Source organism: Thermobia domestica, chromosome 17, assembly GCF_964235325.1.
Source record: "Thermobia domestica chromosome 17, izTheDome1.hap1.1, whole genome shotgun sequence".
Lineage (NCBI taxonomy): Eukaryota > Metazoa > Arthropoda > Insecta > Zygentoma > Lepismatidae > Thermobia > Thermobia domestica.
The window spans coordinates 16,207,654-16,339,578 of NC_137470.1; the positions used below are offsets into that span (position 1 = coordinate 16,207,654).

Here is a 131,925-nt window from a genome sequence, read left to right on the forward strand (position 1 = left end):
ATCTTCTGATCCGGGGCTACTCTGTATCGTGGTGAAGACAGTGGGAGGCCTGTTGAAACAATAGGATTACTGTGCAATACATGGGAAAATGTAAGGTGAATCGAGATGAGTGAGGAAATCGGCAACGACAGGAAAATCAATGCTGTCAGGTTGCAGTGAGTAATGATACAGTGAGAAAAGCAGAAGCAACGGTGTATGGCGAAGGAGTTCTGGTTTCGGGAAGGTGGCGTCGGTATGCATGGTGTCAAAAAGTAAGGGGTGATGGTTCTGGAAGCGTTGAGAAATAGTGTACGCGGAGTGTTTCAAGGTGGTATAGAATATGTGGAAACGAAGTACGGTCATACAGATCCCGGGTAGGGCTGGGAAGACGGATACGAAAAGCAAGTCGGAGTGCGTGGTGTTCTAGAATTTGGAGGCGTTTATAGAAAGAAGAGGCAGCATGGATCCAAGCTGTAAAGTCGAACGTAGGGACTGGTCGAAGGATAGATTTGTACGTATTAAGAAGAGTGACAGCAGAAAGACCCCAGGTAGTGCCTGTAAGGCGGCAAAGAAGGTTAACGCGTGAGTAAGCCTTGGCACAGATGTACTTGAGGTATGGAGTCCATTTAAGATGTTGGTCGAAAGTAATACCGAAATAAGTGATTGTTTTGCTGATGGTAACAGGAGCATGGGATATACGGAGATGGAGATGGGTAGGATTAAGATGAACACGGGAGCGCTTTCCAGACGGTAAGAAGATAATCGCTTGCGTTTTAGCGGCATTGATGGTAAAACACCACTTCTGACACCAATAAAGAAAGGAATCTATGGCAGGTTGGAGATAATGATTAATACGTTGAATCGTATTTCCTGTGTCTAAATGGCAGTGCCGTCGGCATATTGAAAGAGGGTAACGTTCGGGGGAAGTGTGTGAAAGTCTGCGACATATAGAAGATAGAGCAGAGGGGATAGGGCTGATCCTTGGGGGACTCCAGAATGAAGGAAGATAGGGTGGGAAAGGTGATTATTGATTGATATATAGCTAATTGTGCAGGAGAGAAATTGATAGTGAGTAAAATATAACAGTGGGGCAGGTGAAAGGAGAAAAGTTTATAAAGGAGGCCAAGATGCCAGACTTTGTCAAAAGCTTTCTCGAGGTCAAATAAGATGAGGCAGGAAGGTTTGGATGTGTTAAACTGATTAGTGATGAAAGTAGTAAGGCGGAGGAGTTGATCGGAGATGCTAAAGAAAGGACGAAAACCTGCTTGATGGAGAGGTAGTAAATTATATGCTGAAATATGTGTGTGAAGGCGAGTGACGAGGATACGTTCGAAAATGTTGCTAAACAGAAGAGTGGGTTGGATAGAGTGGTGTGAAGGGACAGGTTCTGCGGGTTTGCCAGGTTTGAGAAACATTAAGGTAGTAGAAGTTTTCCAAGGTAGAGGATAGAAGCCAGTGAGAAGAATGAAAGTAAAAATAGTGGAGAGAAGGTAAAGCAATACATGGGGACCTTCCTTGATGTGGCGGTAGATAATTTTGTCTATGCCAGGGGTAGTGTTCTTCTTTTGGGAGATGGTATGCTGGATATCAGGAACAGTTTAAGGAGTTGTAAGTGGATTGTGGAGAGGTAATGGATGATTGGGGTGAGGTTGAACGTCGGGTGACAAAAGATTCAAAGTGTCAGTGGGATGTCGGCGAAATACTGGATCTGGTTCAGAAGGAGTGAATATATCCTGGATGTATGTGGCAAAAGCGTTGGCTTCAGCAGTATTGTTGGGAAGAGGAAGTGCATCATCTAGAAGTGGATAGGTAGTACGTGTGGTTTCGCCGGTAAGTTGATGGAAACGCTTCTAGAAATTGGTAATGTGGGAGTAGTCAGGGAGAGAATTGCAAGTTTTGATCCAATTTCGGAGTTTGTAAGCTACTAGATAATTATGGACAGTACGTTGGTATTGACGATGGAGCCTAAAGGATTCAGGGTTGCCAGTACGGGTGAAATCACGATAAAGTTGTCTAGAGCGCCTGATTAAAGGAAGGTATTGAGGCGGAAGGGGCGGTTTGTGTGGATGAAAGGTAGACTAAAGTGTGTATTTCGTAGATGTAAGATGAATCTGTCGGTGATAGTGTCAAGAGTAGAATAAATTTCAGTTTCGCTAGTTGGAGGCGGAACAGTTTCAAGAGCTGTATCGATGTGGGAGCGGTAACTAACCCAATCGGCCTTGTTGAAAAGAGAGGTGGTGTGAGCAGGAAAAGATTGATAATTGACATGAGAGCGTTGCAGGATCAGCGACAGTTTAACGGGAAGATGATCTAAGACCGAGATCGTGCAACGGTGAGAGAGATTGGATGATGTTATCACCACAATGAACAAACTCCATGGCTCTGGATAAGTAGAGTAACAAATAAAACACAGTTCTGACCAGAGCAGAATGAAATATATTAAAAACTGTAACACATTGTAAGTACAGTTTTTAATATATTTCATTCTGCTCTGGTCAGAACTGTGTTTTATTTGTTATCACCACGTCAGGTGTGGTATTACTGACAGGGCGAGTTGGTTCTGGAAGAGTATGAATAAAGTCAGTAGTATGAGTGGTTAATATAGGTTCGAAAATCCTGTTGTTGTTCTGAGCGGCTATGAAATCTGATATCGGCCATAACAATGAAAGAGCGGAAATTTACAGAGATAAAATGAAAAAAGTCGTGCGGAATGGGATGGCCAGGGCAAACATAGAGAGTAGCGACAGTGACAGCCATATCTCTAAAATAGAGAGTGAAAATGAGATATTCATGGAGATTGGGAACAGCAGAAATATGTTGTCGAAAGGAATGCTGGAAGGAAAACCAATGACAACCCCACCATTTGCACGGCATACTGGGAGTGCATTATCATGGCGAACTATCTGATGGCCAGGGATGCTGGGATGGAGACGTGGAGTCAGATAAGTTTAGTTGAGGAGAAACGTACTAACATGTTCTTCTCTGAGCAGTTGCTCAAAGAGAGGTTGGAGTTGGCACAAGGAATGAATATTCAAAAATAGAAAGTTCAATTCCATGATGAAGGCAATGAAAAATTGAGTTTCTGGTGGGGATACGTAAAATGGTTACACTACTGTCTGCAGCACATCAGAATTAAAATGTACAGTTGGTATCAGAATAGGTTGCTTGAAAGTCAACATTAAGATGTTTAAGCTTCTCAATACAAATGTTAGGTAACTTTTTCGTACCGTTCCTTTTTTATTTTATTTAAAGTGCATTAATATTGAGTTATTAGGTTTTAAGTATTTTGACCTTTGACCTCGATGGTCAACACTTTTGGGACATGTGGTCTTTGATGACCTATTACTAAATGTGACTCCGTTTTTGAGTTTGACCTCTGTTCTCGATGGTCAGTAGTTTGGGGACATGCTTGTGTCATTTCCGCTATGTTAAATTAGGGGTTGGGAACGAATGTTTCTATGTAATCATTGCTTTGTTAAATAGTTGTGTGTTCACACCCCCTTTGCTATGTTACATAGGTATTCGTTGTCTGCTATGTTTATAGTTAAAAATAGGGGTTGAAAAAGTGATCATAAAATGGAATGAATACACCCCTGCTATGTTTCGTAGTCTTATGTATTCTCTGCTCTTCTATGTTTAAATAGGGATTGGAAAATAAGCCGTACTCTTTTACTAGTTCTGTTATGTTAAAATAAGGGTTGGAAACGAATACATCCCTGCTATATGTTCGTATTCTCTGCTATAGTAAAATAAGGGTGGAAAAAGTGATCATAAAAAAGAACGAATACACCCCTAAAAAGTGCTCATAAAAGGAAATGAATACATCCCTGCTATGTTACGTAGTCTTATGTGTTCGTAGTCTCTGCTATGGTAAAATGTTCAAATAGGGGTTGAAAAAGTGATCATAAAAGGGAACGAGTCCACATCCTTATTATCTGCTCTGCTATGTGTTAAATAGTGGTTATTAGCTCTGCTATGTTCATAGGGGTTGAACGAGTACAGCCCTGCTATGTTAAATAGTTGTGTGTTCCTATGTGTTCGTATTCTCTGCTATGTTAAAATAGGGGTTGAAAAAAGTGATCATAAAAGGGAACGAGTCTACCCCTAAAAATGCTCATGAAAGGGAATGAGTCTTATGTTTTCTCTGCTCTTCTATGTGTTCGTAGTCTTATGTAATTTCTGCTATGTTAAAATAGGGGTTGGAAAATAAGTCATACTCTTGTATTAGCTCTGCTATGTTACATAGTCTAATGCTAAGGGGTTGAAAAAGTGATCATAAAACGGAACGAGTAAACTCCTGCTACCGTTTGTCAGGTGCCGCCCATCTACTTCCGTGTGAGAGAAGATTGCCAACAGTTGTTGAGGAGTTTGTAAGCACACGGACCATGTAGGTGTTTCCAGAAGCGTTTTTGATGCGGATGCACTTAAGAATAGAGCGCTTGTCGAGTTTGAGTTCCTTTGCAATCTCCTCATCTGTGTAGTCAGATGGAGCTCTTCTGATGACAAAGAGGTGGTGGTGGTGGTTTTTGTTTGGTGCGAGTTTAAGCCAGCTTAGAAAGATTTGCGTTTCTGCCAAAGACCTCATATGAATGGGTTAAGAAGTGAAGAAGCCAGATTGGGAATAGGAGACTTAATGATGATACCCAAACGGGTCGAGACGAAGGTAAAGCTGCTTGAGATCTTGATATTTTGGATCGTAATTGGTAAGTAAGAATGAAGTAGTTACTGGAGCCTGTAGATTACTGATTGAAGGTCGATTTTGCGAACTAGGTAGTGATGGAAAGTCTTTATCCATATTGAAATGACCAGAAGTAATTGCTGAAGACGATTCATTGAGTGTGTGATGACGTCTAGCTCGTGGTGAATGTGACTGGGGGTCCTCTTTAAAATGAGGCGATCGTGAACATTCAGGAATTGTTTTAGCACAACGTTCCTTTCTTTTATACACCTTAGTTAATACAACAGAAGTGCCGGGATCAACAGAGGTTCGTCCTGTAGAAGACATAGAGAGTGATAGAGCAAACAGAAAGATGATACAACGAATATAGGTATCAGGTAGTAGGTTGACGATCACCCATTCGGGTAGTGGTCTAAGTGAGGAAATGCCCCAGTCTAAACGCGACACCACGGTAATTTTGTGGTTATGGATAGAGTATCGGGCCAAAGCCCCTGACTCCATGAGTAATGTGGTATTAAGAATATATCAAGATATGCTGGTGGTTAGTTGGATGTTACTTTTGTTTTGTTATGTATTAGAGTCTATATCTGCAACTGTCGCAGAGTAGCTGATTATGACCTCATTACCAGTTCTGGAAAGATGTTGAATGCGTGGTGTTCGATGGACGTTCCGCAGAGCGCATTCGGTGCCGATGTTAGCTATAGCTGGATTTATATGTCTGGGTAAAGTGCGCCAGAACTTATTGTGGACATGCCGTAGAACGGCTCTGACAGTGGGTAGCTCTAAATCTTCCAGGATCTGGCTGTTTCTTGTATATCTGTCGTGACCAGTGATTATACGACCAGCTCGAGCTTGTACACTTTCGAGGGTTTGTACGTGACTGCGTGATGCATGTTATCAGGCAGGGCATGCATAAGAGATTGTAGACAGGGCAATTATCTGGAAGATGTTAACTCGGACCTCGTGAGAAAGGGAGCTACAGCGCAAGATGGGGTACAACGCTGAGATTTTTCGTGATGCTTTCTGTTTTATGTATCTGATGAGTGCAGCAAACGTTAGACAACGATCTAAAGTCACACCAAAGTATTTGGCGTGCGTAGCGTGAGGAATGCGTGCGTTCTCATAGGTTAAATTTCGAGGGGCGTGGATGCGTCTCCTACTATGGATAACAGCACAGCTTTTGTCTGCATTTACTTTAATCCTCCAACGTCTTGCCCATTCCTGAAAACCTAGGAGTTGATGTTGCATATAGATGTAACACTGTGCAAGAGAGCTACTGGTTGTTAAAAAGGCAATATCGTCGGCGTATGTGGCGAAAAAGCAATGTGGTAGGTTCGGGAGATCTGCTGTGTACAAATTAGGTAAAAGCGGTGAAAGTACAGCGCACTGTGGAACACCTGCTTTGATAGGTCTAGACGTGGATTTGACACCGTTAACAGACACACGAAATTTTCTGCCAATAAGGTAGGACCGAAGTAAATGCAGAAGACGATCTGGAAAACCTTGAGTGTATAGTTTATATAATAGTCCTGCTAACCAGACTTTATCAAACGCTTTGGAAACATCCACGTAGACTCCAAGGGTGTGTTGTTTTCTATTGAAAGGCACTGTTAAGTGATCCACTACTCGTATGAGTTGTGTAGTAGTGCTATGTTGAGCACGAAATCCAAACTGATGAAATGATACAAGCTCTCTCGTATCTACATGCTGTTTCAGCCTCCAGAGAAATACACGTTCAAAGAGTTTACTCAAGTATGACAGAAGACTTATTGGTCTATAGTTTTCCGGGAGTAGTGGATTCTTTCCAGGTTTGGGGGTGGTGATGATACGAGCTTCTTTTCAGGTCTTCGGGAAATAGTATAATTGAAATATGGCATTAAATAGACAGGTTAAAAAGACCAGTAGATTCTTGTTGTGTGTTTCAGGATCTCAGATCAAATCCCATGGGGCCCAGATGCTGTCTTGGCCAGCAGATATTTTATTTCCCGAGGATTAAGTAAAGTGATATCATATGTAGGATTTGTGTTTGAAATTGGGATCATAACGTGCTCTATTTTGCGGGAACTGTTCTCCCAGAGAGTCAGCGAAAATATTCGCTTCCGACTTAGGGTCTTGAGTCAGTCCTTGTGGTCCTTAAAGGATTCTAGCTCGTAGCACATTGTAAGCATCTGGAGTATGTTCCAATTTTGCGATCGTTTAGTGTGACATTTCGAAAAGTGTCTTCCCAGTACTGTTGGTTTTGACGTTGAGTGAGCATCTTGATTTTCGCGCGCAGTTTATTCCACAAAGTCTTGAATGCTGGTGTAGTGCCTGCAATCGGCGTCTAGCCCAACGTTTTAAAAGAAGATAGATTTGCAAATGGAGACTGTCGCATTGACCTGTATGCGTTATGGAGATTATGGTAGTGGAGCTCGCTGCCTCTAGTGTTCGAAGTGCTAATGTTATGTGAGAAACCGCTTGATCGATGTCTTCAATGGTGGCTTGTCGATCTCGTAGATCAATCATAGTGTTCAGTTCTTGTTTGAATACATCCCAGTCAGTATCCATTTGCTAAAAGATAGGGGCAGAATGGGAGGCTGCGGCGTGAGACGTGAAAAATGACTGGATCGTGATCAGAGTCTAAATCTGAAATGACATAAGAATGGACAGTAAAAGACACATCTTTCCAAAGAGCGACATCAAGCACATCGGGCTGTCTGCCGAACTTCGGATGATGAGTTGGGTCTGGTGGAGCACTGATGACGAAGTTGGACGTGAGTAGATATTGGTGTGAAGCATCTCCAGCAGTGTTTGGAGTAAGGGAGTTCCATTCTCCATGCTTAGCATTAAGATCTCCAGCTAAGATGACTTTTGGCCCTAAGTTAGCTATAATATCGAAGTCTGTGGGTTCTAGTTGTGTGGCCGGGTACCTGTACCCGGTAACCAATATTAATGGAACTCCTGGAGTTATTAACTCAACAGCAAGTGCCTCCAAAGTAAGTAAGGGTGGTATTGTAATTAACCTGACTGAGAATGCCTTTTTAATTATAAGTAGCAATCCTCCTTTCTGTCTGCCCACTCTATCCTGTCTGTACACAATGTAATTTGGTAGACGTCAAGTAGTGATTCGAGCAGTAAAGTGTGTTTCCTGTATAAACATGCCATCGACTCTATGTTGGATTAGAAATCTGATAAGCGTATGCTTTTGTCCCTCGAGGCCATCTGCATTAAAAGTAGCAAGGATAAATGTGTGATGCAATACATTGGATTTAGAAAGAGCCATCGTCATCCATTTCCCCTATTGTTTCTATTACTACTGCAGCCAAGTTGAGTCTGCAGCTTGCCGGAAACAAGAGATACCACGTTTAATATGGGTTAATATTTTGCGAAAAGGCAAGCCCTTGAGTAAGGAAAGAACGGCCTTTAAGTCCAGGTCTTCTTTAGGACTATCTTGGTGAAGGGCAGTAATTTGCAGGGTGTGGAAAGAAGTGGAAGCTTCAGCGTCTTCGGTATTCGTAATCACGGGTTGGATAGTGGCAGCAGCGGGAATCGAAGTTTTCTTTGCTGATGATGTATGGAAACTTTGTTTGGTTATATCCGGCTGTTTCTTTGACTGCTGTGCCGGCAATTTGAGAGCTTTAGAGTAAGGTGACACCAAGATTTTCTAACGTTTACCCGTTCAAAGGGTTGCGCCCTTTCTTCGGTAAGAGTTACAGAGAATAGCATAAGAGGTCCAAGTTATCATTAGAGGGTCTAGGTGTTATTTAATTATCAATTTATTTTAAACTTTTTTCATTTTCATGGGGAGGGTCATCAATTGAGTGAGGACAAGCCTCAGTTGCAGTGGATGCTGGTCCAGACTGAATGGCTGGCAAACAAGTTATGGTCTTGCTGGAATTACGGTGCCTGAAATAAATAGATACATCAAATATATGGTGGTTAGGTGACTACATGGAGATCTATGAAAGCTAAGCATTATTTTTATCAGCTAAGTATACGACAGTCATTAGATCTGTAATGATGGATGGTATGAGGGTGAAGTGATACGACGCTACAACACATGGGTGAGGTTAGTAAGACAAATGCTGTTATCTTCTGTTCCTAATGGAGACAAAGACAGCCCTGTTAGTGGGTGGTTTACTGTGCATGAGATGGATAGATGAGTGGTGAAACTGTGCCAGGATGATAAATGTCAAAAACTTCTGGATCAATGTTGTCTTGGCCGATCTTGAGATGGTAAATGGTCATCAGATGCTGAAGAGGTGTTTGATAATGTACAGCGGGAGTGTCATAGTCTCGGTCATTGCGGAGAATGCTCAGTAATATGGGATGAGCAGCTTCAATGCGTTTCTGAATGTACTTTGTACGGAGGCCTCAAGATGTGATAATAGTGGAGGAAAATTGATGCACACACAAAGAAGGCGTGTCGGATGTTGGAGACGGATGCGAAAGGTTAAACGAAACGAATGGCGTTCCAAAATGGCTAACTTAAGATGATATAAGCAGGAGCTCATATCCAGGCTGTGTGGCCATAAGTTAGAATTGGGCGCATGCAAACCTTGTATGTATTGAGAAGAAGAGAAGAATTTAGATACCACGTGGTACCTGTTAGGCGTTTTAGTAAATTGAGTCGGTTTTTAGCTTTCTCGATGACAGTAAGAAGATGAGGCATCCAAGTGAGTTTGGAGTCAAATACAGCGAAAAGATATTTAAGAGTACTATGGATTGTAACCGGACTGTTGTCAACATGGAGACGTAGCAAGTGGGGATTTCGAGGGACCTGGGATCGTCGTCCAGATGGCAAGAAAATGAACGCTTTCGTTTTCGTAGCATTGATATCCAATTGCCAGATGTCGCACCAGTCGACAAAAGCATCAATGGCCAGTTGGAGGCAATATTAAATAGTAGTAATTGTCCGATCGACAACCAGAAATGTTGTATCGTCAGCAAACTGGAAAAGTTGTACGTTAGGAGTAGTGAGTAAATCTGATACGTACAGCAAATATAATAGGGGTGAAAGACAAGATCCCTGTGGAACGCCAGAATTCAAAAAACTGGAAAGGACAGAGCATCATTGATGGAGATGTAGGCAAGTCGGGCTGTAAGAAAGGAATGTATAACTCTGATGTAAGAGCGGGGAAATTGAAAAGAGTATAACTTGTATATAAGACCCTGGTGCCAAACTTTATCGAACGCCTTTTCTAGATCGAATGTGACCAGACTAGATGGATTGCCTCGATTGAATTTGTTATATATAGAAGTACTGAGACGTAACAGGGATCTAGAATGCTATAGTTAGGTGGAAACCCAGCTTGGTGCAAGAGAATTAACTCGTGATTCTGAACCAAGATATCGCCTTCAGAGAATATCAAAAATACCTTGTTATTGGCTGTGAGTATTTGCATAGTTTTTTTTTTAGTGTTTTATCTGAGTAAAGCTTTGCGAAATACATTTCGCATTTATGGCAAGTAACTAATAACATTCTATGTTTTCTGTAATCGGTCACAATAATATTGTTGTAAACCTGTGAATAATCTGACAACAGTTACACAGATAGCAGTGTTTTCAACTATTTTCTTTATTTGTTATGATTGTGTCTTAGCACGTATGAACAGAAGATGGCAGAACTGTTGTCACACGATTCACAGGTTTACAACAACATTATTGTGATCGATAACAGGAAACATGGAACATTATTTGTTACTTGGCACAAGTGCTAAATATATTTCGCAAAGCTTTGCTCATATTAAACGATAAATACTAATGCAAATTCTCTCAGGTAGTAACGAGTTATTTCTAATATGCTCAGAAGGCGATGTGCTTGGTGCTGAATTAACACACAAGTAACACGCTAAAGTGGTAGTCATTTTGTGTTGTTTCAACACCTCATCTTTTACAGTGTAGTATTCGAATACACGACTACCGTGAAGCCGAATTCAACAGTAGCCACAGTTTTATCGAAGCGCCTACATACAGAGAATTTACTAATTTTTCACTTTTCAACGCTGCAGATTCAAGAAGTCCGAATTTATCATCCACTCGTCTCAATAGCACTAACCTCCGTCTCCAGAGTAATTTTCGAAACGACACGATAAGGTCATACCCTACCCAGGCCCGTATTTATATATTGTGCGCCCCGTGCTCTAAATAATTTGCGTTCCCCCGAAAACGACCAACATTAGAGTTGAATTCATAGTTTTTGGGGTCGCTGGGATGAATAGTGACAGTTTTAATTCAATTCGTTTTCAAGGTTATACTCCTCTCTCCAGGGAGTTAGCGAGATTTTAAAGGAAATCAAAAACTACAGTTATTAGTGTTGAATTCAGTTTTCGAGGTCGCTGAGTTTAACAGTATCAGTTTTCACGATGTTCAAGTTCATCCTCACCTCTGAGTTGAGTTGAGTTGATTTTGAGTTTAGCGTCCCGTTCAGCAGCGAGGCTATATGAGACGTGGACCTACTGATTAACGTGAAATCCGAACCACATGAGCTCCCGCCGGGAATTGAACCCGGGCTTCCCACGCCAAAGGCGCGTACGCTAACCGCTTAGCCACGGAGGTGCTCTCATCCTCACCTCTTTGAGTGGAGAGGATATTTTTTTAATAATAATAAGATAAGCTAGCTAAATAGTAACTACTTTAATTAGAGCAAATTAAACACGTGAACATATTATCTCACACTTGCGCGGGACTCTTCCGCTTGCTAGTTTTAAATTTTACTTTATTGTGAATCTTTAAAAAAAATCCAAAATTTTGCCGCTCCACAAATTCTGCCGTCCTGTTCTCGAGCACATAATAGGACTTACCTAAATACGGGCCTGCCGCTACCACACAGTGTGACATTGAATAACTTAACCGCGGCTTGACTTCTGGGCTGCTAAAATTGGTAACTACTGGAAGATAAAACCAAACACTCATGAGTGCCTCAACAATGACAAAACCACGGGATCTTGTTAGAGGCGGTGGCGCAACGCCATGATATAAATCACGAAAATGATCTCAGATTTCTTTCTATTATGTTTCGAATAGTCACTTTTCCTAGGGCAAGAAAGTAACTTTCAATAATTGTATTGCCAAGCCATTATACTTTCGGCTCTCTTCTATATTCCGCAACAGGAAGCATGTTGGATTTCACTATTACTTTTGCTTTCACCGACATAACTCTGAAGCTGGCATCTTCCATTCTTGCTTTAAGAAGACGTGAGTCGCAACGAATTGTGAGTGAAACGTTCAAAGAATTTGATGTATGCAGATTGCCACCGTGATTGTTCACAAGAATATTGGTTGTCGCACACTTTTTCCACATTTTTCCTGTTTCCTCTGACCTTCTCTCTTTATTAAAATTTTCATTTAGCCCCCTTTTGATTCGGCCCCTGTCTGGGCGGCGATCGCCCCCTAGCCACCTGGGCTAGTCCGGGCCTGTACTGGACGTTTTATCTGATACAGGCACAATGTCTTGGCGGCCATTTTGAATACGATGACCGATATGAAAAATCTTTTGCCACAACACCTTTTAGTTTTTGAAGATCTATCGAAGTAGATGTCGCTCGCCCCATGCTTTCTTTTAAAATTTTAAAGTTGGGCCTCGGGCCCCCTTGAAGAGCGGCCCCGGGGGGCACCGCGACATAACCATTCGATTTGCCCCATGGTATTTTCTATTTGAGATTTGTTCAGTTCATTTATATTCAACCGTTTTCGAGATATTTCCGTGGAAGGATTCAAATGGGCCACCCTGTATATTCAGAATGTAAACATTTTATAATAGAAAGTACTGACATTAAACATAATCATGGAGATAATAGAAAAAAGAAAGAAGAGCATGGTTGGCCATCTTATTCGGCACTCAGATTGATAACCGTGTTGATAGAGGGAAAAGGACCGAAGGAAAACCAGGAAGAGGAAGACCAAGAATAAAATATCTAGATGCAGTTACAAAGAAGAGATTTTATCAAAGTATAAAACAGTACCTCTATTCCCAAGCGAGAGAAAAGTTTTAAAATTTCCATGTTGCCCACCAACCTATGATTGAGGTGAACAAGAAGACCATTAACCATAGTTTTTTTTTATTATTATTATTATTTAATAACCCCAAAAATAAGCAAAATTGGTGAAAAAACAAAAATCAAAAAGTGTTACGTAATAACGAGGGGAAGGGTTCGGCCTAACGTTACAAAGTGTAACAAGGGGAAGGGATGGGGTAAAAATTGATCAAAACTAGCGTTACGTAATATGTGAACTTGGATAGTTTGATATCATATTGAGTAGAAATGTAAGTTCATAAGGCAATAAACCAATGTAAGATTTTTTAAAAAATGTAATTATTTTGGTTCGTAGCTCACAGTAGGATTTTAAAACGGTACTTGTAGCTCAGAAGCTTCAGAAGTTCGACGACCACTGGCTGGTCTAATAGATTCTCTTCTTTCTGTAATACCGGTGCTCGTAGAAAGAATATGCATTAGCAGTCACGTATACCATTATGTAGAAGAAAATTTTATGTTTGCGAGTAGGTGAATACGTGCTTAGAAGGAAGGAAATCAATGTTGCAGGATCTGACTATTTTCATAACGTAATAAGATAAAACTCAATTTTTTTAAGATATGTGACCCTGATATGATCGACAATGGATTTTAACTTTAAAAAGAAAATGCATATATTATTTTCTTTAATTCAACGAAACAAACTTATCATGAACATGAAATAACAACTGTTCCGTCGTAATTTTATTCAGAATATATATCTATGTCTATATCTATCTATCTATCTATCTATATCTATATATATATATATATATATATATATATATATATATATATATATATATATACAGGGTGAGTCAAAATAAGTGTTACAAGCCAATATCTCGCGAACTATACATCATATAAGAAAAATATTAAGAGACAATGTACAATACAAAGGGGCCTAAGAAATGAGTCAAACACTAGGTTTCCCCCGCCCCCCATTTTGGGAGGAGGGGGTAAACGTGAAATTTTCAAATGGGAACATAGGTCGAGTGATACCTCGTTCGAAAGAGCTTGAAAAATTGAACAATTTTTGTAGGAAACAATTTTTGATATGGGGCACCGTTTTCAAGATGGGCCCCAAAAATGGTCCTGTATCCGATAAAATTTCCAGTACTTATAAATAAGTGTTACAATTCAATATCTTGCGAACTATACATCATATAAGAAAAATACTAAGAGACAATGTACAATACAGAGGGGCCTAAGAAATGAGTCAAACATTAGGTTTCTCCCGCCCCCCATTTTGGGGGGAGGGAGGTAAACGTGAAATTTTCAAATGAGAACATAGGTCGAGTGATACCTCGTTCGAAAGAGCTTGAAAAATTGAACAATTTTTGTAGGAAACAATTTTTGATATGGGGCACCGTTTTCAAGATGGGCCCCAAAAATGGTCCTGTATCCGATAAAATTTCCAGTACTTATAAATAAGAGTTACAAGCCAATATCTCGCGAACTATACATCATATAAGAAAAATATTAAGAGACAATGTACAATACAGAGGGGCCTAAGAAATGAGTCAAACATTAGGTTTCCCCCGCTTCCCATTTTGGGGGGAGGGAGGTAAACGTGAAATTTTTAAATGAGAACATAGGTCGAGTGATACCTCGTTCGAAAGAGCTTGAAAAATTGAACATTTTTTGTAGGAAACAATTTTTGATATGGGGCACCGTTTTCAAGATGGGCCCCAAAAATGGTCCGGTATCCGATAAAATTTCCAGTACTTATAAATCGGAAACGTATGAGTAGGAAACGATTAAACAAAAAATAAAAAACGGAAACATCATAGGCAATGTGGAATGATGTTGTCGTGGTGTCCGCAGGGCCCTAATAATGGGGCTCCGGGACCAATTTCAAAATTATTAATGGGAATATACCTGTAGGTTGAGTGATACCTTGTTTGATAGATCGTGGAAAGCCAAACAGCTTCGTACGAAATTTGTTTTCATTTTGGGCAAGCCTGTTTCAAAATGGCCGCCAAAAATGGTTTCACATTCAGATAGAAAGTGCAGTGTTCAATTTGAGTATTACACGCCAATATCAACGCAACGAACTACGCATCAAATAAGAAAAGTGTTAAGAGTCAATGTACAATACAGGAAGCCTGAAATTTGTGTTAAAGAAGTTCCCTCGTCCCGCTTTTGTATGGAGGGGTGTACATGGAATTTTCAAATCGCAACATAGGGCGAGTGATACCTCTTTGATAAATCGTGAAATACCAAACAGCTTACTACAAAAGTTGTTTTGATTTCAGACAAGCCTGTCACAACAGCATTACCACAACCTAATATCCTGTAAAGTAGTAGGATAACGTTTAGTAATTCTACGGGTATGTGCGATGTTAAAAATTGTAATTTCAATCACTGTAAAGCAAATAATTTCAACACTTACCATGTTACAAATGATGCTCGATATGTCCTCCATCCTGCTCCACACACCTCCGTAAGCGGCGGCATAGGGATGTTCGTACATCATGTAGCATCTCTGGAGTGATAGATGCACACACACCTTGGATACGCGCCTTCATATCATCAGTAGTTGTTGGTACGTTGGACATTACCCGATCCTTAACATAACCCCAGAGGAAAAAATCAAGTGGGGTTAGGTCAGGAGATCGTGGAGGCCAGTGAATAGGACCTCGACGCCCAATCCATTTATTCGCCATACGGTGGTCCAATAAGGCTCTGACCTGACGTGCGTTGTGTGCTGGAGCACCATCATGTTGATACCACATTCTTATACGTTCAGCGAAAGGAATATTCTCTAACAACTCCGGGTATAGTAAATCACTGATAAATGCGGCATAGGTATCACCAGTAAGACGTCCATCAAAAAAATATGGCCCAATGATATGGTTACCAAGGATGCCACACCATACATTAAGAGACCACCGATGCTGATGAGCAACTTCTCTCTGCCATAGTGGATTTTCCCTAGCCCAATAATGCATATTATGTCGATTTACGTGTCCTGTGTTTGTAAATGTAGCTTCATCGCTAAACAAGATGGTGGATATGAAGTTGCGCTGTCTGTTTTCCATACCTTCCAACCATAGACAAAATTGCAATCTGGCATGAAAATCATTGCCAGATAGTTCCTGATGTAAGATGATATGATACGGATGAAACATGTACTCGTGCAAAATACGCACTACAGATCTTTGGCTAACTCCACTGGCCTGAGCGAGATATCTCGTGGTAACATGTGGGTCTACGTGCACTGCTGCCAATATTCCTGTTGCACGTTCTTCATTGGTTGCAGAGCGGTAACGACCCCTACCTCGTCCCCGGACAAGACTACCATGTTGCCGCAAACGTCTCTCCAATCGCAGAAATGCCATGTGAGATGTTTGTTGGCGTTGGGGATAGCGCATTGCATACATTCGTGCCGCGCTACGATAGTTTCTTCTACATTCCCCCAACACCAGCAACATATCTACACAATGATCAAACACCGCCATTGCTCTATTCAAACGCTACCCAAACTAATAATATCAATACGATAGTGTTCGTTTACTTATACGGAAAACTTATCACCAAAGTTTATATCCCGTTCTTTCTACGTCTGCACACTTACACTTACATTTATTACGTTTCCATAGCGATTACATTAATAGTTGACGATCAAAAATAATCTAAAGATATTTCTTTGCAACTTTCTTTTCTTTGTATAAAACGGCTCAAATAATTCGCCTCTGATCCTTTTTTTATTATAAGATGGTACAGATTGTTAATGCAATATACAACGTTATCGTTGTACTATGTTCCGAAGGCCATCGGTTCCATTCCCCAGGCAATGACATTGACGGGCTTTCCTTACTCTAACTGGGCACATGCTGAGATGTTGCCTACAAGTAGGGCCTAATAGGTACCTTCCTATCCCTTTCTCATAGGATTGTAGTGATTGAGGAACGACGTCTTTTTGCGCATACGTATTAGTATTATTCATTGTCTTATTATTTTCATTCATATTATTATTATTACTACTAGTTTTATTATTATTTTGCGTATTCTTCTTCTTCTTATTATTATTATTACTATTATTATTATTATTATTATTATTATTATTATTATTATTATTATTATTATTATTATTATTATTATTATTATTATTATTATTACGTTATAGGTCGATTTTGCCTCCGAAAATTTTACTTGTTATTCACTTACAGTATGATGATGGAACCTCGTGTTCGACATATTTTTAGGCCTGTTTGTATTGTACATGGACTCTTAACACTTTTTATTTGATGCAATAATTCGCGTGATATTGGCTTGTAACACTCAGTTTGAACACTGCACTTTCTATCTGAATGTGGAACCATTTCCGGCGGCCATTTTGTAACAGGCTTGCCCGAAATCAAAACATTTTTTTTTCTAAGCTGTTTGGTTTTCCATAATCTATCAAACAAGGTATCACTCGACCTATATTCAGATTTGAAATTTTAAAATTGTTCCCGGGGCCCCATGATGGGGTCCTGGGGCACCACGACAACACCATTCCACGTTGCCTATGGCGTTTACCTTTTTCATTTTTTGTTTCATGTTTTTCTACTTAGCCGTTTCCGATTTATAAGTACTGGAAATTTTATCTCTTACAGGACCAATTTTGGGGTCTATCTTGAAAACGGTGCCCATTTTTAAAAATTGTTTCCTACAAAAATTGTTCAATTTTTCAAGCTCTTTCGAACGAGGTATCACTCGACCTACAATATGTTCCCATTTGAAAATTTCACGTTCACTCCCCTCCCCCCCCAAAATGGGGGGAGGGGGAAACCTAATGTTTGACTCATTTCTTAGGCACCTCTGTATTGTACATTGTCTCTTAATATTTTTCGTACATGATGTATAGTTCGCGAAATATTGGCTTGTAACACTTATTTATAAGTACTGGAAATTTTATCGGATACAAGACCATTTTTGGGGCCCATCTTGAAAACGGTGCCCCATATCAAAAATTGTTTCCTACAAGAATTGTTCAATTTTTCAAGCTCTTTCGAACGAGGTATCACTCGACCTATGTTCCCATTTGAAAATTTCACGTTCACCCCCCTCCTCCCAAATTGGGGGGCGGGGGAAGCCCAGTGTTTGACTCATTTCTTAGACCCCTCTGTATTGTACATTGTCTCTTAATATTTTTCGTATATGATGTATAGTTCGCGAGATATTGGCTTGTAACACTTATTTATAAGTACTGGAAATTTTATCGGATACAGGACCATTTTTGGGGCCCATCTTGAAAACGGTGCCCCATATCAAAAATTGTTCCCTACAAAAATTGTTCAATTTTTCAAGCTCTTTCGAACGAGGTATCACTCGACCTATGTTCCCATTTGAAAATTTCACGTTCACCCCCTCCTCTCAAAATGGGGGGCGGGGGAAACCTAGTGTTTGACTCATTTCTTAGGCCCCTCTATATTGTACATTGTCTCTTAATATTTTTCGTATATGATGTATAGTTCGCGAGATATTGGATTGTAACACTTATTTATAAGTACTGGAAATTTTATCGGATACAGGACCATTTTTGGGGCCCATCTTGAAAACGGTGCCCCATATCAAAAATTGTTTCCTACAAAAATTGTTCAATTTTTCAAGCTCTTTCGAACGAGGTATCACTCGACCTATGTTCCCATTTGAAAATTTCACGTTCACCCCCTCCTCCCAAAATGGGGGGCGGGGGAAACCTAGTGTTTGACTCATTTCTTAGGCCCCTCTATATTGTACATTTCTCTTAATATTTTTCGTATATGATGTATAGTTCGCGAGATATTGGCTTGTAACACTTATTTATAAGTACTAGAAATTTTATCGGATACAGGACCATTTTTGGGGCCCATCTTGAAAACGGTGCCCCATATCAAAAATTGTTTCCGACAAAAATTGTTCAATTTTTCAAGCTCTTTCGAACGAGGTATCACTCGACCTATGTTCCCATTTGAAAATTTCACGTTCACCCCCCTCCCCCCAAAATGGGGGGCGGGGGAAATCTAATGTTTGACTCATTTCTTAGGGCCCTCTGTATTGTACATTGTCTCTTAATATTTTTCTTATATGATGTATAGTTCGCGAGATATTGGCTTGTAACACTTATTTTGACTCACCCTGTATATAGATAGATAGATAGATAGATAGATAGATAGATAGATAGATAGATAGATAGATAGATAGATAGATATAGATATAGTATCTACATACAGAGTATGTCGGAAAAATAACGGATTTTTTAACCTTTTCGCGGATATGGCATCAAATGATGCCACATATTTATCGGGAAAATAATTTGAAATTTTTTTACGAAGAAGAGTGTGAACTGAAGGTAAGTAAAAACAAGTGCTTCAGAATATTATTTTTACTTACCTTCAGTTCCCATTCTTCTTTGTGAAAAAAATTCGGTTTATTTTCCCGATAAATATGTGGCATCATTTGATGGAATATCCGTGAAGATATTAAATTTAAAAAAGAATTACGTATTTTACCAAGTGTAGTTCTTTCTATTCAAAATACATCCCATCCGCATCAATACACCTCTGGGCCCGTTTAATCAATGCTAGCATAGAGATTTTAATGTTCTTTTTTTGGAATCGCCTCAATGACCCTTGTCACGGCAGACTGGACGTGTGTAAAATTGTCATAAAATATCCCTTTTATGTGGCCAATTTTAAATTTGGGAATAGAAAGTAGTTACTAGTGATGGGCAGTGGGAATATTCCCGGTGGGAAGGAATTTAAAATATGGGAATATTCCCAGGTTTTTTCCCTAGCCTATAAATTCCTGGGAAAGAATTTGTTTCCATTTCTTTACTTTATCTTCCAAATTATAACAACTATATGACTAATTACTTTATTTTAATATATTATGATTTACTTCTGGGTTTTAAAGAATTTGGAGGTTAAAAAATTTTAAATTATTTGACGGTACTTTATATAACTAATAATATGATTTTTAAAGTTCCATTTCCATTTGCAAGAAAAAGTAAGGTAATTGTTTAATATTGGAGGGCCAAAACTAGCAAAAAGTAGGACGATTTACGGAAGAAATGAGTTGATTGTGATGTTCAAGTAGTCAAGAAAGTATCGAACACATTTTTTTAGAGCAGTAGGGGATTTATACAAAACGGAAAGGTAAGTGGAAGTGATTTATGTGAGAGAAGAAAGTGAATTGTTGGTAACGAATATAGAAAATAACGTGCCATGCGGGCCTCTTACCTGCCTTCATTCACTAACGCTCGCTCTGCAATGCTGTCTGAATTTAATGTTGGTAACGTAATTTAACGTATGAAACCATAAAACAACCGCATTGGAATAGAATATCGCAAAAAAGTAGGTGCAAAAGCTAGCCCCCAATGCTAAAGAACAGCCAAAATTAGCAAAGTAATAATTTACAAATGATGAAAAGGAACCATTTTGTAAAATAATTGAGAATTATGTAGAAATAGGGATGAAGGACTATTAATAAACCTGAACCACCATTAGCAATACACGTCGGTCTGTCTCGGACTTCTTTTACATGTGAATTAACGTATGGAATTTCGAGAAAGAGGTAGAATGAAAGGTCGTGTATGGCAATGTTACGTGCTAAAATATAAAGATAAGTAAGTATCTTGAAAATTTTGTGAACATAAATATGTATGCGCAAATGTTCATAAATTGGTGAGACATGTATCTTCTAGCATTTACCCAATGTAATTGGTTTATAACATTTATAAATTTAAACTAACTAACTAACTCTATGGCCTATGGAACCCAGAGGTTCAGTGCCGCGTTCACAAAAGCTCTCCACTGACTTCTATCCTTAGCTAATTGCATCCAGTTTCTACTTTGTATTCCTATCTCTGCGAGATCCATCTTAATATTATCCTCCCATCTGCGCCTAGGTCTTCCTAATGGTCGTTTTCCTATGGGTCTACCAGTCAAGACTTTGAAAGCGTTTCTACTTTCTTCCATTCTAGCTACATGACCTGCCCACCTAAGCCTCCTAGACTTGACGACCCTAACAATGTTGGGTAAACCGTATAAACTATGTAGTTCCTCGTTATGAAGCTTCCGCCATTCCCCATTCTCGTTCCTCTTGGGTCCGAATATTCTTCTCAGGATCCTGTTCTCAAATACTTTCAGTCTATGTTCTTCCCTCAGAGTAAGCGACCATGTTTCACAACCATACAGAACAACAGGCATGATTATCGTTTTATATATTTTAAGCTTCAAATACCTCGACAGAATTTGCGACGACAAGAGATTTTGAACCGAGTAGTAACATGAATTCCCTGCTTTTAGTCGACATTTAATTTCTTCGTGAATATGATTTTCGTCTGTTAATATTGATCCTAAATATTTGAAAGTATCCACTTTATCAAAAGCATTATTTAATATTTTAACGCCTCCACAATTTGCCGTATTACGGTCCCGACGCACTTCCATGTATTTAGTTTTCTCTGCATTTACTTCTAAACCCATGTCCCTGCAAGCGTTTAATAAGATCTCTGGATTTCTTTCTATTGTTCTCCTATCATCACCTATTAAATTTACATCATCAGCATATGCCATAACCTGGTGAATGCCGTTCAACTCTAGGCCCTGGTTGCTATCTTTGATTTTCCTTATGGCGTATTCCAGCACAAAGTTAAATAATAATGGCGACAACGCATCTCCTTGTTTCAGGCCATTTTCGACGTGGAAGCTCGTGGACAAAAATTTTCCTACCCGGACTTTACTTTGGGATTCACTTAAACATATCTTAATTAATTTATAAATTTAATGTTTTCATAATATCAGTAATAGAGTCAAGTTGAGCAAATCCACTTACATATAAATTTAAACTGTTACTATATAATTTTTTCACACATTTAATTGATAGAACATATTGTAAATAAATATAAATTTATGCGTACTCTCTAAATATAATAAAGTGTTAATAAAGGAACATAGTACCGTTCAGAATATACATTTTAAAGAATCCTCTGTGGACAACAGTAATAATATGCTGTGATATAAAAATTAATTCAACTTTGAAATCATAATATAGTAATAGAATGCAATTTTCTTTTTGATTGAACATAAATTCCCGGATAAATTCCCATTTTGGGAATCTTCCCAGGGAATATTCCCGAAAAATATCTTCCCGGGAATTTACCCATCACTAGTAGTTACACGGAGACAAATTATGCGAATACGTAGGATGTGAAAGCACACAGATTTGTTTTTTAGCCAAAAAAAAAAAGTCACGAACTCCGACGGGTCTGTGGCATGGTGCATTGTCATGCAATAAAGACCAATTGCCTGGCTCTCGATACTCGGGCCTTACGCGACCGATTCGCTTCCACAAACGCTCCATAACATCCAAATAATATTCTCCATGAACAGTTTGCCCCTGTGGAATGAATTTCCGAAGTATAATAGCTTTGGATTCGTAAAAACAAATTAACACTGTTCTGTCATGTGACTTTCAAAAACGCAATTCTTTCGCTTTCGGAGAATCTGGTGACTTCCACGTAGCATTTTGGCGTTTTGTTTGCTGGTGGTACTTGAAGCACCAAGTCTCATAACCAGTTACAAGTTCTGTTCCGTCTGGCTGTTTTAATCAGGTCCTTACAATGTTCAACGCGAGCATGTTTTTTGGTCGTCAATTAAGGTGTGCGGAACAAATCGAGCACAGACTTTCCATTTCTTTAAATCCTTTGTCAAAATTTCGTGAATCATGTCTTTGGTTGTATTTAATTCCTCCGCCATCCATCTCCTAGTCGAATACGCATCGTGGGCGATCATTTCACGCACTTGTTCAACCAACTCATTATGATTTTTATTTTTCGGTCTGCCGTCATCCTGGAATCGCGTATACCACTCGAAAACACGTGTACGAGATAAGCACTCATCACCATACAATTGTTTCATCATTTTTAATGTTTGTGTAAATGTTTTACCTGTCTCGAAACAAAATTCAATATTAGCTCTTTGCTCCATCGTGTTTTTGTGACGAGGTGACATCGGATACACTCACATTTCTTGCTATAACTTGACACTCCTTTAATCGGTTCTCATGATTGTGGTCTCGTTTTGTTGAGTAGATGCCAACCTTTCCGATGATATGTTGCTTCAATAGATGGCGATAAAGGTTATCTGTAAAGAAAAAAGTTCCGTTACTTTTACGACGTACTGTGTATGGAACACAAATATTTCTATTAAACAGAATCTTAAATAGTACAAGAGTCATTCGAAAGAGATTGTTTGATGTATTAAAAATTCCGTTTCCCTGGTTTGGAAGCGGGGATGCAGTATATAACTGTTAGATTTGAAAGTAAAGTTTGTAATAATGATTTATTCATTGCATTTTTATATCTGGAAAAATATTAACTTATTTTACCATAACTAACATGCATACTTTCGAAGCACGTAGTTCCCAGTTTGAGTGTCAAAGGGGGTTTCTATTCAGCATTCTGAGACCGTTGGAAAGCTATTTCAATTAAAAGACTTTTAATTTGAGTATTAAAAGCAAATGTATAGAAGTATACTATTGATTAGAAGTGTATATACAGTATACCTCAACCTCCAGAGGGTGTCAATTGCTGCCTAAAATGGCACCGCTGCCAAAATACTATTTAAGGGCAAGTAACAAATTACCTATCTACGTAATAGGTGAAAACATCACACATGCCAAGAGTGTGGAAAGGGATTTAGTCGAAATTCATATTTGGCAGCACTATATTAATATATACGGGCAAAAAAACTCGCACCTGCCATGACTGTGTAAAGGAGTTTAATGTAAAATCACCTTTAGAAACACACAAAAATTGTAAAATATGTTGAATATTAAACATTTGATTTTTGCAATACTTTTGTCCTGCTTGATAGAAACCATGTGTGGTATGGAACAAAAAAGGAAACGAAAAAATGAAATGAAATCTTTAAGTTTTACGTCCCACGGTTATGCCGGTTAGGCTAAAGGAGACAGTGATGATGAGAAATGAATGAGATGGTGGAATCAACAAAGTGGGAGGAAACGGGAAAACCCCGAGAAAACCCACGAGCACGGTGTTTGTCCACCACAAAGTTCACACGGCGCGAGCGGGGATCGAACCACGGACCCCAAGCACCGGAGGTGAACGCTCTACCACTGAGCCACCACGCCCCCCTAAAAAAAGGAAACGATCTTCTGTGTTTTGGCACTGCACGTAATCACGTGGGGGCACCAGAAACAGTGCCACTGTGTCTGTACTGACGAAGATCGTTCGGACTTTGGTGCTTGATTTCCTGCATAGGCAGTGTTCAAAGTGGAAAAAAGGCAGAGGCGGTATGTTTTATTACAATTTTGACTCGACATACCGGCTACCTCAATGTTGAAATGCAGTGAGGGTATGTTGCCTAAAAGATTGCATTTCTATTTGGATAATGACTGAAAACCATTGGAGAGCTTTTTTGTAGTAACGGAGCGGGATATATGGAGAGACTTCGATCCCCTGTCTAGAACTTTCTGAAAAGGAAATAAGAAATATCCCCTTATGTTGTATTATAGATAATTATACACGCAAATACTCAAAAACCGAATGAAGATATTAACAATTGCCTGCGGGAAAACTCCAGGTTCTTCCACTTGACTGTGGGGCATTCCAAACCCCCGGAAGTTTCGCCCCCAGAGCCCCTAAATCTGCCCATAACATGGTATTTATATGCATTAAGGCAAGAAGACACACACATATACATAACAAAGAAACAATTCAGTACGGCGCATCAAAATATAAACTAGACGGACTTCTTTGAAGACACCTCATTTCGAAAACAAAAGATAGGAAAAAGATAACAAAAATTTCGGTGTTGTCAACTTAGAAATTATTTCTGCATATGAAATAAAATTTTTTTACGTGCACAGTTATTTATCAATTACTGTGTATAAAAATAGATTTATTAAAGGTATAGATTTATTAAATATTTACTTTCTAGTGACGGTATATTTTAATCATTGATAAACCAGAGACGGTATGACTTCATCACTGAAAAAACAAAGGCGGTATGGCATACCACCGCATACCGTCTCGCTTCGACCATTGTGCATAGGTTTAACTAATGTGAATAAGACACGCCAATAGTCACTTTCAGTTCGTAACATTTTATTAAGTGACCACAACGGATAAACAAAGTTGATAAACTTAGTACACGCCAAAGAGAATCTGTATAATATGTTGCACAGATATTACTGTAACAAGCCACTAAGAGGTAAAACTTGGCAACAGATAGGTCAAGAATGAGGACTGCCATGTAGCACTATTATTGTAAATAAATTTAAAAAAAAACATTTGTATATCAAAGCACAATATACATATATGTATGTAATTCATACAACAGACTTTTAGTATAAGGAAAAAAAAAACTTTCAGGTTCGGGGATATGGTGACTCAGTCACGGGCGTCGTTAGGGAGGGATCGGACGGGACACGCCCCCCAGATTTTAGTCAAATATATTTAAAGAAACTATACTACTTTGTATATAACTTTTGTCGGAAAGAGGGTTTTGATTTTGATTCATCCGACAACCCAGATTTAAAAAGCTAACGACACCAGTGACTCAGCGGTAAAGTCCTCATCTCTGGTGCGTGGGAAAAAAAATGAAATGAAATCTTTGAGTTTTACGTCCCACCGTTATGCCGGTTAGGCTAAAGGAGACGGTGATGATGAGTAATGAATGAAATGGTGGAATGAAGAAAGTGGGAGGAAACGGGAGAACCCCGAGGAAACGCACGCACACGGTGTTTGGCCACCACAAAGTTCACTTGGCGAGGGCTGGGATCGAACCCGGGACCCCAAGCACCAGAGGTGAACGCTCTACCACTGAGCCACCGCGGCCCCTCTGGTGCGTAGAGTCTTTGGTTCAATCTCAAATCGCGCTAAGTGAGCTTTGTGGTGGACAAACAACATGTGTGTGTGTTTTCTCAAAGTTTCCCGTTTCCTCCCACTTTCTTTACTCCAACATTTTGTTCATTAGACATTGGCGTCTCCCTTAGCCTTGGAACATAATTGTGGTACTTTAAACTAAAAAAAAAAAAGAGGCTTTCAGATTCACGAAATACGTCTTCAAATAGTGATAGTTTAGAATTTAAACTCATACACTATATTACAGTATAGAAGTCAATTTTACACAGTGTCGCCTAAATTAGGCTATCTTCCAGAATATTTTTCAGCAGCGGTATGCGGGGACTGCACTGGGACACTTCTGGTTATTTTCATGTTACGCAATATAATTTATTTAAGATCCGGGAAGGGAAGCCATTCTGAGCGTATACCTGAAAAGGACACTCCTCATATTTTTTAAAAAAATAAGAAAATAAAAAAACTTCTTTCTTCTAATGTATATCGCTTGAAATGCATTTGAAAGATCACAAAAACAGCCTAATCATAATTTCTGAGGATTTTTTATTTTTATTTATTTATTTATTTTATTTTATTATATTTTATTTATTTATTTATTTTGTTCTTCAATTTGCGTACGTTTGAAAAGAGTCACTAAAGGAAGCAAAGGGGAAGATTCATTAATCTTTTAAGTTGACAGTTGTTGGTTGTTTTACATGTTTTTCACTAAAAATTAGCAATTGTATGATTTTCGTACTTCCATCTTAGACCTACGCAATATTTTGTTGAGGAAATGAAATTGACCGATCCTGATCTATATGGAAGAAGTACAGAGAAGCATAATAAATTAATTTATATGTATTGTTAAATATTAGGTTGGTGTGATTAAAATGTTCATTTGGCGTGTGCCACTTTCAAGGATATAAATATATAGCTACATTTCTTGGTTAGTCAAAGAAGTCGAGGCTTCAGTCACACACTATTGTTATTGCTTAAGCAGCAACGATTGGATTTCATGACCAATTAAGACCAGAGAAAGGGAAAAATGTATAGGAAGTTGATCTGCGTATTAAAAAAGGAAATCTACAAAGACAGAGGAATGTACAATAGAAATAAAGGTGACAAAAGGAATTCAAAAGATGGAAAAAATTTAATAATTTATACGAAGGTAAATTTCATGGAAATAGAAGGCAGCAAGGAAAGCTACTATGACAATATAGAAACTAAAGATATAAATGAACTTTTAATGAAAGAATTGCAGCTTGAGAAAGATGGAAAGAATTCATTCAGGAACCGGATGGTAGCCACAATAAATTTTATATCTTAGGTATTAAAACGGAAAATGAAGTAAATGAGGATAGCAAAAGAATTGGTATGCTAAGGGACACGTTCAAAAACACATAGCGAAATCAAAGACGAAAACGGTTGACAACATACACCACTCCATTAAGAATACAGAAGAAGGAAAAAGAAATATTCGAATTGTGTAGTCAAATCAAGAGTGTCATCATAGGATTTCTTCTTGAATCAAGATTTTTATGAGGTCTATAGAATTACGTTGGTGAAAATGAGCTTAAGAACACTGGTTCAAAGTCGTACAAGAAGAAAGTGATAGTAGATGATACTGTTCTCAACATGGCACCAATGAAACATCCTGAATATGTTATACAGACGTTCAAAAACGTAGAACACTCGCCTTAACACCACATCTAACTACTCTGAGCAGCCACTCACGGAATAGTTCAGATGCGTAGCTGGTCATACAGATGCTATATATCTGTTTAGAAAATGATCATTGTGAGTTCGATTGGCGATTAAGTGTCATTCCATAATGTTTCACAGTGCCTGATAACGCTTAGGTCCGGAGATATTGCAGGATAGGAAAGGTGTGTTCTGGATAGAGAGTGAAGGGTTTATATGTCAGTATGGAAACGTGCGTTGTGCTAGTTAAGACAAGTATCCAGATAAGCTTTGAGGATAGCATTGGCAATACTACGAAGGTACAACACACTAGTGATATTTCCTTTAAGAAAAGTGGATGTGTAGCTTATTTATCGCTCCCTATCTTACTAACTACCAGAGAGCCTAGTGTGGGTCGTAAATGACAAATGGATACACCCTAAATTTTTCCCTTCACCTGCAAGTTTGCATACAAGCACAGATCCATCAGTGTGTAAAAACAAAAACTACTATCAAAATTTTATTTACCTTATGTAGCGTTCTTTCCGCTATCGAAAGGAGAGCAAAATTTAAGAAGCCAGCATATCAAGGATACTAAACCTCAAGTTAACTTTGACCCGTGAACTCCACCCTGATCCGACCGCAGAAGGATCTACAGGAGCAGCCACAGTCCTATTCTTGCTCTCTAGACTGTTCAATTGATATTTCAGGATATAACCAAATATATATTATAGACCAACAATGAAGACATGTATAATAAATTAATAAATAACACAACAATTTCAAATGAAGTTTTATTACAATAAAATACAACAATATATAGAAAACAAAAATCTCGACGATAATGATATATTTTCCTGTAAAAAAAATAGCATCCAAGAGCCGAAGTGACTATGATCATCAAACATCTTAGTTTAGCAAATTAACCTTTAACTTAATTTCTCATATTCACTAACGGTAATTGTTTCAATTCAAGAACTAACAACTCTTACTCGAATTTTAACAAATTAGTAATTTTCACAGCTTAAAACAGAACCAGAGCTAGAGAGAATTAATTAAATTCATTTGGTAAATTGCAAGAATTGTTTAATCATGGTAATTGAAGATCTGTCACAATCTGAATGCAGACTACTTTTTATTTGGGGGGATCTCGAATTTCAAAAATTCCAAATAATAATAACAACCAAGAACAGAAATGAGTAACGGTCAATGCTGACCCAATTATCAATTAGAATTTGGTGCCGTGCCCCATCTACAATGCTCGCCTACGACCACTAATCAATGAAAGCAATTAAATGCAACCTCTAAAATAATAATAATATCAGATAATGTCTTTCTATAGGATAAACTAATCAATTGCTGAAAGAAAAACGCTTTACATATACTCAATACATACTTCGAATTTTGACCCATTTACCAAAAATAATGCTGAATTATCGATCATTCATTAATAATAAACTAGTCGCGGATAAACAGCATAGCCTAATCACGAACCAGTTGAATGCAAATGCACAACCAACAAACACATAAATACAGATAAAGGACAACCGAACGAAGTATATTTAAATTACAACTCACCTTACTCTTTAATCTTACTCTGAGTTTACCATCAGCTCTCTTCTACATTGGTCAGTATGTCGACTCCGTACCACAAAACAAGAATAAATCGCTCTGTGCGCAATTTTTAAATTATTAGAAAAGATCAAGACTTAGGTCGAATTGACATTAATGGGATGCTATTTTTCGAACAACCAACCACAGCAATACAATTGTGGTTCGGAAATAATGAGCATCTCACACCTTGCTCTGCGAACATACAAACTCACGGTTATAAACCAAAACTTATGTCTAACGTGCCTGGTGGGACGCTAACTTCAACCAACAAACAACCCTTTTAAAAGTCACCAATACTAATAGCAACTCTGGAAAGGGTACTTTCATCTTTTCCTTTCTAAAAGGCAAACGCATGGAACAGACCAAAGCTTAGGTCAAACAAATCTTTGGGGTCGTTAAACGTCTACCAAAAAACTACTTCCACGTTTTGGGACGTTAAACATTAACCAACAAACTACATCCACAAATGCTGAGAAATTAAACGGCATTTTAACAATTCACCATGAATATTTCATATAAATCGCTTGAGACATACTCGATTCGCCACTAATCTAACTATTTTTAAACTCATTATAGCCCATTCGCACCTTTAACATGCTGTCAAACTGCAACTTCCAGTAACTTCTCGCACACAAACTCTTTCATTTTTCTTCCTTTTTAATTCACTATGAAACATTGCAACAACTTGCACTTTTATTCTTGTTTCGTGTCACACTCTCTCATAATTCTAGAACCCAAAAATTGTCGAAGGACCAAATGAAATAACCCAAACAGGCGCAGGAACTAGGATCCATTATCCGGAATACGAAGACAGAACGGAACACATCTACACCAAGAGAAATTAAAGGCACAATTCGCGTTCCAGAAGGATGTGATTTGTCTAGATTGAAACCGGCGCTGCTATCGCCAAAAACAAAAACCTCAAGCAGCGCAAGTGACCTTGAACTGCCAATCGAAGCAAAGGAATTTGTTTCTCTCTCTCTTTACAAAACATAGTACAAGTTTCTTTCTCTACTTTTTTTTAAATAACAGAAAAGCCACGATCAATGGAAGTTAATTACAAATATTTTTTTTTTACCAATTATTACTATTTTTTTCTATTCTCACTTCTATTGTTAAGAATGCAAGGAATAAAAATACTTTATTTCCTCTTCTGTCCCAAATTTTATTAGCGGGATTGTTACACTTACCACTGCAGTCTTTCTCGATATAAATCACAGAACGTAGAATTCCAGGAAATGATTCGAATACAGGTACTAAAGAACCTTGGGATAAAGTATGAAAGATTCGAAGAAAACTTACATATTAACCATGTGTTTAAAATGTTAATGCTGCAAAATGATATAGGATAACAAAATAGGAAGAGGTATTGGTAAAATATTTAATCTCCCAATAACATTTTTACGTGTACTATCTAGAAGAGTATGGAATAAGAGTTTGATTGGGAAATATATTGATTACAGGAGGTAGAAGGACTAACGATGAAATGGTCGTTACTGCAGAATTTGAATCGAAAATTAACATGATGCCAGAAGGCATAAGGAAAAACTGAAAATAGTATGAGATTAAAGTAAATATGAAAAATATGACAGCAATAAGGGTAGATAATTAAGTGTGTAATAGACGTCTGCGCAAGAAAGTAAATTAGGTGCCTATTACAATACCTACTTGTATTATTAACGTAGTTATAAAATGAGTCAAACCATTCTAAGTGATCAAGCATGTGCCGCTCGAACATCTCCAAAAAATCTAATTTTTTCATGAATGTTTATCCTAGGTCATGATACTTCAAAACCACAATTAATTATTTTTACAACATCCCATGGTGACACAACGGCTGCCGCCATTTTGAGATTTTTTGATTTTTGGCATTTACGTTGTTTTGAATATCTCAGCATGTATTCGTCCTAACAAATTGAAAATTGCTGGATGTCTCCAACTCGTGCTGAGCTAAAACTTAGATCTCTTAATACTTTTGCCTGAAACTACTGGAGGGTGTGAAATCAGGCCTACATCAGCAACATTTCTGGACATTGAAGACATGTTTGGGAAGAGGATACAACTGATGTAGAGGTCTGAAATTGGGTGTACATGTAGTCCGGGGACATAAGTTAATACACAAAAACTTACAGACCTGTAGCTGCTCCCAAAGGCCTGAAAAAAATCGTAATGTTGGGGAATTATGTCAATTTTGCATGTTTCACTGTCCAATATCTCCAACGCCATTACTTAATACTTTGGCCTTATTCTGCTTAAAAACACTAAACGCGATTTGTTGTCTGTTGTGGCATACTAAAGAACTAACTATTCCCCAAATTTCAGATTTTTTCATCCAGGCCCGTTGGAGATGTTGGACAGTGATGCATGCCAAATTGCCATAATCCTCCAACTGACCTAATTAATTAATCTTCTTAGAATGAGACCTAACTACAACATATAATTATATGATTTAGTACATGGTTAATTATAAGACAGGTATATTGATGCATTTTTCTTTAAATGTTTTGAAGAGGTACCTGTTTTAAATTTGGGAACTGTGATAAACAAAATTTTAGTATGAGTCGCGAAGTTTAAATATTGTGTTTAACGTTCAATAAGATGAATTGTAACATAATCCAAATTTGTGTATAATGACATAAAATATTAACATGTTCAAACTTAGTACAAATCATAGACTAAGAACTTGAATTCTGGTAGGCAACGATAGATACGAAATAATACTTTGAACTTTAGTCACAACTCGTAGTCTAAGATTATTGGAGGAAGTTATGTTTACTGAAATCTGATTGGTTGATTTCTACCTCGAGCTTTAATTTTGGACTTGAAATCTGATAGATAACCATACAAATTTCAAACTTTGAGTCTTAGAATTCTAGATATGACTCATAGTCTAAGATCAAAATTTTAACATGTGATACCCAATAAACCGATTGATATGCAACAATACTTTGAACTTTAGTCACAACTCACTGCCCACGGTGATGCAATTTGATTGGTTAGTTACTGACAAAGTTGTTGTTCATGCAATCTGATTGGTTGATCACTACTTTTGCTGGAATCCGATTCATAATTACTGACAAAATTATCGTTCAAGAAATATGATTGGTTGTCCACTATTTTGGGGTGCAATCTATTGGTTGATCACTTTCAAATATTTGCTGCATGCAGTTTTGAGGTTTGCTTAACATTTTATCGGTTACTTTTTAAATATTTATTTGAAATGTGTAACTAAAAATTTTTGGTTTGAAAACTTTGTTTGAAAGTTGTGCTAAAATTTATTTTGGAAAATCTTACTTTGAAATGACTGTATGAAAAATTATGTTTTGGAAACTTTCAGTTCAAAAATTTTCTTTAATTCTTTTGGGTTCAATTTTTTTGAGAATTTCATTTTAAAAGTTTAACTTTAAACTTTTTGTTTGAATTTTTAGTTTACAATTTTTGTTTGAAAACTTTTAGTCTCAAATTTTTCGTGTCAATTTTTTTTAAATTTTTTGTCTGAAAATTTTTGTTTGAAACTTTTACTTTTAAAATTTTCGTTTTAATTTGAAACTTTTTGTTTGAAAAGCTTTGGTTTCAAACTTTGATTCAAAATTTTAGCTGACTCTTTAGTTTTCAAAATTTTGTTTTGAATTTTTTAAAATTATAGTTTGGAAGATTTTTTTTTCAAAATTTTGTTTGAAGAATCTTTAGTTTCAAAATTTTTGTTTGAAATGTTTTGGTTTAAAGATTTTGTTTGAATGTTTTGTCTGAATTTTTTAGTTTCATAATACTGTTTTGAATTTCTGTTTTAAAATTTCTGATTTGGAAAGTGTTTCAAAAATTTGTTTAAAAGATTTTAGTTTCAAATTCTTGTTTCGAAATTTTTAAGTTTGAAAACTTGGTTGAAAATTTTCTGTTTAATTGGTTTTGTTTCAAATTTTTGCTTGAAAATTTTGTTTAAAAGTTTAGTTGAAAATTCTGGTTTTAAGATTGTAAGCTTCATAAAAATGTCTTGGAAATTTTTAATTTAAAAAATTTGTTTCAAAATTTTATTTTAAAAAATTTGGTTTCAAAATTTTTGTTTGAAGTTTGAAGTTTAAAATTTTTGTTTGCAAATTCAAAAGGATCCTTTCTAGTAAGATAGCGAAATCGGCCCTTAATCAAAATTGGGTCGTTATTGATCCAAAAGGTCACCCTTGACCTAAAACAATCTCCCAAAAGTTTTGACACCCTACCCTTACCGAATTATCGTATCATACGTGCTCAAGGTTGAATATTTTTAATTTTAGTAGGGGTGATCGAAAAATTTTGAAAGTTTCTCAGATTGTAGATACTATCTACCTAGGTAGATGTAAATATGCATTTTTTTCAAAACCATCTATGCGTATATTCTTTATTTTTTGCGTCTTAAAAATTTTCACTAAATTGTAGATTTTTTTTTTTGAGGGGGCACGTACCTAATTTTTTGGTTATAAAGTTTGCTATACCCTTAGGTACAACATATATCTTTTTACGGGGCCTGAAAGTGATGGCAACATTGACAAAAAGAAATAAAACTGAAAACAAACGTGTGTTTCGCACAGTTTTCCCACTATTTTAGGGCCCTCAATGTGAGGGCCTCTTCAAACAATCCTTTACCGAAGTTTCCAATTTTCATTTCTCTTGCGTCCCTTCCACTTCTTTTGTTCTTCGACTGCTTCGATTGTGTCCATTTCGGAACATAAACACCATATATATATACGTAACAGTGCTTCCACTTAGGGATGGTACCGAGACCGAGACGGACTTTTATGTACCGAGACGAGACCGAGACCGAGACAGACCTCTATAAATCGAGACGCGACCGAGACGAGACTTAGGTCAGTCTCGAAAGTCTCGGTCTCGTCTCGAATATTGATATTGATAGATGCTAAAATTGCCTTCACTCAAAATTTGTTTCGTTGCTGTGTTAGATAATATGAGAACGGTTGACTGATGTACAGTGGCGTATTTAGGGGTGGTTATCAGGCTCAAACCCCTCCCGAAATAAATTTGCGATAATTTTTTGCATTGCACGTACAACGCATATGTTTCTTACTCGTTCCTCAAGCCTCTCCTGAAACAAAATCCACTGCTGATGCAAATAGAATTCTCTCTTTCTTTATATATATATATATATATATATATATATATATATATATATATATATATATATATATATATATATATATATGGTCGCGGTGCCACCCAGGTCCGCCCTGCATGGGTTCCCGGGGCCCAACTTTAATTTTAAATAGAAGCAAGGGGTGAGTGGTACCTCGTTCGATAGATCTTGAAAAACTAAAAAGCGTTGTAGCAAAAGATCTTTCATATCGGGCACTGTATTCAAAATGGCCGCCAAGACATGTTGCCTCTATCAGATACAGTAAAACGTGCAGTACCACTAATATGAAAACGGTTGAACATAAATGAACCGAACGAAAACTCAAATAGAAAATGTCATGTGGCACATCGATTGATATTATCACGGAGACTCCCAGGACCACCCTTCATGGGTGCCCAGGGCGCAACTTCAAAATTGTAAATGGAAACATGGGGTGAGTGATATCTCGTTCGACATATCTTTAAAAATTAAAGAGTGCTGTTGCAAAAGATTGTTCATATGGGTCACCGTTTTCAAAATGACCACCAAGACATGGTAGGCCTACCTGCATCAGGTAAAACGTCCAGTATCACTAATATGAAAACACCAGAACAAATATTCGAATAGGAAATCACAGAGGGTATTTATCATTCTATAGCTCGGGAATGTTGCAACAGTCGAAAAGATGATTAGAGTGAAAGGGCCATAATGGAAAGGAAAAACTCTAACTCCTAGAAAATTATTGCTCCAACCTCACTCTGTAAGTGAGTGAAGCGGGAAGGATCGGTGAAATTGCAAATGAGAGCCTTAGTTTTTGGAAATTGTATCTACGAAACAAAGTTATTTGAAATGTGTTTTTATAAGAGATAACTGTCTCTGTAATGGGATAAAGTACGTAAAATTCTTGTTAAATGGTACCTTCCATTTTGATTGCAGGCAATGCTTTGATGCAAAAATGAATCAACTGAAATGCGAAACCAATTTGTCGAACAATGCAATTTTAGAACAATGTTTACAAGCGTTGGGTTTGTCCAACAGTCGTCTGCATGATATTGGTTCGCTTCTTTTCCTTCTATGTCTTCTTGCATGTGATAGAATATGAGTTTCACTGAGATGTCCACAGTTACATTCTTTATAACTTTCAACGGTAATTTCAGTTGTGATCCTTAGTAACGAAACGGTACAAACTGATGCAGATATGTTCCAAAAATCTTGCACGCAATGCGTTAAATTATCAGGGGCGAAGGGGCGGGTAAAATGTTGTTAAACTTGAATTTCACCTTATTTTTATTCGCCTTATTTCACTTTATTTTTATTCATTATAGTACCAGTCATGTATACACACATGTTTCAGACAAACCATATCTATTGCAAATAAAAGTGAGGTTCTCATTTGAGATTTTACCATTCATTCCCGCTTCATCTACTAACGGACAGAGATCGAAAAGATAATTTTCTATAATTTCCTCTTTTGCATCATGTCAATTATACTTTAATAATCTTTTTCTCCACTGCATTATACTCGAGCCGTGGAATGATGAATACCCTCTGTGCTTTCCTATACGAGTTTTATTCTGTTCATTTATCTCCAACTGTTTTCATATTAGTTGTACTGGACGTTTTATCAGATACAGGCACCATGTCTTGGCGGCCATCTTGAATAAGGTGACCGATATGAAAAATCTTTTCCCACAACGCTTTTTACTTTTTAAAGATCTATGGAACGAGGTATTACCCGCCCCATGTTTACATTTATTTACATTTAAAATTTTAAAGTTTGGCCCTGGTATCCCATGAAAGGCGGTCCCGGGAGGCGCCGAGACAACGCCATTCGGTGTGCTCCATGGCATTTCCTATTTGAGTTTTTGTTCGGTTCATTTATGTTCAACCGTTTTCGAGATATCTCCGTGGAAAGATTAAAATGGGCCATCCTGGATATATATATATATCCAGTTGGGAAATTCTTTTTGATACTCTGCAATATCACTAGATAAACAAGCAATGTTGCTAAAGCAAAATAAAGTTGTATTTTCTCAAATTGCTCTACGTAAAGTATTACATATTTCTAATTTAGTTATTTAACAAAACCAGAATAGCCCGGACGGTGCAAGCGCATCAACTGTACCTTAGCGTCAAATACTGTGATCATGGTATAATATATTTCAAATGAATAAAGGAACAAAGTTACAAGAAACGGAAAATTTAAATGTTTCTAAAGACTTTACTTCGAAAACGCGCTGATATATCACGTCTCATCATGCAGATGCTTCCAAAAGACTTAAATGCTTATAAAGCCATTTACAACAACTGTTATTTCAAATCGTTTCAGAGATACCAAACACATTGGTAGTGATTGTTATACTGCTTAAAATACGTATTTGTTTTAAATTTTTATAATGACTATTGCTTTCCTTTGCTTCTATAACATTACAACAATAGTTTTTGGTGGTTTTAATTACAACAAGTTGCAGTTACATTATTTAAAGCAGTGTTGCCCACTTAAATAAATTGCTAAGCATTATTCTAAATATGTGCAAATAACGGAGATAAACTGCAAAATATTTTAAAATTACTAGTAATTTGTTTCATGGTGCAAGAATGCTTTCAAGAGACGACGCTTTTCATAGTCATTGGACTACTTATAATGTTAATGTTTAAGTCTTCGTTCCAGCAATACATATAAATGCAAATTGTAACTGAAATTAAATGTAACTAATACATCTTCAGTAACACTAATTGTTCCCCCTAAGCCTTAGGCCTGGTGTACACTTTAGATTAAGACCGTGCTTAATTAAAAGTTATAATTACACCCTAATTACATTTCACTTGCTTTAGTTTGACCACTGACTACCTCAAACTCGATCCATACCATATAGCTATATGCAATTATTCAAGGACTTACAGTTAGTAATACACAGTGTTCACTTTTGTTTTGTTTTTAGTTCAACGTCCCACAGTTATGCTAGGGCGGCTAAAGGAGGCGTGGAGCTAATGATTATAGTGGAATCCGAACCATTTCGGTCGTTCAACCTTACCCCTACTGGAAATCGAACTCGGGACCACGCGAACCGAAATCAAGAGCGCTAGCCGCTAGATCAAATGGGGGTTCACATTGTGTTGATTTAAATCATTCAGTTAGTGTTGCCAGATCTGAAGATTAAAAAGTAGCGTGTCTGTACTCCGAAAGTAGCAAATTCAAACTATTTGTAGCCCAAATATATAGAAATGAATACTGATGGTGCTAATGAAATAATTTAATATGAGCTGGAAAGTGTACTGGATGTATTGCAAGAAGAAATTATGATCGATGGACGAAAACAATTCTCGACTGGATACCACGAGACAAAAACAGCCTGGGAAACCTCCGCATTCAAGAAGGTGTGACGAAATCAAGAGCCACTGAGGAGTAACCTGGAAAAAAATTGCCCAAGTTAGATAGTTGTGGAGAAGACTTGGAAAGACCTTCATCCAGCAATGGATTGATAATGGTTGATTATGATGATGGTGATGATTTTATTATATCTGGACCTCGGAGGTAAACTAAACGAAGTCATAATTTCGTAATTTTACAGAAGCGAAAAACCTCGACTAAGACTAAATATATAACTTTTACTAGGTAAGGTAGGGTAGAAATGGATCCAAAATTTAATGAAAATCATAGAGCGAAAAAATATTTTTGACTATTCAATCCATCATGTTGCAGCAAAACTACGAAAATTAATAAAAAAAGAAAACTAGAAAGCTAAGAATCACTTGTTTTTGCGAGTAAGAAAAAATAGATACAGATAACTCGAATTACCTATATACTTATATAATATGTATGTCCATGTTTCGCAAGTAATTTTTAAATCAATATAAAATTTCAACGTAATGAACGCAAGATTAGTTTTCTCGAATAAAGATTGCATGCACCGTTGAGAGCTCAGGAATAAGATTAACCTATGTTACGGCACTGGATATGTGCTTACGTAATGCATTACGACCTTATGAACTTGTATAATAAACAGAATGCACTTAAAATGAGAAGCAAACTATGCGAAACATCGGACTTTGAATCTAACTTGTTTTGTGATCCAACTAGAGACCTCACATAGCAAAGATGAGTGTAGTAGCTCCCACCACAAGGTTCAGGACGTACGTGTTATAAAGTGTCAATTAAACACGGAGATGTGAAATGGTAATAAAGCATTTCATCAATTTCAAACAAAATACTATATTGTAGTAATAATTTACCCTATTTGTTAAGATAGTGAACGTTATATTCTGTTTTTAAAATGACAGTCAAAGCAGAATGTATTGAATAATAAATGAGAAATTGTAAAGTTTCAATTTCGGTACGATTAGATACATTAGCGCTGCTATGTGTTGTGTTATCTGTTAAAAGGTATTGAACAATTCTGATTCAAAGGAAGGAAATTAACTACTGTATAGTACTGGAGTTAATTTAATAGTGTTAAATTGTATAGGCAGTTCTGAGGCTATCTGAGACAAAGTCTAATGCTGAAAGTGAAATATGGATTCTATTAGGGTTTAGGGTGATATACCCACTAATCATTGAACCTGGAATACGCGCATGGAAAGCATTAGCACTAATAAATTAGCTATGAAGAGGTACACCATACCATAATTCTAAGTCAAAATGAAAGGAAAAAATAAGCGGAAACAACAGACTGTACGAGAATAATACTTTCACTATTTTAGTTTCACACTATTTATTTCGAGACTTTCGAGACTTTCGAGACGAGACCGAGATTTGGTACTCGAGACCGAGACCGAGATCGAGACAAGCATCAGTTGACCGACACGAGACCGAGACGGTGATTTTTTACCCGAGACGAGACCAAGACCGAGACCGAGACTGTACAAAGTCTCATCTCGTCTCGTCTCGATACCATCCCTACTTCCACTTCAACCGACTCTTGCACAATTAAGTTACACATAGCTTGCGGTAGAGAGCGCTACCGGTGGAGAGCGCCGTTGCGTGCGGCCAGTGAAGCAAGCACTGATAGATACGAGGAGCCAACTCGAGGTGTGTATAACTTAGTTATTTTTAGATTTGGCAATTTCCAAAATTTAAGGAGGTAATCCTATGCATCCCTGCAAAATTTAGGGGGTGAGCCAAGGTACCCCTGCCAAAATATAGAGTGGGTGGTCCTAAGTACCCCTAGGTCATTGACCTCGTACCAAGAACCATGGATCCTGGAGCAGGGATTCATAGACACAGGGGTCAATGTCCAAACTTCGACCAGGTCTCCTCGACACTACTAACACCCTACCCCCCACAGAATATACCTTAATCAAATTGATATGCTCGAAAACCCAGTTTGAAGTGGGCAGTACTTTCCAAAAGTAATTTCTAACCAAGGATGTTTTAAAGTAGAGGATCTGCCTATATAACAAGATCTTGAAGCCATACATCACAGTTTATCCATCCCCACTCTGCCCACTCCACCCAATAAAATGGCAACGTTTTGAACCAACATTCATTGCGGAAACGAAAATAGCTACTCAGGATTTCGGAAACGAGAATAGCCAGTCAGACATGCCGATGCTCGATTGTTTTTGGCTTCATTGAGTTAATAGGATTAAGATACATATGCGCGGATCATATATTTTGTAACATCCTTATTTCAAACAGGTCAGACGTTTTCCCGATTAAAAAAATACGATTTCGACGCAAATCTCAGTCATTTTTGACAGTTTATTTTTCACATCATCCCATCATCTACCGATTGGGATGGACTTGGGCTTAAACAGTATTGATAACGTCACTATTCATTTCAACGGACCCTCAAACTTTGGATTCAGCACTGATATCAGAGTTGTTTTGCATTATTTTCGCATGTCACTCCCATGAACTCCCACCATTTGGGTTTATTCCCACAGTACTTTTTCCAGATTGAAAGTCATATATTTGGTCTAGGAATTAATTCGTGCGGTTGGTACGCACACATTGAAGCTGTAGTACAAACACAAAATACATAAATACCTTAAGAAAAATATTGTCCATCGCTAGCCACCACATTCGCCCATCTGTCAGGCAATGTACGGATTCCGTGGCGAAAGAAGTCCTCATCCAGGGAAGCGATCCAGTCAGAGACCCATGTTTCGATATCTTCTGAAGAAGTAAACCGCTGTCCAATCAAATCGTTGTTCATGCAATCGAACAAGTAGTAGTCCGAAGGAGCAACGTCTGGTGAATACGGCGGGTGGGGTAAAACTTCCCATCCGACATTTTCTAAATAGGTTTTGACCGGTTTTGCGACATGTGGGCGAGCGTTATCATGTTGAACAATAAGTTTATCATGTCTGTTCTCCCATTCTGGTCGTGTTCTGGCCAGAGCTTGCTTCAAACGCATTAATTGTCGTCGATAACGTTCTCCATTCATAGTTTCACCCGGTTGCAGCAGCTCATAGTACACCACACCTTTCATATCCCACCATATGCACAGCATAACCTTTGCACAGTGAATATGTCGTTTTGGTTGTGATGGACCTGGTTCACCTGGTTTCACCCAGGCCTTTTTTCGTTTTGGGTTCTCGTAATGGATCCACTTCTCATCACCCGTAATAATTCGATGCAGAAACCCCTTTCTGCTCTGTCGTTGAAGCAGCAATTCGCAAATGGTTTTTCGTCTTTCAACGTCTCTGTCTTTCAATTCATGTGGAACCCAATGTGACATCTTTTGAATCATTCCCATGGCTTTCAAGCGTTTGGAGACTGTTGTTTGATCAACGCCTAATGCTGCTGCAAGTTGTTCTTGCGTTTGACACGAATCCTGCTCGAGCAATGCTGTCAATACTTCGTCTTGAAATTTTTTTGGCTGTCCAGTCGCTCTTGGTCTGCCAAGCCGAAATCACCACTTCTAAACCGTGCAAACCACTTCTGACACGTTCGCTCAGCTAGAGCATGGTCACCATACACTTCCACCAAAATACGATGACTTTCAGTCGCACTTTTCTGAATGTTAAAGTAATGCAGCAGGACATCCCGCAAAAACACTTTATCAGGCACAAATTGCGCCATGTTCACTTAACTACAAACTGGTGTTGTTGACGCTTTAATCCACTGCCCTATACTACGAACGATACGCGATGACACGGGTTTGCAACACATGTGTGGATACACGGAACTGTGGGACGCTCCGTTCGTTGCGCCATCTCGTGTCCACCCGCACGAATTAATTCCTAGACCAAATATCTACCAAGTTTGGTTAAAATTGCTTCAGATGTTCCGGAGCTACACTGGAATATACATTCATGCTCATATATTTATTTATATATATGCGAACAACGTGCCCCTGTATATTCCCAACACAACTGACTTCCAGTTCATGACTTGGGATTAAATGTTATCAAGAGTATAACTTAATAGATTGACGAACCCAAACTTTGAATTCGATACTTATCTCAGTCATTTGGGAGATTTTATTTTTCAGTTTTTCTTACCCTCCATGCTAATGAAGCTGAACTTCAACTTTAACGCTGTTTGGCGTGTAATTATTAATCTCAGCAACATCGAGAACTATGGATTCAATACTAATATCTGTCGTTTTCGATTTTTTGCATGTCAATCTCTTCCCACAACCCGCGGTTGCTAATGGGATTAAACGTAGACTTAACTGGTGTAGGGAATATTGCCAATCCAACCGGAGACCCCGAGAGCTATACATTCGATATTAATATCGGTCGTTTTTGATTATTTTCTTTCATGTCAACATTCTCTTTCTCATGTGTACTAATAGCATTCAACTTGGATTTAAATGGCATCGGGAGTGTGGCCATTCATTTTAGCGACCCCGAAAACTATGGACTCTGCACTAACATCAGTCGTTTTCGATCGTTTTATATGTTTCGCCCGTCCACTCTCCCTTGATGTGCTAGGGGGTCTTATCCCTACTACATGTTGAACTAGAAGTTAAAGGTAATTGGAACTGCCACTAATCAACATAGGAGTCCCAAAACTATGGATTTGACACTAATATCGGCCATTTTCATTTTTTTAAAATGTCACAATTTCACCTAGTCCTACTTCCTGATGATAATGGAGGCTGAACTTGAACTTAGGTGGCATCTAGAATGTCACTATTTACCTAAACAGCCCAGAAAACTTTTGAATCCGTCAATAAAATCGGCCATTTTCGACAATTTTTATATCTCCCTCTCCCCTTTCCTTAGGAGTGCTAGGGGTGTCAGTAGTACTCCCCCCGTTATGGCCAGCCGAGTCAGCAAAAATTTTTGTGACGTCATAGGTGAAAGGTCAATGACCTTGGCCCGGGGTCAATGACCTAGGGGTACCTAGGACCACCCCCTCTAAATTTTGACAGGGGTACCATGACCCACCCCCTAAATTTTGGCAGGGGTACATAGGACCACCCCCTTAAATTTTGGAAATTGCCAAATCTAAAAATTGGGTATGGTAGCCTAGGACCATAGTATGTACCTCTATCAGTATTGGGTGTCTATGTCGTTCCCTTTCATGGGTAAAAAATTGCCAAAAATTCAAATTTCGGGGTTTTTTGACCTAATTTATCCCCTTGGATGAGGTGTTATTACCCTATATAGTTATATGGGCGTATACAGGGGTTCATTACCTTTCATAAGACATGGGTATATTAATGCACCCCTTGAAAAATTTGGGAGGGGTACCTTGGCCCACCCCTTAAATTTTGGAAATTGCCCAATTTCAACATTGGGTATTATAGTACCGGACCCTAATATGTATCATGATAAATTTGGGTGGTCCACCTCGTTCCCTTCTAGGGGTACAAAATTGCCAAAATATAAACGTAAGCAATACGTAGTACCACGTGTTTGGTTTTTGGTCGATTTTATCCCCTTTGATGACGTGTTATTATCCTATATAGTTATATGGTCATGTATAGGGGTCCATTACCTTTCATAAGATATGGGTATATTTGTGCACTCCTTTAAAAATTTGGGAGGGGTACCTTGGCCCACCCCTTAAATTTTGGAAATTGCTCATTTTATATATTTGGTATTATAGTACTGGACCCTAACATGTATTATAATAAATTTGGGTGGTCTACTTCGTTCCCTTTTAGGGGTACAAAATTGCCAAAATATAAACGTAAGCAATACGTTGTACCACGTGTTTGGTTTCGACCCAAGTTATCCCCTTGGATGAGGTCCTATTACCTTATATGGTTATATGGTCATGTATAGGGGTCCATTCCCTTTCATAACATATGGGTATATTGGTGCACCCCTTTAAAAATTTGGGAGGGGTACATTGGCCCACCCCTTAAATTTTAGAAATTGACCATTTTACATATTTGGTATAATAGTATAGGACCCTAATATATATATATTACTATAAATTTGGGTGGTCCACCTTGTTCCCTTTCATGGGTACGAAATTGCCAAATTGTTAGTACAACCACGTGTTTCGTTTTTGACCTAATTTATTCCCTTGGATGAGGTCCTATTACCTTATATGGTTATATGGTCATGTATAGGGGTCTATTACCTATCATAAGACATAGGTACATTTGTGCACCCCTTTAAATTTTTTGGGGGGGGTACCTTGGCCCACCCTTTAATTTTGGAAATTACCCATTTAATATATTTGGTATTATAGTATAGGACCCTAATAGATATTACTATAAATTTGGTTGGTCCACCTCGTTCCCTTCTAGGGGTACAAAATTGCCAAAATATAAACGTAAGCAATACGTTATACCACGTGTTTGGTTTTTGGTTGATTTTATTCTCTTTGATGAGGTGTTATTACCTTATATGTTCACATGAGCGTATACAGGAGTCTATTACCTTTCATAAGACATGGGTATATTGATGCACCCCTTTAAATTTTTGGGAGGGGTACCTTGGCCCACCCCTTTAATTTTGGAAATTACCCATTTAATATATTTGGTATTATAGTATAGGACCCTAATAGAGATTACTATAAATTTGGTTGGTCCACCTCGTTCCCTTCTAGGGGTACAAAATTGCCAAAATATAAACGTAAGCAATACGTTATACCACGTGTTTGGTTTTTGGTTGATTTTATTCTCTTTGATGAGGTGTTATTACCTTATATGTTCACATGAGCGTATACAGGAGTCTATTACCTTTCATAAGACATGGGTATATTGATGCACCCCGGGAGGGGTACCTTGGCCCAACCCTTTAATTTTGGAAATTGCTTAATTTCATCATGTGGTGTCATAGTACTGGATCCTAATATCTATCATGATAAATTTGGATGGTCCACCTCGTTCCCTTTTAGGGGTACAAAATTGTCAAAATATAAACGTAAGCAATACGTTATACCACGTGTTTGATTTTTGACCTAATTTATCTCCTTGATGAGGTCCTATTACATCATATAGTTATATGGTCATGTATAGGGGTCCATTCCCTATCATAAGACATAGGTACATTTGTGCACCCCCGGGAGGGGTACAATGGCCCACCTCTTTAATTTGGAAATTGCTCAATTAAACATTTGGTATTACAGTATAGGACCCTAATATGGATCACTATAAATTTGGGTGGTCCACCTCGTTCCCTTTTAGGTGTACAAAATTGACAAAATATAAACGTAAGCATTACGTTGTACCACGTGTTTATTTTTGACCTAATTTATTTCTTTGGATGAGGTCCTATTACCTTATATGGTTATATGGTAATGTATAGGTGTTCATTCCCTATCATAAGACATAGGTACATTGATGCACCCCGGGAGGGGATTCGGTATCATAGTACAGGCCTCAACATGTATCATGATAAATTTGGGTGGTCCATCTTGTTCCCTTTCATGGGTAAAAATTGCTAAAATATAAACATAAGCAATATGTTGTACCATGTGTTTGGTTTTTGGCCCAATTTCTTCCCTTTGATGAGGTTCTATTACCTTATATGGTTATATGGTCATGTATATAGGTTCATTTCCTATCATAAGATATGGGTACGTTGATGCATCCTTTAAAATTTGGGAGGGGTATCTTGGCACATCCACTCGGTTTTAGAAATTGTTTAATATAAGCATTTGGTATCATAGTACAGGTCTTCAATATGTACCACTATAAATTTGGATGGTCCACATCGTTCCCTTTTCATAGGTAAAGAACTACCAAAAATCAAATTTCGGAGGTTATTGACCCCTATTTAGCACGTTATATGGTTTATTACCTTTATATGTTTATGTTCCCTTTTAAATTTGGGAATTATCGAATAACAAAATTCGGTAAACGTTTTCTAGGACCCGTTGGTATTCCTCTTATGGCCAAATATTCAAAATTTAAAGGTTATTGACCGGCTTTATTATTGAATAAGTACAGGATTTATTACTTTTTTCATAAGACACAGGTGTATTTGTGTACCAATCTTAAATTTTGGGAGGGGGTACATTTCTTATTGTCATATCAATAATTGGTAAATGTTCTTTGGGTAAATCATTGTGATCACGTGATCAGTTATTGACCTATGATGGGATTAGGAGTCCAGGACATTGGTACATTGAAACTTTGTAGGATAATTTGAGAATGCGTCATTGGTATTGATTATTACAGCCAAATATAAACGTAAGCAAGACGTTGTACCACGTGATTGACCTTGATGAGGTAGTGTACAGGGATACATAGCTAACCTTATTGAAACTTATGACTCATAGTCTTAAGGGAATACATGCTACAACACTGGCAAAGTTATTGTTGATGCAATTTGATTGGCTGATCACTATCTTTCGTGCAATCTGATTGGTTGATCACTATCTTTCGTGCAATCTGATTGGTTGATGAGTTTTAAATCTTTGCTGTATTCAGTTTTTAAGTTTTGTTTTACATTTAAAAATCTTGTTTTTGTTCAACATTTTGCACTCAATGATAAATATGATCAAAACCGTTTATTTGTTAATCGAATAGTTAAAAACCGGATAAAGTTTGACGGTTAACCGTGAAACGTAAAAATTTTTTAGTTTGAAATTTTTTTTTGCTTGAAACATTTTGTTTGAAAATTCTTGCTTTCAAATTTTTTGTTTGAATTTTTTGTTTGAGAATTTTGTTTGAATTTTTTTTGACAACTTTTGTTTCAAAATTTTTTGTTTAAAATTTTTTTGTTTGAAATTTTTTTTCGTTTCAAAATTTTGTTTAAAATTTTTGTTTGAAATTTTTTCGTTTCCAAATTTTTTGTTTGAAAAAATTTTTGTTTGAAATTTTTTTGTTTCAAAATTTTGTTTCAAAATTTTGTTTGAATTTTTTCGTTTGAAATTTTTTGTTTAAAAATTTTTCGTTTGAAATTTTTTCGTTTCAAAATTTTGTTTAAAATTTTTTTCGTTTCAAAGTTTTGTTTGGAAAATTTTGTTTGAATTTTTTTCGTTTGAATTTTTTTTTTTCGTTTCAAAATTTTGTTTCAAAGATTTTTGTTTGAAATTTTTGTTTCAAAGTTTGAGTTGACATTTTTAAAAGTTTGTGCACCTATTAGTAAAGAACCGGAACTGTTTAGAACAAAAACCTTTGACAACATTGTGGTGCAATAGTACACGTCAGAACCTGGGGTTGTACTTGAAATGAAAAAACACAATTCATTGAAATGGATCATTTTATTACACTCCACATACATCCATACCAGATAGTGGTTCTGGATATTGTCGATACAATGTATTTTGAACTTCTTGCACTAGTTTGTCTTTAGCATATAATTTTAATTCCAGTTGAAGTCTTTTAAGGTCTAATGCAATATCAATTGGTGGAAACTCAATGTCCATTTGATCACAAATAAACTGTTTATCAATACAGGTATGCACTAGTCGGAACTGTTTAGAACAAAAACATCTGGCAACATTGTGGTGCACGTCAGAACATGATAATGCAACGTCATCAGTTTTGCATCATATATAAGTATCGTTCGAGTTAGTATTCATGATAACGTCATCATGGCTACTTGTCTGCAGTTTCTAAACACACGTGATGTGATGAAATCATTTACCAAGATTACTGATTTACAACAGAATGTACCTTATAGAATCTTAGCTAGCCAAATGATCCCTACAAAGTTTGGAGTAAGAATCGTAGTGAAGCTTGAAAATGATAAGAATATAATTTTACCAGCAAGATATTTACCCATGGAGGCATCAAAACAAGAAGAACTGCTGCGTTTCTTAAATACTGGATCTGTATCTTTATGTTACAAAGGATTCTTGGGTCGAAGTCATCAACTTGAATTTAGTACACAGCCAGATTCGTCAGCCATTGTGATGAAATCATGAATCAGCACATTTCTTTCCAATGACGTCAGCTGTAGTTGTATGAATGTGGTTGGTCGGCATGACGTCAGCAACTGTGATGAAATCATGAATCAGCACATTCCTTACCAATGACGTCAGCAATAACTATAAACCAGCAAATACAGTGTCATCCCACGAAATCATTTGAGCAAGTGCTTTTCAGGAGGAAAGATGTGTACTTCTAACGATAAAGAGTTCATCTTCGCAAGCTATTATCCAATAAATATATTTCAAACAAAACATGTGATGATTGGTATCAGTGCTAGAACATTTGAACCTGTGATTCGATTGGGCAAAGCAGAACAATTTGGTGTACAACTGACCTGTGAAGAACGGCACGAATCGACCAAATGAACGATTATTTTCATGATGAGCTAAATGTGACCATAGTCAAATCATTAGGCTCAAATCATGAAGTTGTGCTGCGTACAGTCCTCGAAGAGAAGATGGTGCTGTTACGTAAAAAGAGTACATTCCATGTCCCTCGTAACATGGTGTATCTAACACAAACTGAATGGAACAAATTTATCAGCGTATTTCAGTGTGTGAAACATGCAGTGGAAATGTGCAACAAAACAAGTATATTCCTGAAAAAGTACTATTTATGCATATTGTACAACATGTATCTAGATATTGTGATGGTTGTCAACATCGTTCTTGGGTGCATAACTGTATTGATAAACAGTTTATTTGTGATCAAATGGACATTGAGTTTCCATCAATTGATATTGCATTAGACCTTAAAAGACTTCAACTGGAATTAAAATTATATGCTAAAGACAAACTAGTGCAAGAAGTTCAAAATACATTGTATCGACAATATCCAGAACCACTATCTGGTATGGATGTATGTGGAGTGTAATAAAATGATCCATTTCAATGAATTGTGTTTTTTCATTTCAAGTACAACCCCAGGTTCTGACGTGTACTATTGCACCACAATGTTGTCAAAGGTTTTTGTTCTAAACAGTCCCAGTTCTTTACTAATAGGTGCACAAACTTTTAAAAATGTCAACTCAAACTTTGAAACAAAAATTTCAAACAAAAATCTTTGAAACAAAATTTTGAAACGAAAAAAAAAATTCAAACGAAAAAAATTCAAACAAAATTTTCCAAACAAAATTTTGAAACGAAAAAAATTTTAAACAAAATTTTGAAACGAAAAAATTTCAAACGAAAAATTTTTAAACAAAAAATTTCAAACGAAAAAATTCAAACAAAATTTTGAAACAAAATTTTGAAACAAAAAAATTTCAAACAAAAATTTTTTCAAACAAAAAATTTGGAAACGAAAAAATTTCAAACAAAAATTTTAAACAAAATTTTGAAACGAAAAAAAATTTCAAACAAAAAAATTTTAAACAAAAAATTTTGAAACAAAAGTTGTCAAAAAAAATTCAAACAAAATTCTCAAACAAAAAATTCAAACAAAAAATTTGAAAGCAAGAATTTTCAAACAAAATGTTTCAAGCAAAAAAAAATTTCAAACTAAAAAATTTTTACGTTTCACGGTTAACCGTCAAACTTTATCCGGTTTTTAACTATTCGATTAACAAATAAACGGTTTTGATCATATTTATCATTGAGTTCAAAATGTTGAACAAAAACAAGATTTTTAAATGTAAAACAAAACTTAAAAACTGAATACAGCAAAGATTTAAAACTCATCAACCAATCAGATTGCACGAAAGATAGTGATCAACCAATCAGATTGCACGAAAGATAGTGATCAGCCAATCAAATTGCATCAACAATAACTTTGCCAGTGTTGTAGCATGTATTCCCTTAAGACTATGAGTCATAAGTTTCAATAAGGTTAGCTATGTATCCCTGTACACTACCTCATCAAGGTCAATCACGTGGTACAACGTCTTGCTTACGTTTATATTTGGCTGTAATAATCAATACCAATGACGCATTCTCAAATTATCCTACAAAGTTTCAATGTACCAATGTCCTGGACTCCTAATCCTATCATAGGTCAATAACTGATCACGTGATCACAATGATTTACCCAAAGAACATTTACCAATTATTGATATGACAATAAGAAATGTACCCCCTCCCAAAATTTAAGATTGGTACACAAATACACCTGTGTCTTATGAAAAAAGTAATAAATCCTGTACTTATTCAATAATAAAGCCGGTCAATAACCTTTAAATTTTGAATATTTGGCCATAAGAGGAATACCAACGGGTCCTAGAAAACGTTTACCGAATTTTGTTATTCGATAATTCCCAAATTTAAAAGGGAACATAAACATATAAAGGTAATAAACCATATAACGTGCTAAATAGGGGTCAATAACCTCCGAAATTTGATTTTTGGTAGTTCTTTACCTATGAAAAGGGAACGATGTGGACCATTCAAATTTATAGTGGTACATATTGAAGACCTGTACTATGATACCAAATGCTTATATTAAACAATTTCTAAAACCGAGTGGATGTGCCAAGATACCCCTCCCAAATTTTAAAGGATGCATCAACGTACCCATATCTTATGATAGGAAATGAACCTATATACATGACCATATAACCATATAAGGTAATAGAACCTCATCAAAGGGAAGAAATTGGGCCAAAAACCAAACACATGGTACAACATATTGCTTATGTTTATATTTTAGCAATTTTTACCCATGAAAGGGAACAAGATGGACCACCCAAATTTATCATGATACATGTTGAGGCCTGTACTATGATACCGAATCCCCTCCCGGGGTGCATCAATGTACCTATGTCTTATGATAGGGAATGAACACCTATACATTACCATATAACCATATAAGGTAATAGGACCTCATCCAAAGAAATAAATTAGGTCAAAACCAAACACGTGGTACAACGTAATGCTTACGTTTATATTTTGTCAATTTTGTACACCTAAAAGGGAACGAGGTGGACCACCCAAATTTATAGTGATCCATATTAGGGTCCTATACTGTAATACCAAATGTTTAATTGAGCAATTTCCAAATTAAAGAGGTGGGCCATTGTACCCCTCCCGGGGGTGCACAAATGTACCTATGTCTTATGATAGGGAATGGACCCCTATACATGACCATATAACTATATGATGTAATAGGACCTCATCAAGGAGATAAATTAGGTCAAAAATCAAACACGTGGTATAACGTATTGCTTACGTTTATATTTTGACAATTTTGTACCCCTAAAAGGGAACGAGGTGGACCATCCAAATTTATCATGATAGATATTAGGATCCAGTACTATGACACCACATGATGAAATTAAGCAATTTCCAAAATTAAAGGGTTGGGCCAAGGTACCCCTCCCGGGGTGCATCAATATACCCATGTCTTATGAAAGGTAATAGACTCCTGTATACGCTCATGTGAACATATAAGGTAATAACACCTCATCAAAGAGAATAAAATCAACCAAAAACCAAACACGTGGTATAACGTATTGCTTACGTTTATATTTTGGCAATTTTGTACCCCTAGAAGGGAACGAGGTGGACCAACCAAATTTATAGTAATCTCTATTAGGGTCCTATACTATAATACCAAATATATTAAATGGGTAATTTCCAAAATTAAAGGGGTGGGCCAAGGTACCCCTCCCAAAAATTTAAAGGGGTGCATCAATATACCCATGTCTTATGAAAGGTAATAGACTCCTGTATACGCTCATGTGAACATATAAGGTAATAACACCTCATCAAAGAGAATAAAATCAACCAAAAACCAAACACGTGGTATAACGTATTGCTTACGTTTATATTTTGGCAATTTTGTACCCCTAGAAGGGAACGAGGTGGACCAACCAAATTTATAGTAATATCTATTAGGGTCCTATACTATAATACCAAATATATTAAATGGGTAATTTCCAAAATTAAAGGGTGGGCCAAGGTACCCCCCCCAAAAAATTTAAAGGGGTGCACAAATGTACCTATGTCTTATGATAGGTAATAGACCCCTATACATGACCATATAACCATATAAGGTAATAGGACCTCATCCAAGGGAATAAATTAGGTCAAAAACGAAACACGTGGTTGTACTAACAATTTGGCAATTTCGTACCCATGAAAGGGAACAAGGTGGACCACCCAAATTTATAGTAATATATATATATTAGGGTCCTATACTATTATACCAAATATGTAAAATGGTCAATTTCTAAAATTTAAGGGGTGGGCCAATGTACCCCTCCCAAATTTTTAAAGGGGTGCACCAATATACCCATATGTTATGAAAGGGAATGGACCCCTATACATGACCATATAACCATATAAGGTAATAGGACCTCATCCAAGGGGATAACTTGGGTCGAAACCAAACACGTGGTACTACGTATTGCTTACGTTTATATTTTGGCAATTTTGTACCCCTAGAAGGGAACGAGGTGGACCACCCAAATTTATCATGATACATATTAGGGTCCGGTACTATAATACCCAATGTTGAAATTGGGCAATTTCCAAAATTTAAGGGGTGGGCCAAGGTACCCCTCCCAAATTTTTCAAGGGGTGCATTAATATACCCATGTCTTATGAAAGGTAATGAACCCCTGTATACGCCCATATAACTATATAGGGTAATAACACCTCATCCAAGGGGATAAATTAGGTCAAAAAACCCCGAAATTTGAATTTTTGGCAATTTTTTACCCATGAAAGGGAACGACATAGACACCCAATACTGATAGAGGTACATACTATGGTCCTAGGCTACCATACCCAATTTTTAGATTTGGCAATTTCCAAAATTTAAGGGGGTGGTCCTATGTACCCCTGCCAAAATTTAGGGGGTGGGTCATGGTACCCCTGTCAAAATTTAGAGGGGGTGGTCCTAGGTACCCCTAGGTCATTGACCCCGGGCCAAGGTCATTGACCTTTCACCTATGACGTCACAAAAATTTTTGCTGACTCGGCTGGCCATAACGGGGGGAGTACTACTGGTGTCTTATTTCAACTGGAAGCTGACATTTATCTTAAAGAGCACCAATACTGTCACCAATCAACTTTGGGTCTCCGAAAACTATGGTTTCTATACTAATATCGCTGATCTAATTTTTTTTTTACGTGCCCTCACTCAGGAGTACTAATTGGACTTGAATTTGGATTTAGGCGGCATTGGTAGTATTAACGTTTATCTCAGCGATCCCGAAATCTATGGATTCGTCACTGATATCGGACGTTTTCTTTCATTTTTATATATATCCCCTCTAATTCCCTCTAGGTGTGCTAGGGGGGATTTTACCCCAACAGCACTTTTTTACTTACTTTAAGTGCTATGTGTACCACGTTTGGTTAAACTGGCTCCATACACACACACACACACATCCATATATATATATATATATATATATATATATATATATATATATATATATATATATATATAGATAGATAGATAGATAGATAGATAGATAGATAGATAGGTATAAATATTAAGAAACGTTTAAGAAACCAACTCAGAGAGGGCAATTTCCCCACATTCCCCTCAAATGACGCCCCTCTTAAAATGACGTTCAAATGATTAACGATGGGCGATCACTCGTGTAAGAGAGAAATTCCTGTGACAATTGAGGGCCACGGTGGCTCAGCGGTAGAGTATTCACATTTGGCGCATGGGATCCTTGATTCGATTCCTGCTCGCGCCAAATGAGCTTTCTGGTGGACAAACACCGCGTGTGGGAGTTTTCTTGGGGTTTCCCAGTTTCCTCCCACTTTCCTCATTCCAACATTTCATTCATTTCTCATCGTCGTCTCCTTTAGCCTAGCCAGCATAAACATTGGACGTAAAACTAACATATTTCATTTCATTTCATACCTGTGACAATTGAAGAAAAGATAGCCTGGCAACCCTGACGTAATCTATAGACTCAGGAGTTTGTTTATAGTCTGGTGAAATTTGATATTTTACGACAAACTGTTTTGTCGGTGTGTGTGCAAAGCCTCTATTTAAGAAAAATAAAAAAGCACGAGGAATACTAAGGAAAATAAAAATGCACTTTCGCCCGTCTGACTGCAGTGAACGCATATAATGTGAGTGTGTTTACACTTACGAAGGAAAGGGAAGTGTTTAAAACGTAATCAGTGCGGCATGATTTAGAATAGACTAGAAGACAGCCCTCGTCATGTACACATTCCATATTGTTTTCTTTCGTTTAATCCTTGTTTATAAAAAGACCGTTGTACATATAAAACATTCGGATTCAGTTTTAACTCTCTTCAAGTCACGCAGAACGACAAGCGGCACAGCATCATCACATGTACTATCTAAAATATTTAACAATTTTATCAATGCAAAATTTCAAGGGAAGTTTACCGCCGCTGATGTTTTATAACATATCATGAAATTATTAAGATAGTAATAATTATATGGAAAAAGAAACATTTTATTTCATTTATTTTTCCATTATAAAACCTTTAGTATGTGTATTGCATTGTGCAACTCATTCTTCAATTAGTTTACGAATTCGCCTGCCATCTGCCGGTAAAGTAGATGAACATTCGGAAGACATGTTCGAGATGTTTTATGAATTTATTTAGTGTGTAGAAGTAAAAGTGCTAATCTACTTTACAAGAACGTAATTTACAATTAACAAAGTGTTTGCTTCCATCAGCGTAAATATTTCAAATCTACATTAAATATAAATTGAAGCGCTTGGCCAATATCTGGTCCAAGAATGTTGTGTACTTCAGTGGTGCTATCATGTGAGAGCGGAATTCAAACATACTGTATTGACTTACACAAAGTGAGATTTAGTTGTATTTTTACAAAATATGATTTCGGATTTTTCCCAGAAAATCGCTGGGAAAAGAAAACGCAAACTTCAGTATATACGAAGGAGATATTTCCGAAAAAGAAAAAAAAGAATTTAAAACAGCTTTAAGAATGGGAATTTTCAGATAAAAGGTAAGGATCGTAGTGGTAAAGCAATTATTTTTGAATTTGTGAAACAAGTAAACCTTAGTACATTCGAAATTCATATTTTATTAGCGAATTAACACTTTCGTCTGTATTCATATACCAGATCAACACAAAGATATGACTAAATAATTTTTGCATGTACGCAATTTTTCTTAATTGCATCATAGTAGTGGGTAGTAAACTGCAGAGCCAAGATTTTTAATCATAGGAGGCAATTTGGTCCCGTCGAGAAACGGAGAGTTACGTCTTTCAGAAAAAGTAACAAAGTTACTATTTTTGAGAAATTCTTCGGATTTAAAATATTCAAGATGATAATCAACCATTCATATGTATATTTGTAAGATATAAGCTTCTTTATTAGTGTCACAACGTGTACTCCCAGTAAGATATGACTATTAATACTATAAGAAAGTCAAATTGCCGCAATATTATTTATTCATGCCATATATGATATTCTCACTTACACCATTGGTTATTTACTTTCCCCCAAGTCAACTCCCAGTAGTACTATCCCTTCAATTCCAAAGTGTGTTATAAAAAAGTATAGCATTGTCTAGTTTTTAATGACACCTTTTTTACTTTGCTTTCATATAGCTAAATGTCTATAGAAGGCAGTGGAGTCAATTTCTGTATACTTTGGGGATCCTGCCTGGTTGTATTTCGTTATCAAACAGCCAAGGTATACAGATCCTGCCTCGGTGAAGCAACTTTTGGGGGAGGGGCGAAATTTTACTTCTGAAGATCGGCACCCGTAATAAAAGATATAGGGCAATCGTATGTAACAATTGTCCAACATTGGATAAGAGAAATACTCTATAGAAAATATATACTCCGCAGTGGCGGATCTAGAAGGTAACAGCTTGGGGGGCAGCCAGAGCCCACGTTATGGTAGGTATATAATGAGTTTCCTATAAACTTTCAAAAATATGTAAATAATAGCTTCAGTTATTTTTGTCATTCAAATAACTGGCGGGCCTAGGCCTCCCTGGCTTCGGGCTGGATCCGCCACTGATGCTCCGACCCTTCGCAATATATTGTAAAAACCCAGTGATATGAAATCGCTCCTGTAACCGCTACTTCAGCTCCATAATAATAATAATAAATACATCACCAGATAGCGAGACAAATCCTCTTGTTCATCTGTACCATGTAAAAATGGTGATCCATTGATATACTAAGAGTTTATACGTCATCAGAAAAACAAGTTTCCCGAATATTGAATTTTCAGGTAGACCTATGATGTTTGTATCCTTATTTATTCGGAATCTCTAAGTATTTTTACATTAATACTGATTTGAATATGTGTTTATTTTTAGTAAAGTGTGGTATGAGAGATTTTTCTAGATATTTCTGAAGTAAAGGGGACGTTTTGTTTATTGGGAAGGACATTTTGCTGTTGGCACCACTGATTGTATAAAGTGCTGCTTGTCCATTCTGTTTGTTACATATTTCGCATTACAATTCTCTATGTAAGTAAATATTATTAAGTAATAATTGTTTAGTGTTATATTAAGCAAGAGAGATATGTACCAAATCCTACCTAAGATTTACACACAGAATAAAGTGTTTACATACGTGGGTTGATAATTCGGCCTATGTTTAGCAGAAGGGGTCCAGCTCTTTTCTCTAAAATATGTAACAATTTTGGTAATTTCTGTTCATATTCGGTTAGTTTAGGGTAGGGTTAGTTAGGTTAGGCTAGCTTAGGTTACGTTAGGTTAGTTTAGTTTATGTTATATTAGTGTAGGAGTCTCGCATAATTTTCCCAAAAAAATGATAGAATTTCGCTTATTTCTACTAATATTACGTTAGTTTAGGTTAGTTCAGGTTAGCTTACGTTAGTTTATGTTACGTTAGGTTAGATTTGGTTACGTTATGTTACGTCTAAGTACTTGCATCACTCATTTCTTCTGTAAATTTTGTGTTTCTTACGTGCTTCTGGACCCCTTGTACTAAACATACCCCGATAATTCAAATTTGTTGTTTGTGAGCGGAACGAATAGAAGTGTCATCGTCGAGAAATATGAAAAGGTGTAATATTAAGGGTTGATATGATGCAGTTTAGCCTGTTTATGATGTTTGTTTTTATATACTCCCTACTACAATTACCAAATATGCTACTCCTAGGCAATACGGATCCATGTGCTAATAGTAACTTTTTGTTACGCTCTGGCCAGTTGGTGTTTGTACGGTGGGAAGTTTCTAGTTCTCTGGGCCCACATATAGACTAGTAGTTAGATTGTTTTCTTCTTTTCTGTCCAAAATTTTAGTATTTAATTCACATAGTATTACCAAGCAGGCGTTAGCAAGTGAAGGCGGCTTAAAACTCCGGGTTATAGTTAAGGAGCCGTACTTCCCATTTAGGGAAGGACGAGAAACGTCATACTTTCAGGAATTATTCATTGACTATCTAGGATGTTAAAAAGTAGGTAATAGATTGAGTTCTTGCCCTTGTACTTAGGGTGTTTAGGTAGTGCAACAGTAAGATGTATCCTCGTGCACGGGAGATGAGAAGTAGCTGTTCTTAACTATTACCAAACTCCGCAGCCACGTAGTTTTCTGTGTTAATTACAGCTCAGTGGGATGAGAGACCAGTAATTTAGAACCTTGCCATCCATAATTACTAAGCTATGTAAACACTAGTTTAGCCAGTAATTGGGACTACTATTAATTAATTTGCAATCTTCTGGTAGTAGTGTTATTTTATTCATCCCCTTGGGAAGTTTTTAGTGAGGGGGAATTTTCTCCTCTTGACCCCAGGATTCCGCTCCCTGTTTTTAATTTGAGACACGGCATGACGGAGCAGGATGGCTCCCGTGATAGCGCGAGTATACGCCCATAGAGCGCAGGCTGGTTATCGAAGGTGGGTGGCTGCATTATGGACAGGTCCTTTCTTCAATGTTTTGCTAATATGACTCTTCTTATCTCGTGGTTAGTAGTAGGACATTTGTGCTATGTAGCCAGACCACGCAAAACTTTGAAAGATAAAAGTACTGCATTAGGTTTAGTTGGGTTACAAGTGAGTTACCTTAAAAGCTGAAGCGTGTATAGTTTTACAATTTGGAATAGCAAATTTTCCTTTGCATATAAATACGACGTCCTGACGTATGCCATAAAAATCACATTGGAAAAAAGTATCTGTTAGCAGACCAGTATAAAGCACAAGTGCTATCCAACCGATTCAAGGCAGGGCGAAGATGGAAGGGTGGTACGATAGCGCAAGGTTGTCTGTCCCTAGGGAGCAGTCGCATCAGTGACGGTGGGTATGCGAATAAGTGAGGGTAGTGGCCACGTACGTTTTAGCAATACTAGTAATCCACACTTTTCTTCTTTTTCTACTCACGGATTCAATTTTTGATGTCCCAGGAACATGTGTTGTCCGCACCCTCAATACTTACTTTAAGGTTTTGTATACGTAATATTATAGTAAGTTTTTAAAATGCTGGTTGGAAACATAAGAAGATAAGAATTCATATTTTTCGTTATTTCTGATTAGTGTATAGTTTGCAACACTTAACAGTTGGACGGTACTAATTTTGCGAGGTTGTGCGATACAAACAAATGCGTATGTAGCAAAGCAGAAAAGTAAGAAATGCAGGGTGTCCGAGAAGTCCTTCCCTGATTACAGAAATTGATAACTCAGGCTAGAAATAAGATAGAAATATGGAACTGGTGTTGAATTGTTTACAAACTATAAAAGTTTTTGTCTGTGTTAGGTTTGTTCTGTTTTACCAAGTCTCAATTTTTTTTTTGTTTTGGGTTTGTAGTACATAAGTAAGAAGCCCAAGAAGCCATGCCAACCAACCAGGAGAAGGCACAGTGTGTCCTGTGGTACTATGAGACACGATCACCAACCACGGTGCAGAGACAGTTCCAGGCAACATTTGGGAGGACTCCACCTGATGTGGGAGGACTCTACCGAACACGTGTACCAGATCTTGAAACCCTGCAGCAACGAATAACCACAGTCGTTGCATCGATCTCTCCAGTGATGTTGGCTAATGTGTGGATGGAAATTGAATATCGCCTAGATGTGCTACGTGCTACCAAGGGTGCTCATGTGGAAGTGTACTGATGTGGCCAAAACTTTTATAGTTTGTAAACAATTCAACACCAGTTTCATATTTCTAGCCTGAGTTATCAATTTCTGTAATCAGGGAAGGACTTCTCGGACACCCTGTATTTGTGATTAGCAGTAAGGAATGAACGAGAGAAATGAAAAAGGGGTATTCTGGGTAACGTATATTAAAATAATAATAGGTGAATAGCAATATAACGTTGAAGAAAAGATTCATGTTGGTCTAATCCGAAGCCGCCACTTTTGGAAGATTAGCCTTTTTCTTACTTTAAACGATAGTTAAATGTGTTATCCTCTTAGTTCATGCCCAAATAATTGTATATAGATTAATGATCTGTAGGTAAACTGATTGCTGCTGTTGAAATATAGAAAATATAGTAAGGGTTGCTCCTGTTGAAAACATAAAGGAAACTTCGTTAGATGGTCCCTTAAAAAATTCAGAACAGGATAATGCTGGTTTGCGGAGTGCATCCATAGGAAGTCAGCGACAGAGGACTTAGACGTAAATTACTATTTTCGAACAAAGTAGAGTCACTATAGATATTAAATATTAAAAATTAGTAGGCACTTATTCTTTTTCTTCCGTATTTGCTTTGCAATGCCAACAAGAGTTCGTCTGTAACTTCTAACTCGATAGCCTATTTAATGCCACATTCAAAAAATCTCTCCACAGACTTCTAACCTTAGCCACTTGCATTCAGTTTCTACTTTGTATTCCTATTTCTGCGAGATTCATCTTAATATTCTCCCCCATCTGTACCCAGTCTTTTTCCGATTGGATTTCCAGTTAAGCTTTTGGAAGGGTTCCTCCTTTCTTCCATTCTGGCTACATGAACTGCCCGCCTGACTCTCGTAGACTCAAGTGATCCTAGCAATGTTTGATGAACGGCATAGATTATGCAGTTCCTCACACACATCTGTGACGTTATTTACAAAAGTTAATGTTATATCTTCTTCACGTGCATTACACAATCATTCAGTACGGTACATTCAAAACAAGATGTTCGTTCACGTATATCGGTCCTACCTAAAGCAACTTTTAATACGTTGTTACTTCTTCCATATATTAAGGTTTCTATTGCTAGAAAATATTTCGATAGTGGTGCATGGTAGTTTGCCATTAAAACGATAATTTTACAGTTAAGATGACCGAGTTCATAAGAAAGAGGATTGTCTAGAATATTATTCTCCACTACCAGAGCATTATTACTGCACAATGTAGGACTGTGTGACATACTGATTTTCACGGGCGGGCTATATCTGCATGATATTACAAAAAACATTTATATATATATATATATATATATATATATATATATATATATATATATATATATATATATATACAAGTATAGAGTTACTTGTGTAAAACCATTGCAAATGCTTTAACCTGATATTTTATGAGACGTAAGTTATTTTTGCATATCATCGTTTATAGTCAGATCCTTCACCGATGACACGCATTCTTCCTACGGATGCATCCCCGCGCTTCTGCGCGACTCCCGTGCTGGAGTTCTGGCCTGACTTGATGCGTGCACATTACCACTCTCTAGAAATTGTTTAGGAATCAAGACCTCCAATCCTCGGGATGGTGAATATGTTCTAATGTTGGTGGACAAATACAAACATATTCTTGAAAGAAAGAAAAAATTGCATATCAAATACTGAAAAGGAAGCTGCATTTCTGATGTTTCAGAATATTAGGGACACACAGTTTACTTTTACAGATAATGTATTGTATCTGGGGTTTAGATATTGAAGGCAAAAAGTAATAATAATAATAATAATGGGATTAAGAATCTTCCTGTTTTCGGACCACACTTTTTGTTGCGATCATGAATAGTAGTTTAGGGTGGAGAGAGTTTAAAATTTGTACCAATCCGATAAAAAGAAAAAGAAGAGCGGTGCTATTTAGATATGTTGTGTATTGGATGATGGAATTGGTAGCAGGGAAATGTCTAATGAGTTTGTGTATTAGTAATGTAGTGGAAGTTGATTGGATTTTGGGTTATGAAAAGTAACCTAGAGGTATTGATGATCGAATGTGTTACGCTGAATAAGTTAAATAAAGAGTACAGTAGGTAGTCGAAAATGACCAAGAAAATGCCGTCTAGGCTTAAATATAGTGTACGGTATGCTCTTTTATCGATATAGTGGTTATACAGTACATACAGGAATTATAATACCGTACGTAAGGCTACTTACATTTAATGTTTGTGAAGAACCTGCTGATACACTAAATTACACTGTTCTTGTAAGTCGCACTTAAAACTTAACTTGTATAGGCCTAAGGGAAAATAAAAATAAAAATGTGTGTGACAAACAATTACATATGAATGAGGTTTTGTAAAAACACTGACTTCACACAACGCCGACTTACAACCCTATTGTTTATTTATCGCTAGCGCTAAGACAAAATGTAAAAAGCTTCTAGGGACCGTATTCTGATTTTTGACGTTCGGATTATCGATTTCCTACTGTATTATGAAAAAGTCGTCCTACTGTATTATAATATTACGAGTTATATTAAAGGCATACCAGTCTTGGGTAATTTGGTAGCTTCTGGATTTGAGTAAATGGTGTACTCAGCTAAGTAAGTTAATTTGTAAGGATCAGATTAAATAATTTCAAGAAAGTCTAAGGTTTAACACTTCCTTATCGTCATTTCCAGCAAAGGAGCTTTGAGAGAAGCAAACTCCTTTTCTTACATCATGTTTGGCTACAAATTACACTAAATTTCACACAAATACTGTTTTCTCGTAAGTACAATGTTTGGCCCTTGTACTGAAATGTAAGCTAGGGTAGAGAAGAGCACAGAGAATTAGTGGAGATTAGGGTAGGTTAAGTTATCTCAATGTTTAGTCATCATTTTCAAATGTACGGTAGGGTAAGCGAGTTAGGTTACGTTAGCTCACTGCATGTCCGCTCACACCATGACGCTTTATTTAATAGTTGCGCAACATGAAATCTCCCCCGCCATCCTGGTTAGTAAACTTTTTTAAAACTCAAATTTTGGCTTAGGTTCACATTTGTATCGCCAGTTTGTTTTGCTCTGCTGCAGCAAGTAGCACTGTTCTTCGTAAATATAGTTCGTGTAACTACGTAAACAGTTTATTTTAATGACTTCCCGTCGGGTTTACATGTTACCAACTGGCGATGCCAGTGTAATTTTGATTTTTTTTTTCTGCAGATTTATTGTAGAGATCCTCAATTAAATTCGTTGCAGATGTACTTTTTTTCTGTAAATGGACTCTCTGTGTCTTAAGCAATTATTTTTGGATATGGGCTTTCATTACTCTGTGCAGATTCATTTTAGAAGGGCTTCAGTGTATGTACAGGGTGTCCGAGAAGTCCTTCCCTGATTACAGAAATTGATAACTCAAGATAGAAATATGAAACTGGTGTTAAATTGTTTACAAACTATAAAAGTTTTTGTCTGTGTTAGGTTTGTTCTGTTTTACCAAGTCTCAATTTTTTTGTTGTAGGTTTGTAGTACGTAAGTAAGAAGCCCAAGAAGCCATGCCAATCAACCAGGAGAAGGCACAGTGTGTCCTGTGGTACCATGAGACACGATCACCAACCACGGTGTAGAGACAGTTCCAGACAACATTTGGGAGGACTCCACCTGATGTCAAGAGCATTAAAGCCTGGTATGAGAAGTTCAAGAACACAGGGTCGGTTGCTGACCTTCCGATGTCTGGTCGACCAAGAACCTCAGCAGACACGGTGGAGGCTGTGCGCCAGTCTTTTCTGAGAAGTCCTAAGAAATCGGTGCGCAGGGCCTCACGTGAATTACAGATGCCAAAAAGCTCTATCCATGACATTTTACACAAGCGTTTATTGTTTCGTGCTTACAAAGTGCAACTCGTTCAGGCCTTGTTGCCCGACGACGGTACACGTCGATATGACTTTGCGGTCGAAATGCTATCACGTATTGAGAACGATAATGGTTATCTCAGACGAATTGCCTTTACCGACGAAGCGACATTCTTTGTCAGTGGAGTAGTGAATCGTCATAATGTACGCATTTGGGGTTCAGAACCCCCCAGGGAGGTCAGGGAGGTCACCAGAGGCAGTCCAAAGGTGAATGTTTGGTGCGCGTTATTGCACGATCGAATTATCGGACCATTCTTCTTCGCTGAGGATACCATCACATCTGCAGTGTACCTGGATATGTTGTAGCTGTATGCTGTTCCTCAGCTGCTTCAGTATCGCCCCGATGTCGTTTTTCAGCAAGACGGTGCACCACCTCATCGGGGTTTGGAAGTCCGTGCCTATCTCGATAGGACATTTCCTGGGCGATGGATTGGTCGTGATGGACCAACAGCTTGGCCTCCACGCTCTCCTGACATAACCCCATTAGACTTCTTTTTATGGGGTTATGTCAAGGATGAGGTCTACCGAACACGTGTACCAGATCTTGAAACCCTGCAGCAACGAATAACCACAGTCGTTGCATCGATCTCTCCAGTGATGTTGGCTAATGTGTGGATGGAAATTGAGTATCGCCTAGATGTGCTACGTGCTACCAAGAGTGCTCATGTGGAAGTGTACTGATGTGGCCAAAACTTTTATAGTTTGTAAACAATTCAACACCAGTTTCATATTTCTAGCCTGAGTTATCAATTTCTGTAATCAGGGAAGGACTTCTCGGACACCCTGTATATATTAAGGACTATTAAGCAAAAATCATTAACGAACTTGTCATAGGTAACACTAAAATCCACGAATACTATTTAACCAAGTCACAGGCAGGAGCACAGCGGGGCCTGAGCGGCAGCGAAAGGATTCGTCCGAAAGGAGAAGGCGCGTCAGCAACGGTGAGTATACACAAACGAGGATAGGGCAATCAGTATATATTTAATATATGACATAAAAACACTTACATTATGTGTTTGCACGTTACTAAAGATACTCTGTTTCCATTGCTTGCACGTTAGGCTTCGTGTTCCAAAATAATATAACACATTACTTACATAAATTTTACAAATATGTGGATTCGTTAACCCTTGGATACTTCTATCGTTACGCGTCATGGATTAGCACACTGACTTCAGATATTTAATTTTCATTCGTATACTCAGTTAATGGCAGTGTTACTTGAGAATCAGTGCTTAACATGTTAAAATTTCATTAATATATATCTACGTAGATATGCATCGCACAGGTAGGAGTACACCATATTTAGGTTATTTACACACTGGGTCTGTTAAAATAATAGTACAAATTTGTTCGGTAAGTTTTACAAACATGTAGATCCGTAAAGTGAATCTCCACCGATTTTTTAAATGTTAGCTATACACATCAGGTAAATGCATATGGTGGTTAAAAAAAGTTACTGTTTACTCCTTGTTGAAAGCATGATAGCATTCAGTTTTCTGTTTTGGATTAATAGTGTACCAGGAAGCAATAGATTTTATTCTAGGACATGGGTAAAGTTTGTAGGACGTGCCAACAAGTTTAGGTCCCGGGTTCGATTCCCGGTGGGGCCACTCGGTCAAAGAAGTGTAAAACGCTTTTTCAGGCCATCCACCCTGAATGAGGTTTTCCTGGGTTTTTCTCATTCACACCAGGCAAATGCCGGGGTGGTACCTAACTTATAGGTCCCACGCCGCTTCCTTGCTTCCCTCATCCTATCTTCCTTCCCTTTCCCCGGATTGTGTGCTCGCCGAAAACCCAGAAATCTAAATCCTAACCTAGCCAACAAATTTAATGCAAGAATGGGAGCAATTATAGTTTATGGCATACACAGTTAACTGTTCTGATTTACTGCTCCGGATTATATGTATAATTAAAGGCACGATTTTTTGGCAATGCGCGATTAAACGAAATGTGTAAGAATTAAGTAATGTTCAGTTTGTTGACGTTTTATGATATTCTATGTGAGTTTTCATTGATTTTCGTTGTGCTATAAAAAGCGAAATTGGCAGTTTTGCGCGTATTTTGTAACAATACGCGAAATTTTAAAAATACATTTTCATTAATACAAAAACGTTAGTTTTCTGCTGACGGAACGGTAGAACCTGGCATGAACGTGCATTGTAGGTGATTCGGACACGGCTATAGGTGCCTTCCATTTCAAATCAGCCACAGCGTGTACAGTCCGCAGCAAAAAACCTGCAACAAGCAGTAACAATTGTGAGAGTTTTTTACGTATGGACTGGTGATAAGTGACAAATATACAAGAATGAAAGAGGAAATTGTTAAAACATGTAACATGTTTATGTTTAATGCTTAAATGTAACTTGTGCCTATGTGTTTTCACAAGACAGCAAAACTTTCCTACTGATAGTAAGTTTAGTTACTGATTTTCCTTCAGTTTGATTAAAAATGTATATATAATTTACTATAAGTGAAATTTACAATGTCAAGTGAAATACTCAATATATTTTGTTTTTAGGTAATCAATGGTTTATTTCTGTAGTGATCTATGAATAAAAGGAACAATAGTAAAAATGTCAGGGAATATCTCTTCCACAAGAGCTACAAAATGCGAAGCTTATTTGGAAACTGCGACAAAACGCGAAATAGGAAAGACGAAATTTTCAAATCTTTAGTGCGAAAAACTAGTGCTTCCATATATAATTATTTATTTTCACGCTTAATCTCGTAGTATTTAATATTCAAGGGCATATTTAACTCAAATAAAGGAAAATTATAAAGATTTAAAATGCCAGAAGGTCTGTTACATAAACGAATGGAGGCGTATCCATAAAATATAATTGGACTCAAGAGACTGGCATGCAGTAGGGTAGAATCTCATAAAGATATCACCTTAAATGTGATACAAATTAAACTACTGTGTCCAACTGTACTAGGTAGCCAGCTAAAACTAATTTCTTCAGTTCACAAACTACAGTAAAGATATAAACTAATTGATAAAATAAATATTGTAATAAAGTTAAGCAAATTTGGTACTTTAATCATTTCATTGTGGTTAATGATGGATTATTAGTACAGATATATTTTTTTCTTTCTTTAGAAACGATTGCAGGGTGTCTATCGGCCACGAAAGTCATGAAATCAGAAAACGGTCATGCAAGTTAAGAAATTTAGCTTTTAGGTCACGATTTTTTTTATCTACAAATATAAGTACAGACTGGAAAGTTCTGTTCCATAAAACGTCACAACTCACTACCAAAAATGCTGTGGTCGGCTTTAGACGCTACCAAATCGCTTCTATTGCATACATGAAAATTCGGCCTAATTCGCACCCAAATTCGCTCTGGAGAATGTTATAAATTTTTTTGGTTTGGTAAAGAAAAAGTCATGAAATTTCATTTTGGAATTTTAGTAGACACCCTGGTTTGAAATAAACAAAGTAGCAACTAACTCACAGCTGTGATTAGAGATGCAAGGGCTCGGGAAAAAACCGGCTTTTTTGGAAAAAAACTCGGTTTTTCTGCTTTGCTTTTTTGCTTCGGAAATTTTGGGCTTTTTTCAAAATACTGCTTTAAATTGATAAAACAGACTTTGTATCGCTTCTCTATAACACAAAAAATCATATAATTAGTGGTTGATGCTGATAATAATATAAAACATCGAAAATAAACTATGAATTTCGAAAAAATATTTCAAACAATTTTTCTTCAACATATTTACATTATGAATTCTACAGGATTAACCAATGTATATAATAAGAATTTTTTAACCTCCTATATACAAAAGTAAGCAGAATTGGCAAGAACCGTGGTTGTTTTTGAAAATGCCAAAAACCCGTTTTTTGGGGGATGTTTAAACCAGGCTTTTTTGGTTTAAACCAGGCTTTTTTGACTTAGATTTTTTGCTTTATGTATTTATATTACATATTCACAGAAATAGCCTAAGTTTGTTTCGCCTTGATGTTATTATGCAACAGCGGGGTTATGCCGGAGGAACTCCCATAAGCTTAAAGAAGTGCGGTCAGTAAATTTCGTAAGTTGAGAATCTCCCGCCCTAGCCATTGGGAAAATCCCGTCATTACTTGAAATGTAAGACAATAACGGGAAAATCCAGTTATTGCTTTGCATGTAAAATTTAAAGGTCAACGTACCATGATCAGTACGCTAAAACTGAGGTATTAAATTACAAATTTAGTACCGGTACGTAGATATCATTGAAAGTCCAATCCAAGCTAATGTTGGAAGCTACGTAGGCAATCGATAAATTTTGCCAATTTCTATCAATATATTTAAGCAATATTGGCTTCTTTATAAAACAACACGCATTTAGGCATGTAGAAATATACAATTTGGTTTGATTCGTATATTTAGGCTTAACATCCTTACGAAATACCGAGGTTATCAAGGAGAAGACTTTCGCTTAAACTGACATCCGAACCGCTACTTGGGTTACGCATGAAAGAAGGATTGTGGTTCGACCGAGAATTGAACATGGGACACCTTGATTAAAAGGTGAAAGGGAAATAAAACTATTGCAGGTAGTTTGATATCTGGAAACGTCACCATGAAGTTCACACGATTCGCATTTTTCATTCTTTTTATTTTTGTGGTTTAAACCAGTTAGTTAATAAAAAAAGTTGGTGTAAACCAGCCAACCCTAAAAGTAAACACTTCTTTTTAAAGAATAATCAAATAACTAGCAAAATAGTATGTATTATTTTTACTTCAAAATATTCCATACCCTCTTTTTGAAACAAAATAAAATTAAAATAAAACATAAGAGAAATACTTAGATTTATATGATACACTTAAAGGCTGCACATCTAGAGCTTTTGGTTCTGTATATTCTTGAAATTCTACAGTTAAGTTTTATAGAACCACCATCACAGTTTACCCAATCCTCAAGTTTTCTGAATTTTTAACAAGAGGGATTCAACATATCATTACGGAACTCCCCCCCCCCCCCCCCAAAAAAAAAGACTACGGAATATATTTAAGTTAAGATAAATACAACTGCACAACAAACATGACTGAGTGATTAGCTTTTGCGCTTCTATCGGGAAGTCCGGGATTCAACCAGCATTCGACCATTGTGACAAAGCTTTTCTTTGTTCCATCTGTGAATGTAGAAATAGTGCGTGTACTGTGAGTTGGGCGACTTCCTTTTTTATTGTTTTTAAATCATTATTATTACTAATTACCAGCAGTTTCGGTTTTGCGAAGGTTAGGGGGGCGGTCTTTCGGACTGAAGCCCGTTCCCCAAAGTTACGGAATGTCTGCAACAAACGAAATATCTATTATTTATGCCTTTACTCATAAACTTTAAGCTCCCGTCAAATAAAAATTACGAATGTTTAAAAAAACTAAACATTAGTAAGAAATCCTTCCCAAAATACTTTTCTAAATCCGCCACTGATTCTCAGTATAAAATGATTTTTAAAGTTGTATCCGGAAGATTATTGCTAAACATATAAACGAAACGAAATATTAGTTATGCCTGTACTCATAAACTTCAAGCACTTCCCAAATAAAATTAGGACTTTTTAGGAAACGAAAAAATCAGAAAAAACCCTCCTAAAGTACTTTTCTAAATCCGCTACTGATTATTTGTATAAATTGGTATTCAAGGTTGTGTCCGGAAAATTATTGCTAAATCACTTCACAGCTACAGTATAACAGAAATGTGGAAGTACGGTTTGACGGATATATTGAAAAACGTACGCTTTGACGGATAAATAGAAAAACGGGCAAGTTTAACTTTTGCGCTAGAAGCTAGAGTACTAAAAGCTCTTAGAAATGAATCACGGATGACAAACTAGAGAAGAAAAAAGATGTCGATAACTCAAAAGTTAAAATAAAGTTAAATAGCCTCTAAAATTACCCTCAAATAGTACATTCTTCATGTTAGCTTTAATTCGTAAAACATGTGCTCCATCCATCTTGATGGTGAATTTCAGAGCGAAATATCACATTCAGGTCATGGAATTTTTATCTAACTATAGAATATACTATAAGAAAGCTATTTAGATAGAAAAATCATGAAGTTGAAAAAAGCCAAAATTTCCAAAATTCTCGTTTTTTCCCCAAAAAAGCCGGCTTTTTATGTGAAAAAAACCATCGATTCAAAAAAGCCGGCTTTTTTGCATCTCTAGCTGTGATTCCCTACAAAACGCTAATCACGGATTAATCTCCCATTTTCCACGATTTATCTTAATCTGATGATTTGTCGAAATAATCTGATGATTTGGTGCAAGACATTATCCTTAGTTCAATGATTAGCTTTAGTTCTATATCTATACATAGGGAAAATGGAAGGGGATAATATATAAAAGAAGAGAAAACGACCGATATTAGTATAGAGTGAATAGTTTTTGGGGTTGTTGACATGAATAGCGACACATCCCAATGCCGTTTGAATACAAGTTCAGCCCCGTTAGTAACCTTGGGGTAAGGGGGAAATGGTGACATAAAAAAATATCAAAGGCGACCGATATTAGTGTCGAATTCATATTATTCGGGTTTCATAAATTGATCGGTGGCACTGCTTATAACATTTAAGCCTAATCCGCGTTAGCACACCTGGAGTCGTGAAAAGAGGTCGACATGTAAAAATAATTGAAAACGGTATTAATGTGAAATCTATAGTCTCGATGTCACTGAAATTAATGATTACGCTCCCATAATTAATAAGTTCAGCCCATTGGCATGAGAGTGAGAAAGGCTGAAAATTAAAATGGCTCAAATACACATTAGTGTCGATTGTGATTTGGGTTTGTCAGGCTATTATGTTACAGTGCATGGGGTCCTTGGTTCGATCCCAATTCGCGCCAAGTGAGCTTTGTGGTGGGGAAACACCGTGCGCGTGGCTTTTCTCGAAGTTCTTCCATTTCCTCCCACTTTCTTTATTCCATCATTTCAATTATTTTTCATTGTCACCGTCTTCTTCAGCATAGACGTAAAACTTAAATATTTCATTTTTGCCGCAACTCAAAAGCTGCCATGCTCCACGGTCTTCTGCTAACGTCTTCGTTTTCACGTAGGATTCTTTTGTTTTGATATCGTCCGTTATTGTAGTCTCCTTCACCCTCTTCCTGTCTTTCCTGCCACCATACCCTCTATCACGTTCCTCATGATACGTTTCCTTCTTAGCCAATGTCCCAACCAGTTTGTCTTCCTCTTCTTAATAATAATACCTAAAAGTGTTTTTTTCTCCCCAACCATTTGTAAGACCCTCTCATTCATTTCGCGTAACCGTGATAATTCTCTCTATTCTTCTCCACACCCACATTTCGAAAGCTTCCAGTCGTTTTTGCATCATTTTTTAGTCTTTTCCTCAAATCCTTCAAGGTCCCACAAAACAGAATTTTCTTTCTCCTAAAGTCTTCTTTCGCCATTCCTATCTTTCCTTTTATTTCACGTTCACACTTCATATCTTCACTAATAATACTACCCAGGTATCGAAAAATAGTCAACTGTTCTATTTTTACCCCTTCTACCATTGTAAGTAAGGTACAGGTAGTTATAAGTAGATGATCGTTACCTAAAATAGTGAAATTGTTCCAATCACACCCGCCGTTTGGACTTCACACTGGTAAATCACTTTATGTTAAGTGAAAAAGCACGGTTTTGTGATCTAGTTGTTCGAAGCAAACGTAAAGACACTCAACAATGGCACGGAGAAAGTGCACATTGTTGTATGAAGGGACGTAGAACACATCGAATCCGTTTCCTAACAATGCTGTGGTGTTAGTGTGGTGAGGACCTAAGGGAACAGCCTGTAACTGTCATCTTAGCCTTTTCATTTAACACTAACACCGCTGAACTTGCGATATCTACATAGCGCATCATTCACATATAAGTATGAATCTCATTGTCATTCCTCATAATATATGTACATGTCTCTTTTCAGACACAAGTGAAAGATGTCTCGATAAAAATCGGCAAAGGGTACCATAAATGGAAGATGTTTTTCGATTATATTTTCAATATCTCGCACCGTTTGCAAGATTTGAGCCTACTTCCGGCTGGAGTTTCTAATTCATGAATGATCAATATTTTCTTTCTTGCATGCAGAATGTAACAAGAAAATACGTTACACACACAATTAATTATAATGTCAGTGATACATGGTATTCATTGGGCAAAACACTCCAAACAATAAGGGCTCATTTTAGCCTGGAAAAGGATTGATAGTTTTTCATTATTATTTGGCCATGAAACAAACGCCGGAGAGATATACTAACCCTTTATACAAATGTGGTGTATTAGAATGTATAATTCGTAGGATATGATGCTTTTTTTAAAAAAAAATTCAATACGTCCAGTGTACCCATAAAAATGTGATAGAGAAATAACTGCGATTTTTGAAAAAAATATTCAATTAAAATTGAACAATCTGCACAAAATTCGCAATCGATCAGTAAAAATGGCATCTTTCTAGAACTTGTGGTTTCCGAGATTTCATTGTCAAAAACATTGGCCATAAACATATAAACTTTTCTTGATCAGAAACACATAAACCTAATGTTTTAATATATAGACAAGGTGCCTTACCAGTGTGTGGAGCCCAAACGGGTGCTGCGATTGGAAACCTTCCATCATTTTAGAGTTAAAACCACCTAATTTCTAATTTCTTTTCATTTCTTCGTATCTGTACTCATAACGAAATTTGCCCCAAATTTTTGATACATCCGGTACATAGTGAAACATCTCTTCGCAGACATCTCTCCTTATGAGAAATTGTAATTCATGCCACTTTTATAAATCTCACAGCTTACCCAAGTGTGGTATTACTGCGTAGCGTGTTCAGTTATAAGCCTGTACTTTATTATTATTATTATTATTCACCATTTGATAATAGATGTTCATTAATTACAAACTTTTTTTCTTCAAGGGCTCGAGTGAGAGGAAAGTTAAGTGAAAAGATTATCCAGGAGAGAGAGTGGAGTGAGTAGGCCCAATTTCCTTTCTTTTGAATGTTGAATTCGATTGTTTAAATGTTGCTTTGTATTATAGTCACGTTATTATTTAAAGTCGTGAATTCAATTTTTGGAATTTGCGAGAGGTTATAATGATAACTGTAACAATAATTTTTAATTTACTGTAGTTTTGATAGTAATTTGTAGTCCATGCATTTTGAGAGATGGAAGGAATGAACCGTAACTTCGTGTAGAATGGCTAAATTGTGTAAATTGCGTGTGTTTGTGTTTGTGGAGTGTTGGAAAAAGCATGATGCACGACAAATGACCTGATATTGAGTAGGATGCGGGTTTTAACTAAGGTTGCCAACTGGCCGGAAATTTCGCTGTTATTTTTATTAAAGCCGGTGACTGATGCAAATTTCTTATCAGCCCTTTTATGACTGTTTTTTCAAATTTGTAACTAGTTTGAAACAATTTCATCTAGTTCAAAGTATAGATTTAAAAAGTAACTTTCATTCTGTAAATCCAAAACTGTCACCTTTCACCACTTATCAACGATTAATATATTTTGTTCATCTGATTAGATAATTTTAAAGAGATGACAGGGACTGTAGCAGGGAATATTTGAAATATACTTAAAGGAATTGTATACATTTGTTGAGAGTAAAAAAAATACTTCTTAAAGCAATTACCTGTAGTCGAAGTATAAGTTTAAAGAATAAATTTCATTTTCCTAATCTAAAGTTGTCACGTGAAGATTAGTATACTTTTGTTCATCTGTTTCGATAATTTTAAAGAAGTGGGCAGTTACTGGTAAATAGAATAAAATGATAAATGCCGATTTCAGTCTCATTTATAACACAATGTATCTATTAAGCTTATTAGTAAATATACTAAGGATATGCAGAATACAGGTGCTAATGCACGTTTGTTCGCGATAGTACATTTCCTTCTCATGGATGGGTACGAACAAAGATCCTTCACACTTAAACCTATATGATGGGTACTTTTGAGGGGTTACCGGTTTTTTTATTTTCCAGAGTTGGCAACCCTAGTTTTAATTTGGAGCATCGTAAGTTTATCATCTGGTAGATATTTAATGAATTAATATTAGTTTTTTTTAAATCGTTTTAATTTGAAATAACGCTTGTTTAATTTGTTCGTTTGTTAATTAAATGTTGAAACTTACAAACAACAAACCACCTATTATTAGATACAAACCTATTATTAGATATACCGAGTGTTCTAAACTGGCACCCACGGACAACAGAGAACTATTCTGCAGATCAAAATACACCGGTAGATATATATATAATATAGACATATGCAAATTATTACACTAAGGTTTGAAAAATGAAAAACCTGAACTATAATTTCAAATAAATCATGTATTGCTGCACTCTTTCACTATGTTACAATGTGTTAGTATTTTGTGTGCATTCCTTTCGATTTTATTACCATTTCTATACGCTTTGGCATACTTTCCATTAACTTTACACAATTATTTTTCACTTCCTCATCGCGATGTCATATTCTGATAAGTGATGCGATGAGATCAACCTTGGTGGTTATCCTTTCTCTCTTCAGTTTCTTCTTAACAATAGCCCACAAGTTTTCGATAGGGTTTAAGTCGGGACCATTTTCTGGCGATGGCACGACCTGAATACCATTTTCCCTCAGAAAATTAGTTACAGTCTTTGCTTTATGGCATGGGACCCCATCATGCATAAAAACAAAGTTCCCATCCGGAAATCATTCCTTTATTTTTGGGATAAGTCTGGTTTCTAGCACCTTTTCATATTGTTTTTGGTTCATCATTCCTTTCACGAGATACAGTCTACCGGGACCATACACTGACATACAGCTCCAGACCATAACTGACGTTGGGTGCTTCACTCTTTGGAAAACACAGCATCGAGAAAATGTTTCATCTGATGTCCTGTGGATATATTGCCTACTTCCCTCACTTATGGAAAATATTGATTCATCAGAGAAACATACCTGGAAATAGTGTAATGTATCTCAGTGTATTGATTTTAAATTTTTATCACAATATCATAGACCAAACATCGTATTCAGAGGAGCAATTGCTCCTGTAAACCCTTATACAATAAAGTTAAAAAGTATTCAGTTGTACAACAACAAGCCAAAGATACCTAAATTGACAAGATATACAGGATAAATTTTAATGCTTGCTACCTTACCTTGCTCCAGTCATCCTGTAAATACAACTTCCTTCTTACTGAAAATAAATAGCAGTGTGATCAAGACATGTTTTGATATCAAACTTTTAAATATATTTTGATGGATTTTAATCTATAATTATTAATAACGCGCTCCGACAAAACAGGGAAATTTACAGGCAAGATTTAGTAATTCAAGAGAGAGTTATCGTTCAATTAATTTATTTATGTAGGCGCCAAACATGCAACTCATCTGTAAACGCAGAAACAGCGTGATAAGCAGTTGTAATGAAGCTAGCAAATGTTGGTGCGTTTTCTTCACACTTACATTAATTTACGTGCACACCCACCTTCTCTAGTGCGCTCCTTCTCTGGACGTGTCCTCGCGCAGGAATTAGTTTCATCCTGCTCAGAACTTCCGTACATGAAAAACTAGCATGTAGTGAGTACCTAGCACAGTTTGATGCATCTTGCATGAACTCGCATCTGGGCTTTATTCTCTATCAGTCGTTACGTGAGCTGCATCTCAAAATGTAATGAAGTCGCTCGAAAGTGGAATGTTTCTAATTCTCGAGTTGTCGATACGACTTTGACAAGTGCGCCATTTCAGTTTGCGGTTTAGGAGACTGGTTACGAAGATAGTAGACTTTGGGGATTTACATAAGTGTAATATTTGTTATTTTACGTTTGTTGGTTAAAAGTTGAAATTTACATTATTAAATGTTCCGACTGTTCTAAAATGGAGTCCACACGCGACAAAGTGCTAGTTTTCGACAGGACAGCTGAGGAGCAGGGGAAATCGCAAGTGACAGGAAGATACATATAGAGGCTGTTCCATACCAATCTTCGCAAAATTCTGCGTACAGGAACAAAACAAAATGTCATAATTTTTATGCCAGTTATTGCAAACTAAATCGCAAATTTTGCATAGAGTTGACGTAGACTGGCGATATGTGTCTACTCGTATTGCCTGCCTTTTAGTTACTTAATTTGAAACTAATCAAATATAAAGGCCTAACAGCCTTTTTGATTCTTCGAATCCCTGAACCCTTTCGGAAAAAAACATTTTAGAAAATTGCTTCGCATTTCTGAAGAGCCACAACTAAGGAGGTTCCGTAATTCACTATCTTAGTCAATACGTACGATTTTTCTGATTCGATACCGTTGAATTGAATTTAGAGACAATGATTTAGAACAAGCACACCAAAACATAAAATAATTGCAAAAGATATATATATATATATATATATATATATATATATATATATATATATAAAGAAAGAAAGTGAGTATGTTTGCGACTTCATACCCCTTGAATCACTCGACCGATTTCGATCAAATTTTTAACGTAGATGAGGTTCGGCCGCGGGATGGTTTTCATCATTTCACTTTGACGGTGCAGCTTAGGGGAGGGGACCGATATTAATGTCGAATCCATACTTTTCGGGGTCCCTGAGATGAACAGTGACACTTCCGATGCCGTTCAAATCCAAATTCAGCCCTTCCTCCCATTAGTACTCCTAAAAGGCTACGAGGACATGTAAAAATAATTTAAAATGACTGATATTAGTGTCGAATTCATATTTTTAGGGTCCCTAAGTTGATTGATGACAATTTTGGTGTCCTTGATGTCCAAAATGAAACGTATTCTCCCCGTGCGAAGAACGAGTATTCTGATAGTGTGTTATAAAACAAGGAAAGTCTATTGCTGAAGTAAGTAACTTATATGTATGATTTACTTATGACGTTAATAATAGGGAAGAATTTCAGAGGAAATTAATCTTGCTTACGACCTTCTAATTTTCCATAACAAAAATCTTGTGTGCTCATAACGATGAAGGTACAGGTTACTTTCGTAATATTTATCTTGAAATATCCAAAGTCTGAACCAGTACCAGTGTTTTTCCCACGCATATTTTCCAGGATGGTTCCCCCCACAGGAATTTGCCAACCGCTCCCCCCTTCTCGGAGCTAATAAGATCTTAAATTGCTATTCACCAATATACCAAAATAGTGTTTTGGTGCAATCCCCCTTCATTGGTTCTTTCACATAGCTTCTATGAAAATTGTGTTTGACATCTTTTGACAGTTGATTGTAAACTGCACATAATTAAGTAATTGAATTTTCTTTTTGTAATATTTTTATGTAAAACACATTGAACAATCTTGTAATGACTACTAAAATGTATTTCATGTTTTATTTACAGTTAAATTAACTTAGTGGCATGTAACTAGAAAATAATTTATAATCAGCTAATAATGAATGATTTTTATCCACAGGAAAAGCTTACCTCCCTGGTGGCAAATTTGGACCCAGTACCTCCACAAATGTATGTATTGAATCTGTTATAATGATAACAGCTAATATGTAGATTTTTCTAAAGTGTATTCAACGTAAGAACCACACCTGAGATAAACAAAACAGTTTGTATCACTTCGCGTCAAGCACGTGCTTTACGGCGAGATTTCTGCTTCGGTCAGCTGTTCTTTTTCTGTGCGTTCCTCGATCTCAAAAGCAAGATATATTTCGGTTATAAAGCAAGCATAGCTAGAAGGTAATTTCAGGGGAGGAGTGTCCGAGGTTCCTCCCCCGGAAAATTTTTGGACGAAAAACGCGATTTTAGGCTTAATTTTATTAAGTTTTCCAAATTTCGGGGGGCTACGCTACTGAATGGAATTAAGTAATAGCGCTAAGTAAATGTTATTATCAACTTAAAGAAATAAACGATAAAATAATTATGAATTACTCACGTTAATCTGATGTTTCTTCTGAATCGCTCAACGCTGTAACTTGCAGGTCTTCATCAGAAGATTCATCAGATTCGTTGTTTATGTTAATCACAAGGCGATCCACTAAGGTGTCAGAAAGTCCGTCCAGATTCCACATTTTCTCTTCTTCCTTCAGCACGTGAATAATGTTTTTCCACATATCTGGTGTCACTTGAGTCAAGGCAGTTTCAAGCAGCAGCCGAACGTCACGTAACTTAAACGTGGTATTGTTTCTGGCTACAAAACCCTTAACAAACGCCCACACAGTTTCTATCGGGTTCAAATTGCTGTGGTAGGGGAGCAGTCTCTTAATCATTCTCCCAGTCTGTTTTGCGATGCTGTGTACTACATATAGGTTTTCGTTGTTGAGAGCAATGCTTTGCGCTTTATTCAGTAGTTCCTCTTTAACATCGGACTCTGAGAAAGACACTTTCTTTGCTGTTAACCACTCAATTATTTCTTGTTTTCGCCATGAGGAGTTTGGACGTCGTTCGAGCCTTACGCTATGGTAAGCATTATCCATTACAATAATGCACCCGGGATCAAGTTTAGGCAATATTGTTTCAAACCATTCACGAAAAACGTCACCATTCATGTCATCATGGTAATCACCCCCGCGCTTAGATTCAAAGATATGAGCACCGCCATCTACAAATCCACTATCACTGCCTATATGAACAACTATTAGTCTTTTTCCTTTGCCCGTAGGATTTTTTAGGCCGGTTGATTTTCCAGACAAAAACGCCTGTTTTTTAGAACATACAGTTGTGTCTACCCATACATTGGATGTAGTGTGACCTTCGTTCACCCAGGTTTCGTCTAAATAATATACGGTTCTATTTTCCGCTCTGTGTTTACGAATATTTCTCAAATATCGTCGCCGCCATAATGCAATGTCTTCCCTATCTAAAATAACGTTCACTTTATTTCTCTTGAGAAACTGAAAACCAATATCCAACAACAATGTGTAGAACGTAGTCCGTTTGAAACTAGGCAACATAGGGTCACTATTTACAGAACTCAAAATTTTGTTTAGTGTAGGTGGTTCATTTCTTAGAAAGAAATCATGCACTTTGCTCTGAATAGCACATTTCACGAAGTCATCCGCCTTCACTAATTCTGTTTTCAGTCTGTTTCTCTTTTTACCCGGTGTTTTCAACAACCCCGTTTCTTTGAACTCTTTACGTACGTTCACAACACTCGACTTAGAGACACTAGTATATTCTGCCGTTAATTTCACTATGTCAATCACTAACACAGTAGGATTGTTTTCCAGCAGTTTATTGAACACGTGTAAAACAATTCGTTCTTCCCCGCTCTTCAATGGTTTTCCTTTTGGGTGTTTCATAACTTGATACTGAACAGAAGCACTACATGTACCTGCCATGTTTTCAAATTGTAAGGTGACTGTTGGGAGCGGGACTTAAAATGACTGTTGCAATCTCTGCGTTTCTCAAGGACAACCATTACACTTTTTTAAAAACGGTTTTTCTTTATTATGGTTGTTAAGAGCAATTCAAAATATATTAAATTTGTACCGAAACATATATAAATGTTTATTTTCAACTACATTTACTATCTACCTCTCTCTCAAGTGTTTAACATTTGTTGTTATAGATATTTATCGGTTTGCATCAGTGACGACGCCAGCTTTAAGTTCTTAGGGGGGCAAAGGAGGGGCAGATACATTTTCGGGGGGGCGGCTATTTGCCATACCAAAAATGACGTATTTATTACGTTTGACTTATTTTACATTGTGTATTTCGTTGCTGTTTTTATATTAGACCTATATGATTATAAATTAAGGTTATTTCAAGTAAAATTTGTAACTAACAAATAAGTAACGTCTGCACATGACATATTTTTCAGTGAAACTTTTGAAGCCTAAACATAAATTGAATTACTTTCGCGTATGCTACAAGTAACAAATTCGTCTAGTACTATATGTTACGTATCTCTCTCTCTCTCTCTCTCTCTCTCTTTAGAGAGAGAGAGAGAGAGAGAGAATTTACGAGGAACTGCTGAAAATGTCCTAGTCCAATTCAGAAGGAATGTAGGTACTAGGTAGAAAAATGAAACCATAGTTTAGAAAAACATATTTCTGTATGTACAAATGCAAATTTTCATATTAATAATAAAATTCTTATTCTTTCTCAGGCCTCTGAAGTGATTATGTGTGCCCAAACAGATAATTTCACGAACATCCAGATCCTAACTGTTATAACATTTTTGTTCCACAAAGGAAAGTCACCGAAGTATATTAATTAGGAAATCAGTGAAACACCACGGGACTCTCCTCCGTTATATACAGTGGTGAAGAAGTGATGGCTTAGTTCAACAAATTATGGCGGTTATGGTGAGTGGCGGTTTCTCAACAAATTATGCTTTACATTTGGTGATTAAAAGCAATGACTCTTTCCGAAATCACCGATGCAATTTGTGACATTATTCTTGAAAATTGCAGTATTTCAGCCAGTATGATCAAATTCTCGTTATAATGGGTTCCCAAAATATCTGTCAGGAGAATAAAAGAGTGACAGCATTAAGAGAAGTCTTCTTCCAATTTGACCGTAATGCTGATCAATTTCGCTGACGAATAGTAACCATAGATTAAATATGGTTGTACCACTATGATCCGAAATCGAAACAACAGTCAATGGAGCAGTAGCACTCATTTCTCCATCGCCCCAAAAAGTCCAAGACACAGAAGAAGGTTGAGAAACTGTTTGCAACATTCTTCTGGGATAAGTATGGAGTCGTACTCATAGACTACCTCCGCAACAGTCAGATATTTAATCCAGAATCTCTACATTACTTAAAAAACTGAAAGAAAAATTCAAAGTTCAACGCCTACACCTGTCCATCAAGCCCCTGCGAACACAACTGACATTGCATAATCTAGGATTTCAATGTCTAGATCATCATTCTTATCCCGCAGATTTAGCTCCGTCTAACTATTACGTGTACTTATTTCCCAAAGTTAAATAAGATTTGAAAGAACGCCATTTTAGATCTGATAGGGGTAGTGCTACGAACAGTGGTGCGAGGAAATCTTCAGATTTTTTAACTTTCTGGGTTGGGCTGCGAATTTTTCAGCAGTTCCTAGTCAATATGGTAGACGTCACGTCAGTACTTTGAAACAAAATAAGTAAGGGAGCACTAGTATAAACTAACCATAGTAAATGCATGGAAAGTAGACTACAATTTGACAATGAGATTGGTTATGATACTGATATAAAATACTACATATAGAATGTTTAAAGATTGTAGGAGTCTGGGGGGCAGTCTAGGTGGTAATCAGGGGGGCAGAAGTAGCTACTAGGGGGGCGCTCGCCCCCTTGCCCCCCCTCTGGCGTCGTCACTGGTTTGCATGTTAGCAACGCTGTGACGATTGTTTTTTCTCGATAACAGAAGGTAAAAATCACAGAATATGGCATATATTTTGCCAGTAATTTGTAGTAGTGTATTTTGCTCCGTGAATTAATATTTTCTCGTCTTGTCTAACAAATGTGTGAAGTTAATTATACGAAACAATGTGAAAAAATAGTTCCTCTCTTTAATCAATTACAAATAATCAATTACCTCAATCACGGAACTATTTAAAACTCCAGCCAATTACATTTCCTGGTAGTACGTCATTTGTTTATCCCAAGTGTGTTTCTTACATTGAATACACTTTACTGAGTACTACCTTTCATACTTACAAACTTTTTTTCACATTAAAGGCTCTCTCGTTTTTAACGGATAAAGAAAGGAATAATATAGGTCTAATGTTTCCATTTGTTCGTAACTTACGACACCATCGGCAGTGTCTAATATCCATTCAATTGCATTACGAAAGGAAGGGAATAATACATTACTCAACTTTTAAACAAACACACTGTCCAACCCGACATTGTAAAATAACCTGGTACACTGTAAATATGCATTGTAAAACAGTAATTTCAATAATTTAATCAGGACTTTCAACAGTATAGTGTTAGTTATGGTAGAATGTCTGTACACAGTTACCTCGAAGTCTTAAGAGTCATGAACGTCAGTATGATCACCATCCATGTCGTAACGCAGCTGAATTCTGCGCCAAGTTCTCGCAGATATTTTGCGGAGATACTCCGGAGTCACGAGGGTGAAGGCCTGTTCCACAGCTGCTCGTAATTCCTGCGTTGTGTGATACCGAGTGTTTTTTACAAATGTCGTCGACATGACCAGACAGAGTACACGTGTTATGACGCTTAGCATTTTTTAAATCATTTTGAGATCTGTACGTTAACATATTATCGGTTAGAGGGGCCTAAACTTTTGAAAAACGGATTTTTTTAAAAAAAAATGCCCATTTTTCTCGGATTCCTTTGACGTCTGATAATAAGAATCCCTACACTTTCTGCGCACCTACTACCTTTAACTATCAGGTATAAAATAACGTTAGGTATAACACCCTGGGACTTACACGCTGATATTTTAGGACACTGACAAGTTCTGGTAGACAAAGCACTCGCCATTTTTTAGGCTGCCTGTTATTATCAGTTGTGTTTTCCGTGTTATTTATTTATTTTTCATCGACACAACACGCATAAGCCCAATTATAGTGTTTGTGTATCAGTTTTTGAAGTAACTTTTTATAATAGTTTAGTAATTTTCCCTGTTCATTAAAATTACATTAATTTTCACAAGTAAGAATAATTCTCATTGCATACTACTGAAAATTATTTTTAATTTTGAATTTTAATAAATTAATTTTAACCGTTACTTTTTTCTCACATCAACATATTTATTTTTCATTGAAGGAAGTGTAGCGATATCTCGAAACTGAATACTACATGCACGGTGGCTCAGTGGTAGAGTGCTTAACTCTGGTGCGTGGGATTCCTGGTTCGATCCCAGCTTGCGCCGTGTGGACTTTTTGGTGGAAAAACACCGTGCTCGTGGTTTTTTCGGGGTTCTCCCACTTTTTTCATTCCACCGTTTCACTCATTTCTCATTATCAGCGTCTCCTTTGGCCTAACCAGCATAACCGTAGGACGTAAAACTTAAAGGTTCCATTCCATTTTGAATACTACATTCGCAAGTAATTGCTATGTAATAAAAACCCACAAATATAGATAGGGTTTGTTTTCCAGTAACCGAATGGAGGTTTTGATACGGGATGCAGATTCGACTCTTCATGAGTGTGTGAGGTCGAGAACATTTATTCATTGGTTTTCCATTCCTCTCATTCATTTAGCCTACAGGATATACCCACAGGAAATTAAAATAAAAGTATGTGGTTTTTTATTTGTTAATAAGCAAGATTGCCATGAAATTGTAGTGTCACATTTTTTAAAAAATTTTTTTATTTATTTTTTTTAGCAATATTCTGAAAATGTGTATTTTAGTTGACGTTTTCAACTAATTTTTCATGAGCAGGGACCCAAAACAGTTGAAATTGAGTTCTGTGTTGGTCGAGGCTTTTATATCACAAAAGAATACGGACACTGTCCCCGTTGTTTGCAGCCTGGCGAAGATAGTGATGATCAAGGTAAGTATACGAAAAAGAAAAAAAAAAAGTTTGTTAGTTGAAGCATTGTGTTTATATATTGGATAAAGGGAAAGTAGCATTATGATAAATACGAGGAGCTGTCAAAAAGTTCCGGGAAGCCTGTTGTAGCCTCTTTATTACCACAATATAAGTACTAATTTACTTATCGTCTTCAAAATAGGCACCTTCGGAACACACACACTTGTTCCACCACTGGAGAAATTGAAGATAATCCTCTTTTAACGTCTTCAGAAGTTCAGCCGTCGCGTTGATTTTGATCTCTTCTGCTGTGGCGAAACGCCTCTCTTTGCAGACCCACTTTCAGCTTTGGGAAGAGCCAAAAGTTTGATGGTGCAAACCTTTTTTATGGCTATCAAAGTCTCTGAAGAAGCAGATTTCCCGAATTTGCACTTGCACTTGGTGTTTGCGCATTGCTTGAACTGCAACACAGCGCCAGCTGATCACCACACACACACTTCCGTTCAGCTACACTCCTCGTACACTGCCTGTTAAGATCTGTTCACGTTTGCCAAATCCATAATTAGACAACCTAAGGATTGTACTGTAAAAGATTCATTGTGATTGGATGACAAGTGCCAAAACTACAACAACATTCCGGGAATTTGCACTTGCACTTGGTGTTTGCGCATTGCTCGAACTGCAACACAGCGCCAGCTGATCACCACACACACTCCTCCGTTCAGCTACACTCCTCGTACACTGCCTGTTAAGATCTGTCCACGTTTACCAAATTTATAATTAGACAACCTAAGGATTGTACTGTAAAAGATTCATTGTGATTGGATCACAAATGCCAAAACTACAAGATGCCGGGAACTTCTTGATTGACCCTCGTACTTCAGTTGAACAATATGTAGATAGTACAGTAGTAGTCGAAGAAATTAGCCCGCGCTGGTTTTAAGTGGCTTTCAGTGTGTATTTGTTCAGTTTGAGTTAACGTGTTAAACTAAATTTCAAAAAGGAAACTTTTCAAGAAATACATGCTTTTTATTAAAAAAAAAAATAATAATAACTGGCTACTTCCCTATGTACAATTGCTTATAACATACCATGGGCGTCTCTGACGAGAGGAACGCATCCCTCAAAATATCTTGATGAACAAAATGTTTAATATTCTATTTTGATTTATTTACTAACGACAGAAGAACATGTAAAAATATATGTGTGGAATATAATATTCAGGCTGTGATACGATCATAACAGAGCTCTTGATATGCATCAGGGGGTCCATAAAGGTAAGCAGAAAGGTAACAAATGGAGTCGAAGATAATAAACAGCTTTGGCTTAAATCCCTTTCTTTGATGCCACCCCTCCAACCAAATTTTACATGCCAGAGACGCCAGTGTATCATACTAAATTTCGTGTAATATTATGCAGAAAACCAGTGTTATAACTAACACTCGACAAGGTATGTGAAAGCTTAGGTGTTTATATAAAGAGAAAAGTAACATTTTTAAAAAGTAAAACTAGTTTTAGATATTAAAGGAAATATGGAGAAAAGAAAGATGGATAGCACCTATGAGCAAGGGGGCTCAATCGGCCCGCACTTTTTTTTTTTTTTTTTTTCGAAAATGCAGTGTATTTCAGTTGAAAAAAAAAGCGAAAACGAATCTTTCATCAAAAGGAACAAAAAAAAAGTGCTCAATACATATTAATCCATATAAACTAAATAAGAAAGAACTCGCGGGCAAAATTGACCCCCCCCCCCTGGTCTTTTTACGGTTAATACGAATCTTGTTACTCTTATTTTTGTGTGTGCATTTTTAGTTTAATAAAACCATTACAATTGCTCTAAATCTGAAGGCTCGCAAGGGACGAATGACAGGAGGACCTGAAATACTAGATACCAATAGTAAGCATATATTATTTTTACCTTTATTATTAACCAGGGTTTGCCCAAGTGGATCCAGCCCGAAAAAATCCACCGGTTTTTTTCGGGTTTGTACCCACCTGGGTTTTTGAGATTTTTGTTAGTATATTATCGGTACAACTAAGGTGATCACATTGAAAGTGACTTTTATCAGATTTTGGACTTTCCTTGGACGAATTAATTCTTTTCATGTTAGAGTATACAACATTCAGTTTAAATTTTCAGGGTACAAGCACGAGACACACTAAATTTCCTGCACAGATTTTGGCGGCATACCAACGTAAAATTTCAAAATGGCAGTTTTTTAATAGCAGGTACCCACGCTAGAAAGCGCAATTTTCGGTCTTTTAAAAACGAATTTTCAGAGCAGAAGCACGAGATACTCTAAATTAGCTCTGTATTATTTTGGTGGCGATCCAACGTAAAATTTCAAAATGGCGGCCATTTCTCAACTACCATGTATCCACGCTACAGGGTGCAATTTTCGCACTTTTAAGTTGGAATTTTTAGGGTAGAAGCAAGAGACAGTCTTAATTTGCTGTATAGATTTTCTGGGCGATGCAATATAAAATTTCAAAATCGCTGTCATTTTTTTTTTTTTTTCCAAAACAGTAGTGAACAGGAAATTGTTGCAAGTTGCAACAATGACAATCTTGAAACATAAATCACATTTTAACACTTTTACCTCAAAGACATTGAAATATTTCGGAGGAAAAAATTAAACCTGAAAAAAAAAAATAAATCCTGAAAAATTCATATGGGCCCAGGCGGGTTGGGTTTTTTCAAAAATACCCGTTTTTTTTCAAACCCTGTTATTAATACACACAATTCTGAAGCTAACATAGTTGGTTTGGTTGCATTTGAGTGAAGCGTGAATTTCAGTACCGAGGCAAGATGGGATGTGGAGAAAAGTAATATTTTTGAAAAAAAAAAAAATACTAGTTTAAATTTTTTTTAAAAAATGAAAGGAATTTTGAGGAAAACAAAGCTAGGTAGCACCTATAGCCAGGTTGGGGGGGGGGTCAAATCGGCCCGCGCTTTTTTTTTTTTTTTTTTTTTTTTTTTTTTTTTACAACAAATGCAGTACGTATAATCCAGTTGAAATATAAAGGAAAATAAACCTTTCATCTAAAGGAACAAGAAAAAAAAAGGAATCTGATTACGTATTAATCCATATAAACTAAGAAAGAACTCGCGGTCAAAATTGATCCCCCTTGGTTTTTTTTTAGGGTTAATACTTATATTGTTGCTCTTATTTGTGTGTGTGTGTGGTGCATTTTTAGTAAAACAGTGCAACAATTACAATTGCAGATGATATACGCGCCTGTCGCTGTTGTGGTGCAGTTATACAACGAGCTTCGTCTATGCCTGTAGAAAACGGTAAGCATATGATATTTTTACCTTTATTATTAACACACAAAATTCTCAACGTAGCATAGTTGGTTTTGGTTGTATTTGAATTAAGCGTGCGTTTCAGCACCGAGGCAAGATGGGACGTGAACATGAGATCCTATTGAGGAAAAGAGTATGATAGTTTACTCTTTGTAATATGATAGTTTACTTCCCGGCAGGAGCTTATGTAGTTCGGATTCCATGTTAATCATTACGTCCACGTCTCATATAGCCTCTCTGCTGAAAAGAACGTTCATCTCAAAATCAATCCAGCTACTATTTAAATGTGTAAGAGAATCCACGGTGGCTTAGTAGTAGAACGCGTGGGGTCTTTGGTTTGATCTCTGGGCATGTAAGTTTGTGGTGGGCAGAATCGTGTCCGTGGGTTTTCTCCGGGTACTTCTGTTTCCTTCCACTTTCTCATTATTCCATCATCATTCACTTGCTTTAATCACATCTCCCATAGCTCCATGTCGTAAACGTCTGCCAACACCTAATGGCCCACTTGCCTGTAAATGTCGGTCGTCGATATAGCGACGCGTGGAAGGATTGCCGTAAGTGTGCCATTGGCGGCAGGGTTTCTTCGAGTCGTCACGGAGAATCGCGAAGGGATCAACACGAACTATCGCCAGTCATGTGCATGTAGTAATTATTATAGATTATTCTTTCCTGGCGAATTGTTTCTAAAGTGAGTTCCGGGGGTTAAGAGTAACCCCTGCCTCTACATCATGAAGTGAAAAATCTTGATGAGTGCGTATAATTGTATGAATATAGATGGCAACTGTCGTCGATCATTAGAAAGTGAATTTGGGAGAACTATGACAAAGTAAATAGACGCGCATCATGTTATAAAATTACATGGCTAACGCATTTTATCTGATCCCAAACAGTTATCGTCAATTGTAGACTGTTAAAGGAGTACTCTGATTGGCCAAATTAAAAATACCTCAACGATTTATCCCTCTACAAGCAAGATTTTATTCATTACCTCCGTGGCGAAGTCGGAAGAACACGCACCTAGTTGGTGGTTCGCGCCCACCCCAGGGTGTTTTTTTTTTTTTTTTTTAAGACCCACCTTAATGTAAACAAATCACGCATATAGGCGATTTAAACATATTTTGGGGGAGTAATTTTGTGGTTCATAGCGTCTCTGCCGTTGGTGGTATAATTTTCAAAACGGAAGTGGGGCCACGGCGGATCGTCGCTGCGGGGCCGCCAATTTTTGGCCACGGTGGTCGTTAATTACCCATCGGTACGTTGCGAAATGCCATTTCAATGGGAATGAGGAGCTTGATTTAAAATAAAAAATACATTTCCCGGATCTCTAAAACTATTAGATGTTGTAAAACCTTGAAAATTTATATAAATGTTTTCTCTGCATCCTGAGCTACAGATAACATGACATTTTGTGGAATGCGTATCCTAAGGGGGATAGAAGGATTTTTTTTTTTTCCGTTCGCCAGATCCACTCCACAGTGGGCTGAAATCCCGAAAAGCTGGTCAAAAGACAAAAACCAGAGTTACGATTTGCTTATTTTTAGGTCTTGGCTTGTATAGTGGAATATTTTAAGTATCAAATTTCGTTATAACATCCCTCCCTTTGTTATACCTCCGGAGCAGGGAGTCATTTGAAAAGTGCTGTTTGACCGGTTCGAATGGGTCAACGTGAACATCAAAATACTCTGATTTAAAGTATTATAACTTTGTTAATTTTCAATTTTGAATTTTTTATTATTATTATTAATTTTCAATTTTGAATTTTTTTTTTTATTATTATTATTATTATTATTATTATTAATATTAATATTATTATTAATTTTCAAAATAGATAAAATAGATGAAGGTATGTAGAATTGACTTAAATAATTTAAGCTGAAAAAAATTGTCTCAAATTATCATTAAAGTTAACGAAAAATTAAAACAAAAAAGTAGATAAATGCAGAAAAACAATTATGAATTCCGCATAAGTCTATCGCATGGCTCACAGCGAGTCACTTTTTTAACTAAAAGTTACTTTTTGTCAAGTTGGTCACTAAAAGTTACTTTTTTTTTTTTTCAAATTTGTCAATAAAAGTTACTTCCTTTTGGGAGGTAAAGTGACTTTTTCGTGTGATTTATGTTTTGCATTAGCAGTTTTCTAAGAAAAATATTAAAAAAATAAATGGATAAAGTCAGAAACTTGTTACTCATTACCCTTTTGAAAGCTTCAATACTTGCTTCCACATGTGAAACAGTCAGCTTTATTCTCATGGATGGTTGGTGAATGCTTAAGCTCTCAAGGTGAGGTTGAGAACCCTTCTGTGTCTATTCTTTCTTCTATCATAATAGTCTTGTAGTTTTCTCTCGTAATAGTCAACGCTCCGCTCAACGTTGTGTGTGTGTGTGTGTGTGTGTGGGTGATTGGGTGAGTGGGGTTAATCATGTTCGTCTTGTGTTATGCTTCTTGTATGTTCTTAAGAGTAAATGATGAATTTAAATATGTCATGGCTTTAAGAACCCTCAATGCTAAGTTAAATATAATGTCCGGGATGAAGAAATTCGGAAATAGGCCAGAACTGGTCCCACTTACTCAGAAGCTTCTTACATCTGCTAAGTCTGCTTACCATAACTACAAAGAATACTTAGAAAACCTAAGAAAGGAGGAAACTCAAAAAGAAGAAGTAAAGAAGAAAAGATGAACCAAAACAACAAACAAAGAGAGACGTGATGGCGAAATTGACAAAGAAAAAGGGGCATGATGGGATTTCGATCACTTTATGGTCACTTTTCAACTATTTACAAGAGACCAGACCACTATGAGCCCTGCTATCGATATATTGAATTTACGACACGCAAAATTATAAACTAACGGAATTCACAGAAAGAAGAGCTGCTCATATATTTTCTTGCAAAATTTATGGACATGTTTGCCAATAGATGTCAATAATACCAAATTTAACAATTATTAGTCATTTGAAACTGTAGCAGTAATGCATATGCCGTGGCTGATTTTCGTGAACAACGTGCGGCGGTATAATTCTGCTTTTTGCTCGGAAAAAGTGAAACAGAAACTCTCGAAATTGTAAAAACGGCGTACAAAGACGATGTTATGGGGAAAACTCAAGTGCTTGAGTAGTTTTCCCGTTTCAAAAATGGTGAAATGTCAATTGATGACAAACCTCGTTCTGGTCGTCCTTCCACTGCCCCAACACATGAAAATGTTGAAAAAAAATTCGTACAATTATGAAGGACGCCGGACTATTGAAGCAACTGTAGAGCTGTCGAAAGTGACTTGGAGTTCAGTGCAGCGAATTTTGACATAAGATTTGGGAATGAAAAGGTTCGACTGCCAAATTCGTGCCACGACTGCTGAACAAATACAAGGTCCCGTGGAAGCATGCTGTGCGTTGAAAGAAGAGTCCCGAAATGATCCAGACTTTCTTTTGTTTCCTAGAATGTAAAGAGATATGAAAGCGTTTTGCTGATGTTGCTGAGGTAAAAAAAAAATAAATAAAAATAAATAAATAAATAAATAAAAAAGAACGACGGAAGCACTGTCAAGCATCACAAAAGATAATTTTAAACAATGTTTTGAAAATGGAATAAAAGATTAGACAAGTGTGTTAGTGAGAGTGGAGGGCACTTTGAAGCGGATTGAAGGTTTGTGTTTAAAATATGAATAAATAAATTCGAAAAAAAAAAAAAAAAAGTCCGATTTCTTTTGGGTACCACCCCGTACGTATCCTAAACAGGAATTGAGAGTTTTTTTTTTTTTTTTCCTTTTCCTTGTCCAACACATCTTTAAAGCTGTTAGACGTGGAAACTTGAAATTTCGTTTAAATTTTCTCCTTCAAATAGAGGATGACGAATCGGCATTTACCAATTGTCCGAAAAAATGTGTGCAGAAAGTTGAAACTTTCTAGGAGAATTCTTCTCGAACCGTTCCAAGTACTTATATTTTATAAATAAGTATTTCATTTGTAATTCTATAATATGTTATGATTTCTCATTATAAATTAACAAAGGGAGCTTTCTCTTTGGAGAAGGGGGCTTCGAACAATTTTCTCAAATACAACTCAGGCAATTTTTTCATTAAATATGTATACGAGGGTTGGTGCAAAAGTCATTGCAACTGTTCTATTTCTTGCAAATACAGCCCGGTAGGAAAATGCGACAAACATATAGAAGAACGAGGTGGAAACTACATGTGTCGACATGGAATAACACCCGAACATTGTGCTTCACATATTTATTACGGTCGTGTATACGACAATACTGGTTTTATGGTGCAAAATTTTAGCACAGTATTTTACTAAGTATAGCACAGCACACATCCTTGTTCTATAGTTGACGTGACAAACTCTCAAACGTTCACCACGCGTTGCCAATGATATGGCAGGCACTGAATAACAACTATATTACCGTTTTCGACACCATGTATGAATCCGGTCATCTGTTGTCTAACATCATTGGCAATGTCGTCTCGTGCGTTTCTCAATGCCACTTGCACTCTCTGACTCCAGTAAAGTCCATCGTCCGTCTTATTCCAGGAGCTGCTCGATGACGGCATGTGCCACGTCGGTTCGCTCACTAACAAGTCGTCCCGAGCGTTTCTGATCACTGGTTGCTACACGTCCTTGCTGAAACTTTCTTACCCACCATGCTTCTGTACGGTATGGGAGGGCATGATTCCCAAGGGCTTCCAAGCATCTCTCTGTGACATTCTTTCGCATTTATACCTTGATGTATGCGTGCTGCTCAACATGGGTTACTTTCATCTCGTACGATGCCCACCACACAACTGATTTCACTGCGCTCTCTGTGCTACTACCAGGAATCACAGAGCCATCTGTTGTAAATACACGTTATACCTGCATGCCTTCCACGCGACATATAGCAGTTTGTGATCCGCTCACATATCTGCAACCAAAAAACTAGTTGCAATGATTTTTTCCCCAACCCTTGTATTTCATGAACAACTCGACAACATGGTATAAGCCATTTCCTATAAAAAGATCCGGAAAGCGTAGTTTACTCTTGGAAGATCCGTTTTCTTAGGACAAACTTTTCGAAAACTTTTTTTTTTTTTTTTTTAACACTTCGTATATACATGTTTCACCAGTAACTGCAGCTTGACATGATTTAATGGGAGAGAGGAAGTTTAGTACGGTGTCCTGTACCTTATATTAATTTTCTGTTTGAGGATAAATGGACAACCGAAATTTGAGGTTTGGTGGAATCTCTATCCGGCACGTTCTAACTCTTAATTATTTATTTCATTAATTAATTAATTAGTTGTTGTTTTTAAATGATACAGATGAATTACTAATCACTTTTCTCTCTCTTTACAGAAGTAACGTTGGTGAAGAGGGCTAGAAATCTGTTGGAGGTAGGTCTTCCACAGTAATATAAGTTCTTTATGTTTTATCAGTAGTGTACAATGAAAATTGGTCAGAATTTGAGGAAATTGACTCCCAACGATAGTAAAGAATGATTATAGGTCAATGTGGGGGCACAAATGTGCCATTTTAAGCTATAGCCTCCAAATTTTTTCGGAACGATAAAATAAAAGTTCATAATTTGACAATGGAAGATTGGATAAAGTGTATTTAGGGATATTTTGAGTTGTACATATGCCAATGGATGTAGAGTAGGTACACTGATAGATTAACCAAGAAGACTTCTACAAACGAACAGTCATAGATTACAAAAAATAAACCACCGTAATGCACATTCCACATTCACTTGTAGATGACGAAATCTACAACTCTAAGTAATCATTAAGTCCCTTTTATCCGACCTTAATTTGAAATTTTCTTTCTCGAGTTAAGGCTCTTTTTGTCTGCACAGAAACATGAAGTGAAAAATATTTTGTTGTCAAAGGTCCCTACTATAATTTGGGAGCATTTGAGATACATTGTGCACATGCAGTGGAGTCCAGTGGGGGCAAAACCCTAAAATTTTAGAAAAAAATTAGAAATTTTTGAAAATGTCCCCCAAACCTCCCCTTGCTTTGGTATTGTTTGTAAATAATTGTAACTTAAAAAAAAATAGCCACAGGTTTCCAAATCAAAAGTCAGTCTGTTTCAGGTCGATACATCGAATCATATTGTTGCTATAAATGGTTTTATGACACCTTGCTAATTGAAAAAAGAAAATGATCAAATTTATGCCATTTTAATGTTTTGAGGAAACATTATGACGCTACGAGTTATGATTGAAGTATGAAACCCGCTGCATATTGTTGTCCAAAGTATATACTATACTTTTGGGGGCGTTTGAGATACTTTGTACAAATTCAGTGGGGACAAGAGCCCAAAATTTTTTAAAAAATCAAATTTTTGGCAAATGTTCTCCAAACCCCCCTTGCTTTGGTATTGTTTGTAGGTAATTGTAACTTGAAAGATCAACGATTCTTCTCATTGTTTTATGCTTGACTATTAGAAGAACAGAAACTAACGTGCTTTCTCGTAGTTTTTCTGCCTCATGAAAGGAGGGTCGAGAACGCGCATTTGGTGTTTGTCATTTGTGTGTGTGTGTGTGTGATCTTTTCTACATCCGATAAGGAAAGAAAAGGAAAATACAGAAGCTTCTTTGTCCTTCTTGCCAGGCTCTATTGAATTGGCGCTTAATATGAGCTTTTGTTTTGTCTACGATAAGGAAACCCAAACCTACCCTCCTCTACTCCCGTTTTGGGCACAAAACTATATCACATGTTGCGTTTGACGCCCTCACCAGGAAATATATGAACAAGTATGACGAAAGCAGGGCACTTTGATAAAAGTGTACGCGAAATAATTTCGCTCTTTTAATAATTTGAACTTTTTTAAAGGTTCAAACAAGGCTGGCTTCCTTTGCTTTTATTCAGCCGAAAATAGAAATATGACACTTCTGGTACGTGAAGGTGTTTCAATGCATAAAGAAAAATTTGACTGCGATTCCACTGTTCTCAACGGAGTAGCCGCAAGAAGTAAGGGGGCGACGTTCATCTCCGGATATATCCGTGTTTGTATGCTTCGTCACACTATTTTCACGGCCTAATCCGTTTGCCGTTGTTTAAAGGTTAAGTCCTAGGCTAGTCGAGAAAGCGTTACCCCCTGTAGCGAACGCGGCCAAAGTGGCTATTCAGTAATTTCACTTTCACCAGATGTGTAAATCATACTGTGAGCCAGTCAGGGTTTCCAGGTCTTTTTGCCAGGTTCAGGTGTGTAATAGCAGAGTTCCAGTACTCTGCACAAACCATCTTCCAAGCAGCTGTTTCTTGCTACAATCCCTTTGCCTGGCAACACCCCTTTCCTTTTTTTTTTTTTTTTCCTTCCTTTTGAAATCTTTTAAACAGCAGGCGGTCTATTGTTCCGACCCGCACTAAATGCGCTCGAGCTGACGTTTTCTCAGCGATTTTATTGCTTTCGCGTTTATGATTAGCCATCTACATTTAAATACATGGTCAGCGTATTCCAAGAGTACGCATGAGCAATAAATAAATACGCTTTGCGATCGCCTCAAATAGCCGGGTACTAAAAGAAATATTGTTTATTGATGAGAGATTACACAAATATGAAAAGGTAGACTTAAAAGATTCAAAATTTATAGTTTTTAATTTCTTTTTTTTAATTTCTTGATAAATGCCTGCTTCTACTTGCCAAAGTCGCGCGTTTTTGTGAAGGCGTTAAAAGTGGAGGAGATCGTTAAAAAAAAAATGTTTCCTCATTTTCTTACGGAGATTTTTTTTACACTGGTCCGGATAATACTGAAATCGGATAGTAGTTGTGAGGCTGACTGTATTTGTGCTGAAATTGATGTAAGGTCTAGTCTAAACGGATTCGAGATTTATTGAGAAATCGGTCCAAAAACAAAACAAAATTTGTGACGCTAAAGGAATGCTAGTCATTAGATTACGTGCAGATAAATAACTTGGTTCGTAACTTCTACTAGCTCGTTCTGTTTAAGAAAGAATAACTTTCTATATATTTTGTATAACTCTTCTTTTCAATATCCATAAATCTCTTCCTCTCGTAGCTTCACCTCAATCAAAGGACATTATCCACAAAGCACTTTTATTAGGATCATTCAGCAAAACTTACGTCTGTTGCTCCGCACGATAACTGTTGAACGAATGAGAGTTCTTTAATTCCGGTTTTTGCAATAGATATCTAGAACGATTATTCGCACCAATTCGTTAACCATTGGATTGCCAAGCTATTTGGCACCCGCGGAGTGCCAAGCGGAGTACAAATACTTTAGGTTTACTTGTAAATAGTAAATTATGTTTCAAACAACATATTGACAATATCGTAAACGATGCATTTAAATCTCTTGGTTTTTTAATACGAAATACAAGGGAGTTTAAACAGATTAAAGCTTATACTACCCTATTTAACAGTATGGTTCGTAGTAAAATTGAATATGTTTCTATTATATGGTCGCCTTACTACAAGTGTTATGAAAAGAAAATTGAACGTATTCAGAAGAAATTTTTGGGATATTTGTATTATCAAATTTATAAGCTAAATCCCATTAGAGAAAACATATCTTATAAGGAATTATTAAATACATTTAACTATTCTATGTTATCTGTAAGACGGGAGATTTCCCTGTTACTTTTTTGTTCAAGCTAGTAAATGGCACTGTAGATAATCAGGAATTACTGAGTAAATTACATTTTAATATAAAAAATACCTATCTTCGTAACAGGGTGCCATTCCATCTTACAAGAGCTAAAACCGAAGCATACTTGAATTCACCACTAATGAGAATGTGTAAAACTTACAATAATTTATCGGCAACCAATATTGAGTTAGATTTTTCATCATCTTTTTCATCTTATATAAAAACAATTAAATCTATTGTAATATAAGCAGCGTGTGAGTAAATACTAAGCCTTGTTGTGAAAATATTTAAGTTGAATATTATATTTTCAAATTATCTTGTACGCTATGGAGTTACATTATTAGTATCTTTTTAACTGTTATTTATCTGTTCTCTTTTCTCTCTTTTTTTCTTTTCTTTCCCTTTTTATATTATACTCACTGATGTTTTACTAATATGTAAGCCTATTGTAATTGGGATTTATTTCCTGTAGTAGGTACAAATAAAATAAAATAAATAAATAAATAAATTGGACTCTAACGTATTTTTGTTGTTATGTGTGCTTGGTCGTGAAAATCTATCGAGTCATCATTTTCATCACTTTTCTAATCAATTTGTTCTTCTAAATTCTCAAGAAAATCTTCGTCAAATGAAGAATCATATACCGTACAAGAAGTTCAGATTTTATTTATTGTTCGATCAGGACTGCACAGTTCATTCTGGAAGTTTAGCTAGTTGTTACACAATGATATTCAATGCCAAGTTCAATGTTTACTAATGTAATATTACATAATTCTTCTCAGAATTTAATATGTTACGAAGTAGTAGTGCCATCACAAATGTAAAAGAATGCGCATTGTAATAAATTATTTGTACAGAGTGCCGAGTGGAGTACATTTTGGACCCCAATCATTTTTTTTTAACGAGAAAACAACCCTTTCTATACAAAAAATATTTCATAGCTACATTCATCATTTATTTAATGTCAGCTATAAGAAAAATGGAAAACGAACATTCATTATTACTTACAGAGCTCTCATAAAAAATGTAATTGTAAATTTGTAGCCTGCTGTGCCCTTCTAGGGTTATTGGAAGCAGCCCGTCAACAGATAACGGCGACTTTAAACAGTGGCTATCTATAGCACCTGATCCATACATATAAGCGAATTTTTCAAGTCTGTTCTTTGCAATAGATACATAGACCAATTACCTTGACCGAGTTTGTTAATAACAAAACAGAGTCAATTAACGGAATAACGAATAACGGCAACTTTAGTGTTAACAATCTATAGCCCATATCTCACACATGTGCGTGAAATTCGATTCCTGGTGGGGTACAGTTGAACGACCAAAGTGGTTCGGATTCCACTATAATCAGTAGGTCCTCGTCTCCTTTAGCCGCCCTAGCATAGACGTGGGACGTTAAACTAAATCAAACCAAACCAAATGTGTGCTGTCTGCAGCAAGAAGTTGAAGCGATATCTCGGACGAGTTCGTTACTAGAAACAATCCGTTAAAATCTTCATCGGTGACTTTAATGGTGTCTATCCATATCCCATACATGAAAATATTTCGTGTAATCCTCTCTACTGTCTTTACCAGAGTTTATTTAATTATCTAGCTATAGCACAGTACTCAGAAATATAACGATGTGTTTAACTCTACAATTTGCAGTGTATCATACATAAATTGTTCGTATCACATTTCTTCCTCCTATGACTACCGGAAGTGGTCCAAAGAAAATCTTGATTGAAAGCCGTATATAGTAATGAACTATTATTTATAAGTAAACTTAATTTAGTATCTTAAAGAACATTATAAATAATATCATGCTAATGATTTTGTTTCTAGTGTCTATAATTTCTTTTAAAACTTCTATTTTAGGCGGAAGAACGTGCAGAAGAAAACAGGAGACCTACAGATATGGGCCTCTTCATTTGTTTTGTTATGGGCATTGCCCTGCTGCTAACTCTTCAGGCTATGCAAAGTGGATGTATATGTTAAATTGGCGTAAGTAACATTTTTCACAGAAGTACAAGTAAACTTCGTTTAATTTGAATGGAATCTTTGTTTGTTGTAGCTTCAACCAGAACCATTTAAATCGTTAATAACTTCAGCTTTCTCTTTAGGAAAAAGAATCCTCACAAATTATTTACAGTGAAACCTGTCAGTTGGCCATCATCAGTTCCATTGAAAAGCGGCCAGCTTAGACAGGTGGCCGGCCAACTTACAGAAAATAAGTGCGATTGCGTTATTTTCAGGATAGGATTTCTAGTATTACTTGATCGCAAAATTTTAATAAGCAATGGCACGACAGCTACTTTTAAATAATGTATATATAGAGTAATCATAACAATATACGGTATACGGACAAAATCTCGCGGCCGAAACATCGCCGCCCAAAATCTCGCCGGCCAAAACCTCGCGGGACAAAATCTCGCCGGGCCAAAACCTCGCGTGGCCAAAACCTCGCCGCCCAAAACCTCGCGGGACAAAATCTCGCCGAGCCAAAACCTCGCGTGGCCAAAACCTCGCGGGACAAAATCTCGCCGGGCCAAAACCTCGCCGTCCAAAACCTCGCGTGGCCAAAACCTCGCCGCCCAAAACCTCGCGGGACAAAATCTCGCCGGGCCAAAACCTCGCCGCCCAAAATCTCGCCGGGCCAAAACCTCGCCGCGAATGAAACTTTTCTTTAAAATTTACCCAATGTGTTTCCTAATATGCAATTCCACGTTACAAATAATAATAATAATAATAATAATAATAATAATAATAATAATAATAATAATATACAAAACATCGTGTGCGTGGGCTTTCTCGGGTTATTCCCGTTTCCTCCCACTTTCTTTATTCGATCATTTCCTTCATCCTGGTCATCTACGTCTCCTTTAACCTATAGGACATAATCAAGGGACGTCGTAAAAACTCATATATTGTTTCATATTTTCATAAATATTATTAGATTTTTGTTAAAATTTTAAGTTTTTGGATGTTCCAAAGTTCACGAAACTAACCTCGTTAGTTGTCATTACTTTCCTTATGCAGACTTTCTTTCCCTATAACCAGTTTAAAAACATCCTGTCGCCCTACCTTCACATTGAAATCCTCTAATACAGAAATAGAATTTTCACATGGTATCGCGGGACTTGGTCAAATACCCGTGATACTTCTTCTGAAACAGCGTCTTTTATACCGTCATTCTTATCATCTGTTGGAACATTTACATTTTGGTCAGGCGAGATTTTGGGTATGGCGATATTTTGGGGCGCGAGGTTTTGGCCCGGCGAGATTTTGGCCCGCGAGGTTTTGGGTGGCGAGGTTTTCGCCCCGCGAGATTTTGGCCCGCGACGTTTTGGGCGGCGAGGTTTTGGCCAGGCGGGGTTTTGGCCTGGCGAGATTTTGGGCCGCGAGGTTTTGGGAGGCGAGGTTTTGGTCCGCGAGGTTGTCGCCGCGAGGTTCTGGCCGCGAGGTTTTGTACCCAAACCCAATATACAGCACTAGAAAAAAATTACTACAATATGTTTAACATATGTACACATAATAACAAATTTATTCATGGTGGTTCATTCTACACTTTCTTTTCGGCACATATGCATTCCAATTTTGTAGTTAACTACCTCTTGTTAATGAGTTACAAGTGTTTCTGTCGGAGCAAAACATGTTTTGAGAAAATCTTAAGGGAATTCATGTCTGAAAGCCTTCGCTACCTTTCGACAATCCGTCAGGTGCCAACAGTTGACAATTGAGATGGTTAGCTTTAACCTTGAGAGAAACCTATATATCTAATGGTTTCACCAAAATAGACAGGATTAACAAATACGTACAACCATTTCCTGAATTCCTGTACGTGCTTTTGCTTATTCACATCTTCCTTCACTACTCCTTTATCAGGGTAGTGTTCTCGCCATTGACCTCCAAGAATAAATCGTGGAAATCCATACTTCTTTGTCAGTTGTCACAAATACAGAACATCTGCCTCTGATATCGGAATACGAAAGAGTTAAGAAAAATAACAAAACGGGTATTTTCCATGGCCAAGATACGCAGGTAAATTTATCATTATTATCATAGGATAAACATTGCTTCAGTGTGGCCAACTTAGTTATTAGTAACGAATGTCTTACTGAAAAATGCAGGTTCAAGATGAGCAGGTGGCCAACTTAGAGAGGTGGACAAGTTGACAGGTTTTACTGTATTTTTAAGAATATGCCTTCTGGGCTAAAGAAGACATGAAAAATGTCAACGGTTATGGAGTGTTTCACGGCATAAGAAAATGGATTAATTGTGTCAGAGTCTTGTTGGTTGGTAAGATTGTTAATTGAAATAAACGGTTATGTGTTTACGTCTTTTTAAGAGGCCTCATCACAACGAAATTAAAATACCGCTGATTTTACAGTAATTATGTGATATCTTCAAATAGATAAAAGATAATCGGAATGTAAAGCAAGAGCGCCCTAAACAATATTATTTTACATGAGATACCGTTATCGTGACTCACTTACCTTATTTCGATTCCCAGCCATTTTGAAAATCGGCATTTGTTTTCGCGTTTCAACATGGCTGCAAACGGAAAGCTACTAGGTGACTCGTGATAACGGTACCTCATGCAAAATGATATTGTCTAGGACGCTCTTGTTTCACATTTCGATTATCTTTTATCTATTTGAAGATATCACATAATTGCTGTAAAATTAGCAGTATTTTAATTTCGCTGTGATAAGGCCTCTTAACAATGCTCAACAATATCTATGTGGCATTTTGAACCTCTCGCAAATACTAATAATTTTTGTATTTTCATATAAGTAGCAATTGAAAGTGTGTTTCTTTACCAGATTATGAAATGAAATGAAATCTTTGAGTTTTACGTCCCACGGGTATGCCGGTTAGGCTAAAGGAGACGGTGATGATGAGAGATGAGTGAATTGGTGAAATGAAGAAAGTGGGAGGAAACGGGAAAACCCTGAGAAAACCCACGAGCACGGTGTTTGTCCACCACAAAATTCACTTGGCGGGAACTGGGATCGAACCCGGGACCCCAGGCACCAGAGGTGAACGCTCTACCACTCTTTACCAGATTATTACTTTGAGCCGCATAGTTGAGGTTGAATACCAGAAATGAAACAAGTAGATTTATTTTTTCTATTTTTGAAATTTTAAAGTTACCGGTACTTGATAATAATTTTTAAAATTCAAAAATTAAATTAATTTAATTAAATTTCAAAATTGACACAAGTATTAAAGTTAGATTCTACGAATCGACTCGACTTTTGTGTATTTTTTTATTTTCTTTTTTATTCCGCGATAACTTGCAAAAGTGTTGATATTTTGATGAGACGTGGTTTTCTTTGAGGAGTTGCCAACAGAGGTGATTCTTGACATTGAAATGAATCAAGGGTTAGAGGGAGTAAAAAATCGTAAATTCAACGTTGTGTTAGAAAGTTCTAAGTTCGAAAGTGCGAGATAATTTCGTTTTCCATTATTAACTTGCGTAAAGATTATCGTGGTGGACGAAATGTGGCACGTCTGTATTATTTTTAAGGTTTATTATCTGTCCCTCTTGTAATATGCAAACCCATGAATATGTGACTGTAATTACTGCGTTTGTAAAAATTTTTGATTTCAAATAAATCTCTTATTTCCTCTGGTTCTGTCAGTTAATATTGTTGGGGCCGCGGTGGCTCAGTGGTATAGCGTTCACCTCTGCTGCATGGGGTCCCTGGTTCGATCCCAACTCGCGCTAAGAGAGCTTTGTGGTGGACAAACACCGTGTGCGTGGGTTTGCTCGGGGTTCTCCCGTTTCCTTCCGCTTTCTTCGTTTCACCATTTCATTCATTTCTCATGATCACCGTCTCATTTAGCCTAGCCGGCATAAACGTGGGACGTAAAACTCAAAGGTTTCACTTAATAATATTGTTACTAACGAGGAAATAAAAGCGCACACAAAATTATCTATATTCTTTCCCGGGGTTTCTAAACCTGGGGGTCGCGACACCAAGCGGGATCGCGAGAAGGTTTCATAGGGATCACGAAGATAATCGGAAGAGATAAATGTAATTATAAAAAATGAAATCTTTAGTTTTACGTCCCACGTTTATGCCGGTTAGGCTAAAGGAGACGGTGATGATGAGAAATGAATGAAATGGTGGAATGGAGAAAGTGGGAGGAAAACCCCAAGAAAACCCACGCACACTGTGTTTGTCCATCACAAAGTCCACACGACGCGAGCTAAATGTAATTAGAATCTAATACCGGAAAATAGTTTTAAATGTTTTGAATTTTGTTCTAATATGCATATTTTTATTTTCATACACACTGTAAAAAAAATGGTCTACTAAACATTTTCAATAGGTGCAGAGTTGTTTATAAATCAATTGTAACAGTTTTTGAGGATACTGAACACATTCACACAACAATGTACCAAATTCACAACACTATGAGGTAACTCAAATGGCACCTCTCAAAAATTAAGATACTCAGTAACTTTTTTAACAAATGTCCAAATTTTTTAAGCAAAATTAGAATCACTTAATTTTTTATCATATAACCCGAAATTAAGGGAGTTATGATGGTTTAAAATGTTCAACCGACCTCCATTTTGAAACAGTATTTCGGATCGGATTCAATATTTGTAATATGAATGAACAGACCAAATTTTGTTGTAATTCATTCGCTTTTAGGGAAGTTACTGTATATACTATATACAAGAAACTGATTCTACTATTATAAAAATAGATTGATATCGTGAGATCTCCGCAATAGGTATATTAAAAATCCCAACACAAACTTATTACAAACCAAAAGTTATAAGGCGGTCGCTGGCAAGAGGATGTGATAAAATGGGGGTTGTGATATTAATTAGGTTGAGAACCACTGTTCTATTCTATTGTAATAATGTAACAGTTAGTATGTAACTTTGTGTTAACTTGCAAAACATACAAGATATAAAAGAAACAATTACATTTTTGGATTCCTGAGATCACACCGGTGTTACTTGATATGCGATATGCCCTTCTTCCCATTTAAAAGTTGGAACTTATATTCAGGATGGCGCCGCTGGTTACGTCCCCCTCTCTTTACTGTCATTTCCAATTAACAGATTTTATGTTTTCCTCTCAGGCTTCAAAATAAAAGGGTGTCCAAAGGGTTCTGACTCACCCAGTACAAGTCAATAGACTGGAATAGTGGTGACGTCATTTCCTCTACGTTACCATGGCGATCGCCATTTTGTTTCCTATACAAACGTGAGTGTGTAAATGAGGTGTTGAGTAAACAATGGTTGTGAAATTATTTAGAATGTTTAAATACTTTGAGAACGAAGTAAAGTTGGCGGATAAAGGCGAAAATGCTCTTGAATCAAGTCTTCCGTAGTGTATGATGGTGAATTTAAATATTTAAAAGGCAGAGTGGAGGCAAACATGAAGAACTGAAGTAGAGGTAAGCTTGCATCCATTAATTGTTAATATAAATGCCTCGATATATTGCACAGAAGGGGAACAAACCTTCTGTAAAGATCGTGTTGATTTGTCTGTATCATGTAATATTACAATTGTGTGTTCTGATCGAATCATAGGTATTTTCTCATTTATTTTGCCATAGTAATTTTACGTTAAGAATTTTATGTTGCCTACAGACTATCGAAAATCTTTAGTAAAGAATTCTAGGATATTGCTTGTTCCATTTCTGCTCAATTACATACATTGCAATATGTTTACAATCAAATACATAACAAATCACCATTTATGCGTTATTTCTCAGCCTTCGCTCGTGTTTATATAGAAAATAAAATGGCGATCACCATGGCAACAAAAAGGATGTGACGTCACACTGTTTCAGTCTATTAATCAAACCAAAGGATATTTTCTTCCAGCAGTTACATTAGTGTAGTAATGGTCAAATGGCAGTCCGTGAATATATGTAAAAACATGTATCATTTGTTTCTTTTTATTTTTTATCGCTATGGGCAAGAGGAGGAGTATATCTGGCCATCATAATACAGGGTGTCTACTGATACTGGAAATACTTGAATTATACTGAAATTTAATTTCGATACTGGGAATATACTGGAATTTTGATTCACATACTGGAAAAATCATGAAACTGGTAAGTTGTCAACTTTTTTGTTAATGATTTTGTATTCATTGAGGTGTAAATTTTTCCAAAGCAAGAGTTGTATACATTTTGTAATTAGACATTTAAAGCAATGGGTGGGGTGGAGGGCTGCGAGGGGAGTTGGGAGGCCCTTTAAAAAAATGTTAAAAAATCATTTGTATTAAAAAAGGGCTAACTAAATATATTATAAATAAAATATTCTTTTGATGGTAAAACAGTTACAAACTTGAAATCATCAAGAGTGTGATTATTCCTAAAGAAGTTTTAAAATATCATTCTTTAGATACTGGAAATATACTGGAATTTTGAAAATGAAACTCAGTAGACACCCTGCAATATTCCTGAGTCTAATATTATAATATTCATAATATGAAAATATTATCTGTAATTTTTTGTTACCAAACCATTTGGAACGCTGTTTCCTTGCCACCAGAATGCAGTTTTTACTCAGTTATATTCAAATGCTTGTAACTGAGGCCCCAACTTGCCTAGACACAAGAAACATGACCAAAATGTATGACTTACGGACAGTTACCGGAAAGGACAAGCAAAATGGTATTTATTTTGTTGTGGCCCGCAGTGGACTGTAAATTGGCGACCACTGCATTAGTAACAACTATTGTGCATGTCAATTAGATAATAAGATATTAAAGTAAGTCCGTTCAAAAAAAAAAAAAAAATGTGTGCAAAATATTAGTGAAATATGCAAAATTAGAAGAAATAATGTGTATTATTAGTGCTCTCTTCTGGTAAGATATCTTGCATATGTACAAATACTTACCAATTTAATGGAAACATGTCTTGTCGGGGTTCGCAACGGTCAGGTGGCGATCACAGCGCCTGGGTGTTTGGTAGTGTGTTAGGGCAAACTCCATACTGAAGAATAGTAGAACGGGTATGTTCAGTAAACTAAGAAGACGGTAAAATGGGAGACACCTCTGATTCCTAAACAGGCTAAATTGTTGCCCTCGGTTGTGTAGTGTGAACGTGAGGAAAATGGAAAGTATGTTGAATGTCTTGCGAGGGACAGTGTGCTATATGGTGAAGACCTACAAAATTTTTAACTGAACCACAGTTGCGGAGAGGGACAATGATCGAAAGAAGACCCTCAGTGACAGGTCCGCCAAATCGTCACTCAGAAGTGTTGTGCAATTGACGGACGAACCCAGACAGCATCTGCCACAGGCAGTGTAGACAATCACAGTCCGCCACGAGCGACATGACATGGACATACGGGAGCGGGATGCACTGGTGAAACCGTTGAAAAGTGACCAAAACACTTTAGAGCGACGCAATGGTGTCGCAAACATGGAACATGATTCGCTAATGACTGGAAACATCTTATATGGTCGGATGAAATATGGTCACCTTATTTCAAACAAGGAGCAAGTTTGTGTGTGGCGAATGCCTAAACAAGCGTACGATCAGCATTGACTCCGGGAAACGTGGTGGCGGTCCTTGTGCTGACGCTTACCGGTCGCGTTACTGCTCGTGATTATGTCGTCATTTTAAGGGACCACATGAATCCTATAGTCCAGATGTTTCCGGGCAATGGAGCCATATTCTAGCGTGATAATACACCAATTCACACAGCTGAAGCTGTTGCGGCGTGGTTTGAGGAACATCGGGATAAAGTTGAACACCTCCGCTTACTTGCCAAAGCCTCGAACTTAAATATGATTAACCCTTTTAAATTCCGGCTTTCTTTAGGTAAATTATAGACTTCCAGTCAAGCTGCTACAGCATCATATCTATTTATCCTAGGATCATGGTTCATACCTCGTTTTTTACAATAGAGCAATCTTTCAAATGGTACCATCCGTATTTCCCTATCATGCCCCTGAGGCGGAAAATTTTGAGAGAAATTAGATTTTTTTTTTTTTCAAATTGTGTTAACGCAGAGATCTGAAAATCAACTGAAAAATACTAAAGGGTGTACTAAATTTCAAATTTTTATCTCTAATAGTAAGGGCGGGAAAATATTTACAGGTGATCCCCATAATGCTCCAGATTACCGCAAAACAGCCGAATCTCAGGTAAAAAATTTGCTGAGATATCCCTATTTATCCTAGGGTCACGTTTCGTACCTCATTCTCTTCAGAATAGAACTAACTTTCAAACGGTACCATTCACATGTCTCCATCATGTATCTGAGGTGCAAAAATAGCGAAGAGAGGGATTTTTTGGTTAAAATATCCTTTTTTTTAATATTTTGACCCTCTCAGGGCTCCCAGCTGTCCTATTTTTTCCTATATTTTGGAAATTTGTGTATATTTGTCCTATATTTTAATCTTGTCCTATATTTCCTATATTTTTCAGTGGCTGAATTATTAAAAATACAAGCTAAGGGCAGTTTCAGTGATTATTTAAATTACTGCGTATTAGCAATGTGCTAAATATGTCTTAGCATTTTTTTCTGAGGGAGTAGTCAGTAATCCTCACTATTATTTTTTTAATTTGCTCTTTCCTATCCTTCCATGTCCACTCTTTTTTTTCTGTTTTTTGTTTCCTATGTGCTTATTCTTCTACAAAGAAGTTTAACTGAGGAACCTTGCCATACTCCAGTTTCTTATAACGCAAGCTGTGTTAGCATTTTCTTTCACCAGTGTGTGTGCAGCAGACATTGGCTAGACATTGAGGTGTGTTGGTATTCACCAACATATCCCAACACCTTCCAATATTGCTCTACATAATATGCAAGGTTCCCACGCGTCCTTAAACCTGAACATAAGTGTGTCGTGGAAGCGTCCTGGAAAAGTCATGAAAAGCAGAAAAATTGTGAAAATCCTGGAAATGTCCTGAAATATATAATATGTTGTGTAGCAGTGTTAGAAGTGTATATATAATTTGCAGAGCTATGATGAATGAAATTCTCTTACATTACTTATTTCATTGGGAAATGCGTTGATCAAATAATTCAATGAATAATTAGATTAAAATATTTCATTACAGAGAAATAAGTTATCAATCTTCTTCTTGTCATTGGAAATATATGAAATAATGAGAAATAATGTCAAAATAAAGTTCCTCTGTAAATAAAAGAACTAGAAGGATAGTAGGAAGGTAAAGAAATAATCAGTACTTTTGTGTACATTAATTGAATTTACATATTCAAAATTATGTATGAATAACGACATGTAAAAAGTGTTAAATGCCATGGTAATCCTATAAATAAGAGTTGTTAACTATTTCTTTTTCTTCTGGGGTAGTGCGAATATGTTCTGAATTCTAACAATATTGGAACTGCATTTTTTAGTGTTTTTACTATTTTCAATAACAAATAGTTGCCCATTGGGGTGAAAAGTGGCCTTTTCTTACAACTCATTTATATTTTTTACTGTGTTTCAGAGCATAATACTCTATTGTATAAACCAAACTGCCCTATTTTATTAACCAAACTGTCCTATATTTTTTCAATGTTGTGCTGGGAGGCCTGTCCTCTGGACTCCCCTCCCCCTCCCCCTTGTCTTAGCGCAGAGATCTGAAAAAATTGATAAATGCTATTCGGTGGACTGAATGTTTGTGCAAAATTTCAATCTTCTAAGTGCAAGAGGAAGCCCGCCAAAAAATAATAAAAATAAACCTAACAAAATATTTTTAGTTGACGTCATCACCCCCTATGTCTCGACGCAGAAAGGCATCAAACCATACGTAACGTCTTCTATAATGCCTCTGGACTTTAAAAAAAACGAAGTAAAAAGCTTCATTGGTTCTTTTTAAATCGAATAATAAAGACACTACTTTAGTACCTATTTTTAGGTACTAGAATTTATAAGGGTAAACATCTGCGGTCCGTTTTAGAGACACTTATCTGATAGATTTCCGCCCCTATTCTTTCTCTTACGGAATTTATTCTACACTGCATGCGAAATGGTGTAATATTCCCCTTGTTACCATTCCACGTCGCATCAATGCTGTTCTGAAGGCGAAAGGTAGTCCAACGCCTTATTAATCTGGTAAGTTGAGCTTTTTCTGTGTGGTTTAGTAAATTGATAAGTAACTCTGTCCTTAATACAATTTCTGAAGGAAGTCTTGGTTTGTTGTTGCGAATTGGTATAATTACTAATAGAAGCTGTAGGGTACATATTATACAGGGTGTTTCAAAACAACACCAACAAAGTTTGGGAGCTGATTGCTGACACCAAGATAACACAAAGAGTATAGACCAAGCTGGGTGCACAAATGCTTCCTTTAGGAGTTATAGGCTCCTGAAAACATGAAAAAATGAACTTAAAGATTCATAGCTCTAAAACTATGGGACCAACTGTAGTAGTGTCAAGACTTCACTTAGGAACTAATATGTGCGCTACCTAAAAACACATGTGGGGCCGCGGTGGCTCAGTGGTAGAGCGTTCACCTCTGCTGCGTGGGGTCCCTGGTTGGATCTCAGCTCGCGCAAAAGAACTTTGTGGTGGACAAACACCGTGTGTGTGGGTTTCCTCGGGGTTCTCCCGTTTCCTCCCACTTTCTTCATTCCACCATTTCATTCATTTCTCATTATCACCGTCTCCGTAACCTAACCTCCATAACCGTGGGACGTAAAACTCAAGATTTCATTTCATTTCTAAAAAAAAACATGTTTCAGAATCCTAAGGTATTCACGCAACGAATTTTATAGAGGGAGTTTGGCTACGAACATATAATTTGAAGTATTCACCAACTAGCTCTATAAAAATTGTTGCGTAAGCACCGCAGGATTCTAAAATATGGATATTTGGATATTGCACATACTAGTTCCTAAGTGAAGTCTTGACCCGACTACTGTAGGTCCCATAGTTCTGGAGCTATGGATCTCTAAACCTCACATTTTCATGTTTTCGGCAGCCTATAACTCCGAAATGAAGCATTTGTGCACCCAGGTTTGTCTATACTTTTTGTTTTATCTTGGTGTCAGGAATCACCTCCTAAACGTTGTCGGCGTTGTTTTGAAACACCCTGTATAACATACTGTATTCACCTTTGTACTGCTGTTTTTTTCCAGAGTAAATTAATCCCGAAGAAGATGCACGTGCGGATTGAAACATTAATGTTTATTAATGGATAAGTAAGAGAAACGTAGCAGTCAACCTTCCATAAAGAAAAGGCGAAGAAAAAGAAGACAAAGGTGAATACAGTATGTAGGTGAATTCATGTTAAAAATTTAATCATCTTTATGTGTACAAAGCACCGGTAGGTCTCAAGAGTGGAAATGATTCTTTTGAGAGAACAAAATATTTTTTTCGTTTGCAGGAGGAACAAAAGCAGAAGCGGAATCTACTGATGGAACGACACGAAAAGCAGTGTCGTCGTTAACGAAGCTGAGTTCCTATTTCCTGCATATATGATAAACCATCACCTTTTAGTTGGAATGAGTGACACGTTTATTATGAGACAGTTGTTGTTTGAGGCGTGTTAGTCTCACATCCATATATCTTGTATTTAATAAATAATAATAATAATTTGTTTGTATCTTTGTGTATACGTATTTACAGTTCTTGTATCTTTTTCCTGTAAATAATTCTGAACTCAGGGCAATTTTTAAAGTAAATAGTGTACAAAATTATATGTACTGTATGTGATAAATACTGAAAAAATCAGTTGTTAAAAATTTGTATCTAAATTGATATAATCAAGGTTCCAATTGTATGGCTTCTTGATTGTATATATCGACCACATAATACTTTCGCAGTTATTAAAAAAAAAAATAGAAATAGCAAATGGAGTCATTAATAATTCCTTCATTAACTCCTTCGAAAGGCACTGATGGAAAAAAAAATAAGGAATTTCATTTTACTAATGGTAGCTGTAGGATACATATTGGATACTCGAAGATTTATATTAAAAAAAAAAAAAAAACTGTACTGAAAGAAGACATTACCATTTGGTTTTATTGCCTTCTGGCAACTTTATCAATGTCAGTAACTGCGCTGCTAGGTGAATGGGTCCCTCCCTTTCCATGAAGAACCTTTTTCTTTATAAGAGAAACAAGTACATTTAATCCTTACTTGAAACATTGTGTAATCGTGGCCTCTTGAAATAAAAATATAAGGTGGAGAAACGTTTCACTCTCGTGAAGGACGAGTAGTGCGGAACTTGCCAGTTTGTTTCTTTAAGAGGCCACGATTACACAGTGTTGGACGTGAGGATTAAATTTCTTTGTTTTTCTTAAAGAAAAAGGGAACCCATTCACTTAACAGCGTAATTAATGACTTCGATAAAGGTGCCAAAGAGCTACGAAACCGTAGGGATTTTTTTTTTCTCATGGGATAAAAGGTAAGATCATTTTAAGTAAGAATTTCATTTATTCTGGGAAAGAGTTGTTCTTCAGTTCCTGAGGAAAGCTATTTATATTAAAATTCAATATCCAAATAGGAGTTCAAACTGCTCAGCAGTATCAAATTTGTTAGTAAAAAATTAACCAAGGTTTATAAACACTACCAGAAAATACAACAAATACTATGAAATAACAACCGAAGATTTCCTGTTGTGATGATTATAGTTATTCTCGGGCAGTCAGCCACGTGAGTTCCACGTCGTCCAACGTTTCGAGAATTTGTATCCCTAGTGAGGTTGCTGCCTTCTAGTATTGATATTACTTCCGTCACTTTTCTTTCCCGGGGCCGCGGTGGCTCAGTGGTAGAGCGTTCACCTCTGCTGCATGGGATCCTTGGTTCAATCCCAGCTCGCGACAAGTAAACTTTATGGTGGACAAACACCGTGTGTGTGGTGGGTTTCCTCGGGGTTTTCCCGTTTCCTCCCACTTTCTTCATTCCACCATTTCATTCATTTCTCATCAATCACTGTCTCCTTTAGCCTAGGCGGCATAAACGTGGGACGTAAAACTTAAAGATTTCATTTCATTTTTCACTTTTCTTTCCCTGTAACCTGAACACTTTGCCATCGAATTTGTTTCAGAGAAAGAGACATTGTGTCTCTCAGTTATGCTATGCTCTGGCAATCTCGATTTTTCTAGTTACATCAAAGGATAGCAAAGTGTTCAGGCTATTGGAATAGAAAAGTGAAGGAAGCAATAGCAATACTACAAGAAAGCAGCAACCTTAATAGGGATACCGGTCTTCAACTCAGCCAAACATGACTTTCCCACATTGGAAGAAAACGTATATAAAACAACCAATCCAGTCAATCACAATTGAGGCCACAGATTGACGCTGATTGGAAGTCGCAATTGACCAATCAAACCCCGCCCCCTTCCTGCCAGCACCTATATAGTAAAGACTTCTGTGTTTGGTCTCTCATACTTTACCCTGAAGAACGGTCCCGGGTACGATTCCCGGTGGGGGCACTTGGTTGGAAAAGTGTAAAATGCTTTTTGAGGCTAGCCATCCTGAATGAGGTTTTCCTGGGTTTTCCTCATTCACACCAGGCAAATGCCGGGGTGGTACTCCACTTATAGGTCCCAGGCTGTTCCCTTTCCCCGGATAGTGTGCTCGCCGAGGGACATCATCCCTCATACGTGGCAGGCTAAATGGCCATAGATACCCAAACCCCAGAAATCTAATTCCTAAATCTTTTACCCTGAAGACAAAAACAATGTTGTCAGTTCTCGAAACGTTGGACGACGTGGAATTAACCTGGCTGATTGCCCGAGAATAAGGATATTCAACAAATACTATGTGGCAAGGGACTAATACCACGCTGTTGCGCTGTGTCAGATATCAAGGGCAGGAAGTAAACGGAGAGCAGTTCTCAGAAAATAATCCCTGAATAATGTCATATCTTCCATTGTAATCAGTTTTCTAGAAGTTAAAGAATATAGGAGTCGTCCAATTTTCAAACGGCATCTTGTCCAAGAAAATTCGATTTTGAGATATGGGCACAATAGATCAATGGTATTCATAACTTTCATATGATATATACTTTATAGCTCCAAAAAATCCGATAAGCGGTGCAAATTGCGTTCAAATGTGGGAAATGTCATTGTCGGCGTCCAACAAACCAAAATGGCGGAGGAAAAATCTTTAAATTTACAGAAACAAACGACTTCTTGTCCTTTAGACATCTGTAATGTGTAAATAAAAACAATTTCAAAGCGACTCTCGTACACAGGTCACAGCTAGGTTTACGTAAGTTAATTAGGTATTGTTTTCACATAACATAATAGGTTCTAAGGACAGCGTGTTTATTCATAACTGTTGGTAACCCTTCTATTGTTGTTACTGTCTAAATAAAGCATATTTTCAACGATCAGTTGTCACATCATTGTCACATCCACCCAAATAGGAGGTTGAGTCGTGTTTTGCGCTATGCCTTCCAACGTTTTTCGTTCTTTTAACGTGGTTGGTGAGATTGAAATTACATCCAGTTTGCTGTGTGGCATTATTTAATTCTGTGCTGGATGAAGAACCACAGACCTCGCACGTAAAAGATTCTACTAAAAAATCGTTAATGAGTAAGGGGTCTGTTGTAGGAGCAGATCAGGTGATATCAAACGATTGCTTCAACTATATTTTGGAACGGATTGGTAGAATATTCCTTTAAAATTCTACATGGATACAAATTGTGATGATACCCTTAGAGAGGAAGAAGCAGCAGAAAATGATGATGTCGGAGGAAAGATGGAGGATTTGGGATATACAGCGTAAGTACAAGGCATACCCAATTGAAAGTGGGACTGGGATTGGAGCGCGTTAATCCCAGTGGTAGAACTTTGCGATTTCCCTGGTAGATGGCAGTGTGCCAGGAGAAATTTGATATACAATGGATAGGGTCTCTGTGTTGTTAACTTCAACAGAAGCGAGATAACAGGTAACGAGCGTGCCATGGATTCCTCCAAACAGGCTCAGTGGGCAGTAATCCAAACTATACCTTACGCAAACTAAAAACATTCATTAAAAATTGCAGACTTGGCATGTTGTTAAAAGAGGTTATTCTGTTGCATGATAATGTCCACCCTCATGTGGCACAAACGTGCAAAGATCCCTTTCAGCACTTCGGATTAGAAGTTCTCCAGCATCCCCCGTAGAGGCCCTACTTGTCGCCCTAAGATTTTCATGTGTTCGGGCCACTAAAAAAGCACTGAAGGGACGCCGGTTCACGGACAAAAATGAGGTCCAAGAAACAGTTGAAGAAATTGTTGCACACGCAACCAACGACTTTCTTCACTGACGGTATCCATCGTCTCGTGGACCAATGGGCCATCTGTCTTAACCACTTAGGTGATTAGGTATAGACAGTATTGTTATACAGATCTTTTCTTATTTTATAGCTATATTTTCATTATAATAAACAGATAATTACATCATTATCTCACTTTTGTCTCCGAAATGCCTTCTCTGCATGACAAAATGGCTTCGTACAGTTCCCAAAGGTATCTTGTCCTTCAAACTATTGCATAGGTTTTCTTCAAATTTTTAGCAAACATTCATTTGCCCCTAATCAATACTGAAAAAAAAAAAATGAAACACTAGAACTTTTTTTTTTCGATTTCTGGAAAATGTGTTTGGTGGACAAGATGCCGTTTGGAAATGGACAACTCATATTTATTTATTTTAACATCTGACTGTTCTAACATGACACCTCGACGCTTCTCCGTTTTTACTTCCTTTTCTCCTTATTTGATTAACCCTTTATTTGACACTGTTGCTCTCAAGCAACATCGCATTCTATTGCGTTATCCGCACGAATTATAACTTCAGTGATCATTTAATTGGCATTATTGCTCTCGTACAATATTCAAATACATGATTTTCGGTCGCTTCTTTAGATACTTATAATCTTCGTCAACAGGGGACAACCAAATTTAATATTGTAGAAGCTTTATCTCCTACGTTCTGCAAAAGTTCTTTATTTATTTAATTTATTTATGGTTTCTTGCTCTGTAGGAAAATATTTCAACGAAACTGGTGCAAATTACTGAATTCTTGTGATATTTTACCATAATAGGGCAATGCTGCTCAGTAGGTACACATAAGACCTATTTTATGGCAATGTTGCTTTGAAATAAACATCCTGCATTTTGTAACCAAAGTACAAAAATACTTTAAAAATTACGAAATTATGATCATGAAGAGACAGTTCAACCTTAAAAGCAAACTAAATATTTTAATGGTAATGCTATCGATGCTTGTCAATTAAAGTGTTAAGCGCTTTAGCGAAAGATCGTTAGTGTACTTTTCCAGCCCGTGAGATTTTTCTCCCTACTTTCTGGTAATTAATTCATATTATATTCATATTATATATATATATATATATATATATATATATATAATTATAATAATTATTATTATTATTAGGAGTATCTTCGCCTGAGTGGGACCAGGAATGGAACTTGACTAGCCTGACGGAGGGGTTGGGGCACAAAAACTAGGAAGAAAGGAGGAGGAATAGTAGGTTTCCTTGAGCCATGGGCGGGATATAAGGCCACTGACACGTCATGACCTGAATAAGTAGATGGTGGAAGAAGTTGGGCGAATAAAATATCGAGTAATAGTAGAAAAAAATAATGACATTAAAAAAGAACAATTCACAATGGAAAGTATATAGGAATAATAATTTTAAAATATAGTAAAAGTAGATATATATATATGGGAACTGAAAATAATATAGTAAGGTAAGGTATCTATTAAAGGTAGTTATGACCGTAGATAACATTGAGCCTTTCCAACTAGTTTTGAGGGACATAGAAGAGTCTGGATGAAGAACTTTGAGGATACAAGGGAAGTTTGGGACAAAGCACTCGCCTGCAGAGAAACTAAGCATGCCATTTAAAAGATCAATTCATGCTGATTACAACAAGGTAATAAAATTCCTGTACGGTTGAGAACTTTTCGAGTGATGCAATGTTAAATGCACGATTGAGCCCAATGTGTTGAATTCCGACCAATCAAAGATTATGGCAGGAGATTTGTACATAGTATGAAACTTATTCATCCGGACGTTATGATATACCAACGAAATAATCAAATACATTTCGTGTCCATGCTAATAAATCAGTTCCGATCACCGCGATACATTGGATTGTTTCAGTTTGCGTTCCATAAGGCAGGTTACCGAACAAATCATATACCTTTTGAATCACCTGTCGAATTTGCTTTTCGCTTTGGTTATGGGAACTGTTCCCTTGATGGATGCAACGCAAGTGCACATACAAAATGTTAATATTGCAAGGAACTCTTTTGCCTGAGTCATTTCTTCATAGAACAGAAGAACAACAGTGATCAGTTTTCATCTCTAATCTATCATTATTGTGAACAGTATAATGACTAATTTTAACTAACAAACCCGTTAGTTATTCCTAAGATTCATTCCCGTTCTGCCCAAAGGCCCTCCAGCACTTTGTAGAAAATATTTTCAGTGATCTTTAGGCAGAAGAGGAACTCCCGTTTTGCCTAATCTTTGAAGACAGAGTGTTTTGTGCGAAGAGGGATTTTTAAAAAGGAAATACAGCACTGAAATGCTTGACTCCTAGCATGTTTTTATGCAGATCGAAATTCATGCATATAATGGCTGTAATGACGAAAGCGGGGACAAAATCCGAGGAAAATTCTGATGAGATGGACAAAATACAAGGAATAGAATCATAGGAGTATATATTGGATGTACCAGTGCACACCCTATATGATTATTTTTTCCTTCAACTGCCATATATTCTAAAATGTTACCTGTAATGTTTCAATTTGCTGAAATAATTTTTCTTAAAAAAATACTGAAAACCTAAAAATATATATAAAAAAAAGGGCAGATCGACTTTAATTACTTTCACACACACCCATATGAAAAGTTCTGGGTACTCCTATTTATTATACATTTATTACATTTGAAATACGTTCAACATATTACTGTACGTCCATTCATTTTCATTACGAAAAGTAACTGTGATGTTACTTGATTTTTTAAAAATTTTTCAGCCTTATGCAGGGTAGCATATAGCAATCTTTTGAGTGTTGTATGAGTATTTTAATTCTGAAATATTAATCAACATTTTTTTAGTAAAGATCAAGTGTGTAACATATACTTACTATAACAGTTTTGCGTGTTTTATTGGGTCTTCAGTATTTAAAAAAATGTTATTTCACTAAAGTGAAGAATTACATATAACGTTTTACATGCATGAAAGTTGAAGAAAAAATAATCATCCTTTTATTTGGCCTGTGATTGGGATCTATAATCATCCATTTGACATTGTAACTGAAATGAACACAAAAATAACTTACCTTGGTCGAATATTAAGTCATTTCATAGCAAAAATTCATTCGGATTTCCACTAATTTATTTCCAGCATGCTTAAGGCTCGCAGTATTTAAAATATACTACAGTTTACATGCTCAAGATATGTTGTCATATAGTAAGCAAACAATGCAAGAGGACGCATTAGGCGGACCTTAAGAAAGAGTCTTAGTCCCCTATATCACAACTCCTTTTTCAACATCTTATCAGCTGATTTGTCTTCTGTATATAGCAGCAATACAAAATATCAATATCACATATTGAAATACTTGTATGTTTTTGTAGAGTTTCAATCAAATCAAAAGGTCAGATAATAAGGAAGAGAAAGGGATTTGTAAGATTTTGTTCAGTTTGCAACTTTTGAGGGTGATTGCATACTGGGTTCACCAGTAGCAAATCAGCGTTCAGAAAAAGGAAGCTTCTATGTTAATGTTGGAGATAGTGTGCCGGTAAAAATAACTCTACTTAATTTCTCTCGACAAACTAAAATTACACAGTACAAATTACTCAAAATTTGGGATCTTAAGCATCTACCGAATATTTAGAATCGTAATTTATCGAAATTTTAGGATCGTAACAAAGGCGTAAGCCTCACAACATCTCCACCATGTGCCGGTGCTGTGTCATCAGTTATAGCTCAGAATATGAAATAAATAAATGCAATCAAATGGGATGGAACTGATGCACAACACGGTACTTAACTGTAAAATTGTGGTTGAATTTAAATAAAATTCAAATGTTTTTAATTTAGAAAATGACTAGTTGGGGAAAAGGGTAAGAGAAAGAGAAAGGTTGTAATTAAAGAATAGGAATGAGCACTAGCCTGACATATCCAACGAAGCTGGTGTCGTCCTGGTCATCTGGAATGAATATCTGGAGAAGTCTGGATTAGCTGGTGACAGTCAACATCTGGATCTTAATCCTGTTGAACTGCAAGGGGCGTCGATGATGCGTCTTTGCGATGTTGTCCTCCTACACCTTCATTCTACTACTCTGGTGACAAACTTAAAGATGTCTGCGGCGATGAACCGTCAGAATGGTACTCTTTGACTTGTGGAGTCGGTGGTCCTCCAATGGTGGGATCCGTTTCTCTCCGATGATCCTGCACCTCTCTTGATTGCGTGTCGAATACCCCCTTGTTGTTCTGTTCCTCGTGGTTTTGATCAATTCAAGAATGATGACCTAATCGGGAAGTATCAGGCTGTGCTCGAAGGTATGCGGAAAGGAAAGAAGGAAGCTAGTTGAAGTTTATTTAACAAATATGCATTTACAACAGGTGTCTGAGAATGTACACTTCTAGTCAAAGTTTTCTTTCATAAGTTTTCAAAAGTTCATGCTTCTTTATATCCAATACACAGTTACTTCATTTCCAATAGACGGATACTTCACAATAGGAAAGAAGCCGAAGGAACCGAAGCTTAAATATAGGCGAGTTGAACAGAAAATCAAATCATTCAGAAGAAGGCTGGAATGACGTGTTATAGACTTGGTGGCTTACATAGATATAGTTGCATATTGTTTACATTTAGAACAGTGATGATGAGATCTTTATTTAAATTGTATTGGCTACATTAACAATATATGGTATTTAGTATTTATATTGACAATATAAATGAAATGAAATTTTTAAGTTTTACGTCCCACGGTAATGCCGGCCAGGCTAGACTGTCTTGAGGATATGACACCTTTTAAGTACTGCTGGAGATAAACTACTGGAAACCCAAATAAAATTTGATTGTGAAATAACTTGATATTAGATCGAAGTAAATCTCTTTCGTGTTCGTTTCAGTCAAAATGCCAGACGGCTTTCTTACAACTGAGTCAATCAGTTCGAGAAAGGAGATGTGATGTAGAAGACAAACACTCTTTATTAAGGGTCGTCTTATGTATCCTATTGCATTGTTTGTTTAATATCAAACATATCTTGAGAATGTGAACTGTAGCACCTTCTACGTACTGCGAGCCTTAGCATGTTGGAAATACTACTGGATAGCTGAAGAAAATTTTGTTGTGAAATGAATTGATATTATATCGAAATAAGTTTATTTTATGTTCGTTCCAGTCACAATGTCAAACGGCTTTCTTGCAACTGAGTCCATTAATTTTCCATTGCTTTGTAGGTATTTAAAAAATCACTTTCATTTTTACTAAAGTAGACGTGAATAACGCTGCTAACAACAGAACTGTACCTAGTCATTTTTTCGAGAAGAACAAGTAGAATAACATCTAAACTATATGATGAAACTTGAGGAAATAGTTATTCTTCTTACAGAATCTGTTAGAATTACTAAAGAAAAATTCCCTAGAAAAGAATCCTCACTGTACAGAATTCCCCGTCTCGATAGATTAGGCAGAACGGGAATTCCCATTCTGCCTAAAGATCATTGAAAATATTTTCTACAAAGTGCTGGAGGGCCGTTAGGCAGAACGAGAAGATACCATTGCTAAACAGTTTTATTTTGTTACCTCCGATAGATTTCAATTCTATATCAATATCCGTTGTTAATAACGTTGTACTAACGCGTTTAAATGGGCATATACTCATTTTTTTCATATAAACGTCCAAGTTCAATCTCTCGAACAATTCTCAACCGTACAGGAATTTTATTAGCTTGTTGTAATCAGCATGAATTGGTCCTCCAAATGGCATGCTTAGTTTCTCTGCAGGCGAGTGCTTTCTCCCAAACTTCCCTTGTTATTGGTCGAGCGTATTGTTGTGATTAATTATGTGGTTTGATCGACATAGAAAGCATGTAAATGAGTTTGGAACAATTGCAATCAACGGAATGCTGAAACATGTTACTCAGACTGAGCTCAAACATGGGACACGTTTTAATTTGGGCTTCTGGCTTGTTTTGAAGACAATATATTTCAAGGGTGACTTCTGGTAATGAAGTCCAAGATTAGGGGGATTCGATACACAATTGTTTTTGAATTTGTTTCAATGATTTGGTGAGCATTGGCGTCGATCCATTCCTTCCCCCTTTTAAGTATTCTTGAGACCCCGTAGGTATACATGTATTAACATCTTCATTGATATATTTTTACATTATATCTGGCAAACGTGAATATTTTCCTGCACCCCTTCGACTTATACTACAGGGGTGTAATGGAGGGTATACGCGGGTATACGGCATATACCCACCTCTAAGTTTTGGCAACTATCGTATAGCCACCTAAAATTTAGGAAGTACGCGGGTATACGCCACATTCGATCAATAGGATACTCACTTCATTGGAACAAACAACAACTGCTTTCCATGTATTTTATTTCAAAACAAAAAATCTCATTAACCGCGAATGATGTCTAAATTCTTTTAAAATATTTGCATTTTCGGGGCATGGGAATGAAATTTTCTGAGAATCTCTTCTATAATGGAAAACAGGGCTCTGAACATGCAGTGATTTTTCCTCAAGATGTCACATACGTTGTCCCTACCTTCCAAATTCCAAATTCAATTTAAAGTCTGTCGATTAGATACAATTTGAGCAAGGCAATATGGGATGGAACCAGTGCCTTTCTAATCGCGAAAGGAGGTACCGAAAAAATGTGGTCTTCACTGTAAGAGTTAAGAGGAAATTAAATGAATATATTTGCAAGAAATCGTTGGCCTCCACAAAAATAACAAAACATTATGACCTATCGTCGGTCTAGTTTGAAGCATTCACCGTCGTTCCTAATAGCACCAAATACAACAGCGAACCTCGGATAGTACTGCTCATTTGTAGCCGCAATTGACCAATGAAAACAGCGATTGACTTCGATAAATACTCAGCAGGTGATACTAGTACAGTGAAACCTCTCTAAAGCGGACAGCCGTGGGGAATAAAAAATGTCCGCTATAGAGAGGTGTCCGCCTTAGGGAGGTTTCAATATGTTCTTACGTAAATGAGTAAACAAGGTAATATGCAATTCGAAACAAATATTTTTTGCATGAATCATATATTTACGAATGTTGTCAAAATGTTACTATACCCGCATTATCCTCCGCCATCCAATACTCTATGTTCGAGGGATAACATGGAAATAAGATGTTATAGTTCTCTGCATTTTACATTTATCACTTTATTACGTTTTGGGTATGTCGGTTTAATTTGTGGTTAATTACAGTCTAGTAGTGTCTTTTTTTGGGACAATATGCGTGCCCGCGGGCAAAAAATATCAAACTTGTCTTTCGCTTGGTTAGAGATTCAAGCGGGACAGTAGGAAAACATGTCATTCCAAACGGCGGCATATTATCAATCACTTTTGTGTCTAAAACAACTTGGATGGGAGTGGGATGCAAGCAAAAGACATGAGAGTGTTGTTAAACAGAGGCGCTTCATCTGAATTGCAAGCAGACAGTTGAGAAGGCAAAGTGCTGTCATAATGCTCCCTTGGTGACACATGTATGAATTACTAAAAATGTATTTTTACTGAACTTTTCAATTGTTTCTAGAGAAAGTGTCCGTAATACGGAGGTAAATAATACCTATAAAAGACAGAAAAGACTGTCCGTGTCCGTACTAGAGAGTGTCCGCTTTAGAGAGGATTGCCAATATGTTTTTTTCCTATTACAATGTTTGGGGATTACAGAATATGTCCGTTATGGGAGGTGTCCGCTTTACAGAGGTGTCCGTTAGTAGAGGTTTCACTGTAGTAGTTTCTCTTCAACCTACTGAACAAAAAACGGGACGGGTGAAAATAAACATTTTTTTTCGTTGTTTCATTTTCATTCAGATAAAAAAGAAAATTGAGGAAGGGGTAGAAAACAAAAGCCAGGAAAGACTTGTAGCGTATAAGCATGTCACAGCAATCTTTGATCATTTCGATACAGCCGTCACTTCGAAAATATTTGCTTAGTAGTGTTTAACCCTTTGAAGATTACGAATCGCTACCATGGAATAGCGTTGTGTTTAAACGCTTATTAAGCTCATATAACATATATCGAACCCTTTTTTTTAATTTTTTTTTATTGGTCAAGTCAAGCATGGACCAAAGAGCACCCCAGATGCGTTTCAGAACCGGATGGTAAACTTCGCGGTGCCAAGTGGGGACGGAGGGGTGTGAATTTTTTTTCTTAAGGGAAACTTTAAAAAATAGTTTTCAAGATATCAATATTAAAATTTTGCATAGAATTGTGTGCACCTTTGAATATTTCTCTCTCTCTCTTTTTGTTTTGTTTTTTGATACCTACCTGAACCCGGTTCTTTTAGGAAATATTTTTAGGAGGTGAGTTTTCTTTTGCCTTTATCTATTTTTCCTTTTTTCCCAGGGTGCGTATTTATTTTGTTTATTTAACAATCACCAGATACAGCTCAGGGGCCATTTTATACTGCATATCTAACAACAACAATTATAAGAGAAAGGATTTGGAAAGGTATCGGCCAGGACCTGTTTCGTAGGTACTATCCCGGCATATGCTTGGTAGGACTGAGGAAAACCACAGTCAGGGTGGTTAGCAGCGGGAATCGAACCCACGACCTTGAGCTACTTCTCTCGGAAAGATAGTCATTTGTGATGTTTAAAAATCGCTCCTGACGGGAAACCTAAACCTCGAATTGAAAGAAATTATTGGACTAAAGTTTTAGATGGGTATACCGATACTACCCGACTCTAACTTCGGCTCTGGTATCAGGGCTTAATTCAACCATAAATTGGCCTCGAAAATGTTCTCCAAGGTACCTATTTGATGTTTGGTCAAAGCGGCTCTTTTTTAACGCTTCTGATTTAAAAAAAAAACTAAACATTTAATTGAAAAAAAAACTTATCGGGCCAAATTGCAAACACGAAAAATATTCGATCATAACGCCGCCAAAGGCGTCATATGCTTAATTCGGTTTAAATTTATCTTAAAATTGGCATATGCTTAATTCGGTTTAAATTTGTCTTAAAATTGGCATATGCTTAATTCGGTTTAAATTTATCTTAAAATTGGCATATGCTTAATTCGGTTTAAATTTGTCTTAAAATTGGCATAGACCCGATGTGACTTCCCTCAATAGCCGCCCCTTTATACGAATTTGTTGAAGTTCAGCGTCAGTTTTTAACACCGTGACTGTATGAAATATTGTCCTGCATTTTAAGGTGGAATCCCGGAACCATCGTAATGCATTTAAAGCAGCAAAAGAAAGCTTCTGGAGATCGCAACAAAAACTAGATTTGAACTTATGACAGTGGTATAACTTAAGTTTATTTCTGCTTTTCCGAGGTATCTAAAATTCTAAGTTCTAGTTGATGAAAACAGCTTGTCTTCGTTTTATTGTATTGTTTATTTGTCCATTCTTTATACTTAGCTATTAACGCTTCAAGTCATTAATTATTTCCTCATTGGAAGATAGCTGTCATTGGTTTAATTGAATAGTTGACTGACACAGAAGCCTAAGTACCAACAGCAATAAGGCCAATATTAGTATTAATACGGATATTATTTTCGACATTATTGCTGTTGGTACTTAGGATACTGGGTCACTGAATCTATCAATTCTAAAACGGTCGTGCGGCAACGAAACTTAAAGTAAACTTTTTCTATTTTAATGCAATTATGCTAAATTCATTCTCCGAGCAAAAGAACAACAACTAAACACAATTTGGGAGAGAGAGTAAGAGAGAGGTTGTAAGCTACAGGACGGACAAACTACAGATTGAGGGCGATTAATTTCTACTTGGTTATGGCCCTGATTATCGCAACAGCCAGTAGGCTGTGGTTCGTGACCGATTTACAATGTTAAAATTCAAAACTTTAATCTTAAATTACTGCAAATGTATTCAATATTTTAACTCAAACGAGATATGTGTATTTCTGTGTACATTAAATACGTACTTTGAAAGTGTTATAGTGATAGGACCAAAGGAATGAACAAGGTGGCGGAAGCAACATTGGTCCAAGTCATTTTTTTCTTATAGTTATCAGTCATACAAGTACAACCACTTGTGCAGCCTGACCTACTTAACGCAGAGAGCTAAATAAGGTCTTAAATTAATCTATAACATTATTGGCAATCTTTTCCTTAGTCTCTGTTGATAGGTTAACTGGTTCGGTAGCTGTTCTCCAAAACATAGCTCTCCATTCAGAATTATCTTCTTACTTTATACACATATCCTGCTTGTTATGCAACCCACACGCGCAGAGAGCCAGTGTCAGTTGCCTGTAAGCAAGGATATTTCATAACTTTCTTATGAACTTTGAACTTTAAATCTTAATAGTTATATATATATAATGTGTGTGAGTGTGAGACAAGGGATGGAGCGTATACTCACCTAAAAAATTAGCATTACATCACTGGTTATACAGAAGTCGGCGGCATTGATGATTAGTGTAAGATTAACAAGGTTCTATAGGGAACAGAGGCGGAAGCGGTATGGAATGGGGAAATTCGGAATGAAGAATTCTATAATGGGGTTTATTTTTTTTCTTTTTTCGGTGGCATTTTTTGCGGATAAAGTTGAAGAATGGCGACGGGGGTACCTTGGTTGGAGAGTGATGAGTAGAAGGCGGATCGGTATGCACGAAAACTTAACTAAATATGCACCAAAAAGCTTTAGGATATGCACTTAAAATTAAGAAAGATGCATTAAGGGGGCAGACTACTAAATATTTTTCAAAAGCTAACAATTTTTCTTTTGCCAGTTTTTCGTAAGTGGAAAGTGATAATGAAATGTAACTTACCTCAGTAATAGATAATGTTATTCTACACCAGAAAATACAAATCGGAAGAATTTTCAGTGTTGCCATCCATAGAAATTACAGTGTGACCAGAATTTTAATTACCCAAAAATCAAGGTTATAGCAGCGACTAGAAAAATGAACTTAACGGCAATTGATGACTTATCATGCTGTCTGTGTTCCTTGTTAATTACTTTTAAATAATATTTGTATTTTAATTCTACTGTTTATTAAAAATCATTTATTCTGTACTCTTTATTACAAAATAAACACAAGTGTGTCTTCTTGTGGGTCGAAACACTCTAGTACATGAGAAATAATATTAATCTGCGTGAAAAATTTGTAAAATGAAAAAAAACGCAAGCAGGCAATTAAAACAGTAACGCCACAACCAGAATAAACGAATATACCGTATTTATTTGATTATATGCCGATCCCCGAAAGGCAAACACGAAAATAGAAAAAGATGGAAATTTACTAAATGCGAATGAATTCTACTCAAGTAATGCATTTTTATCTAAAGAAATTCATTTTTCTTGCTGTGAATGCGTAAAATATCTGCTGAAACCAGACATGAGCAATATAAAATTTGCCTTTTTCTTGATTCAAACAAATCTACTACACTGATTCTAGGCTGAGGGGCATTTTTTGAACTAAGAAAAAAAATTTTAATGGCTTACAATCAAGTAAATTCGGTATTTATAAATACTCGTTAACAGTCCTGGGAGGAGTCAACTATCTGAATTGTGAAAGGAAGATTAAAGGCCACCGATTCTTATCCTGATTTAAAAAGAAAAAAAAACTGTTGTGACATTTGAATCTCACAAATAATGAATAGTGCGTGTGTGAAACCTGTACTACCGAGCACACTAATACAAGGGAGGCTAAAGTAATTTCGGGGGGGGGGTTAACGTGACTGCACCTTACATTCATGTTATAGTCTCTTTGTGGCCAAGTAGCCAATGTACGAGGTTTTCGTTAGCATACCGTCGGATTCAATTCCTTGCCGGGGTATTAACGTCGGACAAAAGTGGCAGAACAAACTTAGCAATAGATACCGTCTGATATAGCCTCGGTGCTAGAAAGAGACTTTAAAACCCCAATTAATCATTCAATCAAAACTCGGGCAATGTGATAGAGTGCTTACCTGTAGCATGAAGGGTCCCTGCTGGTTCAGTTCCTTCGTATTCTAACGAGTCCCGGTTACAGCTCTCAAATTTATGGCAATCCTTAGTACGAGCACTTTTGCCGTAGAGAGACAGTTGTTGGTGTGTGTGTGTGCCCCTAAACTGTATAGAGCTCTCCTAAATGTAATAGTTGGCTAAAGGCTCGTACTAAAAGATGATTGTCATAAATTACGGAACTGTAATAGGAACACTCGTTAAAACATGAAGGAACTGAACCAGGGACCCCTTACTCTACTCCCTCTACCTAGTTAATTAGTTGTGATTTATAATCTTTAATGCCCGACAAGGAATTGAATCCGATAGTATGCTTAAAGAAAGCTCGCGCATTGGCTTCTTGGTCACAAACGGACTACTATAGAAGTTAGGTGATGCCTTAAGCATAAAAGGTGTGAACGATATAAAGGAAGCTTTTTCACACACAATATCCGGTGGTTCATGTTCAACGTAAAACTGTAAGACCTGTCCAGTAGCGTACGCAGGAATTTATTTCGAGAGGGGTCCAAACTCAATATGAGGGTATTTTGTATTAAAATTCCTAAAATTGCCCCTAAAATTAGGCTAAATTTACACAAAAGTCGAAATATCGGGAAGGGGGGTCCGGACTCCCAGGACCCACTCCCTGCGTACGTCCCTGGACCTGTCCTATAAATTCGTTGTTGAAAAGAACGTTAATACCGAATAGTTTACCGTAATTTTGAATATTTCCTGAAAGCTTCTATCTCCACTGATATATATACACCGACAACGTTTGGAAAGTGATTCCTGACACCTAGGGATGCGCACGAGACGAGTCGAGACAGGATTTTGCTGACAAAATTCGAGTCGAGACACGGCTCTTCCAATAGAGAAATATACATTTTTCGAGTCGAGACATCACTTTTACAGCACATTTTCGAGACGAGACAGGCACAAATCTTGTCTCGTGCGCATCCCTACTGACACCACGGGTGGCTCTAGGATATTTTATACGCTAGGCGAAAAACATGTCTGCGCCCCCATAATCTCCTCCCCAAGACCCAAACCAAAGTTGAGTAAAGCCTTGTCACCCCTGACATTTTCATCACATCATCAATTTGTTACTGTTTAACCATTAAATAAAATAAAACTTACTCCCAATGCCTCTCTCTATCTTATTAATAAGTAATATATAAGCCAACTATTGAAAAAAAATAAACATTTTTATTGCTGTGGCATTTCGAATGAAATTTTACTAATGTAACCACAGGGCAACAAGAAATTAAAGTTTTATTGTAATGTAAACCATGTCGATGTCCGTTGTAAATATAAAACAAAAGATGGTTGTAATTCTTTCTAAAAAGATTTAATAGGAAATGTCCAAAAATTTAACTTCTGCCTGTTTAAGGAAATCAAAAGTTAAGAGGTATACTATAAACAGCTTTGTGTTTTGAACAATTTATACGTTAATAATTAGTCTAATACCGCATGCCGTAAGCGTTGGTAGACCACTAATGGGCAACTAGCGACATCTCGCCAAAAATTGGCGGCCCCGCAGCGACGATCCGCGGTGGTCCCACTTCCGTTTTGAAAATTATACCATCAGCGGCCTACTAGCAACAGCAACGAAACGCTAATGAACCACAAAACTACACCACCACCCCAAATACGTTAAATCGCCTATATGCGTGATTAGTTTACTTTAAGATGAGTCTATAAAAAGAAAACACTTTAAAAAAGAAAAAAAAAGTTCACAGGTGTGGGCGCCAGCCACCAACCTTATGATTACTGGCTGCGTGTTTTTCCGACTTCGCCACGGAGGCGATCAAGAAAACATGGCTTGTAGAAGGATAAATCGTTGAAGTCTTTTTAATTTGGTTAATCAGAGTGCTCCTTTAATCGTCCATATTAGAGATAACCATTTGGGATAAGATAAAATGTATTCGCCATGTAATTTTATTCTTCTTCTATTTACACAGTTTCGTAGTTCTCACATATTCACTTTATAATGATGGGCGACAGTTACCATCTAAATTCATACAATTATGCGCACTCATTTCAAATTTTCCACTTCATGATGTAAATGTAGGGGCTACTCTTGACCCCGGAGCTAACTTTAGGAACAATTTGTCAGGAAAAATATTATACAAGTATAATAACCACATGCATATGACGCGATAGTTCGTGTTGGTCCCTTCGCGATTCTCCGCGACGAATCGAAGGAGCGCGAACCAAAATGAAGTCCTCGCTGCTACGCGGTGGTAACTTCAACACCTCGACTGTAGATATCTGTTTCTACTTGACGAAACCCTGCCGCCAGTAGCACATTAGCGGCAATCCTTCAACGCGTCGCTATATCGACGATCGACATTTACCGGCAAATGTGTCACTAGGTGTTGGCGACGTTTACGGTATGGGGTAGTAATCCAAAGTTTATACTTACATATTACTTTAAATTGGAGTATTTTTATCTACATTCAACAAATATCAGAAAAATCAATTCTGTTTGCACCAGTGTAAAAAAAAAAAAAAAAAAAAAAAACTTGTGGTGTTGGGATAGTAAATTTTAATATTTACATAAGTCTCTCACTCACTGTTTGAGATAAGTGAGTGAGCAACAGCATTTATAACCTTAACGGTACTTTCTTTCATACTTGCAAACTCTTTCACTAGGATTGTCGGGTCTATTTTTTTTTTATTTTAGGCTGTTTATTTATTTCAACAAATACTCAGATACAACATAACGACTGTCATTTATACAAGGAAACAGAACAAACATGTATTAACAATTAAAAAAAAGGGGGGCCGCGGTGGTTCAGTGGTAGAGCGTTCACCTCTGGTGCTTGGGATCTCTGGTTCAAACCCTGCTCCCGCCAAGGGAACTTTGTGGTCGACAGACACCGTGTGCGTGGGTTTTCTCGGGGTTCTCCCGTTTCCTCCCACTTTATTCATTCCACCATTTTATTCATCTCTCATCATCACCGTCTCCTTTAGCCTAACCGGCATAACCGTGGGACGCAAAACTCAAAAATTTCATTTCATTTCATAAAAAGACAAAAATAATAAAATAAGACAAAGCAAAAATGAAGTTTCTTAATTCATCTTGAGTTATTTTGAATTTATATAATTATTCTGTCAAAAGCTGAGTTGCTTAAGAAAGTCCACATCAGTTGTCATCTGATTATATAAATTTGTATTCTGTAAAAGAAAAAAAAAACCTAAATAATCGACAGGCTAGGGCGAGAAAGGAGAAGGGGTGGGTATTTGATGTTACACGGGTGGGAATGTGAATGGATAATTCTTGAACTAAGACTTCAGATCTGGTTTCCATTGGCTACCTTATGTAAAAACTTTAGGTCAGTGACATTTCTGTGAGCATCCCGAGTCTGGATATTCAGATAATATAGATCTTCTTTAGTTATAGAATGAACAATGGGAACACGAAAACGTACTATGGCCAAATAGATGTTCCCCCACTCCATATAGGTGAGCAGTAATCGATCTTGGGTGATCCCACTTTTCATTAACTTCCTCTTCCTAAATGTGTAGGGCACTGGCGCACGTACATTTTGGCTAATGTTAATACACCACACTTAAAAAAATGCCTGCCATCTCGCCCCTAAATGTTTCCGCCCTGGGCAGCCGCTTAGGTTGTCTATATGAACGAGCCGTCCCTGCCTGACACCAAAATAAGACAAAAAAAGTATAGAGCAACCTGGGTGCACAAATGTTTCCTTTCGGAGTTATAGGTTGCTAAAAAAAAAAAAAAAAAAAAAAAAAAAAAACGTTAAAGGCCTATAACTCCAAAACTGTTGGACCTAACGTAGTCGGGTCAAGACTTCACTTAGGAACTAGTATGTGCCCTATCCAAGTTTTAGAATCCTGCGGTACTTCCGTAATTTTTATAGTGGTAGTTTATGAGTACTTCAAATTAAATATTCGTACCAAAACTCCCAGGCCGCTTCCTTCCTTCCCCAATCCTTTCTTCCTTCCCTTTCCCCGGATTGTGTAATCGCCGAGGGACGTCATCCCTCAAAACGTGAAGGACTAAATGGCCTTAGATGCCGAAAGCCCAGAAATCTAAATCCTATATCCAAATGGTAGAAACTCGTTACATTAATTTCAATTACGTGTCTATTTAGTTTTGGATGTAAACTTAATTCTATATTTTATTAACCATTTCAGTCGTTGACTTTCAGTTAATGAATAATAGCTGAAATACTTTTAATCGATTGATAAGATTAAGACTTTGTTTTTTAGAAGGAAGATATAGCAACTTTATGGCGTAAGTTTGATTGCTGTGTTGCCGAAGAGAGAGAAATTATGAAGGGAAATGTAGGGTGAAATTCACAAAAATTCCCTAACTGAATTTTAAGATTTTTTTGGAGTTGGCACTACTGTTGCCACATTGGTGAAGATCATCTCATAAAAATTCTTTGTATATCAACAACGCAAGTAAAAGTGTGAAGTCCTTTGCTGCCATAAAGGACTAAAAGGAAAAAATATCTCACATCGTGCACACAAAATTTTTAGTTTTTTCGCCCCAGAAACAAAAATCGAAAGTTATGCAGTTGCTGCAATATCCCTAATTATCTTATGGAAACTTTCTATGGTGCGTTGTATCGGCCGAAGAATAGGCTTTCATATTCTGGTTTGTTTGCTCCAGTCTAGCCAATAAGAGGGAAATTATAGACAGAAAAAGGTATTTTTTTTTTTCAAATTTTCACCTAGAATCGTGAATTAAAATTTTTGTATTGATGTAGACATTGCCACTAGATAGATGCAAATCATCTTAAAATACAATTTGGTACAGTACTAATATATCCTAGAAGTAGCATGTTGACATCTAACAAACTAAGCATGTAAGTAAAAAAAAAAAAAATATTTCATTCTATGTTTTTTAAAAAATCACAATTTTCTTTCACTTAAAGAATAGTGTCTACTGTAAACCTCAACTGTACCTCCCCTAATTATTCAGTTGACCGTTTACACCTTATATTTTAAAGGAAAAGTAGGCTTTCAGATGCTGGTACGTTTGTTCCAATGTGGCCAATAAGAGGGAAATTATAGGGGGGAAATGCAAAACATTTTAAATTAAACTTTGGTACATCACTAATATATCATAGAAGTTCATGTCAATATCTAAGAATCGAGCTTGTAAATATATATATATATATATATATATATATATATATATATATATATATATATATATATATATATATATATATATATATATATATATATATTATGGTAAACAGTAAAGTAAAGAAAATCAAGGATTTGAACCTGAATTTGAATTTTTCGAGAGCCCTTAATTACCCAATTGTAACGATCTCTACTTGTTTTTGTTGAGAAAAGACTGATATTCAATAGTGTAAATGTACTTTTGTTTGTACGTACAGGTACGAATTTATAAAAATAAATTCCGATAATTTTGAATTTTTTGACCCAAAAATAGCGAAATAATGATTTCCTTAGTTGGAAACACTGGTTGTGAGTTGTTCAAAGTGCTCTAAAAATTCAACTCGTAAGCAGATCTCCCTAAAACACGGGAAGTTATAATGAGATCCCAGCTCGGCCCAGTGAACTTCGTGGTTAACAAGCACTGTGTGCGTGGGTTTCCTCGGGGTTATCCCGTTTCCTCCCACATTCCTCATTCCACCATTTCATTCATTTCTCATCATCCTGTCTCCTTTAGCCTATCGTACATATTCGTGGGACGTAAAACTCGAAGATTTCATTTCATTTCACTCTAAAGCTATTTTTTCGACTTAAAGAAGTGTACTTTATGAAGATTCGAACATGGGTCAGCTGACTGGTAGGTACCCACTACACCAAATATTCACGTGTTCTGCTCCTGCGATAAATTTCAAACAATCAAGTTATTTTTATATTTCTAGTGTTTGGACCTCAACGTAGCTATAATAGCTTTTTTTTTTTCTGTTTTCCCTGCTTGTAGTTGTGTTAGCGATTTGTTTGCTTAAACTACATTTCGTAACGTAATATATTTTGTTGTTTTACCAAGATTTCCAGCTTTAAAAGTTTCTATAAAGTCAATTGAATTCTTAATTGAACTGATTTTCTTAAACCTTCCATTGCTACAAAGGACAAAAGATACTATCTTGCGAAAAACATGAACTTTTTTTTATTGTGACATAATACATACGCATAACGTAATATATACTATGTGTGTACTGCAGTATGTTACAGGAGCGTTATTTTTATTTTGTTTGGGCGGGGAACAAACCTCTAAGATATGAATAGAATTTTCCGTTTTTCATATACGATTGGCTGGGATGTACATATATAAACTCAGGAGGTAATTGCCCCACTGAATCCCTAAATGACTCCTCTGAGTATGTAATGTGTATTATTGGGTTTATATAGTAGTAAACGGAACTTCGTATACTACTATAAAAAAGGGGTTCACAAGTTGGAAAACGTATTTTAGAAGTTTTTGCCTGGGGTCAGCGCGGACCCCAGGTTGGTAATAACATAAAGTTCTTAAGGAGGGTAAGAACATAAGGTTGACCATATCTTCACAATTCAGATGATATTTTCTATCAGTTTGGTGACAAACAACATAATTCAATTACACTTAATGTCATGAGTAGAGGTCTGTGGATATTTAGAAAACGAATCCACATCCATATTCTATCCGCAACCGCAGATCATGAGATAATAAATATATAAAGTTGTTTCTTTTATGACAATTACGATCAGTGTTTCTTTCAGAAAACATGTGAAGTGGGGGCACCCTAAAACTACATATTAGCAAAGCCTACAACTTACAATTCTCTGAAATATGCGCAACAAGACTTTCAATTGTCACTTATCTGTTCAAGGTTGGCAGTATGGACCCAAGAATCCACCTAATCTCTAAATGTGAAAAAAAAGGATAGCTTCATCACGAGGTTTAGAACACTTGTAAAGAACCAATGTTAAAATGTTTATTTATTTCTTGTATTCTGAAACTATTTATCTCCCACTGTAGGCACTATTCTAGCACGTATTAACCTTATCTTCTCCGGGGGGCACTGCCCCCAAAAATATGCCTGAAAAAAGCATTGATTAAGATTTCAAAAATAGTTTCTACTTTTACAATTGGAAATAATTCCTCTATAGTTTCATGAATCCTATTGTATAATAATAAAATTCAAGCTAAACATCCAATACTAAATATTCCTATGGGAAATCAACTACGCCAAATAAAATGTAATAAAATTCATAGAAAGAGAAAAAAATAAATTAACGGAACACATATCTACTTACCTAATATCCCCTCAAATGTAGATTTATGACAAGAAAATTATCAAGCTGGTAATTTAATATCTAGGAATTGGAGCAAATCATCTTTCTTTGTTCTTTCTAAACCATAAGACATAAAGGGCCTTATAGAAAGTTATTTCTAGCGTTGTATTAAGAGCTTGACTGATTCGAGATGCTAACTTTCGTATTTAGTAACACGTTCGTGAAGTTAACAGCGATTTATTTATATATCGAAGAAGGACGACTTCTTCACAGGGTTGTCCAAACACATTGGGAGAATTATAGGTAAGACAGACGTATTCTCCCTTATATTGATTTTTTTAGTTGTGTTCGGACAACTCTGCGGAGATGTCGTGGTTATCCTTCTTAGACATAAATTGTCGTTAACTTCACGAACGTGTTTCTAAATACGAAACTTTGCATCACATGTTAGTCAAGCTCATAATACTAGTCTAAATCCGACTCTGCGTAAAGCACAGTGTCTGGCCAGAACGCAAAGGTAAAATAGAAGTAGAAAATCCTCTAGCAAGGCCGCCCGCAGGTCTTCAGTTCTTGGATGTATAATAATTTGCTTACCCACATACAATAGTACTCAATATTATATTTTATTTAATGTAATTAATAAGTATATGTGCGTAAAAACAGCTTTTTTTTTTGTAGTATATGCACGCTTGCATTAGTGTGTATGTGTGTATTCGCGATTGTGTTTGTGTTTCTGTGTATCGTCATCCTCCCTTAGAAATAATCCTGTGGGTGTCCCTGCCCTTCAGACAGAAGAATAAGCCACCTCATATAAACTGCCATAAAATTACTTGGGCACCCCATACTTGTTAGAAGGTTTTTAAGACAGAAAATAAATAATAATTAAAGAAGCTCAACTTTGTTCTGGTTACTAGCGTTTAGAAGAACAATCACTAAAATTCTTGACTTTTCGCGAATATGCACATTTTTATCCTTCATCTGCACATGAATTAGGAGAAGTGATCAGGAAATAAGGTTACAAAGCCTGCAGTGAAACATGTATATAGAGGAAGTTCGGGTATTATGGAATACCATTTTTGTTTCGCTTGTAACTTCGTTAATAATTGCACATTGAAACAGAAAGGAAAACAAGTATATGCCTCACATATTTGGCTTTATTTATGCGTATCGTGATAAAGAAGTGTCATTACAGGGGTGGGCAAAATTTATAATTTGTAAAGAAACCACTTTGGATGGTAATATGAAATAGTCGGGTAATATGGAATACAAATGCTATATAGAAAAGAAATGAGTTTTCTATTGAGCATACAATGAATACAGTGACAATATATGAAAATTCCGAATGCCAAGCCTTAAATGAATGTGATTACTTGCAAAAGTCATAAATATAATACTCTCCTTCAGGACCGGCACAATCATTATGCGCTCACATTAAACATGATGAACACTGGACCCCTTGTATCATCAGAAAATTTGCTGTAACAAAAATACACTTAGCATTGTTGTTATCATAAATGTATGTTTAATTGCCCAATCTCCGATAGATATTTTTGTAATCGGAATACCATACGGAATACGGAATACCATGCTTTTCTTGTGGGTATTTCATATTGACCTCCACGCCATCTTGGAAACAAAAAAACCTGTTAAACGTATTCGAAGGCGTATAGGATAATGGCGCTTATCAAACTATCACTCTGTATATCCAACGTCATAGTAAACAAAGAATTGTTGTTCTCTTACATTTCAATAGGAAAATACAGGTTGTAAAACAATTACCTGTAAAAGTTTTCACGAATTAGAAATAAGATTTTCACGTCTACCAACACAACGAATGTCACAATCACAAGGAGACTGATTGTAGAGCATCATGGGAAGGTGAGGTAGTAGTTTCTTTGCTCTCCGCTTGGAAGCAACGCATCACATGCGAGATAATGAGGTATTCCATATTATCCGACTATTCCATAATACCCGAACTTCCTATACTATTTCATACAACCAATATAGCCGACAGTACATACATTAGGTTATTTTTCGACATAGTCCCCACATTGGTTGAGGCACTTATCGAATCTCGGGAAGAGACATCGCATCCCTCCTGGTAAAAATGCAGTCCTGCGTGTTTAGCCACGTTGTCACAAAGTGTTTCATTTCCTCGTCTGAAGCGAAGCGACGGCCTCCTAGGTGCTTATTCAAGTGCGGGAACAAGTGAAAGCCACTTGGAGTGAGGTCCGAGCTGCATGGAAGTTGTCGATGATGTCCTAACGAAAGTGTTTCAACAGCGTGGTGGTCTTTTGGGTTGTTTTCTTCTCCACCAGCTACAAACTTTCGACACCATTCTACAACATGCTGACGAGACATTAATCTC

At 36.8% G+C, this 131,925-nt stretch overlaps 1 protein-coding gene across 1 annotated transcript; it reads left to right on the forward strand.

Annotated features, from left to right (window-relative positions):
- Positions 1 to 439: 439 nt before the first annotated feature.
- On the forward strand, positions 440 to 109,510 carry LOC145673942 (uncharacterized). The gene is made up of 9 exons (XM_081743757.1): positions 440 to 536; positions 62,902 to 62,941; positions 70,896 to 70,948; positions 75,387 to 75,436; positions 81,279 to 81,390; positions 84,593 to 84,661; positions 90,004 to 90,041; positions 95,126 to 95,251; positions 106,580 to 109,510. Exons 1-8 carry the CDS (start codon positions 440 to 442, stop codon positions 95,243 to 95,245), a joined length of 579 nt encoding a protein of 192 aa, XP_081599883.1. The 3' UTR covers positions 95,246 to 95,251; positions 106,580 to 109,510.
- Positions 109,511 to 131,925: the final 22,415 nt, after the last annotated feature.

Bases quoted from the DNA above. Each gene is read 5' to 3' on its own strand.
- LOC145673942 (XM_081743757.1), top strand. From the start codon at position 440: ATGGATCCAAGCTGTAAAGTCGAACGTAGGGACTGGTCGAAGGATAGA. The intron at 537-62,901 runs GTAAGGCGGCAA...CCTGAGCGGCAG, and splicing joins AAAGACCCCAGGTAGTGCCT to CGAAAGGATTCGTCCGAAAG. The intron at 70,949-75,386 runs GTGAGTAGGCCC...TTTTATCCACAG, and splicing joins TATCCAGGAGAGAGAGTGGA to GAAAAGCTTACCTCCCTGGT.